The sequence below is a fragment of the Melanotaenia boesemani genome, chromosome 19 (assembly GCF_017639745.1).
Source record: "Melanotaenia boesemani isolate fMelBoe1 chromosome 19, fMelBoe1.pri, whole genome shotgun sequence".
Lineage (NCBI taxonomy): Eukaryota > Metazoa > Chordata > Actinopteri > Atheriniformes > Melanotaeniidae > Melanotaenia > Melanotaenia boesemani.
In genome coordinates this window covers 8,425,580-8,569,758 of record NC_055700.1, presented here as the reverse complement: position 1 = coordinate 8,569,758, position 144,179 = coordinate 8,425,580, and the positions used below count along the sequence as shown (strand labels likewise).

At 38.6% G+C, this 144,179-nt stretch overlaps 3 protein-coding genes across 23 annotated transcripts; 1 reads left to right on the top strand and 2 right to left on the bottom strand.

Annotated features, from left to right (window-relative positions):
- Positions 1-51,866: 51,866 nt before the first annotated feature.
- LOC121629868 (formin-binding protein 1) lies at positions 51,867-105,772 on the bottom strand. Of its 19 annotated transcripts, XM_041969730.1 has the most exons (18): positions 88,522-88,578; positions 87,742-87,857; positions 82,218-82,274; positions 81,952-82,099; positions 76,610-76,672; positions 74,039-74,143; positions 69,827-69,955; positions 69,476-69,622; positions 66,819-67,010; positions 65,215-65,403; positions 60,793-60,807; positions 60,452-60,487; positions 58,219-58,328; positions 57,974-58,106; positions 57,551-57,672; positions 57,275-57,441; positions 55,870-56,028; positions 51,867-54,256 (listed from the first exon to the last, which is right to left on the bottom strand). In XM_041969730.1, the coding sequence occupies exons 1-18, from the start codon at positions 88,561-88,563 to the stop codon at positions 54,249-54,251; spliced, it is 1,938 nt and encodes a 645-aa protein (XP_041825664.1). In that variant the 5' UTR covers positions 88,564-88,578; the 3' UTR covers positions 51,867-54,248. The 19 variants fall into 19 exon arrangements, with proteins under 19 accessions (XP_041825664.1, XP_041825668.1, XP_041825663.1 ...); XM_041969734.1 differs by lacking the exons at positions 51,867-54,256; positions 88,522-88,578 and adding an exon at positions 105,446-105,772 and having other exon boundaries at positions 54,263-56,028; XM_041969729.1 differs by lacking the exon at positions 51,867-54,256 and having other exon boundaries at positions 54,263-56,028; positions 88,522-88,659.
- A 4,146-nt stretch (positions 105,773-109,918) lies between these two features.
- Positions 109,919-122,549, top strand: agpat2 (1-acylglycerol-3-phosphate O-acyltransferase 2 (lysophosphatidic acid acyltransferase, beta)). The gene is made up of 6 exons (XM_041969763.1): positions 109,919-110,315; positions 116,421-116,554; positions 120,227-120,402; positions 120,511-120,606; positions 121,851-121,923; positions 122,011-122,549. The coding sequence occupies exons 1-6, from the start codon at positions 110,140-110,142 to the stop codon at positions 122,166-122,168; spliced, it is 813 nt and encodes a 270-aa protein (XP_041825697.1). The 5' UTR covers positions 109,919-110,139; the 3' UTR covers positions 122,169-122,549.
- Positions 122,550-127,286: 4,737 nt separating this feature from the next.
- egfl7 (EGF-like-domain, multiple 7) lies at positions 127,287-138,426 on the bottom strand. 3 transcript variants are annotated; one of them, XM_041969760.1, is made up of 9 exons: positions 138,174-138,419; positions 134,526-134,778; positions 133,905-134,027; positions 132,903-133,015; positions 131,541-131,636; positions 131,242-131,445; positions 129,351-129,427; positions 128,890-129,052; positions 127,288-127,767 (listed from the first exon to the last, which is right to left on the bottom strand). In XM_041969760.1, the coding sequence occupies exons 2-9, from the start codon at positions 134,603-134,605 to the stop codon at positions 127,748-127,750; spliced, it is 876 nt and encodes a 291-aa protein (XP_041825694.1). In that variant the 5' UTR covers positions 134,606-134,778; positions 138,174-138,419; the 3' UTR covers positions 127,288-127,747. The 3 variants fall into 3 exon arrangements, with proteins under 3 accessions (XP_041825696.1, XP_041825694.1, XP_041825695.1); XM_041969761.1 differs by lacking the exon at positions 138,174-138,419 and adding an exon at positions 136,929-137,086; XM_041969762.1 differs by lacking the exon at positions 133,905-134,027 and having other exon boundaries at positions 127,287-127,767; positions 138,174-138,426.
- Between the last annotated feature and the right edge of the window lie 5,753 nt (positions 138,427-144,179).

The window sequence follows — 144,179 nt, the reverse complement described above, 5'->3', positions numbered from 1 at the left end:
GAGAAGTTAAACCTAAGAGATAGAGACATGCCAGCTGCAGCCAGGGTGGGTGTGTCTCAGTTGAGGGGAAAAATGCCCACATTACAATTGAAGTGGTGTTCTTGAAACATCAGTGATGTCATCAAGGGTAGCAAGGGGTTATCCCAAAATCTGGATCAAATCTTCCATTTAGTGTATCTAAATTTCTGTTGGTTTTTTGCAACTTTGATGATTGCGTTCCTACGCCTAGCTGGTCTGCCAGATGATACAGCAGATGCTGTGCCTTATAAACACAAAACCTAAAGGAAAAATATTGTAGTGAAGGTGAGTCATCTAATTTCTTTAAAAAAAACAACAACTTAATGTTAAAACTCTGTTCAAGTCTTCTTTCAATGTAAACCATCAAAACTCACTCACTTTTGTTAAAACAAAAAAATTAGTTTGGTTTTTACAATTGAAAATTCTCACATTTGTTTTGTTATTTAAATGTCTGAGTGCTGTCATATTCCTTTTATTCTCTGTCTTGTCATCACAAAAAGGTTCTTTATGCAGTGTGCTGTGATCAAATCAACAAGAACAGGTTCTATAAAGATCACTGTCTTTGGTGATCTTGGTCGATCTTTTTTAGCTTTGAGATAAATGTCTACAAACCTGCTGAATCCATTATCATTAAGGTTGAAGCAGATTTAAGTAAATTGCAATAACATAGATAATTCCTTAAAGAGATCATTATGTGATTATCTACAGACATTTGGTTCTATTTTGGGAGAAAATGTTGTAAAATGCTTTTCTTTTCTTCCTTTTCTCTAAAATTATCAGTTTTAATTTATATCTCATTAAGCCCAGCATTGTGAATGGTCAAATCTACTCTGATTGATCAAAAATGGTGGCACATAGCTACCTTTGTTGATGTCATAGAAAAAAACAAATGTTATTATGCTTCATGATTATGTCAACAAGTAAAGGAGGTGTAGTAGTAAGTCAAGAAGAGTGTCTTCTTTTTTTTTTTTTTTTTTGTACTTTTTGTAACTTTTTTGGGTCTTTATTATTCATAAAAGACATGACAAACTGAAAAAAAACACAAAGACATCACATCTTCATTAAACTTTTAATTTACTGCCATTAAATGGTCATACTTATTGCAATATTTTAATGACCTAATATCTCACAAATGACCAAAACTCTAATCTGCCTCAACTGTTCTTAAGTTAAAATGAGGAATAACATCAACATGTCAGCATCACCACTGTGGGCATGTTTTGATTAAACTTCTGCATTGCCTGAGCATGCAGCATCACGCAGTCACTACCACAAGATGGTTTCTGATAAAATCTTGGCCTTGATTGGCATTCAAGAGAGTAATTTAAATTTGAAGCATGTCAGACTGCTGTGATAAATATAAGAAGATAATTTGCTTTTCTTCTTATAAGTATAAAAAAGATATTTGAAAGCCTACCAAAGTCAGTTTGTGTTTGCATCCACACTTTTTTTTCCCTTTCCCATCAAACTCTATGTGCTTCATGTGACCATGTGTATGTTTTCACCCCTAACTTTATTAATCCCATTGCCTGTTTACTGGCCTGGTGTACTCATTGGTTGATGTGAACTGTAATAGAGGCACCAGCCATTGTGAAAACTCAACCCCAAATTTATGACAGTGTCTGAACTTTGCTACAGGCCCTTATTGGTTTGCCACCAAAAATAAAACTCTAACAGTCACTCTTGTACGTGTCTCAGAGTTTTGGATTGACAAGTATATTTTACATAATTTCTCTCTTGAATTTTCAACTCTCAAACAAAAGATGTCACGTAAAAGACCTTCAGTCTCATCTGCCATTAAAAACCTCTTTAAGTTGTGAAGTTAAAAATTCTAGCTCAAGGAGTCTTTGTATGGAGTGTTGTAAGACCTCTAGGAATGTCTGGAAAGAAGGGAGGTGTGCTGAGTCAAGCAGCCTGTGGTCATCTTCTGTTTATTATTTTTTTTCCTTAACTGGTCATGATGCCATTGGCACAGATATCTCTGACTGAGAAATCGAATCAGTGGGTTTGGATTGACATTCATTCAAACTCTCTTATAAAAGAAACACTTGGAGACAGAAATAAGTTTTTGCCTAAAAGCTGACTCTAGAATACAAGACTATTCCCTTCAGTGGGAAAATTATTTGTATAAAGTTCACATAAACCGAGACTGGTGCCTCCCTGACTCGCCCTTTTATCTTCTATCCCAGAGTTGTCCCTTCACACACATAAATTGCAACGCACTTTTGTACTACTGCTGTTGAAGGAAGCCTGTAGATCTCAGACATTCAAACTATTTGCTTGGAGTGATTTAAGCCTGAGGGTGGAATCCTTCTCACTTCAGTCCTTGTTTCTGCAGCTTAAGAAAGTCCCACATTTATTGTATGCATGAGTGAGCACATCAAAAATAGGCATTAGCAGCCAGGTGGGGGTGCTTGCAGACACGTGGGCTTGAACTACACATAAACTTGATTTAAACCCACCAGTCATCCCCTCCCTCTGTTTCACTTTACGTTTTCACAAAGAGTAATGGATTTGATGGGATAATGCATGTTTATACAAGCATCTTTTCTCAATAGCATGAACTCAATCAGATACAGTCATATGTAGCAGAAAGAATCTTTTATTCCAAGGTTTTATGTTTCAGGACATAATAAAATCACCTGATCCTTAAATTAGGTAAATACAACCTTGGATGAACGACACATCACGGATTACACTAGGTCATTATTTATTTAACTAAAAATTTGTCAGAATGCAAAAGCAGTGTATGAAAATCTAAGTACACCCCATGAATAAATAACATACTGAACAGCTTTTGAGCTTCAGTTAATTCAGGATTGCTGGCATTTCTTTGCATTGTTTTTATTAACGCCTGCTGCAATGTTTCAGCTCAAGGTGATTGACTGGGTCATTGCAACACTTTGGTTCTTTACTTTTTCATCCATTTATGTTGACTTAATGACTGCAAGGTCCTGTGCCTGCTAAACAATCCCATACCATCACCCCTCAACCACTATGCTTGACAGTTGTGTGATGTGTAGTGCTGATGTGCTGAGTATTACAGGATGAGGTGGTGGCTTGGTCCACTTCAGTTTTTTTTTTTCAAAAGGTTATTATTCCAAAAGCCTTGTGATTTCTTCAGATGCAGCTTTGCAAGCTTATAAACCAACACTGCTATGTTGTTTTTTGGGAGAGAAAAGTTCTTTTCTAATTGTACTGTCATGAACTTTTACAAATAACATGCTAACTGAGTGAGGCCTGTGGGGTTTGAGATGTAGTTCTTATTGTTTTTGTAGTTTCTCTAAGTATTGCAGGGCTGAGATGTCAATTCCTGGGAAGACTGACAGCCATCTTGTTTTCATGTTGAATAATCTTTGAGAATAATCTTTCTCATTATAGCACTATTGACTACAAATAGTTTGGAGATGATTTTTTAAACATTTACAGTGTGATGGGCACCAAAATTTGCTTTTGCTAAGGTCATTGCTGATGTCTTTTGTATAATCTGACACACATCTAAATGCTTACAACCAAATCAGTCAATCACATCGATGATTGAATAATAGTACCCAGCTGCTACTTGCCTTTGAAATTCCTATGTAAGCAGAAAGGGTGTACTTTTTTAGATTTATCTTATCTTGACTATGTTTGTGTAAAATAAATAAATAAACCAGTGTAATGGTTGTTGTTCAAGGGAGGCTTCATTCACATAATTTTGAGACCTGTTATTATTATGCCCTGATGTGTAAAATCTTAGACTTCTTTCAGCTGACTGAACACAAATATACCCTGCTTACGTGTAAACGACTGTTCCATCTTTTTACTGGTGGTCTCCCTGCACAGCCCCGTTTAATACTCTTTCCATTTAATGCATTCGTCACAAACATCTTACTGAGGTTTGGCAGCACTCTTATGGAAAATCTTAACGCTGTAAGCCATGCCAAAGTGCATAGTGGTCTTGATAAACACATCGCCTGGAAAGGGGACTCGGCGCTCACTGGTGCCTTCTCGTGAATTTATTGCTCAAATATATTTGGAAATCAGCATCTCTTTTTTGTTGATCTAATCCTAGATGAATGGAACATAAGAGCACAATTTGCTCATTCATAACATGCCTGTTACAGTAATGCCACTTGTTGGATGTCTGTCATTTTATGGCTGCTACTTCTTTTGCTAAGGTCATAAAAGCTAGAACTGTTACCATGTAATGGTTTGCAGTTGAAATCCAGATGTCTGTTGGTGAATTGGAAAAATAACAGGAGGGTCTTTTTGCAGTGGAAAGAAGGGAAAGGGAATAAAAGAAGAAAAAAAGAGGAGAGCCAGTCAGGGGGGTCGAAAGGGGGACTGATTTGGTGAAAATAGACATTGTTCAGTGGGAAAACCAACATGTTTTAAAGTGTTTTGGTGTCTTTGTGAAAGCACAGATGGACACAAAAGGTGCAGACAGCCATAGGTCATGATGGTCTGATGGCCTTGGAGGAAGAGGTACTAGGGGGTTAAGTGTACTTCAGAAATCCCAGTAGGATGGTTGTTTCATGTGGCTGATGACACACTCACTCGACTACACCACAAAACTCTGCATTAACAAAGAGTGTCTGTAAAGATTTTCCTCTATTACATCTCCAGACTAAAACAAGCTGGTTTAGAATTAGGTAATTTACTCCATAAACATTACCTAAAGTATAGATGTAAATATTAATGGGCACAACCAAAACAAGACCATCTTGAAGCTCCTCTGTGGTGTTCAATGGAAGATTCTACTTCCTGTCTGTTCAGTGTGAACACTTCAGTCCTGTCCCATCTATACTTAGTCCCCTGGACCCTGGTAACCGAAGGTGAGAAAAGAAGAGCGGAAGAGGAGTTCATTGGAAGGATAGGGAGGTTCATCTGTTCCATGTATTTAATCCCTTTTCACCCTCAATGTTGTTCACATTTTTTGATATTTTAATTTGTCTTAGATCCTGATAGCTGCATGGCTCAACAGAGATGGAAGTACAGGTGTTAGTGTACTTGTCAATTCATGGTCCTTTGAGGAAGACTCCTCTTGATTTCATCCCATAAAGTTTCCTTACAAAGTATGTCAGTTACAGTCACAGCAATAATAAATAAAAATAAGATAAAATAACATTTTTAAGGAAATAAGAGAGGTAGGGAAGTGACAGAATTGAGCATCAGACATGTTTTTTATTTCCTTGTTTGATTCTGTGTTGTTCCTGGTTTTGGTTGCTGTAAACTTCCATATCTTGAAAATTCATAAACACAAAAAGTAATAAAATTTAAGGAAAGTAGCAAATTGTCCTGTTAACATTTTTAGAAGCTTCTTTATCAACAATGGTTTATTGTTATAGTTCAAGTGAAGAGGTGAGAAATCGGACTCAAATACAGAAGAATGAAATGAGAGATGACCCCAAGCAATCATGTCTGGGGTCTGTGTTGATGAAAGTGAAGTCAGAAGCAAATATTCACAGCAAGAATACAAAATAATACTAAGAATAGGGAGTGACATTAAATTATACAATGAGAGTAAACTGAAAATCTGGAGTCCATATACACAGGGAACTAATTACCAAATAAGCAGCAGATGAGTTAATCAGGAAAAGCAACTGGTCTGATGAACAGGAGGTGAACAGAACAGAATGCATAAAAATGTATAAACCTACTAAATGAAACAGGAAAGAAGACCAGCAACTAAGGAAGAGACTACAAAAATCAAACAAAACCGAGAATGAAACCCATGGAACAACTTTGCTACAGTGAAAATGTTTTATATACATTAGGACATTTATTGGTTACTAGGACAAACTGGTATCAGTGGTTACTAGTGGTAACCATCCCGTTTTCTTGGGGCTTTTACAAACCAAAAGACATCAAGAATCAGTGCCAATAAAACTCCCTCTTTTGAGCGATGGGTTTCCCAGAGAAATCCTGGAGCGTCACAAGATCTTGTTCCCCATCAGGAGGAAATTCCTGGATGGAGGAACTTGCGGTGTCATCTCGGTGGACAAACTTTTTGTAAATGGACAGCTACATCGTGACCATAACACCACTCCCTGGCTCTACTGACCTCAGATATGTATCCACACTCTGCATACTTTGCTCAGGTGATATAAATGCTAATCATACTCACTGGGCTTAAGTCACAGAGTTTAATGTTTGTTCACATTAGAGGATAATACTGCCAGTCTCTAATGTTCACAAAAATTGACTTATTTTTTATGGGTTCATTTTCTTTTTTTCACCCACTCCCCCCCCCCTTTTCTGTCATTTCCCTCCCACTTTATTCTTCTTTTTCTCTCTCTCTGCACTCTTTTTTGTTTTTCTTTTTTCTAGCTGCCACCTCACAAAACCATATAACGCCAATGCTAAGCTGCACAGTACATTTAGCAATACCTGCATATATAACCCAACACTCACATTTATTAATTCAAGTACATTTAATAACATTCAGCACAGGCACACAACATTATGCATACATATTCTCACACTTACACACACACACACACACACATACATACACATTTATATCAACCAGAAGCATCCAACACTCACCTTTTCACCACAAGCATGGCCATACTAAGATTCATCACGTGGAATGTGCACAGAGCTGGGACCAGAGAGAAGAGACTAAAAATCTTTAATAGATTAAAGGATCTGCGTGCAGACATTGTGTTCTTACAGGAGATTCATATGACAAAAACATCAGTAAATGCCCTCTCTACAACACAGTTTCCTCATGTTTACTCAGCCTGTTATAACTCCAGACAGAGAGGGGTAGCCATTTTGATAAATAGAAAAGTAACATTCACAGAAATCAACGTAATCACAGATCCAGAAAGGAGATTCATCATAGTAAAATTATCTATTCAAAATATGAAGTTATGCTTAGCTAACTTATATGGCCCAAATGTTGACGATCCCACCTTCTTTCACTCTTTCTTCACATCACTTTCTGAACACGCAGAGTTCACACTAATCACAGGAGGGGATTTTTAACTTGGTTCTGGGCTCAGCTAATAGATTTAATAACACTGTAAACCATCGAAACTGGCAGTCCACAAACACTCTTAAACAATATTTGGAGGATTTTGGACTTTACGATATATGGCGTCCTTATCACCCTAATATCAGAGAGTACACCTTCTTTTCCTCAGTTCACCACTCATACTCTAGGCTAGATTAGTTTCTGGTTAGCAGCTCTTTGGTAAGTGAGATTTCAGAGAACCAGATTCACCCCATCACTATCAGCGACCATGCACCAGTTTCCTTCACTTTAAGGAACAGGGGAATCACACCATCGGCTAAAAAACTGGAGATTTAATACACCGTTGCTTAAAGATCCAGACTTTATCAACTACTTCACAAAAGAATGGGCTATATACTTAGAAAATAATGACAAACCAGGAGTCTCAGCATGTGCTCTGTGGAAAGCAGAGAAGGTGGTAACGTAAGGCAAAATTATCTCTTTTGCATCACATAAAAAAAAGAAAGAAAACTAAAAAATATTAGAATTACAACTAAGAATTAAATCATTAGAGGATGCCTACAGTGCTTCACCAGATGAACCAACGATGAACCAAATAAGGAAGGCTAGACTGGAATTAAATGAAATAATTAACGAGAACAGAATTTCTGGTGCAAAGATTACGCCTGGAGACATTTGAACACAGTAATAAATCTGGAAGATTTTAGCTAATCAGTTAAAAATAGATAAAGAAAAATCTACCATATCAGCTGTTAAAGATTCAGTAGGTAATATTACGTGTGAGCCAGATGCAATAAACAACATCTTTAGAGATTTCTATAAAAAATCTGTATACATAACACTTAGATCCATCCAACAACGATATCCATCATTTTCTGAACAATATAGATCTTCCAGGTTTACAGCAGGAACAAGTCACAGTCTTAGATTGCCCCCTCACAGTGGAGAAGCTACATGGGGCCCTTAAACATATGCCCTGTAAAAAAAGCCCCAGTTCCGGATGGCTTCCCAGCAGAGTTTAATAAAGAATTCTGGTCAACACTGGCCCCTACATTTTTCAAAATGGTGACACAAACAAAGGAAAATGGTTACTTACCCCCAAACATAAACTTTGCCACCATTTCTGTTAGGGATGCACGATAACTTTTTTTTGAGACCGATACCGATAACCGATAACTTTCAGCTCCTAAAGGCCGATACCGATAACTGAAAACCGATAACGCATCGATGATCAATCATTACATCAATACTATTAAAAAAAAAAAAAAACACTTTTCACTATTGATAGAGACATTTATTTTTTTCAGTGAAAAGCTATTGGCAAGCCTCTCAAACGCTCTAAAAGATATCAAACAAAACAATTTTATACCTTAAATGCACATCAGTTCAAAGAAGGTGCATTGCACTTACTTTTACAAAAATAAAGGCTCCTTGAACCACCTTAAACTGATGCAAATACATGCATTGGGATACAAACTGAAAAAGCCTGTTTTTCAGAAGTAAACAAAAAAACAAGATCAGAAAATTAATGCAAGTTGCATTCAAACATTTCTACTGTTTGTAAGCACAATCAGAATAAGTGTACACTTAAGAATATTGCACTGACACAAGTTAGATTTTATGCAATAAACTGAAAAAGTGCATTCATAACCAAGAATATTGCACTGACACAAGTCCTCAACGAGGGTGAATGGCTGGTCGTCAAGCGTTATCATTTCCATGATCAAATCGTCAATAGCCTTAGCCCGTGGGTCATGTCTTGCAAATTTCTTGGATTTGTCGAGAGCTTCACGGATGTCTGCAAGTCCCGATGGCGCGGTCTTCTTAGCGGCTAGCTTTTGGTCGTTAGCCGCTTTAGCTGCCCGGGAGTCCTCATACTCTTTTATAACTCCGTCAAAGCGATGGTTATGTTTCAGGTGACTGATCAGGTTTGTGGTATTGAAGCTCGTGCTATTTTTCCCTCCTCGTGGAACTTGCTTAGAACACTTGTTACAAATAACCAGCGATGTATCTTCTTCGGAAACTTTGAAAAAATCCCATACTATCGAAGCCATGTTCTCTGTTGTCGAACGTACACACGCAGTTCGCTGCACGCTGGTGGTGCCGCATTCACTGTGAGACGGAAATTCCCTATTCCCACGTTTGATAGTCATTCTTTTGGCCTTTTTAAATGAATGATTCTATTGTTTATGAGTAACCCAGTCAGTTTTCCGATTAAATAAAGGTTGAATAAATTAAAACAAATACCAAAACCTATTACAAAGTTTTAACTAGTTGTTTTCTAACATGAGGGGTAGGCTTCTCTGAGTTTTCCTTTTTATGTCAACATCACTTGATAGCAGCATGCACTGTAGACCATTCAGCTTATAGTGTCTGTGTCTGCGGAGGACTGCCGTGTTGACAATTTTAAATTAATTATCGGAGCAAGTCATCATGATATCGGACTTATCGGAATGACGTCACAATTTCCTAATATCGGCCCGATAATTATCGGGCCGATAGTTATCGTGCATCCCTAATTTCTGTACTATTAAAACCAGGTAAAGACCCCACAATACCATCTAGCTACAAACTCATATCACTGATATGCGGACCTTAAAATCATATGCAAAACATTAGCTGGAAGGTTAGAGAAAGTAACTCCTCTCATTATACACCCTGATCAAACAGGCTTTAGGGCAGACATTCCTCTGTTAACATGCGGAGACTAATTAATATTATAGATTATTCTACCATCAATAACCTGGGAACAATAATAGTTTCTTTAGATGCAGAGAAAGCTTTTGATTGTGTTAACTGGAAATATTTAATAGCTACTTTAAACAGATTCGGCTTTGGTCCATCTTTCATTAACTGGATTAAAAAATTTATACAGTTCTCCCAATGTGAGTGTCAAAACTAATGATCAAACCTCTCCAAGTTTTAATTTACAAAGGGGCACCAGACAAGGTTGTCCACTATCCCCCTCACTTTTTTCTATATTTATTGAACCATTAGCCACTGCAGTTAGACAAAATCAAGCTATTAAAGGCATTCAGTCCAAAAATATGTTTCATAAAATAGGTCTTTATGCTGATGATGTTTTACTATTCCTCCAGAACTCACAAACCTCTCTATCTGAAACAATCTCACTAATTAATAAATTCTCATCACTCTCGGATTACTCCATTAACTGGCCTAAGAGTACAGTTCTACCCATCAACTATAGCTTTCAAAATCTACCCAACATCACCTTACATTCAGGTAACATTAGAAAATAAAACTCCCTCTTTTGTGTCTCCTCTCTTTGCCACAAACCTTAAAATGTCACTGTCAATATGCCTGAAAAAGGGCACTTTATTCCTGCAAAATGAAGGGGTAGGCCATGTGGGAATTTGGATTCAATCCTAGATTCTGCTGCTCTGATGCAATGTTCAGCCCAACCTGATCTCATGACAAATAAATGATATAACCAGTTTAAAAGAAAAGATTAAAAAAAGCAAGATGTAAAATTTTTTCTTTCTCTGTTCCCTTCACAGATCCAACTTAACTTTAGATTTTCTGTCATCTTCAGTCTTTACCAGCACGTTGATGTGTCACTTTATGTGTTACTATGTAATGGTAGAAACATTCCTTCTTTGGTTATTGCTGAATTAGCAAAAATTTATTAGCGGAGTAAAGAAAGGTGGTAGAGGGAGCAAACCAAGAGACTTCAATGCACAATGTTTCATACAGCATTAGTTTTGTACTTTCTCCCCACTAAGGATTACAACCATGGTTGTGATGCAACTTTTGGTGAGTTAGACTTTACCAGACTGGCTTTGTGCACATCAAGACCCTACAGACATAATTAAAATTGGTCTATGTGACCAAAAAGCAAACAAAGTCCAAAAGGAGACGCATAGATGGAAAAAAGATAAACTTAAAAGACATTTAAAGTAGCCAAAAAAAAGAGTGACTAGATGGTGTAATAGGAAGAGTGTGTCTAGACTGTTCCTGGCCTGCTTGCACTCTGCTCTTTGAAGTGTGTGTTAGTGATGCATGCTGCACTCTCATGGCATGTGTGCAGGGCTCTGACGAGGCTTACTCCAGATCTTCTGTTTTTAGACCATCATCTCCGGGTTTACTGTCTCTGTGCCCATCACACTGCACTCCCTCTTCTTTCCCCCTTCCATTCATATTCCTTCCACTGATCTCTTTCCTCTTTATTCCTTCCTCCCCCCTCCTTTCTCCTTTCTGCTTTCCCTCACGCTATTTTCCATCCTCGTTGCAATGCTGGACCCCACCACATTCCAAGCAGATGTCAGATGTGTGTATCTGTGTGTGTCGGTGTGTGTGTGTGTGTCGGTGTATGTGTGTATACTTTATTTGCTTGTGTATTTACAAGAGAGATGCAAAAACAGGACTCAAAACTGGATAATTGATTAGATTTTTTTGTCTGATTTCTCTTGAGGCATTAAATCTAAAATCAGCCAATCAAATAAATAAATAAAAAAAATGTAAAAAGAAAAAAACAAATTAAAATGCCAGTGGGAATGACTCAACCAAAGCACAGAAAAGAGAAAAGTACACATTTTTCAACATTTGGTTCACTGTACTGTGGTTGAATAAATGAACAAGAGTCTAACAATCCAGGGTGAGCTATGGTGGAAACATTTCAATAAGTCACACATAAAGTATTGCCCTGTTGTCTGGGGGTTTATAGAACGAGTGAGGTAGCACTTTCCAGAATCTTCAGAAAATTACAAGAAGGGTGGGAGGCCAGAGGGAAAGGAGAGGGGGCAGGAAGCATAGAGGTTTGTCTTCTCATGAGGGAGCTGCTGGTAGTTATTAAGCTATACAACCCACTGAGAAAAATGTACACCCAGAAACTTGTTAAAGCACACTGAAGCGGGTTTAGTGTGCACTTTCAGAAAGACAAAGAGGAAAATAATGAGCTGAGTGAATTAAACAAGACCAAATTTTGTCTGTGGGTCAGTTTTGCTTTAGTTTGGGTAAAGGCTGAGGGGATTTGTGGATTGATGGGTTCTGAAGAAAGGATGAGGAAATAATACACAGTAGTACACAGTGCAAATTACAGCAGATAAGTCAAACAAGAATAAAACAAGTGTAGAGCCTGGAAAATGAAAGATAGCTGGAATTAATTAAACATTCGAAAAAAACTGATATTTGAGAAACACTGTGGAAGATATTTCACATTTAGTATGTCTGTAGATACGGTTGCATGCAAAGGTTTGATCAAAAAACAGATCTAAATGCTGCTTAAGGAAAAATTAGCTCATTTACTGCAGTTAAAGGTTTAATTTTGTGAGACTCATGGCAAAACCTTTGACTTGCCCCATTTGATGTTTGAAACCATTATCTTGTCACAGAACCCATCTTCAGCTATTGTTTCATTCAGTACAGATGCTGTTTTTTCCACTAAATTTGCATGTGTGTAATTCAAACCATTATTCCCTCTATCAATAAAAAATGTTCTGAGTCACTGACTGGAACAAAGGTCCAAAGCATGATCAATCCACCCCCTAAATTCCTAAAATCATGTAAACTTTCCTCAACAAACCTTACTTTGCTTGTTGTGCCCTGAAAGTCCTATTTCAGCTTCGGCAACAGGTTTGTTATGAGTTCATTTATTAACTTTTGCAAAATTACTTCTGCATTCAAAAGCTTGATTTGCCTTTCTGGTAATCCCACAAGTCAGTTATGCAGAAAGTATTTTTGCTTATCCAGATTGCATCTTGGCTTCTGTCTCTCCTGTTGACTGCCATGTCTTGATAAAATTATGAACTGAGGAAACAGCTTCCTGAAAATGCTTTGCTATCTTCCAATTCCTTTCCATTGTTTTCATCAATTTTCTTCATTTTCAAAGTGCTGGGTTGCTTAGAGGAGCTCCTGAATGCTGATCAGTTCAAGGAGTCTTAGTATTAATAAAGATAAAGAATATGTATCAAACAAGCCATAGCAACAAAAAGCCTTACTTTATGCTACTTTTTATTCAACTGTGTAAAAACTAGGACTTTTTTTTCCAGTAACAAAGGGGTTGCCCAAACTTTTGCATTCTTGTATACTTACATAGTCAAGCTTTGTGGCACAAATCTATGCCTCATGCACTCCTTGGCACACCTCAGTGGAATCAGCCGGGAACCAAATGATCTTCATTACACTGACAGCCCGGCATGAAGGAAAGAGGTCACTGAGTCTAATGTGGCACGAAGTTTTGCCGACATCCTTTTCCCCCACCACTACCTGCAGCAAATCCAGGCTAAAACCCAGCAGATGGATCTTCGCTCTAACATTTATTCAACATGTCAAAACCCAGATTGGAGCAGAAAAAAAGTTAAGTGCAGTGAAAGATTCCAGATGAAAATGCTGATCTGCCATTTATTGAGTCAGCCATGTGTATACAACACCCAGATTCATCTCCAGTGCCAACATTTTAATACCACTATTGATTAAACTTTTTTTTTGTTTTAGGTTTAATGTTGCCATGGAGTTATCTTTAAAATACAAGTATAATTTATGTAAACTGTATTATATTTTATCAAATTTACCAATTCATCATGATGAAGTGGTGATTTTTCCAGGCTTTCCTTGCCTCTTGCCTAGTGGCAGCCTTCTTTCCACCACTTACTTCCTATTCAGTTAATATCAAATTATGATCTAATTGAAAAAAATCAGTCCTTCGAAATTCAAGTTTCCATTTGTAATAAAATCCAAACTCAGAATGACAACAATAAGCTGTATTTCTCAAACTAAACTACTGGTTTTCAACCTGGGATCTCCTCCCCTTCACAGGGGGCACCAAAGATAATACAAGGTGTGTGTGTGTGTGTGGTTTTCATTGGACAGAAGTTGTCATAATTAGTTTCCAAGCCTTTGAAATCACATACATATCACTTGAACAAGGGATTTTATGTTTCAAATTGCACAAGAATTCTCGTACATCTAAAGATCTTTAATTAAAACAGTCAATCCTGCAGACACATCAATTAAACAAGTTCATGCAGGGTTCTGAATAAAAGATCAGACACTCAAGACACTCAGATTCCTAAAAGTGGAGAAAAAATGTAAAAAGGAGAGCCATGAAGCGTTGTACTGCAGCTGAAGCAGACCATTGTAGGCACACCTTTTCCACCATTTTATCTGGCACCAATTAGTGCTCCAATTTACATAGCATGGGAACATGCATCCGGATGATATTATGTCTTGTTTTATCAATGTTAACATGAATTTATAAAATGAATTATGAGCAATGGACCCCTACATTTCTACCCTTGAGCTGATGCACTGTCAAAAAAATACTTTCAGGAGAATGCATTCAGGAAGTTTTGGATTAGGCATGCTGCAACACCCAGACTGGCCAAAACATGCAGTATCAAGTTAAAATCTCATTCAACTCCATAACTAATGGGAAGACTTATTATTTGAAGATTACTCTTTTGGTGTATGTGCACACATGGGTAATTATGCGTATGACTGCAAGGAGCTGATGAGGCAGCTTTTAGATTGAAGTTGCGATGCTTCTGCTAAAAAAATAAGATGATCACTGATATAAACACAGACCAACACAGTGTTTTTGTTTTGGTTTTTCAATGGATGAAAATAAATCAAGTGTCATTTCCACTAATGGCTAACAAAACCATCAAAAATTTTCCATTCATGCATAAACATGTCGAATGTACGATGAGCTTAGGTAGCTGTTTCTCCGTTTGTCTGCATTAATAAGGTTCATATTGTTTCCACCATATCAACTGTTTGAATACAGTAGATATCGTCCCAACTGATGAACCACACTGTGCAAGCAGAGAAGGTCAGTGAAATTATTTTAATCAGGAAATGTTCACTGTGAAAAACAGCTGTGTGTCTTCACTGTCTGAATCCAGTACTGAGTCAGCCAAGACAGATAACAGTTTGTCCTCTCCTTCGCTACCAGTTAAATCTCTGAATGTCCGCTCTAAATCCACGTTCTTTTTTTTTTTTTTTTCACAGTTTCTGTTATTAACTTCTCATTTTGCTGAAGTGAGCTGCAACCATTCTGCTATACTTGTCATGCGAGCTGCATGGCTCTAGCTGCAGACTGCTTAGTGGTGTCACCATGCCACTCAAACAATGTTGAACCATAATGAATATTAATCTAAACAACTCAATTAAATTACCTACATTCAGGCTAAGAATTAACCAGTCAGTACCTGCTGACCTTTCAACAACACAATCATTTTAGGATATTCTTTTTTGTTTAACAGATAAAAGAATCTACAGCTGTAACAACCCTGATAACATTTACACATCAGACAAGTCCTGTAAACTGTGAGTTGCAAAGCTAAGCGCCACCTGTGCAAACTGGTTCCCTGAGATCATACAGAGATAAATGAAGAGACTAAGAGGGGTCACTAAGATTTATTCAGGATGGTGAGACCATCTATCTTGACAAAGGACTTGCTAAATACAAAGTTTGTTGACATGGGGAACACATAACCCTGCACTCCTTTTACTATCTCTTTGTCACCTTACTAAGCCCCTAAATATGCACACACAAACATACACATGGCATGTTTACAGCCCACAACTTTTAAGGCAGAGACATAAACACAAATTCCTGTTCTAACACTAATATATACATTTGCGCACTAATGTTCAGAGTTTGAGAATACAAGTTAATTAGTGTTGGAATTTTTCCATCTCTCAATTTCATGCCTCTCTCTTTTTAGCTTTCAGTCCCACACACAGTTTGACAGGCCTATTAGCTACGAGTGGATGTAAAAAAGTGCTTTCTCTTCCATGCCTCAGAGGCATTCAAGCATTAAAGCATGTGAAAGATGTAGGTACATTCCTAGTTTAAAGATTAGCTGCTGTTAATGATTTACCACTAACAAACCATAAGTCATTGCAAGATGTGTTCTGTATATAAAAGGTAACTTTAAAGTTAATCTGATGAATACTTTTCAGAATTTATGCTGCAATATCAGACTGATCTATTAGATCTTGCAGTGAGTTCATCGCTCATAGTGTGACCACAACTGGTCCCTTTGTGATTACACAACATATTGCTTTGCTTGAATATGGCATCATACCACTGTTAAAAAGTCTAGGTAGAAGCAGCCTTTTTACATGTTGTCTTCTCAAACATCTTCCCTCTTGTCTGTGTTGCTGTAGTTTCTGTAAAAGTGACGTTTGTTTAATTTTTATGAGCCCCCCACAGAGCCTACTCAAAAAACAAGATTTACATCCAATAACTTTTTTAGTCACCACAATCTGAACAGTGTCAGGAATCCTGTGGACAAATAGGACTATGGGGGTCTGAGTTAAAAGCTGACAGAGAAACATTGCAGCAGAAATGTTCTCACAAGTGTAGATAAAGTATGTAGCTTTTTTTTTCATTTGCTCTGCTTCTGTCACCTTACTCACCCCCAACATCAATTAAAATGTGTGCAGTTATCCCTTGGTAACACAGCAATTAAATCATCCTTTATGATATCAGATGACAGAAATAATTATTTAACTGAGGGTTTAAAATTAGTTAAAACAAATAGCATTATCTGAAACAAAAAAAGGGTTAATGTTGCTTATGGGTCTGGCTCACAGAGGTTATGATGTCATTGTTCAGAGGGAAAAGAAGCAATATGAAGAGAGGAGGTGGAACAAGGCGGGGTCTTGGGCCATGACTGGAAAACTTTGGGCATATGAAGGTGGAGCTCATTGTTGGAAAGGCAGCTTTGTCACGATTACCCCACCCCCTTTTTTCTTTCCCCCCTCCCAATGCATGCACAGATACGGTTTTCCTATATTTCCTCCACAGCCTATCATGTAATAGCAGAAACATATGCGCACTGGTGTGCTGACATGTGCATGGACCATGGGTCCACAGGGAGGGTGAGGGATACATGGTGCACCAAGAAAATACTATTAATTCTCGTACCCTTCTGTCTTCCTGTTTAGTTTCTCCTCTGCCTTGTTGATCTTTTCACTTTTGACTTGGTGCATAAATCTCCTACTTTCTCTCCTCCACCACTAGTTTGTTCCATATGTAACCAAATGTGCTGATCCTCATTTTTTCCTTCTGTGTTTCATCTTCTGTTTCTTCTGGTTTGATGTTTTTCTTTTACCCTTTAAAAGTTCCCATCTTTTTACTTTTTCTCCCCTCTAAGATTAACATTTTTAACCATCTCCTTGTGCTCAAACAAGCGCCACAAAGAGCAAGAGATGTTTTGAAAGAGAACAAAAGTCCTTGACAGCTGCACATTTGCCTTGGCTTCTACTTTTGAACAAATTCCATCCCACCCATTTGCATCACTCTCTGCTCCGCCTGCCTCACGTTCTCACAGCTCCCACATTTTAAGTTTCCATCACTTTTTTTCCCTTCTCCACTCCGTCCCTTGTCTCTCTTGCTTTCCTCAACTTTCCCCTCCATTTATTTCCCTGTATTTTATGACCCCTTTCTTCCAAATCCCTCTTTTCCATTTCTTTCACCTCTCATTTGTAATGTTTCTGATGTTATTTTCTCTCACTCTCGTCACTCTGTAACCTATCCTAAAGGCAGGTTATTCTTCCATTTCTTCCATTTCAGAATTGTCATGTACTGTGACCCATAATCCAATATTCTACTGTCAGCAAAGTTTAAGAGTGAAGAGCGGTGAGACTGGGACTTGAGGAGAAAACAAAGAGGGAGCAAATATCAAGAACTACAGTAGACAGAGATACAAAAACAAATCAAAAGGTCTTCACAGCTATGTCTGACACAGGCTGATGGAGGTTAATTTTCTTGGAAGTCTCTCTATGAATGTATACTTTGACTGGGTGGATGTTCACCAAAATGGGAGGATGACTCTGGTCTCTGGGATAAGAACCAGACATGTCCTCTGCTCATTCCAGGGAAAAATGTAAACAGCAATAATTTACAAGGGATTGTCATTATTTCCTCAAGACTTCCCCTCAATGAAGTCAAATGTGGTGGAAATAATAGAAATTCCCACATCCATGATGGGTAGAGGGGGAAAAAAAACAAACAAACAAAAGAAAAACTAATTACATCAACAGCAGACTGTAGTTGCTATGGATGACCTGAATGATGGGAAACTTTGAGCTAGAAGTAATAGTATCGGTAGTATCACATTGAAATATGGAAATTAAATTGTACAGCATTTGCTAGCAGGCCAAAAGATAAACAATATTTGTAATGTAATGTTATTTTTATGGTTAAACTAAATACAGAAGGTGAAGACTATTGTTTTAGTCATCCTCAAAAAGTGCATATAAGCGGGACTATGAGAAAACAAAGGTTGGCATATTTGTCATCATTTAGTCTAATTTCTTCTCATTTAGACTTAAACTCAGTCCAGGAGTTTTCAAAAACAAAAGAGAGAGATTCAGTAGTGTGCATTTTAAAATGAGAATGTACTAATGATATTATTCTAGATTGTCCTTCCGCCAAAATTATTTGTTAATGCAGCCAATACCAACCTATAATTACAGTAAGAAAAAAGAGTAGGTTGTAGAAATCAAGTGTTAAGATGGTGACCATTAAGGTGATGGTAGCGTTGTGAAAAGAATGGATTTTAGAGTTATGTCATTGCATCAATGCAGCTAGGAAGTAGAATAATCATTTTAGTGAAATGTTCTTATTCAATATCGCAGAAAAAAACTAAACAAAATAGTTTGTCTTAGTCTACCTATGTTGGACTTTTAAAAATCACGTAAACGTAAGAGTTTAAGAATTTATTTTAAGAATTCGTAAGTAAATAAAGTCTTGAAAAACAAAGTAATACACCCAGATAATGTGATTGAAATGGGATCATTCCTCCATGTATGCACTCAACTAGACTGAACTATGTTTGCATCTTTTTGTAAACAGTCTAATCGATATGTTTGATACAGCAGAGTTTACAACAACCCCCCTTTTACTGACATTTTCTGTGCCCACTGATGATGGCTAATTTGGTATCCATCTTGCATCCTACCTGTACTCTGAGCTCTGTCCAGCAAGTGAAAGTCAGTCCTATGTTGACTCTTTTCTTATCTCTTGCTTGGTACCTTTCATTCTGTCTTTTTTCTTCCAGTTATACCCTTTTGCATTTCATTGTTGAAGCAGTCACAGTGCACATTCAAAACAGCCAGCGTATTGATGTACAGTTCCTGGCAATGCACTGAGTAAAGTGAAACTCTACTATAAAGTGACACAACATCCCAGAAGAAAAAGTTGTGAAGCGTGATTTCCCAGGCTCAGAACGCTAATGGGCAAGGATCATTCTAGGAATGTACACAATGGATGTCAGTATGCCATCAAAATCAGAAACATATTTTTAAGGTTAGAAAGTTACATCGTGCTACTTCACCCCCTTCCTTCACCCTAAAGTAGACTATTTGGCTTGTTTGTTTAAACACATGACTCAGATACTGTGTGCTATTCACCTATTGGTGTGTGGCAGCAGGGAAAATTCTAAAACCTGCAGGACGCCCCTTACGCTGCCTATAAGGGACTGATTAAAAAGATGCTTCAATAAGTTGCATTTAAGGCACTTATCTGGTCATTTTTAACTATTTAAATGATTAATTTAACAATGACAATCACCCATTTTAAAATTTTACTAAATGACAGGGGAATTTTTTATATATGTCAGACTGAGGCTTCATGAGTGAACTACTTTTAGCACCTGGGGTCAAGTGAGACTGTAAATGTGTTCTCATCTTTAACACCATTCTGAAGCTGTGGTCACACTGAATGGATGTGGCCAGGATGCTGCCTGTTTTGTTTTGAGCTACAGCTTCTGGTAACTTACTGCCAATTTATGTGTCAGGTGATATCCAATTAACTTTGACTTATGGAAACCTTGGGCCTGACAGGAGAATTTTTTTTTAGGTGAGTCTAACCAAAGCTTTAGAAAATCATGTGAAAGTGTCTTCACACTTGCTATAAATGGCAGGAGGGATTGGATGTCATTACAATGTGGCAAAAGTCTCTCCCTTTCTACAGCTCTGTTTGAGTTGAGATGCTTGGATGGATACCAGGGCTGCTTTCTGCTCCACCTGCTCTAAAAATGGCAAAATTGGGAGTTCACATTCTTTCCTAATTTACCCTGCTTACAACCTCTGACAAAAACTGATTTAGGCATTATGTTGCTGTATATTTGTATCGTGTAATGTGGGTTATTGTAGGCATGTCGTGTCCGAACTGAAGTTTTCCCAAGCTCCAGGAAATGATGTTCAGTATCACTTAATGAGCTTAAAATTCAGCTGCCTTTTTATAGCAAGCAGTAAAGCAAAACAATAAATCATTAATGTTCTTTTTCATGAAATGCACAACATTATAATCTTTTCATTGTGTGACTAGAAAAGCATGGTTTTCATTGTGCATATTTAAAACTACTCACACATGATTTCAAACTTTTCTTACCGGATCAGATTCAAGTTTAGGTGCTAGAGCTAAGACTAGCAACTCATAATATATAGATGCCATTCTACAGCATGGCCAGAGTACAAAGATGCTGAGTACGGCCCTATAATTAGAATTTTGAAGATAAAAGGGAAATATTTTTGTGCTTTTAAAAGGGTGTTAACTGAATTCAAATGTGTCAAACTCTTGTCATGTTGGTAATGTCTGTTTATGGCTCATTTATATGATAATTACAAACCTTCATTATGTACAGGTTCTGTTGAGTGAGTATTATAAAATTATTTCTGCAGGTTTTAGAATTTCTCTTCATATTTCTCTTGCAAAAATAGCATGCACAAAGTAGGTATTTAGTCAATATAAAAAAAATCTAATTTCTATGTAGTTGTACTTTGCAATGATAATGTATAGTTGTTACAAATTGCACATGTTTGGGAACAGCTGGCCCAGTGTTATTGATGCAAACAGAGTGGGCTCAATACCACATGGAGAGTAGATTTAGTTTGGATTTTGTCTTCATCTACAGTACCCAGCCTCTGCTGGACTCCGCTGATCTACCTGGTAAAGTGTCTGTTCTTTCTACAGCCGATTTGTGAGCAGTCTGCTCTCAAGGACAGTGCTTGGGACAACACAAGCAACTCCTGCCAGGTTTTACATCGTCTCCAGAGACTCAGCCTCTAGTGCACCATCCACCAGCAGATCGCAGTTGGTATGAGGAGGCTTTGAGGAGGTGCGTCTGGCCACAAAGGCCTATTATGAGGGTTTGGCAGGATCTTACGCTTTACTGGATCCGATGGCCATAGCTAAGAAAAACATTAACATGTTAATTGCTAAACACTGGTACCTCGGCCTTCCGGGTGCGCCTGAGGTGTTGACTGAGGCCATGGAGGGTTTTAATACCTTATTTGAGGTATGTCAGTCTCCAGTACACCGGCCTGTGTCTCTTGTGTGGTTTCCAGGGCCCCATCGTGTTTCCCCAGTGTCGTTCTTGTAAATCAGTCTTTTCATTAGCTCTAAATCAGCTCTTTTCATTAAAACCATTATGCCTGCACCTGTCTGCCTCCTACCTTTTAGTCCTGCATTTGGACCTTTATAATCCATGCATCTAGACAGATTTATAGCAATAACACTGATAAACTGTGTTAGCTACACACATTTGATAACCAAAATGCGTGTGCACAAGTGAATTAATGGCGCTGCAACACAACTTGACGGTGTGAGCAGGAATACTGTGACAGTCTGTTGCCATTAGGGGAACATAACATAACATTCCCCAAAATTAATAAGAAAGGAAGAGTGCAGCAAAACTTTGAAGTTACTCTTAATAGGTTACTATTATAAATTAAACTTCAGTAAGAGTAACTTCAAAGTTCTGTTGCACTCTTCTTTTCTTATTAATTTTGGGAAATGTCAGCATTCAAGAAGGCAAAGTGATTGCAATATAATCCAAAATGCGCCCTTTGCAAAGGTTAGCATTGCCACAAGGTGGGATATTTTCATCAAATGAAACAACATAAACTCAATCTGTCACTGTTCATAAAAAAGCCAAAGCATGAAATTAATTTTATGTCAGTAGATTTGGAGTTTACTTTCCTAGTTGCCGTACTTGAACCTTTATACTGTAGTGCATGACATTACAATGTGTATCCAATATCCCCCAGTTCTGTCAGGGAAATCATAAGAAAATTGTAGGATTAGGGGGCTCAGGAATACTTCTGAAAACCATTATCAGTGAACACAGTTTGTCTGCATAAACTAAATGCATACATATTCTGTATGTGATACCTTCAGGCACACTGGGTGCAGGTTACCCATGTTTATGCAGCATGATCATTGCTGTTGCATAAGTAAAAGGAAAGAAAATAGAACTGATGCATGAAGTGAACTTCATGTTGTACTTACATGTTTAGAGAGCTGTATGCAGTAACACAAGTAAATAAAGCAATTAGAAAGATTGGTCTAATAAAAAGTGCCCATTTTCTACTACAAAAGATTGTTGTATTTGTTAAAAATGAGGATTCAAGAAGGTCTGGTTTTTAATTGTTAAAGTGGAAAAATTGTCTGTTTTGTTTAATTGTAGCAAAACTCGTGAACAAGCTATGCTTGTTTCTCAGGATCAAACATTTAGCTTTTATAAAATTTAGGCAATCTATTTTTATCTGTAATATTAAGATAATTGTTGCAGCATCTCATCAGTGTAAGACTTTTCATACTACATGGATTGAATAATTTCTGAAAGAGTTAAGTTTGTTGTGTTGCCCAAGAAAAGAAAGAAAAAAAAGAATGCAGAGAAATCTCTGATGATTCCAAGAAGTATAAGCTCATTTGGCAGACTTGAGTCATGGCTTATCATGGTGATGATGAGGAAGGCTGCTCGGGAGGACAGGAAGCTGTGTGATGTGGGGTGCAGAGCTGAGCAGGTCAGGGGGTTGAAAGGCCCTGTTTACAGAATCCACTGTCTGCAAAAGACATTAGAGTTAGAGCCCTTCCCCCTTTGCTATCAACTTATCCAAGAACATGTACATAAAAGTTTGTCATGCCAACCCAAAAAATAATTCTCTCATACACACTGCCATGTTGGCAGCAATAGGCATCATAAATTTGATGACATATAGAAAAACTGACAAGAAAATAAATAAGCATGTGAATCAGGAAAGCCAGTCCAGACTTTAAGTACCCAACGGGCTTGTGGGAGAGTGCTGATGTGGATGTTTTGCCTGAAAAGAGATGCTTTGGAGTTGAGTCATCTCATGCGGAAGGAGCCATATCTTTGGCAAGCTGGACTCCTCTGATCTCTCCCTGGTTCTTTTCTGGACATTCTCCTCTCTTAGCTTCTACTAAACACCATGTTTCCAAAGGGACCCTTGGCTGAGTCGCGAGATGTACCCGCTTCTGGGAGGTCATTCCAAATCATGGAGAGAAGTGATACCCCCCCCCCCCCCCCCCCCCCCCCACCCCCCAGATGGAAGTTTGCTCCACATGGAACTCTAGAGAAACTCGCCTCCTGGAGATAGAGGCCAGCCATTGGCTGCTTCTATAACCAGCAGACTGGCAAACAGGTGTGGGTCTGCTTCCTATAAACCGCTCCTAACAGGGCCACAGACCCCCAGAGGAGGCCTGACACTTACGCATGTGTGTGTAAATGCAGGCAAACACACGTGCACAGGTCACACACAAGACAGACAGACTGGCTGGGTGGGCCTGCTGTTTGCAGAAACAACAGGAAACAGCAACATTTCAGTATCCTGATTTCAGTCTGCTGTTTCTCTTTACTTTGCATCAGCCACTTCTTTAAAAGCAACCATTTAATTCAAAACAAGACAAACACTCATACGCAACAATCCAGTCGTGGACACTTTCAGGCTCATCTCCAGGTATTTTGATATAGACATCTCTAAAATTCCTGGCTAAACAATGGAGCTTGAAAGAATTTGGAAAGTGTGTCCTGGCCAATACAAAAAAACCAAATACAATAAAATAAATAAATCATTGTGTCATTCCAGAAACACTTTCCCTGATGTGGACATTGTTGAAGCCTCAGTAAATCTTTCAAGTGTTGGCAGGAGCCAGTTTTCTATCTACAAAAGGACTTTAAAGCGTTCCATTTAGAGGGATTGATACAACTTGCTTAATTTTTAAGTTTGATTAAGGCATAAATATGATGATTACTAACTCTTACATCAAATATATATGGTACGTTGTGCTGCATAAGCACCTAAAGCTGTGTTAGAAAACACTGGGCTGATGCCAATTTTAGAAATACTTTGACCAAAGTCCCATGTCTGACAGCTTCTGCTGATTGTTTTTGTCATTTATTTATTATTAATGTCATGAGAACAATAAAATATAATATACAGTAGGGGAGAGGGAAGTCTGGGCTTCCCTGCTTAGGCAGCTGACCCAACCCCGGTAGAAAATGGATGGATGGATACAATACTATAAAGGTAGCAAAAGCACTAAACATTGCTGATTAGCAGGTAACTTGCAAGCGAAATCAGTCAGGTGTAGTCAATCAATGTACGGGCATTTAGGTGTTAGTGTTGAATCATATCAAAGTCCGAGTTTAACATTGTCATGTTGTACGTTTCTTAACATTCCTGAGGAGCCCAGAAAAAGAGTTATTGATGCTCAACAGGCTGGAAAAGTTTACAAAACTGTCTTTTAGGGGTCTGGACTGCACTATTCCACAGACACACATATGAAGCACAAATGGAGGAAATTTAAGACCAGTGATGATAATTCCAAGGGCAAGGTGTATCATCGCAATGTCACAATGAACCTAAAGTCTGTCTCACATCTGTCTGATGGTGATATTCATTTGTTCACCATTACATAGAGTGAATAACAGTGAAGTTACTGATAAAAAGAGACACACCTTTCCAAAAGTGAAATTATAGCCAGACATCTCTGTTTGCCTTGTGTTTGATTTGAACTGATCTGAGATCTGTCAATGAGCACACTCAACAGAAACGCCTTCACCATCTTAGAGTGGAGGTTTCTTTTTTTTAAGGATTCTCTTTTTTTTTTTTTTTTTTTTCAGTACCAATTACTGTTCAAAGGTCATTGAATTCATTTTTACAGATGAAAAATATTATGTTTAATTTTTGTGTCATTTGTTTGATTAAGTCTGTTTTAACAGGATTTCTTTCATATTTTAGATCATATTTATGAGGCATCTTTCAAACAAACTTCCATGTACTTGAAGGTACATTTATCCATTTCCGGAAGGGCTAGAATGTCTTGAGAATGAGGAAAAGGGATACTGATTTTGTGTATTATCCAAATTGTGGGAATGCTCAAGTGTTACCTAACTCCTTGTGTCTTGGAAAAGAGCTGTTGCTGGCATGTGTGCAGAAGCGTCCTGAGCTGTGCAGCCACCTGGCTGCCATGTTCCCCAGCTTTGCCATGTTACTGCATCATTTCACCAATATGGGTCTTTTTTTTTTCTTCTTTTTTTGCTTCCATGTGTCTTTGTGTCTAAAATTCAAAGTTAAAATACCTTAAACAAAATTTTCCCTAATATATTTTGAACCACTTATGTCTCTTTTTTGCCATTCAAGATCTTTTCCATTCCTCTGCAGTTTGCATTTTCATTCCCCTCCTCCCATTTCACTTCTCCTCTTCTTCCTCCATCCTTCCATGTGTAAACTCTTGGTGAGGGGGTTTGGGATGGTGGGAAAGCTGCTTGTAGGAAGTTTTTTTCCCCCTCTGTGTTAACGTGTTCACCGGCTGGACAGCACATTCTTTCCACCTCTGTCGGCCTCATGGGTCAAGCAAAACCATACCTCCTCTACTTCTCTCATCCTCCCCCTTTCTTCTGGTTAATACACTGATGCGACTTTGCTGAGCTGCTACAGTGAGAGCTCCAGAGGAGTATGGGAGAGGGGTGTTTTCTTGGTTGAATCACACTTTCCAGCAGTTCCCCCCTCTGATGTTTTTCAGGTGCTCCCTTTTTGCAAAAAGGGTTAATGAAAAAAGTTTAAAGAAAAAAAAAAGAAAAGAAAAGAAAAAGAGGAAAAGACCTTAAATATAAACATATGTGGCACACTGGTAATGTGAGTGTTTCCATTCCAGACACTTGATTTATGTCTGCCAGCAAAAACACATGACAAAGGATAAAGAGGAGGGGGTGGAAGAGATGGATGTGGTCAGAATGGAAAGAGTGAGGATGAAGAAGAAGAAGAAGAAGAAGAAGATGGAGAATGCTCATTAAATGCAAGCTTTTCTAAAACGTGTCTCTTTCTGTCACTCAAAGACATGCACAAACACATGCTCACAAATCCTGTCACAACTGAACGATTGCTAAGACAAGATCTGGATAGTATCTCAGTTGTCGTCATCTTTAAACATCTGTGAAGTCTGTGCAGCCAGTTTGTTGATCTTATTCAAAGTCAGATATCTCCTTGCCTTTCTCTTTAGCACACACACAATTGGAGATTATGCAGATCTGTCATGAGAAAGGCAGCAAACAAAGACATACTGAAGAGAAGTACAAGTGGAGTGAGTCATAGTGTGATTACAAGTAATTTCCCTCATTGTGGGTTTTTACAGTCTATCACCCCCCAGTAATGACCGAGCACAGACACTGACTAATCCTGACGAAAGGTAATTTAACAGCTGCTTCACACAAAAAAATAAGAACAACTGTGGACCCTAAATCCCACTTAGGCATGTGGGAGAAATACTGCCTCTTCTTCAGGGGGTCCATTCTGCATTTTCAGAGAAAAAAAAATGGTTTAGATTTGGTTTTGGACAAAAGTGACTGATCAGGAATATGTGATGCGGTGGAGTCGTAACAATATATTAGGAATTGGTGCATCAGGGTGCAGGAGGGGCTAATTGACCTAATGGGTTTGTGTGGTGACCCAGAGATAAAAAACACAAAAGCACTGAGGGAACAAAAGAAAAACTGAAGAAAAAATGTTTAGAAGACACAAATATGATGAAACAAAAACAACTTGTGAGAACGCAGAGCAAGAGAAAACACACTTCAAACACCACAGCAGCAACACATTTCACACATTACAGAAAACAAAACAGTAAAATATATTTTAAAATAACAAAAAACAGCACATACATCAGCAACATAATGAAACAAAACAATCTAGTGTCAAAGTCATCAAATCAAGCTTTCATCCTCATTAATAAGACATATCGTGAGCAAAATCAGCCATCTGTGCTGCAGCTGTGTGTTTTTGTCTTATTGTTCGCCTCCTTCATTTTCATGACCAGACAACTGGTCCTGTCTGCACAGAAGATTTTAGGAACCAGTCCTCAGAATGGGACTGTAAGATAACCCTTGGTTAACCCTTGGTTAAATATGAAGCTAGTTACAAGGATTAAGAGCTTGAAAAGAGTAGAAGCAAAGAGGAGAAACTTCTTGGTGATTTCTGCTATTGTTGTGCAGATGGCAGACTGGACATGCTCCGTTTAAGATTGTGAAAACACAAAATCAGATTTTTGAAGGTAATATGTTTTTTTTCCAGAGCCGTTAAAGTAAACTACGAGTAGATTTATTTTATTTGGAGATTTTGTTGTGTCTCATTGAAAATACTAGAGAGGACAAGAGTCTTAAGTCTTCATTTTTCAGGCAGCTGCTCTTGGTTCAGATTTGACCAAATACATCTAGGTTGTCTTTTTTTATGTTTCTTCTTTTCCCTGTTCTCATTCACAAAACTTGCACTCAAGTACTGAGTCACTCTGTGCCACAGCTAGTTGAGAGACCTTGGGCAGCTTGTCCTTAACAGGAGAAATCTGCTGGAGGGGGACCAACCAAGACAGACAGCATGAACTGCAGTAGTTACACAATGAAACATGGACTCATTAGTGTGTTCTCTGAAATTTCATTTTATTTAGTTTAGCTGTTAAGTCTCAGGCCAGATTCACAATTAAATGTCACATGTGCAGGATTCTTGATATTCATTTTGGCTTACATGTCAACAGATTAGAGCATCCACAACAGTTACATGGGACACATCTCAGCAGTGAGATGCCTAAAATTCTGGAGTGCCCATTTATCACACGTGGCGAATGGCACTGGAGCATTTTTAAAACAGCACTACAAAACTTTGGCATATTTTCACACTTTGGCACCCCCTAATGAAGGTTGATTCAACATACATCTTGCATTCTATCTCTTCTCTGAGCGCTCTTCTTTTCCTTACATTTCTTTGCTGAATCAGCCATGGTGAGTGTCCAAAATGGGCAGCGTGTTGCTATCCAGTTGTAGTGCCATAAAGCAAATGCAGTCAAGCTAAAAAAATAAAATAAAACGAAGATGACGTTTGATAATGGATTTAAAGTCAGTGTGGGACAGCATGGGACAACCTACATTATGTCAAAACTTTGTTTCTCTGCCCAGCAGATCTTTGTCTAATTTGACTTCTTTTTGGGGGCGGCATGTCTCAATGGGTAGAGTGGTTATCCTGTAACCCAAGGGTTGCCGGCTCAATCCCCGCCTGGAGAGCTCATGTCGAGGTGTCCCTGAGCAAGACACCAAACCCCTAATTGCTCCTGATGGGTTGTGGTTGAGCGCCTTGCATGGCAGCTTCCGCCATCAGTGTATGAATATGGAGTGAATAAATAATGGATACAATGTAAAGCGCTTTGGGTGCCTTGAAAAGTGCTTTATAAATCTAATCCATTGTTATTATTATTATTATTATTATTATTATTCTGTCCTGAAGGACCAACAACAGCACCAACACAAGCAAGAGCAGCCCAGCCCACAGCACAGATTGCTTCACATGATAATCAGACTGCCCCCTAGTGGCAATTAATTATTAATTTAAATTTTATTTATAAAGTGCTTTACAGCAATCACAGTTGATCAAAATGCTGGACTGAGATTGTATGGCAGCAAAATGCTCTAACATGCAACTTTGTTTGCAAAGCTCCAACAAAGAAAGGCTGCAAAAATGTGTTTAAAACATTTGTGCTGTTTCATTTTGTGCTTCTGTACCAAGAACAGGAATGTCTCAAAATTTGTGAGTCCAATCCAGAGTAAAGGTTATTTACGCAACTTTAAGGACCTGAGAGGAACATGTGTTTAGGATAAGAGTCCAAAACTAAATGGAGATGGTTTGTTTGTGTGACTCAGAAGGTTGGGGATTTGAGGTTTAGCGCTGTTTCAGATCTTTTGACTGATATCTAAGGTAACTTGAACTTCACCCATACAGATGGCCTAAATCTGCAAGAAGTGGGGAACAGGGATAAGAAGACAGTGTGAGCTCATTTGTTTTTAGTTGAGATCCTAGACGGAGGTGGGGCAGGGGGTCTGTGCTGTCAAGTGAAAAGGGGATTGTTGAGAGTAAAGTACTGAAGGGAGAATGACAAGCATTTACCCAAATCAGCAGGTAATGAGAAAGTGCTGAGTTCCTTTTGCTGCTTTTTATCTCAGACACAGGAAAGCTAGCATACTATTGCATCTTTACAATCTACCCTCAGACATAAACTCAGTCAAACAAACACACTTCATTTGCTATAATAACACATACCAGTTGAATGAAATGCATCTAACTTCTGACCAGAATTGTTTAAAGTAAGTGAGCAAGCTGTGATTGTAAGACATAGAGAAAGCTAAAATGCTAGTTCTCTTTTAAGACTAGGTATATTGTACTTTTGTTTATTTTAAAAAGAAATTAAATCCAGGCTCAACAGAAGTCTAGCTTAAAAGGCCCAACACACTGGGTCAGATGTCTCAGAACTAAGGGGTCCAACAGATTTGCGGGGGAGTCAGCATAGCAAAGAAAAACAAAAGTCCCTGAAACAGGAGAGAGGGGTAATTTTATAAAACTTTGGCTGCCTACAGGATTCTGTTCCTTCCACATGTGTTGATTGATAATGACTGCCATCTGAATTTCTGTGCCAAGCAGAGGTGGTTAAGAAAAGCAACACACATGCACAGCTAAAACGAACATTCATTCAAACTTTTAAGAAACCTGTGTTGTACCTAACTCTTTAACTTTATCTAAAGCACAGAGTTAACTTGAACAAAAATATAATTGTGCCAACATGTCTCATGGTTGTTTTTTAATGTATGCACAGCAGCAGTGCTGGTTCTCGCCAGTAACAGCACAACTGACATAAGGTCAGGTTGCCAGGTGGCATTATAAACACAAGATTAGTAGCTTCATGACATCCAGACTTTGAGTAATCAGTATTCATTCATCGGCACCTTTCTCTTCTCTGCTGCATGCAGAAAAGAATGCTATAGAAGCAGAGTGGGGGTTTTGACACAATATCACCTTATTTTAATGTGCAGGAAGAAGGAAAATGCATTGGAAATGTTAAAAGGGTTTTGTTACATGATAATCTAGATGAAGGTGATGATTTTAAATTCTCTGGTCTACTATTAAAGATGTTCTACTAGTAATGTGCTCTGTGAATAAAGAAATAGCTTGAACTAACGAATACACAATCCTTTTTGCAGCTCAGTGAATGTCAAATTTTCCATTAAATCCAATATATACCGTTGCAATCTGGTTTCCAGTCCTTCAGTGCATGTTCAACTGCACAAGTAACTATTTTTCTGCATTTGTTATGCTGGTTCCTTTAACTAAAATATCATGATTTTATGTCATTAAAAGCCTAACATATTCATGTAGATCTTAAATGTTATTTTAATGACACCTAAAATAAAATGTGGATATGGGTTTCACCCTTATTTGTCACCTAAGACTTTTTCTCGACATGGGATAGCTGCCATTGTGAGCTTTATCTATGTGTTAAATGTCTGTATACATGTTGTTTAACATCTTCAGCATTTCAATCAGCATCACATCTATTACAGAGAGATTTCTGGCTTAAATAGCCAATCAAACATAAAGAAACTATTGTCTTTTAAGTGTTTCAAGTGCAACTGCTTATTTTTTTACCATATATATAGTCATATATAGGCAAGCATGCTCTGTGTAAATGAAAGCAATAATGGTTTTGGACCCAGTAGCATACCAAGCATAATACCCCCACTAGTAAATTACAGGAGATTGTCACATTTTGCATCACCCAGGCATGAAAACTACACCCCACTGCCAGATCTAATTAGAGAACAGAGCACCACTGTTCAGTTGTTTATAAATCTCTAAAACAACCATTGCCTACATGACCTCAAAAATATTTTAACCCAAATAATGATAAGTTTTTCCCCAAACCTAATCAAGCTGTTTTAGGGCTTCAGTCTAACTAAACCATCACTAAGAAAATATCTGTATCACAGTAAAGCATGCAACAGATGTGCACTAATATGATTATGCTTGTAGCTGTAAATCCATCTTCAGCACAGACAGACGCTGATGCTGTTACCAACTGTTGCATCTTTTTTGTTGAAATGAAGAAACACAACAACTGGATGTCAATGTCAAGGGCTTCCCTTCTGCCAAACCTGATTGCATAACCTCACAAGTCTTGGCAGACCTCTCTGTTCTGCTCATTCTTGACTTTTATCAATTTCAAGTCTGCACAGACTCTGCATTTCCTCCTGTTTTAGAAATGTAGATTTTACAACTTACAATTCTTGCATATGAACAGAGGAATGGGAAAACAGCAGGAAATGGTAGAAAGGCGGAGGCAAGGTAAGGGTTGTGTTGTTTGATTGAAAACAGCTTGCTGGTTTTCATTACCATGATGTTATAAGGATAGATGAAGGCAAGGCTGACTCAAGACTGCAGCTGGGAATTATTTTGTTCATGAGTCTTTGCTGATATTCTCAGAGATGATTTATAAACTCACAGCTGTGTGTGTACAACTCACTCATCACTGGATGCATTTCTTTTTGGATGGACATCTCTGTCATGTTCAAGACATTTGTTGCTTAATCACCTAAACAAAAGTCAATGACAAAAAAATAGCTGTTTTTGCTTTGTAAATATAGTTTAAGGCACCAAAACCAGTCAGTTGATCGCTATCAACAAGTTAAAGTTCAGACAAGCAACAGAAAGTACCTAACATGACCCAACTGTGTGGATCCAGAAGCCAAGCACTGACACAAATGTTTTAAAACCTTCAAAACAGACCCAAGAGAAATCTGTAATTAAATGTAATATCCTGGAAAATGCAAAAACATGTAAAAAAAAAAAAAAAATCTGTGGTGCTTTTAGTTAAAATCAATGCTATTGTTTTTAGCAAAGTCAAACAATATTCTCAGTCTTTGAGCACTACAAAGTCAAAATGTCCAGATATCACTAGAGTGCATTTCTTGATTACTAAGTTGGCATCTTACGGTTACTCATGCCTGTAATGGTTTCCTTGGGGAATCCGTCAACATAGGAAAGGAATTTATCACCCTGTGAGTCAGATCTTTTTCCACTTTTCCAGACTGAAGAAAGGATAGCCCCATGGGGGTGGAGGCCTTGTTCTAACAGATGGGGTAGGAGTTGGCTGGTTCACCACAATTACCTCTCTCACAACTACATCAACCTTTCCTCTCCCCAGGAGAGATTCATGATCATGTGGGGCAGATGATCAAGGGAAAAAACAAAAATTTATCAAAGGTGGGAGTACTTCTGCTCTTGCACATTACCATCATAAACAAGTTTTTCATGAGTTAAGCTAGGATCTGCCGCAGTGGTACCTCAAGCAGGACAGGAAGGAGGAGGAGGAGATATGAGAAGAAGTAGAAGAAGAGGAGGGATCTGGAGAGGATAACAGGCAGACTGAGAGAGAGAGAGCAGTGTCTGTGGCTGTAATGTATCCTAACGCAGCAGAGTTCAGGATCAGGGTTCTGGAGAGCACTGCTCTGCTGCGGTCCGCTGTGCTCCGCAGGCCCTGCTGGAGACAACAACATTGCAGGCTGATGTGATTGGAGGAGCAGGTCACACTGCAATCAGTTTCAGAAAAGACTCCTCATAATCTACTGAACTCACAATACACATCAACTCTAGAGAATATATCTAAAGGCTTTCCTCACTTCCTCTCTCTATCACCTCTAATTCATAGTCTGTTGCATAATATAATTGGACATTCTTCCTCTGTTTCTCTTTAAATCAACTTACTGTAAACTATCTGCTGTCAGTCAAGAAAAGGGAGTATAACACCAGACAAAAGCAGGATGAAAAAAATAAAAAAGGATAGAAGATAATAAGGAAATTTGGAGCCAGACAGTAATTTTCATCAAGGAAATGTGGAAGCCAGTCATAAAATTCTAAACAAGAGGTTAGGCTCAAATTTTGTTTGCTAGAGCATGTTGGAACAAACATCTGGTTAACAGCTTTCCCTACAGCCACCAACTTGTCTCTCATTTTCCTTCTGCTTAACTCTTAATATGTCATATCGTTGCATTGTTAATGGAGAATTATGTGTCTAACAGTACATGACAAACTTATTTGCCTTCATGTGATACATTTGTATGATCCAATAAACGTCTTTTTTTCAAATAAAAAACAGTGCATGCATATGGTATAAATGAGGATGTCTGATTAATACTGCATTTCTCTCCTTCAGCAGTTTTATGACCATCATTAAAAGCTCCAGTTCTTAGGATCTGACAGACACTCGCTTACATGATTTCAGGTTACCCAAAGGGATGTAGTGTTTTTGACATTCTGACAGTGTAGGTGAAGTGTCGCCCTCTAGTGGTAGAATAAGGAACGACAATTTAGCATTGCCAAAAGCGGCTTCATTTTCTCACTTTTTCACTAAACAAACGTGTTTCCAAAATATAGAAAATGCATTTGGTGGTGGCCGCAGCCTCTATTTATAGACAACTTCTTGTACTTAAGTTTGTTCTACATTAGCTTTGAAATATTTGTTTTAATGAAGTTATCTCATTAACCAGACTCTGTTGCTACATTTGTGTGCATAGGTAATGGTTTGTGGTTCATTAGTGCTCTGGCAGGAATTTATGTGTTTACACTGTTTGGTTATACATCTCTTCTTTGTCTGTTTATCAGATTTTTTCCCCCTTTTCCCTTCGTTTACCCCGTCTTGCTGATGTGTCACCAGCCCCCCTACTCTTTTTTGGCAGCTCCTCCTTCTCATACACACAAACACAGATAGACACACACAAACACTCACACACTTTGGCTCCAGCCTTTCCAGATGTGTGCAGGGATGATGTCATGGCAGACCTGGAGGCAATGGGCTCTTATCCCTCCATTTTTCTTCAGAAAACATTTAGACGAGGCAGCACGAGGAGGAAGAGCAAAGCCTTGATAAGTTCCCAGACAATTCTGTGAGTGATCAATGCTTAAATCAAGGCTATCTCTCTTTGGTTAGCTGAGGGAGGGAGGGTTTTCTGACTCACAGCCTGTTTGTCATAAACTCTACAGGCTTATTATCCATCTGACCTTGCAGCCCCTGGAGACACAAAGTGTCTGAACGTGATTTCTTTTGCTTTGGCACACACGAAGCCCTTGGACTACCAGCGTTACCTGAACATCCTGATATCTATTTATCAGATCTCATCAGCCAAGGCTTTGTAGAAAAGGGGGTTAGCCGCGAGTGACACACGAGAATAAGAGGAGGAAGAGTAAGTGAGTGTTGTTTTGGTTGCTAGACAACTACAGTGCAAATAAATTGCAAGAGGAAAAAAAGGGCCATGTAAACTTACGGTTGACAGCATGAGGCCTGTCTGAGAGCTCTTGGGGATCGTCAAAAGGAGGCTGAATAGCTAGGAATAACATGAGTTGGCTCTAACCTTATTACACACCACAGCTGGACCGGAATCTGGGCCTCAGACACCAGCTGTAAGGAGGAATCTCACTTACCATTGTGAACAAAAGGATTTCAGCTCCTTTTGCTCATCTACAATCAGACATTGGAGCTGACTTTACATTGTTATGTGCAAAACTAAGAAATTTAGGGCTAAGACCAAATTAATCTACACTTTCATAACAATCTATTTATTACTTATTTTAAAATCATGTACCTTGTACCAAAAGAAAAAAGAAAGTGAGAAGAACTTTATGGGGGGTTATATAGGCTGGAAACTGACATTAACATTCAAAAGTGTGACCATGTGAAAGACGTTGATCAGCTAGAAATTTAGTTGTTAACAAAGCAAATTTTCCCCTCACTTAATTCCATCGTGTTGCCAGGTTGTTTAAATACGTAGTTGTTGGCCAATGAGTTAAACATGTCAGCTTACAAGATGATGTCAGTGTTATGTGTGCACGTTGTTTCCACTGGTTAAAAGTACTTGGGGGAAAAAAAAGAAAGGAAAAAATAAAAGTTTTAATTATGTGATCTCCATTATCCACAAAGGATGTGGCAGATCTGCTTATAGTTTAAATTAAATAGTTAAAAACAATAGTTTAGAAAAGCCACAGAAAAAAATACAATTAACCCTTGGGACACAACCCCTCATAAAAGTGTCATAAAAATGTCAAATACTTTATTAAAGCAGATCTTTTCAATAACATCATTCCCAAGCATACTGAGACCTGGATCCATCCAGAAAACACAGTTATGCCAGCTGCCCTTTCTGTCAATGCAGAATTTATCCAAACACCTCGCTCTGCTGGACGAGGAGGTGGTACGGGAATTCTTATTTCTAAAAAGTGTAACTTTACCTCTCTCTGTTCTATGGCTAACTGCTCATCACTTGAGTGTCATGCAGTAAAGGTCTCTCCACCCATCACTGCATACATTCTGGTCATTTACCGCCCTCCAGGTGGCAATATAGATGAGTTTATCTCTGAAATGGACATGATTCTCTATGAAATTCCTGATGATGGCACACCGCTAATTGTCATGGGAGACATCAACATTCACATTGGCAAACCACGGGCAATTGACTTTTTGGTTCTCGTCTACCCTTTCAATCTCAAACTGGTACAGACTCCTCCAACACACAAAGCTGGCAATATTCTCGACTTGGCGCTGACAAACTGCTCCACAGCCAACCTGTCTGTCACCCCGCTGCACCTCTCAGACCACTTCCTGGTTAAATTCTCTGTCTCTGTCTTTCTTCCTCATGTCACTCAAGTGGCTCCAGAAATGGCATCCTACCGCAGAAACTTGACCTCCATTAGACCTTCACATCTGTCTGACAAGGTTTAATCTACTCTCCCTTCCCATTCAGACTTCTCCTTACTGTCTGTTAATGAGGCTACAGAAACATTCTGGTCCTCTCTCGTCTCCTCTCTGGACAAACTCTGTCCTCTGGTATCAAAACCAGCTAGACAAACCCTCCCAGTCCGAGGTTCTAAGAAATAATAGAGTCGGACTCATGGCAACAGAAAGAAAGTGGCGCAAATCAAAAGAGCATGCTGAGTCTGAGTACCAACAAAAACTTGCATTTTTCACATCCAGCCTAAAGGCTGCCAAGATAGTTATCAGAACATGATCCGCAATGCTCCCAACACACGATAGCTGTTCATAGTATTTAACTCTCTTCTATCTCCACCACCTGCTCAGCCTCCCACTGTGATGACTGCAGAAATGTTTGCTTCATACTCCACTGAAAAGGTTGCTACCATCAGTAACCAATTCACTGAGCCTGACCAACTCAGCCTTGCCAAACCAGCTAATAGTGCCTCACTCTGCTTATTCCGCTTTCTAAATTAGTACAAAGTCTAAACTTCAACTAAAAGTCAACTCAAAACCCACGACCTGTCCTCTTGATCCTGTCCCTACCGACAACCTGCAGAGCATTCTACCCACGATCAAATCTACAATAACCCATATTATCAACTCCTCTTTTAAATTAAATGTTTTTCCCTCTACCTTCAAGCAAGCTTGGGTTACTCCGCTGCTGAAGAAGCTCACACTCAACCCAGCCCAGGTTGAAAACTACCAGTCGGTCTCACTGCTTCTGTTCATCTCTAAACGTGCCGTTTTAGGTCAGGTCTCACAGTTCCTCCAAGACAACAACCTGTTTGATCCATATCAGTCTGGCTGTAGGCAACAAGGCCACTCTACTGAAACTGCTCTCCTGTCAGTTACTGATTCCCTACGGCTTGCCAGATCCACTGGTCAATCCTCAATCCATATACTGCTGGACCTGTCTGCTGCCTTTGACACAGTCAAATAACATATACTGTTCTCCACACTCTCGGAGCTTGCCATCTCGGTCTGTCCTCTTGTGGTTTATGTCCTACCTCACAGGAAGATCCTTCAGAGTATCTTGGTGTGGAGAATTGTCCAGATCACATAGGCTGACAACAGGGGTGTCTCAGGGTTCAGTACTTGGCCCTCTTCTCTTTTCACTATACACCTCACTCGTTGCAGTCATTAGCTCTAATGGCTTCTCCTACCACTGCCATGCAGACAACACTCAGCTTTTCCTTTCTTTCCCACCTGACGACACAACCATATGGATGAAGGATCGTCACCTTCGGCTAAATCTGTCCAAGACCGAGCCTATTGTTTGTCCAGCCAATCCTTCCTTACCGCGACAGATAAGAGTGCAGCTCGAATTTATCACCTACGTCTTCTACCAGGAATCTTGGTGTCATGGTAGACAACCAGCTGACCTTTAAGGACCATGTTGCCTCGGTTGCCCGGTCTTGCTGATTTGCTCTCTACAACATCAGGAGGATCAGACCCTACCTGGCTGAACACACGCTGCAGCTCCTGGTCCAGGCTCTGGTCATTTCACACATTGACTACTGCAACTCCTTACATGCAGGCCTGCATGCATGTTAAGTAAATCCTCTGCAAATAATTTAGAATGCAGCAGCATGTCTGGTCTTCAACCATCCCAAAAGAGCTCATGTCACTCCGCTGCTAATCGCTCTTCACTGGCTTCCAGTTGCAGCACGCATCAAATTCAAAGCTCTGCTTCTGGCTAACAAAACAATAACCCAAATGGCTCCTGTCTACCTTCACTCCTTAATCCAGAGCTCCACTCACTCTCGACAGTTATGCTCTGGCAGCGAAAGACACCTGGTGCTCCCACCACAACGTCGGTCAAAATCAGTAGCTAGTGTCATGAATGGCAGACATCGTAGGAGGTGAGGACCCAATTGCAGGCAGTCAGAGGCAGGAGGCAGAATTGGTGCAGATGACAGGTTTATTTCCAGAACTCAAGACAGGGATAAATCCAACGAACTAAACCACACATGACCAAATGAGAGGATCTGACAAGGAGTGACTGAAAACCAGGAGTACTTATACACAGAGGGAGTAACAAGACACATGTGAAGTGGATGACTAATCAGACCAGATGAACTAACAAGGCAGGAACAGAAAACCACAGCACACAAGGGAAAACTAACTAGACATGACCAGAAACCCAAAAACATGAACATAACACACATCAACACCCAGAAACCATGATAGCTAGACTCTTTTCCCCTGTTGTTCCCTGGTGGTGAAACGATCTTCCAAACTCTGTCCGATCCCCAGAGTCCTTATCCACTTTTAAGAGCAAGCAAAAGACTAACCTGTTTAAAGAGCATTTATCTTAACTCTTCTACTCGTCTGAATGATTTAGAAAGATTTGTCCAGCTCTTTGGCACAACTCAGCACTGAGAAAGCCCAAGATGTTATTGTGTGAGGAAATCGTGATCTTGTATTTAAACAAAGGACTATTATAGAGAGGGAAATGAATGACAGCCCCTGGGTCAAACTGGACTCACAGAAGTCTGACTACCACTTAATTATGATGTCCCATCCAGTTTGAATTCTTGCTTGTGTTGTCTCACTCTCAGATATAAGTCTCTTTGGAGAAAAGTGTCTGCTAAATGACTGTAGAATAGAATAGAATATATTGTTTATATATCTATTGCACATAAAACAAAATGTATACAGTCAATTTGCTGTGTGGAATTGGGACACAGCAAATAAAAACCATGAACATTTTGATTTATTAACCACTGATATAGCTTATACCATTAACAACAACTGCAGTCCATCTAAGAGTTTCAGTTCTTGGAGTCCGACATTGCTCATGATGGTTTTGTGGTATCTGCTGGAACAGAGGATAATTAATATCTCTGGATTAATCTGTGCTTCACATGCAAAAATAGTGTTAAACAGTCTTGATTCCCCTGTGTTTAAGCCATAAAAAAAACTTCCAATTTCTAAGGAAAAGCAAAAGTTGCATAATTTTCAAACCACAGTGTTGCAGCAAAGTAACATGACATTTTCCAGTGAAATGCCTTTAAAAAAGCTATGTAGATCGGTTTGGCAACTGATTCTAATCAGGTTACTTCACTTTAGTAATGAAACTTTGTCCACCCACATACAACAAATATACTTGTGTCTAAAATCCCCTCTTTTTTAACTACAAAAAGGGATTCTGTGAGGATATAAAATTTAAAGAAAATTATCCAGCAGTTGATTTTCTGTTGTGATTTTAAACAGATCAAAGTTGGGCTTTATTTCCCCTGATTACTTTGAGTGATTTTACTGCAAAGCCAGTGTGACCAAAGACCCAGCTGAGACTAATGTTTACACATCTGTGTTTCCTTGTTACTCCTTATTATCAACTCATGATAATTAATTGATTTAAGGTACTATTTCTGTACTCAACTCAAGGTTATCAGTTACATTTTAGTTTAGTTTAGTTACGTTTACCCTTTGGTTTTTTAAGGCAGTGAGCCATGAATTGAAACACTGTGAAACACTTTGAAGTTCAAACCCCATGGAGTCAAGCTGAGAAAAAGAATCACTTCAACACTGGCCATTGCATCCACAGTGAGATGGAGAACCAGTGAGGCACTTGTATCCTCCAAGATAGGGATCCCTGCTGCAACACACCTGGTTCAAATTAAATCGTTCTTCAACAGCTTGTTGTCAAGGTCTGCACCAGCCTCTTAACAACCCATTATTTGAGTCAGGTGTGCTGCAGCATGGACATGTTGAAAACCTTCAGGATATTTGCTCAAGAGTTCTGGAGTTGGTGATCCCTAAACAAAATCACAAAAAGCATCATATTTACTCCACAGCGCCATAATGGCAACTTTCTTGAATGTAGGTAAATATAAGGTAATTTTGTGCATCATCCAATGTGCTTTCCAAAAGCTAAAAGAGGAAGCTATGTGGTAATAAGAATACCGTTTATAAATTATCCACATATGACTAATTTGCAAGTTTGTTGCTAGTATCTTTTAAAGTAATTTTGAAACCTAAATGTGTTTAGACAGCTGAAATTGGATTGATTTGGACACTGTAAAGTATAAGTAGCCTACAGATAAAGGTATACAGTTTAGTGTTAGCTTATACAGTTGACATTTTATACGCTAACACTGGGCTAACAGAAAATTGTTTGCTAATATCAATCTGTTAGCCAAATTATGATAGATAGATAGATAGATAGATAGATAGATAGATAGATAGACTGCTGAAAGTCCATTACTTAACACTTGTGTTCATATTTTGCGCATTTATAGTATGGTAGTATAAAGTACCCTAAAAGTGTCTATACCAAATTTTAAGCTACAGATCTATTTTGAATGTCTAAATAACTTTTGTATCATAAAAATAAATGCACAATTAATAGTTAAATAATGCTTCAGAAAGCAGGAAGAGTGTCTTTTTATGTTTAACAGCAATGTTTTTAGAGCAAAACATTGACTATAACACAACATTATAACCTGTTTTACATAAAACATTAAAACCTCAATAACTTAAATGTCAAAACAGGTCAAATTTGAACCAAACAGTAAGTAAGGGTTACTTTTAAAGTAAAAGAATATAATCATTAACAGATAATTAAAAAAAAAAACAGCCTAATTGACTTTTGAACATTCACAGATCTATTATGACAAAGGGAATGACACTTGCCTCTTTATTTATTCTTTTTTTTTTTCTAAAACATTATTTCACTTATTTGGTAATACATGAGCCTGGGCCCTCATGTATGGCGGCTTTTGAGACGCTGCTAATGCACCAAATGAAAGCTCAAGGAAAGACAGTTGGAGACTGTGATACTTCCAGCTGGTGAGATGAAGAAAAGGTTTGTTTATAAAGTCTGAGAATGGAGAAAGATGTACCGTTTCCTACTCTTTAAATGCAGCAGTACCAGTAAATCCCAGCTAAATCTGACATTTAGAAAACAATTCAGCCCTGCACAGTGCAGAGGATGATGCTGGAGGAAACAAAATCACAAATTAGTTTTTCTGGGTTAGTGAAATAAAGGAAACAACCATGGAGATGCTTCTCAGATAGAAGAACTTGATGGAAATATGCATTTGTTTTCATGTTTTGCTGAAATGATTGGGGTACTTCAACTGTTTCTTCTTTTTTTTTTTTTTTTTTTGCATTGTGAAGCTATGTGTCATCAGAATGCAAATTAAAGCAAATGTCACAACCATTCAAAAGATGAAACAACAAATATTTTGATTAATGTTCACACAAAGCAAACAGGTCACTGACCAACATTTGAAGCTATGGATGTGAAACAGATTTTCCTTTGACCGCCTGTAAAAACAATTATGTGGCATTTTAACATGTCATAGAAGAACAAACACAGGTGCAGCTAATAGTGTTAGTGATGGAGCTGCTCCATGCTGGTGTCCCAGCATGCAATTATTGATAATTAAACCCATCTGTGCTTTTTTTCTGCCATAACACAACAGGCCAATCAGTAGCAGATGACTGAAAGCAACCATGATGAACTTGAGCCAGTGTGAATCTCATTTTATTTCTCAGTTCAAATATTTCATACAAACATTTTGTCATCAAGCAAGTTAAACCATAAATATACTCTATGCAAACTGTAAATGTCTTATATGGAAGCGTGGAGCTGTCATTCAAATAAAAGAAATTTGGATCATATCACGTTATAACATGATAGTTTTATTTTAAAAATGTGAAATGTATCACGTTATAACATGATATGTTCTGTGGTGAAAACGTGGATTATAAACCATATTTGTTGTTGTATGGGGAAACTGTGCATGCCAGAGAAATGCTTAATTTACCAACTGGGATTAAGTTGTACTTCATTGGAGAGATTTGGTAAAGCTTGGAGGACACTGTGATATTGTTGACTTTGACACCCTGAAAGCAAACAGGACTACATCGGTAACTTATTTCTTCCAGTCTTTGTAATTTTCATTTTTTTATTTTCAGAAGACAGCCTTAATCACTTGTACAGGCACACACACACACCGCATGCACCATCTCACTGCACACGGGCAGATGATGTACCACATTGCTCATAACTGTCCCACATTTCTGTGTATACAACAATAAACCAAAATACAACAATTAATCATTCACAAAAACAACTGAATCTATTTCTGCTTGATGAGAATATTTTACATAAAATGTTTTGGTGTCCCCCCCAGTATAAGTCACAGCAACATCTGCATAGCATACAGGCTACTTTGATTCATGTAATATAATAAAATTGCAATAAAATTTATCACATTATAACATATGTTTCACATTTTTACAATAAACATATCATTATAACGTGGTAAGGTTCCTTTTTTATTTTTATTTGGGTGACAGCTACATGCTTCCATAGTCTTAAATGAAAAGGCTGAACAACACACTTAATTTTTCTTAGCATTGTCTTTTTTTTTAAAGAAAACATACTTTGCTGCATTTGCTTTGACCCGTGATGCAGCTTGACTTAAATATGGGAACTGATTTCTTGCTTTGCAGGGGTGTTCAACTCTGGTCCTCGAAGGCTACAATCCTACAGGTTTTCAAAGTGTCCCTGCTCCAACCCACCTAACTCAAATTAATGAGTCATTGTACAGAGTTTCATCGACTGTTGGATCCATTTAACTTGAGTCAAGCATGTTGAAGAAGGAAACCTTGAAAACCTGCAGGACAGCAGTCCTTGAAGACTGACTTTGGACATCCTTGACTTAAGGAACGGAACCTCGTGCTTTGTATTTGGGGCCCCAAATAAGGCCCCAGTCGCATTATTAGGCATGTGTGGGAAAAAAAAAAATCTGATTAATAACATTTGAAAAATTAATATAACTCAGGAAAAATGCAGAAGCAGTGTGTGGAAAAACTAAGTCTACCACATGATTCAATAACATGTTGAGCCACCTTTAGCAGCACTAACTTGAAGTAATTGTTTCCTGTATGACGTTATCAGTCTCAAACATCGTTGTGGGGGAATTTTGGTCCTCTCTTCATTTCAGCGTTGTGGAGACATGCTCCTGGCAACCATTTCAAACAAGTCATACTTTCTCAGTCTTTTTTCTAATTGTACTGTCATGAACTTTTAAGATTAACATGTAAAGTGAGACCTGTAAAGTTTAAGATGCAGCTCTTGGGTTTTTTAGTTTGTCCAAGCATTGTGCAGTCTGAGGTTTCAGTGAACTTTCTGGGAGATCAACTAATGTGAAAATGGACCATTTTCTTTAATGCTTCCTATATGTTGATAATCTTTGTCATTGTACAATAAAGGCCGCCAAATTATTTGGAAAACAGATGCTTCTCGAAGATCATTGCTGATGTCTTTCTTCCTTGGCATTGTATAGACACATGTGAATGCTTCACACCGCCAAACTAGCATGTGTTTATTTATTTATTTATAAGTGCTCACACCTGCTGTTAATCATTTAATAAAGTGCATTTGTTTACCAGGACCTGGTTGCTTCCTATTTTCTTTATTTCTGTAAAAGCAGTAAGGGTAGACTTAGTTTTTGTTACCTAAATAAAACTATTTAATGTCATTCAGTTATATTTTGTAATCATCCAAGGTTGTATTAAATCTGTGGTAATTCATATAACTTTTTATCTTAATCCATGCAGAACAAACTCATTCGCCAGATGGACATTAAAGGGCTCCAAGTGAATTCTAATGTTACTAAGTTACTGTTTGTGTACAACAACATCAGAGCAAGATGATAAGATGTGTTATCCATTTCATGACGTTCCCAAGTGGGACAAAAAAGAACCTTGAATGAAAACAACTATAAAAATGATTGTTTATACTGTCAGTTTTGCTATGAAAACTAATGTAAACTCATTATTCTGCTTCAAGTAATACTCAGCAACAACGACATTTGACAGCTAATGTCTGTGTTTAAACATTTCCTGTCTTTCACATGACAAATAACAAAATGACCAAATCTCCCTGCATGCACTTGTCTAGTTTCAGCCAGATTTTCATTAAAAGGAGGCTAGGGATTCCTTTACTAGTAATCAGTTCACAAATGAGACAAGTTGGCTGCAAGAGTCATTACATGAACTAACTGTAGAAGAAAATACATCTGCTGTCCTACAGGCAGCGTGGGACTTCACCGGGACTTCAGAGTCTCTCTATTAAACCACAGTATTGGGTCATTGAGGGTGGAGGCCTTTGCTCAGTAGTATACAGACTACCTCAGAAGCGGGAACCAGTGTCAAGGTTTGGTACATGTATGATTCATTCATTACTGTGAATTAACAACACCTAATTTGGCAATAATTTAGGTTTTTAGGTAATTTTCCTATAGAAGTCTGCATTAGGAGCTACTTTTATTTTCTTTTCATCAAAAGCTTAATTTTCAGTAGAGTTTTACCTACTTGTCTTTGAGCTTTAAAAGTTTGGAAGGATTTGTCTGGTTCTATATATGAGCGGTTTTACCATCTCTGCTGGTATGACAAGTTCTGTGGCAGTATGGAGTCAGAGGTGGTCAGATGGTCTGGATGTTTGCCACAGCTGCAGTCATACTGGGTAGAAAAAAGCCTCGTGAAATTGTCCAAAGATTACAAAGAGCTCCTGGAGCAACAGACGTTTCTTTGTCCTGCGGTGGAGGCATTCCTTGTACTCATGTGCTGCGGTATTCCCTGTGAATACTTGCTAAGGTTTGTTTCCAAATGTCATTTTCCATAGCAGTGCGTGTCTGTGTATGTGTGTTCATGCATGTGATTTCTCCTGGGATTTAAATGAGGACGACACTGACCAAACCCTCTGCAATTTAACCATGTGGCCCGAAGCCACTGTTGAAACCAAATTACAACTCAAGGTGGAGAGGTCAGCGGAGGAATTTTATTGCTGCCTTCTTTAACGGATGGTGGGGGTTTCTTTAAGTTTGGCCTGTCTGTTGTTGACTTCTTTCTCACAGAAACTCCATTTTAAATCACACAAAGGGGATGTAAACACACATGAGCTGCAAACAGAAGGATTGACATCATCAGAAAGAAATGCATCTCTAAAAAAGTCAGAGACTTTGCAGATCTCTACATGAAAGCCTGTGGTTTCCTTCTCTAATATTATGCTTCTACAGAGCAAGCTTCTCTTAATATAGTGCATTCAGACTATTTAAAGAAATACTTTAAATTTCATGTGAACACAACTGCAGCAGTGCTTGCTTCTCTCTTAGGGAGCTTTTCCACGCTCAAGTTTTCCCCAGTCAGTGCCAGCATATTTTCCACTATTGCGCCAGCTAATAAATGGGATCCATCATGATTCTGCTGATGCCTGGAGAGAAAGAAAGAAGAAAATTAAATCAGAAGGATAGCACACAAGGAGCAAAAGACATTTTCTGGTGGACTGTGAGGTGTTTTATGATGTTTGACCCAGAGTCGCCTACCTTCATCTCTAATTAGCAGCAGGTAATTAGAAAACAGAGCTGAGCTGGCAGCAGCACTTGGGCTTGCTTCAGAGTGTCTGCTGACATGCCCCTATAGGGTTAGGGTTAGTGTGTAAACATATAACACACATCACATCAGTGGTCACCAAACCTTCCCACCCCCATAATATATGACTTTTCAAACTGGTACATGATGTGAATCTGCTCAAAAGCACGTTCAAGCTCAATATCATCTTAAAACACATCCTTTGCCGTGTCTTAAGAAGGTATTTCTTGATGATATTGAAGAGACTCATTACAAACAGGAGATTCCAAAGTTCAAAATATTAAAAGAAAGCTGAAGCCAGAGTGCACTTGGTTTCTTGGCTCAGCTTGAGACTTGGTCTCCGCGATTCTAGATGGAGGAACCAGCTTCTCTGACTTTATATATATATATATTCACCTTTCTCGGTTTTTACTCAGACAAAATATCAGTGCTTTAATACTGAGAAATGCCACACTAGATGTCATGTTTGTAAAACCAAAGTTTTTCTGTCGGTGAAGTTAAACAGAAGCCTGTCAGGTGACTTTGTGGTATGTGTCTTCCTTACACATTGTTCTCACATTTTTCTAAAGTTGAAGAATTTCCAAGGAAAAGACAAAACAGCTGAATGCAGTTAAAAGTCAAAAGCTGTTTCCTCATTCAGGTTTGATTTGACTTTGTCACAAGAAAGACTTTCATCATTCTTTATACCTGTGATGTAGTTGTTCAGTAACTATATTAGGAGTGGAGAAGAGGTCCAAGAGGCCCTCCAGGTCTTCTGACTGACACTGGATAAGTGTGCAAGCATATAAATAACTCACAATGATTGTTTGATCTGTAGAGAAAACTCATTCAGGAAGTTAAACATGTAAAGTTATTTGATGACTTGAACAGCTTTTAAAACAAATCTGTGGACATTAGATTTTAAATATACACCACACCGCAATGGCATCATAACACACACTTGCAGGGCATGAGGTGACAGCCTTGATGCTTTTTGCAGACTGACGCCGGCCTCCACCGACCCTTTATGACGGGGCAGACTGGGCCCGTCTCCAGAGGTGTGCTTTCCCCATCAGCCAGACTGCTCTTGCTCCAGGCCAGACAGGAACATAGCAGTAATGGAACAGACTGAAACCAGCAGGTAGAACACATTCAGATATCCAGCCAAAAAAATCTGATACAGTCTGATGACAAGCTGCTGAATTTATTCACCAAGCTGATGGACTCACAGGAAAAGGAGGACACTGAAACTGTGGTATCTTGTTTGCTTAAGCTTGGAATAATCCATCCAAAACACTCAAGATTTCTCTATACTTTGTACTTCATATTCACTTTGTCAAAAAAATTAATTAAGACCATTTCAAGACTGACTCTGCTGCTGGGCCAGCCAAGGTCTAAATTTTTCAAGGCAACATGCCCAAATTCGAGTGATGAGACAAGCACTTTTCGGATTCTGGAGATCAATCTGATGCTCCCAAATACAAAGGTTGATTCAAGTCCAAGCTGGATGGCCTGGGTCCACAAGTCTGACACCAAAATCAAAATGTTCTGTATCTCATGGACGGAAAAATCAGCCTCATATCAGCTTTTATCACACAACATGTTTGAAAAGCAATTTAAAGATGTCAAGATGAAACTTGTTTTGCCGTTGAACAAAAAACCTCCACGTTTGCAGCTCTTTGATGCATGACTTTGGCATAACTTTGATTTGGATTAAACTCTGAAGTCAGCATTTAAGTACAGGCAGATTATGAATGGGCCCCTGGGCAAATTTTAAGTTGAAGGGCCCTCGCTCACCTAGCCGAGGATTTAGACACACAGATCGAAAGACAATCCCAATAACCATGCAGCGATGACTGGTGGTTTTAAATCTCCTACTGTGTAACTTTAGTGTGACCTGGCCACTTTGTTGCATGTTATGTAACATTATAGTGTATTTAATCGCTCTTTTTTTTTCTCCGCGTCTGGATTATTGTAATGCTTGGTATGCTGGATTGGACCAGTTCTCCCTTGACCGCCTGCAGAGTGAACAAAATACTGCAGCCTGCCTACTGACTAAAACTAAGAGGCACGAACATATCTCCCCTGTTTTGTGCTCATTACACTGGCTTCCTGTCTGGTTTTGTGTCAGATTTAAGGTTTTATTGAATGTTTTTAAGTGTTTGCACACTTTGGGCCCATCTTATATGAATAAGTTGCTGCGGTCCTTCACTCCACCCAGAGCCTTGAGGTCAGCTTCAGTCAAGACTGAAAACCCACCTCTTCTCTTTGGCCTTCAAATGCTAGAAAAATCTGAGTTTACCTTGGCTTGATGTTATGACTTTATTTCATTATGTTTATTTATTTTATTTGTGTTTTATTTATTTATTGACTACATTTGGTATTGTGAAACACTCTGGTCAGCTGAAGTTGTTTTAATGTGCTACATAAATAAATTTGAATTTGAATAAATTAAGTGATTTTGTACCTCTTTGGGATCATTTTGTATCAATTAGGTTTGCTTTGGAATTTAATCCTTTTATGTTTTATTTGGATGTAATAATCTTAATAACTTCTTTTATTTGCATTTCTTTCTGGTAAACACATAGTTTTTGGATCAGACTGGAGGCCCTCTCGTTATTTTGTACCCATGCAAGCCTGATCATTAATCTAGCCATTCATGCAAACAAAATAATAATGACTGCGTTAACTGTGTTAAGTAAGGATAATGTCTTCCACATCTACCATTTTGCAGCATGCATTTAGACCTTAGAACAACATATTAAACCTATAAGTCAACTGTGTTCAGTTTTTGGGAAGCTGTGGATATTAAGTTATAACTAACTTTCATATGAATGCACCAAACAGTTTCCTATATTATTTCACCAAGGACTGAAAAGGTCAACCGGCTCAGAGATTCACCAAAAGTGGAGCATTGACACAAGTATGACTGAAAAACAGGAATAAGCCTGTGCAGAAAAGTTTAAGCAGTGAAAACTCCAGGAAAGGTGCTTTCTCCCATCCTTTAAAATAATGTGTTTTATTCATGGAGTTTGCACTAACTTTTGGTTGTCAGCTCTGTCAAGGTCCTGACACATTGTGCTGCTGAGCTGTATGTGGAAAGAAATGTGTTGTCTTGGATGGAGCTGCACTACTTCTACTAACAATCTTCAGGCTATCAAAACTCCACAGACCTTTTAACCTGAATGCTCATATCGCCTGCTGCCCCTCCGGCTCTGAGAGGAAACTAACTTCACTGCTCTGACTGACCTGAAAAACTGCACTCTGTCCAAACACCTACATCTAATGATCGGAGCACTTTGGTGATTTCTTTCTGGAGTATATTTTACAGCACATGTTACAAAATCCAAAATATTAAAGCAGGCAAAATAATTATGAAAACAGGAATACAAATGGCTTTTGAAAGCCTGTTTTTAAAAGAACCGCTTGAGAGGCTAAATAGTAATCATGTAATGAATAAATTGCATTAGAGTAAATACAAATCTCTCCTGTAAGTGCACCTGCCACAAGCAAAAGCGAACTACTTTGAACATGTTTCTGCAGGTTCAATGATACTTCAGAGACCTTCTTCCAAGGTGTGAATTATTTAGCAGCGACTGAATGACTCTTATGAGCCTGTGGAGATTGTTTTTCAGATTGTTTGAACCCAAACACAGACAGAAGCCCAATCTGAGGCAGACTCAGTAAATCTTTAAAGAGTAATTGTGGGATGATGTGTTCATTTTGACAAAAAATAGATGAAAACAAGTCTTTCTTTCATTTGTATGTAGTTGTATTTGTCCTGTAATTTAAATGGGTCTTTCTTTTTTAGTATTGAACTTGAGTTGTGATGTTCACTCAATGCTCCCTGCTCTTATAATTTATCTGATTCACTTCAGACACTTTACGTTTAACTGACTAATTTATCTACTCTATTAGTCAAAAGTGTGAACATGCTTGCTCATTAAATCTAATGAGCAAGTGTAACCTAAGTTTTGACTATTATTATTACTACAATCACTGAGACTTGGGTACTTCATTTCATTCTTTGCATGCATTTTCTTTTGCATGACTAGAATTACAGAGATTCCTCATATAATCCACTTAAGGTGTTTGATTATAGATAATTGGCTTTAAAACATAATACTGTGTTATTTTGTGCTTAAACTGCATTGATTTTTGTATTATGTGCCTACTGCTGTAACGTTTTGTATTACGAATAGATCTCTGTCATCTCAGCTTGCAGTTCCAATCCAATTTGTGTTTATTTGCAGTTTGAGAATATTGTATTATAGATGTCTGCAAATGTCTTTGCAATCTTGTAAACTGTCTTCATAAACTTTAAATGTGCCTTTTAATTCTGCTGCTTGGGACTACTGACGATAAGCTATTCTAGACCAAATAATGTAAATTGATGAGCAGGCTGTCCCTGCCAAATAAACCAATTAAGAGAGCAGAGTGGAAGAAGCTCTGAATCACAATGGAGAAAAGAAATTCTCTGTCCCCACAGGACTCACAGAAGCAATTAATTTTCTCCAGCCTTTCCAAGCCACCAGTGTTGGGCTTCAGGGTGCAAAGGCCAACAAGGCTATCAGAGAGTATTGAAGGAGGTCAGTGCTGCATCTGTTTCTGGGAATTTGCCTCCATATAACTGAGACTGAGGCAGATTTTTAGCTTTGTGAGCTAGAATAATAGAATAACAGGCACATGTTGGATATTATTTTCTTTTTCTTTTTTTATTTTTGGGCTACTTGCATATGGTTGACATGAAACTATATGCTGAAATTTCACAACATGATTCCCAAGACAACATGCAAGAAGAGAAATCTCTGGTGTAACAAAGGACAATATGTGTCATCAATTACGGGAAAACAATCTGGCTGATCAATGTTCTTTTAAGAGATGAGGGCCTTTCACCTTCCAGCCCTGTCATGCACATTATTATTGTTTGATTCTTCTGATGGTGAGCTCATAAACATTAACGCTGTATAATGTGACAGGGCCTGTGGTGGATTAGAAGTAATTGTGGTGTATTTGCAGCCTCACAGATGTGCAACCGTCAGGATGGTCCGGATTTTCCTTTATTTATACATTATCTGTCTGACTGGTGCAGATTTTTGGGAGATGGTATGTAATATTTTCCCACCTGATGAACATCGATATATATTTTTTTTACTTTTAAGTTCTTAAAATGAAACAACTAAAATAGGCAACACACCCACCTGACTGTCATCCCACTAACTAAAATCAATTAGTTATTATCTCACTTTCACAATTAACTTCAAGTCCTAGAGGTGTCATTCATAAATATAACACTGGATCATTTGTAAATCCATGTACGACCAGTTACAATATCTCATTTGTTCAAATGTTTTTTCATTTCTATACCGCAATGACTGTAAATTGTGTTTTCAGTCGCAATGATGCAGAAATACAGATAATTTTAAAAAGTGTGCAAACTTTCACCACCACTGTAAAGAATAACCTAGTGATGTCAGAGCTTGCTGAGGTACAAGTTAACTCTGTCCCATATAAATTAGTGACAATCCTACTTTGTGTTTCTGTTGAGCCATCAAAGAATAAAAGAATAACAGAAAACAAGAGAAATAAAACACACTTTTGGACACTTCTCTGTGTCCGACAGGGAATGTATTTAGTCTTGTTTTTCAGATAGAGCACGACTTCCCCCTGTTGGTCATAAGTAGAACTGCACCCAGGAATTATTGCCTCAGATAAAGTAGCTCAGCAGTTGCTGCTGGTTGCCTGGGTTTTTGCTGAACTTTGTGTGCTTCTGGTCCTTTGAATGACTGCGGTTGCACCTATAAACACAACTTATTTTTTATATTTTGCACCCACACACATACACTCATTCACTGACTGTGTTGTGCTGCAGATTTAATTCCAAGTAGCTACAGTTATGTTTTCTTTATATATTGGTTGCTGGTGTAGTTACTCATGTTTTTCTCTTTGCCTCTCTAGGTACTCCTGGTGATGATCTGTTTTGTTTTCCTACAGGTTGTAGGACATTTTCTGTTTAATTATGGGTGTTGCAGCTGGATGTCTGGTTTCGATTGTATAGTTGCTTCGGTTTTCTAATTTTTGTATCTTTGTCTTTTTGTTCTCTTTTTTCTTAAGCTCCCCTTTTCTTTTGTTCCCTCAGGTTCAGTATCCACTTGTTATTCAGCAATAATAAACAAATAAATAAAAAATACTCAAGTATCAAAGGGAGCCTACATACAGATGTTCAGGTTTAGTACTGCAGTGTTAGAAAGGCACGTTGATAAATCGATAAACCTGTCAAACAGAAAGGAAATCAACAGAGAATGAGTTTAAATTTGAAGTCTTAATTACTTCTGAAACATGTAAATTTTGTGATTTTGTTTTATGTACTTTTAAACTGATGATATCTGTTATACAATATTAATCCATGAAAAAAAGAGCAAGGAAGTAGAATAGCTGTGGGTTGTTTAGATTAATCACCATTTTATTAAATCATGAAGCACCCTGATCAGACTTGATCCATGTCTAAACCCCTACAATGTGATTTAATAAACATCTAATAATAAATAAATAACATTATTGCTGCAGTTGGTGATTATTCCCGATTGTGTCTGAATTCCCCAAAGAACACAAACAAAGACATTTCTTTTTCAGGCAGATTTATTGGCACAGTAAACACAATACAAAGTATTCAGTGCTCCAAAACACAAGCATGGGTCACCAAATGGAACACAAACAAAAAAGTGCAAAACACACCATTTGGTAGACCTTACAAAGGAAACGAAGTCTTACTTTAGCAAAGCAGTCATGGTAAGACTCTCAATAGTTAAAATAGATGTTTTCCATTTTAAATTTTATTTATATAGTCTTATATATTCTCTCTAATTCCAACAGGTCATTTCCTCTGTACAGGCAGGTGATTCTGGGGCTGAAAGATCTGTGGTTTAAAGTGAGTGCAATAGCAGGCAGATGGCTACCTTAAAGCTACTGCTAGACTTGTCATTTATCACTCAGAAAACAGTGACAAAAGGAAAATTTTGATTTGTATTTTGATGTGTGAAGTGACAAAGCATTTGCGGTTCTCTTCAACTTGATTCAGCAGGAATTTATGACTTCCTCCAACATGAGTCTGAGTTGACACCACTTCCATTACTCTTCCACATGAGAAATGTTCATGAAACTTTGCATTAGATGAACAATGACTTCATCCAGACAATAAGCAGAATAAGCAACAACTTTCCAGCTAAAAAAAGAAGAAGAATGAGAACCTCCACTCAACAAGAAGTTAAAGTCATGTACATTATGTGCCGTTTGGGGGGGGGCAGTGGGCTTCCGTTGTTTTGTCTGAAAGTTTTATGATTATAAAAATCTAATCACATCTTAATCCTCTCGCCTCACTGCAGCTCACATCAGCATCAGTCTTTTTCTCAGTGAGAATAGAAACCCGTTTAAGGCCCAAATCAAGTGATAATCTGCATGTTGTCACATTTCAGTCACAGAAAAAGGATCATCACAGTATATTTTCATATACAGTAGACACAGGTATTTTTGGGTTGCTTGTATCTAGTGGGGGGTATTCCCACATGGTGATTTACTGTAAACTAACCACAACTTGTGTTAGACAAAATTAAGAAAAAAAATAAAAAAAAAACTAACATTTTTACATACATACAGAAAAAGATGGACATCCATAACCTACCATAACTATGGATAAGATCATTCAGAAAAACATTTCAGGTTCTTATTGTCCTTTTTAAGGGACACTGAGAGGAGGAGGAGATCACACACTTGCTGTTAAAAACAGGGAAACATGCTTTCTCAACCAAAAACAGAAAAGAAATTCAATATAAAAAAAGAAAAGAAAAAAACAGGCACCGAACCCAAACAATAGCATTCAGGTTAATTTAAACAGTATGACCAGGCAATGAGGGTTAACTTAACAGAAAGGCTGGAGATGGGGGGAAGGGCGTAAGCTGACTTAACGCCGCATCTCTGAGCCACCAGCAGAGGGGGCGAAGAGGAAGACAGGGCAAGCATGCAGCACACCACAACGCCCCGAGCTGTTGCAAAAACAACTAAAAACGTAAGAAAAAGAAAAAAAAACAAAGAGTCTCAAAGCAGCTATAGCATAGATAGCCTGAGCTGCCTGAGGATGTGAAGGGGGTGGAGGGTGTGGCCAGAGAGAGGAAAAGACACCAGTGACAGGACAACATCTACTGGATGAGTGTGAAGGTGGAATGGATGACCCATCATCTGTAGCTTTTCCCTCCAGCTAATCCTGGATGTGGGCGTGATTATAAGAGGAGAAAACTGGACATTAAGTAACAAAGTCATTCTGATCATTAAACAAAACAAGAAGCACATTAACATGGAGAAAGATGATTAGCACCTTCTTCTGATTCCAGTTGGGAAACCTGCAAATGTGGAGCTGATTTTAAGGGAGGAGTGGGGGAGATGTTCTTAAAGATGAGCCTGGGATGAGTCTCAATGAGTGAGTCAGGATTTTATGGCTCTCTAACACACACACGGCTTCAACCAGCTGGTTTTCCTTCCCGTCTCAGTCCTATTTCTGACCACACCCTCTCCTGTATGTGTGTATGTGTGCCATGGGGGCAGAGGTAAAGTAGTACAGAGCCGGGCTGGAGGGGAGGGACAGCATTGAGAGCGAGGAAGCCAAAAGCCTCGTTCATGACTCGCGCACAAGTGCAAGCGGAATTAGTTACATTAAGAAGCAAAGCTTTGCTGAAAAACAACACAAAGCAAATTGCGTACTGTCATCTGAGTGGGTGTTAAGAATGGAAAAGGTTATGAGCTCTAAAATTTAGATGGATTTCACATCGTTCTGCAGTGGAAGCACGACGCTGCTAATTTTTTTCTTTTTTTCGTAACGTTTGGAAAAAAAATCAGCTGCGTTCTTATTGGCCATCTTTCTCTCTCTTTAAGATTCAGGTCATCTTTCTCTGTCTCACACGGTGGTTTCTCCGAGGCTGCTTGCCCTGCCATTCCTCAGCCAACCTCGCACATTTAGGAATCTGCAATTCAAAAGGGAAATACAGACAAACAAAAATAACAAAGAGTGAAAGTTAGTTTTAAAGAAAATACAAGAGAAACCCCAAAAATTCAGATATGGAGAGACGGTTGTTGCATAGGTAATACTGTTTTAATACAACACTGTGTCAGCATGAAGGCAATCTGTACGTCAGCTCAGAGATATATCTGTTTAACTTGCTGCTCGGCTTATTCCACTGTCATCTGGCTTTAATGCACGTTAGAGCAGTTGCTGCGCTTTGTTACTGCATGCTAAAAATCACACCATGACAAAACACCCACAACTCCTGCAGCATGCACCACACTTCAGATGCTCTCTGACAAAAACTACAATAGAAATGTATTTACAGCACTGATGTAAAATGACATGCTGTGCCTGTAACGAGCCATCAAAGCTGATCAAAACAGAGACAGGAGGCTAAACAAAGGCCTGAGTACTGATCTATGCCACAGACGATTTCTGAATCAATCAGTCTTGAAAAGAAGCACTGAATCGTCTGTTGGCAGTGAAGTGGAATGACACACGGGTCAATGCTTTTAGGGTGAACATTCACAGAGATTTAAAGACCCATGCAAGACACCACAGAGCTTTAAAGTCATGACCAGCTCCACGTCTCAGTCCAGTCTCACCATAAAGTTGAGCACAGCTAATTTTCACTCCTTTATTCCTTTACCACTGGCCTGGAAAAAGGGATCAGAACAGGCCAAAACTTTCATTATCAAAAGCTGATTCAAAAGAGGGAAAACATTTTAAAGAGGATATTACATTTACTAACTTGATTAATAATCTTAAAAACTTTACCCTTACAGGGAAGAATAATTACTTGAACAACTTCTTGATGTGACATCACTATGATTCATCAACAGCATGCAACACTGGAGGCGCGCCTCCTCAATTTTATTTTCATATATGACCCATTTAGCCTATAAAAATAACTCTGAATATGTAATCATATTTTACAGCAGATGTAAATTGCATTAATTTTGTATGTCTGCACATAGACATGCTTTCATTTTAGCTACAAGTGACAAAACATGATGTTTGAACTTTCAGTCGTCACTTCAGATGGTGCATACACTCACTCAGCTGACTCAGATATTTGAGGTTGCAGTTCAATTAAAATTCTTCATCTTCAAGTTGAATATCTTCATCTGAGATATTAACAAATACATTTATTTAAAAATTATCATAGAGATTGTGCTGAGCTGCAATTGAGGGTGTAATTTAACTTGCATGACCACTGGGTGGCACTACAGAGAAGAAAATGTGATGAACTACCAGAGTGTCTTCACTCAGCTCATGTATGCATGTTCAGATTTGCTTGCATTTCTTCAAATATTACAAAACCCTTTATTTCAAGTTCCAGAAAAGCTTAGTAGCACACCGTCTGCCACAACTGTCCCAAATGTCATGAGGCACAATGGACAATTCTGATTGGTCCTTCCTTCTAAAGAAGCAGGAAGTGTATCCAAGCAACCAATAACAACCTCTAAATCTCCATTCTGCTCCTTTAGCATGTGGATGGAAACTAACTCACGGCAATGAAAAATCGTAATCAGCACTTATACTTGCTCAGTTATATGTATGTCATAGCACCTTTGGCATTTGTTTCCAAAAGAACTTCAATGTAAGAAGTAGGGACGTATCCCTCCTCATCCTCGTTCCTCCGCACTCGTGTCCAGCCGTCTCCTTTGTCTTCTTCTATGACGTACAGCAGCTCTCCCTCAGCCACTGCGATGGTGCCCTCATTATGACCTGCAGAAGTGAGGAAAGGCCACAGAGGGAAAGGAAATTTTCACTTAAACACTTAGAGGAACTAACCTCAACCAGCTGAATGTCGATTGGTAATTTCACATGTGAATCATGTTTTCAGGAAAGAGGAAATAAAACCAGATTGTAAAACACAAGAAATAAAAGTAGAAACACAAGTTTGAGTCATTATGCTGCTCACAAAAATTTACATTCAACACCTACATATATTCAGTTGAGCAATACTGTAATAATGATTTGACCTGTTAACCATCTTAAGGCTGAAGGTGATTATATTCATGGAAAAGATTTTTTGTGGGTCACAATTAGACTTTGCATTAGTGTAAGGCTTAAAAAGGAAGTGAAGGTTGGGAAGCAGCACACTGTGAAAGAAAGTAAGCATTGTAGATGACCTACTGGGTTTTTAGCAAGCTTTACTTTTGTTGGGAGCTCTTTCTGTTCTTGTTTATGCTTCCGTTTATGCCCAGTGCCTTTTGGTCATCTAGGCTGGGAACCAGGGCTGCAAATTTATGATGCTACCCTTTTATTCAATTAAATGGCACTAATTCTCTACTGCTAGGATTGTACTTATTGCTGGAGCTGTACTCTGATTTCTTATTGCTGATTGGTTGATTTTCTCTTTTTTTTGTATCAGCCTTAGCAGTCAAAGTTGGCCTGGTTATGTAAAGATTAGACTCTTGCCTGTTGCACTCCCATGTACACGGCCCACCTGTGGAGGCACTACAAAAAGACTCATTGTGGCATATAATGATGGTATACGGATGCTGGTTAGGGTCCCAGGATGGAGCAGAAAAGCATTTAGTGGATACAATTCCTACAACGAGTATTAGTAAAATCCTGTTTGTCTCATGGAAAATAATGAATCTGCTGTTTTAACTCTTCTGGAGAGTCGAACAACTTTTCAGCAGCAACAGCAATGACCCCTTAGAATGATCACAACTCCTTATCTTGTGTGATTTACAGGAAGCCTTGTACTCAAAAGCGTATAAAAATGAGTCAAATTTGGGTTTCAAACACTGCAGGAGAGAAATGACTCCCACTCCACACATTTCCATAGAAAGATCACACCCTACTCCTCCTCATTCATCACATTTCCTCCACTCTGGATCCAAAACTGCTTACAGATATAACACAACGCTGTCAGCAGCTACAAACTAATGAAGTATGTTTGTGGAGATTCACATCGGTATTAACACTCATCTCATCTCAAACTTCTGTCAGCTATGGTTACCTTCAAAGGGGTACAAGGCTTTGCAGGTGCCAATGGTAGGCAGGGTCTCCTCGTCGTCAAACTCATCATCAAACTCTGGCGTGGTGGAGGTGGGGTTGGGGTTGGCTTTGACCTGAATCTCCGAGTTCTGCTCCTCTGTGTAGCTGCCATCCGGGCTGCTCAGGGGCCAACACACACACACAGTAAATATACTGTGAAAACATACGCAGTTTTCTTCCAAAAAGACAAGGCAGATAACTTTTGTTTGTGGCTGCTGTTCGTCAGAGTATCCCATACCTCTCTCTGTCCTGTGCACAGTTGTTGCTCACTGTTGTGCTGTTCTGGGTCTCATAGAATCCACTTCTTCTGTGTGTGTCACTCTTCGAAGGCATCCTCTCTTCCACTTCTGCTAACCAACCCTGAAACACATGCAGATGTTAAGGTGTATGGGTTGTAACTTCAAATTTTTTTAAGGAACTGTTTATTTATGAGTCACGAGACGTTTTACTTTTGGCAAGAATTCATATAGAATTAAACTGGGACTCTTCTCTGCCTACACAGAGCAAGACTGTGCAGCCAGTTCCTCCAGATGCTTCACTTCTTCTCCTAATATGGAAGAGCAACTGGCCTAAACTCCTCATTATTTACTGTTTTGAGTTAACCAAACAACACAGGTTAGCCAGAAGTAGTGCTTGAAACAAACAAGAGCTGTGAACAAACCTCAAATTTCTGAACTTCAGACTGGAGCTTCTCAATATTCTGGCTAATTTCTGATAATCGGGGGTCCACACTGGCTGGGTCTCCCATCTGAGGATTCTTCACGTACACGTCTTTCATCTTCGTTAGGGCGTCCCTGCGAGAAGAAGTGATTAAAATCAGTACAAGTCTTATATTATGAAATGTTGCCTTTAATCATTAAATGGCAAAAGCTTCTTCATGCTTCATTTTTAAGATTATGAAGATACCTCTGGTCCATCTCTTTTTGAATATCCTTATTCAGTTCATCAATCTTGCCCTGCAGCTTCTTCCTCCTCTGCTCTGGTGGCAGGTGGCTGAAGTCCTCCGGTCCAGAACCCTGAGAGCACAAAAAAGAAGACAGAAAGGGAAAAAAAGAGACCAAACAAAGGAAGAGACAGAAAATGTGTAAGAAAACAGTTAATGCTGATCATTCGTTGTTATGCTGCTATTTTTTAGGGACCATTTCTAGTTAGGTGCAGTATCTCCATTTACCTGTAAACCAAATAGACAACAGCTCAAATCAACAGCTCAACAGTTATGTTCCAACTACAAAATTCATCTCAAGGAGATACTGCAGCTGCACTCTAACACACATATTGTGGGCTAAAGTGTTAGTTTGTGTAAACACTTGAGGCCATTCACCTATTTAGTCGCGCCACCAAAACTAGAGCCCTCTGTGAATGCATCAGAAACGCAATAAAGAAGCACCATTTGTATGGTGTGTCAGAGTGAGCTTGCTAATGGGTCTAAGTGTGCCTGACTATTATCTGTGTTCTTAAAATGAAGGTTGTGTGAGACTGAATGAATCATGCTGCTCTGCAGTCTCTTAAACTTTGTTTGGTTCAACTTCTGTGGTTGGCTGGACAATCTTTTTTTAATCCTGAAAAAAGACCAAAAAAATCTAAAAAGAAATCTATTAACTTAATAATTCCATTTATGTCTTATAAAACCAAGTTATATCTAAATGCATTATTTATTTTATATTTTTTAGCAAATATTGAACATTTTGGGGAGTCTGTCAATGCATTTTTATCAGTATAAAACATATGTCAAAACCCCTATTGCTCATAGGAATAACTATGACTTAAGATAGACTGTGGTCTGTGTGGACTGAAGAGGTGAAGGCCTGCTGCTGGATTTTTCTGAAATGGCGTCACAGGATGTAACTGCTGGAGCTACACAAGTGAGGTCAGGATTCACTGTACACGAGCCAAGTCAAACACAGCAGCTAGGTCACCATGGAAACCTTACCCTTTCTCTCTGTATCAGCATGCAACACTTAACAGGGCATGCAACATAACAAAGATCTGTCAATCATCATGCAGAGACATCATGCTCCTCTATCAGTGACAAGTTCATTTATTAGTGTTCACAGTCTGTTACAGAAATGTAGTTTAATTCTAATGGACACATCTAGAGGCACACATTTAGTCATTGTTGCTTGTAGAACGATTGATTTGAAATGTACACCTTGACTGATCTGTATAAAATCAGGCACATTTTTCTAAAAACATAACCTGATTTCCATAACAAAGTCAGCTTAAAGGGAACAGTAACAGTTAAGAAATTTTGGGAAATTGTATTGGTATAAGTCGAATAAAACACTCACTCTCAAGTCATCCTGTCATCAGGCCTCACTGTGTCATTTTTAAACACCCGTTTAAGGTAGTTTTTCCAGGCATTTTTTCCTAACAAAACATAGAATATCCTTTTATCTGGAAAATAACTGAAAATGTTCAGAAAATTTGTGTTTTATTCCTCTGATAACTTTCCAGTTCTCCAACTGTGGACTTTGCTAGTTTAAATAACTCATTATTCAGGAAGCATCACTAAGCTGCATGCTGAATAATTTATTAAGCATTTAATGTGTCACTGAGGCCTAAATGTCAAGTGTCACTATGCAGATGAGTTGGGAGTGAGAATTTGTTGAAAAGACACTCATCACTGTTAGCTTGGCTTAGCATAAAGTGGAAATTAGGGGGAAAGACATAGCCTGGCTATGTCACAATGTGCAGCATTGTTGAGCCAGTGACAGCGATTTCCAAGGCAACTTGCACAGTATAACAGAAAAACTCTTTCATTCATTTATGATATTCTGATGTCAGTATAGATGGATTCTTTCCCCTTGTTTCCAGCCAACATCCCCTGTAGTTTAATAAGATGAGTATTAATATAATCTCAAGTATTTCCCAAAACTATTCCTTTAATCACCTAAGTATGTGTTGTCTGGAAAAAACAAAGACAAAAACATTAAAATTTGGTAGATTTTCATACAGGTCTCTTCTGTTAGCATCACAAAACAGCATAAAACCACTACAAATGTACTGAAACTGGCATGCAGTGTGAGATAACGTCTACATACGATCAGATTAGTAATTGTTACAAAAACATACAATGTGTAGAGACAATCGGGACTACAAGACAAGACTACCAGATAAAACATGGAGTAAATTTGATCACCTCAATGAGACTCCGTACGTGGGAATTGAGTGTGATCTGCACCACAGAGACCACAGACACAGTTTGGGAGAGACGGGACGAGAACACAACCACAACATAAAAAACAAACAACAAAATATCACAGATGAGACAAAGACATGAGTCTGAGGTCCTTCGAAGTGTCACAGCAAAAAATAAATTAAAATAATGAACTCAAATCCAAAATAACAACAACAAAAAAGGAGCACAACAAATACATAAAGGTGTACGGAACGTTATTAACAACGTGTTACTGAGGGGGGACGTGACATGCGTGCTGTGGTCATGCCTCTACGATCGTGCAGTTATGCGGTCATGCTTACCAGCTTGAGAGAAAGCTTCATTGGAGGAGAGAAGAGAAAAGTGGCGAGGAGCAGGAGGGAGAAAAAGACAACAGATAAAAGTCAGCATCAAAAGAATATTACAGCCATTTCTTCTTGCTTTTTATTCAAACAAAAACAGTTTACCTGCTTTTTTATAATAATGCTCTACTTTGCCAAACTTCACCAAATGAGGAAAAGAGGGTAAAGCTCCCGCTCTTCTCTAAAGTGGTGAAGTTTAACATATTTATTGTGATGGATTAATGAAAAGTTTGAAAAACGTTGATGAAAAAGAGGCCAACTTTCTGCATGGAGCATGAAGAGTGAGACAAAATAAGGGAAGACAGATGAATATAAATGAGAGAAGTAGAGGGAGAGAGACAGCAGTAGAGGTGAATGCGTCCTTTCCTTCTCCATCATTATCTGCTGCCAATACAGTAACACACACGCAACAGCAGAGGGCGCCACAACCGTGTTATCGGGTTAGAAAGTCTGATTATTGACTTGTTGAATACAGACAGACTGGGGATGCTTTCAAAATCTCAACTAAACTCTGTTATAGATAAAAACAAACTACTACTAATCAGGTTGCAATATCGCAAAGTTGCAGAAAATACATTAAGGTAATCAAAGGCTACAAGTCAAGCAGAGCAGAGAGGTAAAGAATTGCTATAAAAGTGACGTAACAGCTTGTTTACATAATTTTCTGAGGGATTTTGAGAGGATATTGTAACACTTTGAAAAACAAAGAAGTTGGGAGCATTAACTGCCATTGGCTGGTAGAGCTGCAGCAGATGACTTGTAATCCTGTTAGAGCCTCACAGGCTGGTGCAATGAGGAGCTCTACTCATTTTAGTCCTCTAACAAAGCCATCCACCTGGAATGGCCAGTAACTACGATGCCTTGTGATCCTTCCCTTAACTTTGCACGTGTAAATTACAATCACATTTTCCTAGATGTTTTCTAATCTCACTGAATGCACTTTCTGTCTTTGAATAAGCCACAAAAGTAAGAGCTTTGTTTGTGTTTGTACAGTCAGATAGGAACAGTTTGAGATTTCCTGAAGTGCTAAAGGCAAACCATAGGGCCCATAAGTTGAATCACTTTTATATTTTTTGTAAATTTATTATCATTTTAAGTTGTTTTTTTTAACAGCTGGGAATGGACTTTTTAGGCTCTTTATACTTCTTTTTACATCTTTTTTGTTCTAATAAGGTATAATGATAGCATGGACACAGGTGACATTCATTTTGCTTGGTCACTATCAATTCCCTTTTTTTTTCAGAAAAGCTGCAATTAGAGTAAATTCAAAGTAAAAAATAAAGACAGGAAGTATTTCTTTATTTCTGATTGGCTACTCCTCTTAGCGTTCATGTGATACTAATGCTAAAACTCTTAGCAAAGAAGGTTGAACTACTAAGTTTGTTCTCAAGCACAACCACCAGGACAGACATAAATATACAAGTATATCATGGTTCTTACAGACAGACAGCAATGCTGCAATATGGTACACCAGCACAAAGAAAGCCCTGGAGGGGTGAATTCCTGGTACTGCAGACTGAACCCAGATCCAAAGTGTGACTAACACCTTCTCTAATTAAACATCCTTATATGATATTTATTTGGCAAAGAGGGGAGATTTCTGTGTGGGATAATTAGCATCCTCACACCCAAAATCTCCCAAATCTTCAGGTGCTTGCGACACTTTGTGAATTGACCCCTTGTAAATGTTCAGTGGGGAAGCCCTGAAACAGCTGCAGGACACTGCAAACCTCAAGCAGATTCATGTGATGAGGGATGAAGTCATCATTTTCTCCAATCATTCGTCCCGATTCTACATGTGTCAGAACCATGTGATCAATACAGAGCCAGTTGCAGACACAAGCCTCCTTTGTGAGGATGTTAACCGGGACCAACAATCTCCGCACACACACTGAATACATTACAATTAAAGAGGCTACTGCCTGTGTTTCATGTGGCTTTTACAAATCACACACATCTGCACACACAATATTCATTCACTCTTTATTCCACACACACCTGCTTACAATACCGTCTCCCGTCACACACACTTACAACATATTGCCTTGCTTCAAAAGCATATGTGGGTTGACCCAGAGTCCTCTTCATGAGCTCTTTGTGATAAATGAGCGAGCGCGGAGATTGCTGCTGTGGTCGTTAGAGAGAATAAAGCTTTGTCAATGAGAACTCACAAAACAAGTTCTTATACTGTATGTATACGGCCTTAATTTGACTCGCAAAACAGTTTTATCTCTTCCTTCCCAAACAAGACACATATACGCATAGATACACACTGACAGTGGATGGATTAGACAGCTAATGTGAAGCACACAAAGGCTCTCCTGCAGGGTACACATCTTTCCACTGTGCAGAGCAACACAACATGCCACCTCCACAGGCACAACTAATCTAATCCCCAATGTGATACTGGGTTTTCCCACCAGGACCCAGTTTCGTCTGCAGGTTACAACAAAGAATATTACTGGAAATATGGTTCTTATCTTATACTTACTTTTTTAAGTCTTTGCTTTGATTGGTTTAAAATTTATCAAAGCTATTCTTATTACTAGCTGATAGTGTGAATTAAAAAGGGTTTTTTTAATGAAAAATTCTTTATAAACATTTAAATGAATTTGACATGTACAAGGATGCCGAGCACAAAAAAGGATGGATGGATTAACTGGTGATTAATGATAAATTCATATTACGTTTGTGTGTAGTTTACATCTTTTTATTAAGAAATTATTTTAAATTTTAACTGTTTGACATCTCCTGAAAACCAATAATAACATTTAACTAACATTAATCCAAAAAAAGGGCAAAACAAATCACCTTTAAATATTTCTACAGCCACATAAGCTGTTGAAATTGGATGCAGTCTTGTTTGTAAAAGCACAGAGGAGCTGCTCTGACTTGCTATCTGCAGCTGCTGAGAGATATCAGGCCAGTCTGCCTGTGCCAGTAAGGCAGTGGGGTTCCTGGTGTCCCTGAAGAGCTTGTTTACAGGTTTCACCATGCACATTCTGCTGAATTTCATTTACCTGCAATATCAGGTGGATTCATCCCAAAAAGAAAGTAAATCTATTGTTAATATGTGGTCTAAATAAAAAAGGTATTATAAACATAAATAGGTATTGCCATGAGGCATACAAAGGAGTACTGATTGAGTTCAAACCATCACCCAGCCTAACTTACGCTATAAAATGTTCCAGTAAGGTAAAACTTTAATCTTTTTAAACCATGCACAGTAGAAAACAATGAGTTCATTTTGTCTCTAAACATTTTTTTTTAGATTTCTTCGTTGGGCTGTTGCAGCACTTCCGTTTTCAGAAACGTGCACTTCCTGCTTGATTAGTCCGGCGCCAGAAAAGCTGCACACTTCCCTCTTTTCTGCACTCCCTTCGATCATTTCCTCTACATCACACTCTCACACTACACTCCTACCATATTGTTCTCTTGCCTTTTCATGTTAGCAACCAATTCATGCTAATGTTTTTACTGTGAAAACCTGATGTCCTTTTGAATTATACCCATAAACAAAAACTATAATTGTGAGGCCCGGAAGGAACACTGAGAGCAACCGCCCGTTCCTGAGGTCAGGGAGAGCTGAGGATGATGGTGGAGCGAGGAGGCGTGATGGGAAAGCATGCTGTGACCTTCCCCAGCGACTGTCACCCAACGACTCAATTTCAACACTCACTGGGGCTTAAACGCAGGAACTGGTGATGACATGAACCAGTACACTGGGCTGGTGCTGATAAAGCCAACCTCTGGGAAGCCTCCTAAACTTACACTGCTGAACCATTCCCACAATATCCATCACTTGGCTCTTATCGCAAAGTTTTAATCTTTTTCTTTTGAGTTTTCTTTTGGTTTTTTTTTAACTCTCATATCACATGCATTAAAAACCAAAACTAAAACAATCTGCCTCCAGCACAGAGAGGAGCAATGGCACGCTCCATGCTACTGCCACGACTGCTCAGGCGTCTTGCAAGTTTATGTCAAATGAGGTTAAGGTGGGTGAGAGGGACTGTTGCCGTGAGCAGAGTTAATATGAAAAATGTTGGGACAAGATGAAGACGCTGCCAGTGAGTCAGACGTGTCATATGGATTTGTAAACGCACTACAGAAGCAGTTTAGAGAAGCACAGAAGCTGAGCACTGCATGAGTGAAGGTGAAAGGCCTGCAGGATTTGGCTGAATTAATCAACTTTACTCAAGTTCTGAACAGCAAAATGTGAAACCAAATGTTATAATCTTCTGATTGTCTCGTTAAAAGAGACAAAGATTCAGCTTTTTCATTGCTTCATTTATACAGTGTGACAGCTGCAGAGCTCAGGTTCAGGTGTTGACAAACACGCTCACATACACCAACATGCACGAAGCTGGCTGGACACACACTTACCCCTCGCCTCAGGCTCCGGAGGCAGTGCATTTTAGGTTTGGAGGTCATGAAGTCGTTGAGGCGGTGGGAGAGGGGCTCCTTTTGCTGCTTGGGAGACTGGGGGTCGTTGGGAACAGCAGAGGGTGAGGGTGGGGATGAAGCTGGGGGGGCAGGTGGGGGCTGGTGGGGGGATGTTAACAGGGACATAAGCTACCAATATGAGAGGGGAGCCATGGCGGAGAAGAGAAGGAGGGAAAAAACATGGAAGAAGAAGAAGAAGGGGGCAAGAATCCAACGAAAAAAGACAAAAGAGGAAAAGGAGGAGGGAACACAAAACGAAATAAATAAGCCTCCTACAAATATTAAAAAATAAACACACAACGGAAAACCCAAACAGAACTTAAAAGACAATGCCAAACCTAGTATATGAGTAGTGTGGATGTGAGAAATAAAGAACTATTAAACACATGAAACATAAAAAAACAGTTAAAAAGAACAAAATGACCAGAGTGAGAAGGAAGCTTAAAATGTGGTGAAGCAAGCAGCTGCAACAAAGCAAACGGCAGTGAGTTTCAGTAAAGCGCATGCCGGATTTCGTTCTGATGGATCCTCCTCCATCTTTTCTCTCAACATGCCATGTATGACGAGAAATTCACCGCATCCCAGAGAACATCAACCACTGATTTTGATTTCATCAGCAGATAGCTCTAACTGCCTATCGCTGTCCTAACATTTCAGACTGCATAACCACAGTGGTTTAGAAGTGAAAGGAAAAAAGCAGTGATAAGTTCTAAGATAATGCACAGTGTTCATGCATCTGCAACTGACTCGGATGCCCTTCATTTCAAAACAGACTGAAACATTTCTAGAAATCCTGTTCTGTGAGGCAATGCTGTATGTGTTTTTAGTTATGTTTGCATACATGTCTGCTGGTGTCCTTGTAGTGTTTGCTTTATTTGGTAGCCATGTTTTGTGCTTGTGTCAGCTAGGGTTTCTCAGTCAGTTTTTTCTCTTTCTCTGTTACACACACACACATACTAACTCATGCTCTGGTCTAACGTAATACCAACAGTGCCACAAGCCCATAAGACAGCCAGAAATCAGTTTTGCTGCTCACAAGCAGGAATCTGAGGAAAGCTACTCAGGGCTGATGATGGTGAGGGAAGACTGTTACTTCAGATCCGACAGCGAGTTAATATCTGCCAGTTAGGTCCGTCCATAGAGCGCAGGTAGAAATATATTAGTGTGAGTTACAGAAGGGTGACTCCAAAAATCAGTGAGGGGTGATTGCGAAGGACAAGGAAACGGGTGGCAAATAATAACAACAAAAATGGCAATACTAAGGAAGAACTAGCAACTAATTTCTTCAGCCTAACAGTGAACAAAAGTCAAGAGCTCTACACAAAAATATAAGGAAACACGTAATCAGTGGCAAGCTAAGAGATACTACAGTGAACACGTATATTTCTATTGAGACTGTATTACAAGACAAACAAAATACATATTGGGATGATCTATAGCAAACAGAAAGCTCCTTTAAGAGCAAGTTGACCTCCACATAAGAACAATGCACTAAAACCAGTGAGGCAAATGAAACTCGCGTTATGTTTCCATCCATTTGTTACCTTGTTTTTGTTTTTAATGAAAGGCCACAGTTTGCCTTTACTCTTGCTAGTTGGCTTCTCTTTGCCCTCTCTGGCATTAGACAGGCTGTTCTCAGACACCGTCCTCTTCATGGCCTGACCGTAGTCCTCAAACTCCACATCTCCTGGAGGCTCGAAACCAGACTTGTAGGACTCCACCACCTGCTTCGAATCCTTGTGGGAAACAGAGGTCACTAGAGTTAGAGGATATTTTATTTTAATACATCTGTTATTTTATCTTTTAACATGCTAAAACAATGACAAAAAGGAAGATGTCTGGTTGTTGAGATTATCTGGAGAAGAGATGTAACACAAAAGTGACCTGATGACTCTATTTTCATTCTGCCTGATAAGGGAGCACAGATACTATCCAGTTTGTGGTCCATAAAAAGGAAAAGGAAAGGACCTGAATCTGTCAGGGGGGAGTTATGATGAAACAAAAACACTAGGGACACATAGCAAGCTTTGTTAGACACAGGAAGAAACACATGAATCAGCTGCAGTGTACACTGACATTTCTGAACTGATAAGGCCAGAGGGTCTGGTTTGAGTTAGGATTAGGGGTTAAAGATCTTCTGTCAGTCTTTCCATACACAAGAGAAGAATAAGGGATGAGAAAAGACACACAGAGGAAGAAGCATGTGATCTGTCAACCCCGGTCGTTGTTTACTGCAGCAGAACAGTTACAGGCTGGAGTCATCTCCCTGGAGCTGGTCCATGCACACAGCCAGACAACCACATACACACATGATGTGATCCCCAAGGGATGGATTTTGTTTTTTTTCATAAAATAGGCCACCAACATGTGACAGCTCGATATATCACACTCATCATATTCTTTTGAACATAGACTGTTTCCCAGTTCTGTATCCAAGTAATGAAAAGCAGTAAGCAATAGCACTGAACTTGAGCCAACAACTGTGTGTGTGCTCTAAAGGAATAAAACAACTGAAAGAGGAATAATAAACTCTGCTCAACAGAAAACTATAGAAAGCATTAAGGTTTAAAATTCCTTCTGATTCTATAATGTACAGGAAAAATAGTTTAACTTTATGGAAATTACCTTATTCATTCTTTCTGGCAAATAGTTAGATGAGTTAATTACTATCATGAACTATGAAGCAATAGCAACAAGTTAGCTTAGCACAGCTTAGCACAAAAACTGGAAACAGGGGAAGGAACTTAATGCTAATAATAAATAGCATGTAATAGTTATGGTTTAGAGGTGCTAACAGCTAGATTTCATTTACTATTTTTACACCAAATGTAGCATGCTTACACATGTTTTTTTAAACATGCTGATTAAATTCTTTCCCAGTGCCAGAAGCAAATATGCTTTACCCATAGTGCTCTGGGGGTTATAATGTATTCAGAGCCTGTCTAGTATGTACAAACTCTCAGGGGACAGTTTGTAGCTTTAGCAATGTAAAGGGATGGATTACATTGCACAAGCTGTGTTGAGTCAGTTTCTGATAAAGAAGACTTTCTGAGATAATAAAGTTAGTTTATTATTTTTAACAGCACCGTATATGTAAGCCCCTTGCAGCAGGCCTGAGAGTGAGCTCCCAGCTGTCTTGCAGGTAGATTTGATTAGTCCTGTGCCTCCAAACATGATGCTACATGTTAAACATGTTTCTGAAAAAACAGAGTCGTTCACACTGTTTATGCTTGAAGTGCTGAGTCATTGAAAATTTTGCTTGTATACCTGTTTTTCAGGTATCCCTCTTTGGAGATGGAGATATTGAACACGTTTAGACAATGAATGAATGATAACTAAAGCCTTTCAATTAGCTCTTAAAAGCTAAATCTGTGGGGGGTTTTTTTTTTGACCAGTAGGATAACTTCTATGTCACCAGTCTTTATAACAAAATACAGAAAAAAGGTCTGACAATGAAATTTAGCACTCTATAATGTAGACAGATGAAGACATGACAGCCTGTTGGAAGTATACCAAGCTGCATTTACACAAAGTTCTCACAGTAATCCTATTTATGTGTAGATGAAAACAGATCCCTTCCATGGATAGACTTGTTCTTGAAGTAAAATGATAAAAACTGAAGAAGTAAAGACCTGTTTATTCCAACTTATATTCCCTATTACAATGACTGGTTAAAGCTAAAACTGAGATAATCCTTGTGACGTCATCTGTTATATTTTTATGCCACTGAAAGTTCCCCTTCAAAGTCACAAAAGATACAACTGTTCTCACCATCTGTGTATAATACTGTAAATCTGATGACGATAACTGAACTTCATGTTAAATCTGGAAATGCCCTTTTATGGGGGGGTAACTATTATAATATGTATCATAAATAGAGACCCAAGCAAGTAGTTCACTGGGGAAATACAGCATGTGTTTGTGTGACTGATTTTCTTACTATAAAGGGGAGGTTAGCACACAAATTCAGTCTGTTTGAGTCTGTCTTTGCTCAGTTGCAGCACGGCCCTCCTACAGCACTTTGATTGTTTACCGGTGGGTTGTTTTATATCTAAAAAGCCCCAGAAGACTCCCATTCCACTTGCTCCTTCAGTGATAGCCTTATCAACAATGCGTGGGTTGTGACAGACTGGATGTTTGAGTGAGTAATATGTCCCATATGGTGGTGTTTGTGCAGAGATATATTACTCTCTATACTCACAGTCTTGGGTTCGATGGACTCAGCAGCTTTTGTCATGCCGTCTAAACACTGTCCCACGATGGGAAGCACTTGGCGGTCCACTTCTGAGAATGTCTTCATGCATACTCCTAGTCTCTCAATTCTTTTTTCCTCCATGTCCTGAAGTTTCTGCATTAAAACAGGTGCAATCGTACTGAAATGTGTGCTTGATTTAAAAAAGCTGAGACATTTAAATTTTATTTTAATTACATTTTTTATTTAAAATTATTTCACATTATTGAACATGAATGCACCATTCCAGTTGACTATCTGAGTCAAGAAAGGGTGAGTCAATCAGATGTAAACCATGAGCTGTTTTGCTGTTATATTTACCTGAAAAATGTTGGGGATAATTGTGTAGTAATGATCATTCTGCTCCTGGTTGAATTTTTGTAGGTAAGAGGAGTAATCACTCTTACTGTCAGAAGCCATCTGGTGCCTCATCTGAGCCTGCTGTCGTGCCTGAAGAAAAAAAAAACACACACACACACAAAGAAACAAGGTCATCACAAACACATCCTGTGCACTAAACCTCAGTGTCAAATGAGTAACACAGACATATGGGTTACACACATCCAAACAATATAAACCTAAATGAGTATTTGTGTGAACCCATGCACGCACATGGAACCTGTTTGACATTTGATCGCAGGTGCAAACCCCAGTCAATGAGCAGCAACAGTCTTTGGCATTAGATCATATGTAGGCCAGGACAAACATATAAAAAAAGGCAAGAGAATGGAGGGATCTGGATCTTGACTGCCTGCCCAATCTGGTCTATGCCTACCGTCAATAATGTTGATTATTTTACGCGAGGTCACTGTAAAGGAAGGGAAGCAGGCAGTCAGAAACACAGCAGGAGCAGCCTATTACAGAGCCACAGCAAGCAGATGGGAATGAGATTATCTCAGCTAGACTGCGTGGGGGGGGGGGGGGGGGGGGGGGGTATGTGTGTATCGTGTCAGTGTTCGCGCTGCTAAGTACTCATATATGTTTCCTTTTTCCATCTGATCTGATACCCATCCACTCAAAAATAGTGATGTTACTGGGTTATCAATCACACAGTCACTTTACCAGCATCTGATTGTAATCAATATTTAGTCTGTTGAATGCATATGAAAAAAGTCAAGCATTTAACCATTTAAAGGAGCACAATCTGTTGTAATCCAGACAAATCAACTTATAAGACAATTAGCAGTTTTCACCAGTCTCTCACACTCACGCACTTATGGGTAAGTAAAGGCATAATAAAGAAAAAGGAAGACATCAGAGTTGAGAAACTCAGATTCAAGTTGCATTACTTTCCACATAAGAGGGTATGATCAATAATGCCTTAGTGGGAAATAACAGTTTGTGAAAACCAGCAAAAAGCTAAAAAGCACATGTGAAAATCCAGTTTACGTGCCAGCCTGTGAGCATGCTTTTATGCATGTGTGCTTTGCTAGTGTAGGTGCATGCAAAGTGCACTGATTATGTTGAGCAACAATGAGGGTGCATGTAGTTGCCTGGGTAACATAGCAGGTAGCAAAACTTTGAAACAAGCTGCTGTGCCTGCAGCCACATCACATCCTGTTCTTTTTCTGGAAATTACCTCTCTTACTCACAGCTCTGTGTATCATATGCAACATATTTTCTGCCACCTTTCTCTGTGTTTCATTTATGTATTTATGGGTATTCTTTTTTACACATATAAAAAGTGTTGAGCAGAGGACAGCGCAGAAAGCCACCGATCACAGTCAGACAGGACAGGGCGTGCTAACAGATCTGCTTGGGACTATGTGTCAGACTGTACAGGAGACCGTGTGTATCGAGACAGAAGCCGAGACAGTGTGTGTTCCCACAGATATAAAAGGTTCTCTCCACGCTGGACCTACCTTATGGAAACTTCGCTTCAAGGCATGGCATAAAATAGATATACAAACGTACACACACACACACACACACACAAGAGGATTGTTAGCTGTTTCCAGCCAAACAAGAAGTTGCCATAGATGCACTTCCTGGACCACCAGGCGTGTCATCACTCAAAAAGGGAAGTTGGTACACAATCACAGTCCCAACTAAAATACTTGAATTGGAACCTGCTGTTTCATGTCCTTTGCAGATACTGAACAGATGTAGCAAGGAGTCCGAAGCATTTCTCATGTTTTATGACTTAGGCATGTCTGTCAGTGTGTGTGAGGGCCGGGGGTTCCACACAGCCTTTGTGGATATCTGGACTGCAAATCCAACCCCCAAATTAAGGGATTTGTTTGCCAGAGGTGCAGAGGGAATAGTTAGAGGTTTGCTCCAGCTGTGCAGAAAACCACAAAACCTCAGCTCAGCGAACAGCAGCTCTTCCACTTCTAAAGAAGACATCATATTTCAGACTAAAGCAATGAGTGGAACTTCAGTCCATCCATCCATCCATTCCCTAAACCTGTTTTATCCTGTTCATGATTGTAGGGCCTGGAGTCTGTCCCAGCTACTGGAACTAAACATGTCAAAATATATCTAGCTTAGATACACGTGATGTCCTCTTTATTGTTAGAGACAAGTGATTTTTTTTAGAAAGTTAAGCAACATCACTTCTTAACTTTTAACTGGTTAAATACAATGATCAACATTAGCTGCTGAATGTTTCTTCTTTCTCCTGACTTTTTCCTGATCTTTATATTCCATGTGTACTCATAAACCAACAGTTTTCACTGTGACTGGACCCAATCATAAACTAGTCAAGCACTGTAGCATTTAATCTTTTTATAAATACTCTCTAACTAATGCATATAATGTGTCTCTGCAAAGACACAAACACAGAATGGCAAATATTCTCTTTTTGGCTTGGTCTTTTAGACAGATCAGCATTTCATCTGAGACTAATTGAGCTTTTAAAAACTACTGACTAGAGATTTCATGTGTTGCCGAGTTTAAAAACACCAAGACAAGCCACAAAAACTAAAATTTGCTTAACTTTACCACCTTTACAAAGAAAGACAACTTAACAGCTATGACAATAAATTGGAGGTTTCATAAGAAAATGTTAAACACAAAACAAAGTAAATGAAGATAGTACAAACAAGCAGATGTCAGTCATATCCTTAATAGGGAAAGAAACATAAAGATATTAATTCTTAATAACAATAAGCATCAGTATGTGAATAAAAAGGCAACACTGGCAGTTTTGTGTATTGTAATACTAACAGTTGAAATGCATATGGTATAAACTCCTGTTGACTACTTTAAAATCAATATGCACCATTGTGATGCAGCAGTATGTTTGTGTCAATTTAAATACAGTTTAGAAGTCAGCTTGCAGGAAGTTTCTTCAAGTAACCATGTCGCAATGTGTAGTTTTTAGACTATTTTTAGTAAAAAATATTTTTCTTTCATGCAAAAGAGCCTTATATTTTTCTAAACACTAATTCATGAGAATCATCGTGTTGTTTTGACAAGTAAGTGAATCAGTAATAAATCATTGCAAAATCTAAATGCAAGATAAGTTCAGTGTTTCAATTATTAATTTAGTCTCTTAAAGAGAGTGCAGGAAAATGAAGCATTTTAGTATGAGCTCATCACAGTGCTAGTGTAAATGTGCTAGCGGTGACATTAAGTCTATGGACGTTGTCATGCGTACATGCAAAATTATGGATATAATCCTTAAGAGTTTAGGAACACAATGTTTATGGTTAAATGAGCTGTTCATGACATGATATAAAAATTAAAACTTGCCAGATTTCTTTATTTCCTTAGCTGAATTTGTTATGTCTTTCATGCTTCAGTAAACAGAATGACAGTAATCAGAGACAACACCACCCTTGTTTTAAGACTAGCTTCTTGAATTGCTGTGCTGGATTTTTCCAGTTGAGTTCAGTGTCAGCCTTGGCTTGTTGTAGATGTTTGGATGTGTGTCCAGAGTGCAAAAAGGCTCTTTCTTCCAGTCAATATTTGCATAATAATCGGGTCTGAACTGTGACAACTCGGAGCTTTAGCTCCACTCCAACAGCTGATAAAGCAGCAGGAGAATGCGCTGCTGACCCATGATGCCTTGCAGGCGTGGGAGCTGTGTGGGCTAAAAGCTGAGATTTTTGAGCGTTCTTTTAATTGGTCCTGGCAACAGGAAATGACATCAGCTGCAGGCCCAGGGGGCTCTGCTCTATGATTCCTGAGAATCGGGTGATTGCTGCATGTGTTGGTTTTCAATGCAAGGCATAAGATCGCAGAAAGACCAAGCAAGCATGCTCCTGTGCTAAGGCCCGTACAGCATAGCTAAATGTTTGGTTGCTGCTCTACAATTATAATGAGCATTAACTCCTGGTATCAGCAGCAGATCATTGTACTGCTAAGACAATGCCAGCTTTTACACAGCATCCCTGGCATCAGACACATGGCCACTCAGTCTTTGCTGTCTTTTAGGTCCAGTGGAATGAAAAGTCAGAGCTTGGGGCAAAAATATAAACAAAACTCAGAAGTGCTAGGTGGAAGGAAGGTCAGGCAACTGTGCTAAGCATGGAGGGTGTAGGCCAAGCACATGTGATTGGTGGTTGTTGCTCAGGAAATGACACATACCTTTTCCACGTCAGCCTTAGTCACGTTAATGTCAGCATCCATCTTCTCAAAGTACTGCTGTGCTCTGTCTGCCTCTTTACAATCCCTCTCAAACCTTCTTTTACTCTGAAATGAGAGAATATCACATTCAATATTACATAAATACATCAATAATTTCCTGTAAAAAGCATTAACAAGAACACTATACAGCATGATCTTTACATGATCATATTATATATATATATATATATATATATATATACGTCATCCATACTGTGTGCAGCCAGTTTATGTCACTGCGACAGCAAAAGGGTCTGTTAAAGTCTGCAGCCTGCAGATTAAACAAATATTCATAGTGGTCATTTGTGGACAGAAAAACAGCCATTCATCCAACCCTCTTTCGACCCTTCTAAGTGAACAATCAGTGTTTGTTGGGCCAGTGTGCACTCTGAACTATGCCTCTCTGCCTAGCACACAATGGTATCATTGAGTGCACAGAGAAGTTTGAGGAGGCAGTTGTACATTTCTCTCACAGCATTTCTCTCCCTTGTGAAAGGGGGCAGGCAGAGATAAGAAGTGCTTTTATATGAAGTTTCTCCTGTAACTCCAGAAAATCCTGGACCTCCTCTCATGGTTTTTCAGCTTGTTAATATCAATAATGTAGCCCCAACACTTGAACTGTGGTTAAAAAGCTTTAAAAAAAACAAAGCAGCCTGATTCTCATCTAATTTGTCCTGGCAATGGTCAAATAATCCAGACCAGCCCCAGTTTCAATAAATTAACTTTTATTTGTAAAAAGTTACTTTTAACAAAATTCTATAAAGTATTACATCCTCTCTGTATAGTTGGAAGGCTGATCTCTGTTTTCCTCAGTCCAATGAATCCTACATTTCTCAAGATGCACTCATCAGTGTGTGAATGTGTATATGACAGAGGATAAAGCACAGCATAGACCAAGAAGTGCTGGATGAATGTGTGTGAATGGGTGAATGTAGCTTTGAGTCTTAATAGTGATTTGAGCTGCCAAAAATATTTTAACAGCGTGATATAAATACAGTCCATTTACTGTTTTGCATGGTTTAAGATTTCTGATGAAAACAGGGCAGGAGGTCCTTCAGGGCTTTGTGCCATCAGACTGACTTTGACTGACCCCCCATCTATGCTGCCTCAGTTTTTGATAAGCGTAACACAGCTTGTATTTGAGTATCTGAGACAGAATGTGTTTTTCTGTCATGTGGTGTCGACATCTTACAGTGCCATGAGCGACAAAAACCCTCAGTTTTACATCAACAAAGATTCTCAAAAGTCTGCCTTGTTGCACCTTTGTGATTTTAAACATGTACAGCTTCAACTTTAAGTGCATATTTAAGGAAAAACATTTTATAAAGACCATGACGTATTGATCGTACACACGTACGTATACAGTTTATGTAATAATTTCATTCATACAGTTAAATTTTGGAAAAACCCACATTTTTGGAAATCTATGCAAAATTTGTGCTAAGTCTCTCGTCCAAGCCTTAATCTTTATTCCCTTTATGATAACCACATTTCAGCACACAAAACATTCAGCAAGTTTCTTCTTTTAAAGTCAGTGTCCAAAATTAACTTTTTGAGTCACCAGCCAAGTTGGCTGAAGATGAAAAAAATCCACCATCCAAACATATTTTTTACTGGCCAAATTATTAAATTATTTTACACACACATACCTCTACGCATGCTATTTTCTATAATACTATGTTGTGTTGTATCCAAACTGAAAGTGGGTGACACAGCAACATAAACAAAGGCAACAAGAAAAATGGTTTTATTTGATAAAGTGTTAATGTCTGAATTCATTAACTAAAACCTGATCAGACTCTTCCCTCTCTACTCTTCGTGCTTTTACACAGTCCGGGAAGTCTGGCCTCCTGCTCCCAACAGTCCACAGCATTACAGCCTTGGTGGGATCTTACTCCCTCATTTTTTTATTTTATTGTTTAAAAATAAACTTAAAGCTTATTGATCTGATTCATGACAAATCAGTAAAATTGAATATATATCCATATATTTACCCTACTTAATTAGCCATGAGCTAAACGGTAAACAGAAGTGAAACAGTGAAGTGCATTCTGTGTTTGCGTCAGTGCATGTTCGTGTACGTGCGCGTCGTTCATACATGCAGACAGCAGAGGAACATAGAGAAGAAATCCACCAAAAGGAAGACTGTAAAACATGACTAATTTGGTACAAACATTTACTCGCCATTTGGCGGATAGCCCTCTGAGATTTACTCGCTAAACGAAAAAATTACTCGCAACTGGCGAGTGTTAATTTTGGACACTGTTTAAAGTGACACTGACATCACTGGAGCCTATCCCAGCAACTACTAAGCAAGCAGTAGGGTACATCTTGGACATCTTGCTGGTATGATTTAGGTTACTCAGCCTAAAAAACTTCATTAAAATCTGAACATAATGTTAGCTTTTTCTTGATTCATAACGTTATGTTTAACTTTAAATGAATGCAGAATAGCCTCAGTATTTTCTGGGGGGCTTTTCTTAAAAGAATCGGAGAACCAATGTGGATTTCCACATAAATGGGGTCACTTACCGCTTCCAGCTGTTTCCACGAGCTTTCAATGTGCTGCTGTGCTTTGCGCCCATCATGGAAATGCTGTAGGAGAAGGTGAGATAGAAAAAAATTATAATATGATCACCCTATTCAACAGCTCAGGGGATTTAAAAGGAGGTGAATCTGACCTTGACATACTGGGGATTATAAATGAGAAGCACTGAGAAAAGAGAGGCTCAACTATATTACATTAACTGCTATGAATATTACTCACACTGTGACAGAAAGGTATTAAGGTGAACTCAGAAAGTAGGGCAAATTCAAAGAGACACTATGTAGCTACAGAAATAATTATCACTACAAAACCACATGATTGAAGTTGAGAGATTTGTTCAGGCTTGAGTAGGCTGGCTTTAAGTCTTAAAGATCATATCCTACATGTACCACAGGTCCATTAACACTCCTCCTATGGATGTATGCTACATATTCAACGGATATTGAGCAGAAACAAAAGCAAAATAAAGAAAAATGGCAGATTAATAGCATTAGAAAATAATACATATGCTAAATTAAATAACACTGGCAATGGGGGATCAGTAAGAGTGTGGTGAGGCAGAACAGACAGTGCTTTCACAAAGCTGCAAAGTCACATGTTTGTACAGAGCATGGCGCCAGCAGCAAGGTTTCTACTGCAAAACAACTGTCCTTGCTGCTCTCTGTTGAGATGTCATGCATACTTTCAATTAACAATGATTTCATAAACCCAGTGTGACACATGAATGTGAGATTTTTCTTTAACAAAATATTCAGGCTGAAACAAAACATACTAGAAACTTAAGAAAAGAATTGAAATAGTACTAACAAATTTCACTTTTCCCCAACAAATAAGTTTTAATAAACTGGAGATCCCCTAACTTTTTTTATTTCTCTCTGAATTTTAATAACTTTGGTGATTTCCCTGATGTATGTCATGAGCCATCACCAGGAGACTTAACACATGCAAAACAGATGACGGTTGTTTTGAGTGCTTCTTCCTCTATTTAAGTTACATCATTTGAAGATTAGATATGTTTACTGAATGAAAATAAATAAAATTAAAAATACTTTATTAATTTCAGAAATGATGATGATGATGATGATGATAATAATAATAATAATAATAATAATAATAATAGCATAATAGAATAGAATTTAGAATTTTATTGAAGTTTAATGAAACTTGGTGGACAGTTGGATCACTGTCAAATAAAGATCCAAATTTAAATCCATGTTAGATTACTTTAATCTAAAATTTAAAGTAGAGCCTTGACAGAGGACGTTCTCTGCAAGTGCTTTTCTAATAAAAATGGAACAAAAAAAAACAAAAAAACAATGAAAGGTAATAATTCAAAGTGAAATGGCATAAACTTCTAGTAAATAAAGGATGAACTAAATCATAAAGGAGGAGAAGTCAGATGTAGCATTCTCAGGGAGACAAACAGGCCTTGGTGAACCTGGGCGCTGCCAAGTGTGGCATACTGGACAAAACTAGGCGGCAGCTGCTGGTCTAAACTTACACAGCACATATGCCGTGTGTGTGTCTGTACAAGGCCTCACTTGGCCTATGAAGGTGCATTTGGCTCAGACATAGCACCGCTCTTCACAGCTCTCTGTCGACCACAGCCAAATCCCCTGAAAGTGAAGACATACAGGAACAAATCTAAAGCCTTGTTTTTTAAATTAGATAGCAATTACCTCCAGTGCATACAAATACTTTCCCTATTGCCTTCAGCTGAGCTTTTCTGCCAAAGAATAAAAAAAAAGAACCAGTTTGAAACGAAAACAGCTCAGACTAGACTATGAATGAGGTATCCCCTGGTTACACAGATGGCGGAAGCTGAGATCAGGAAATGACTTGCATATCGATGCTGCTATTCAACAACATACTCAGGCCATTATAAAGAACAGAAGACTTTTGCTTGGGTTTCTCTGGTAATCTAACACTTGGGCGGCGTAAAGATGTCAGCACCCACACATCAAACAGGAGATGGAGAGGAATTAACACTAATGCATGAGACACAAACGCTCATCTCACCTTACAAATGCTGGATATGAGAGTGGTTTGTCAGAAATGGTTTACCTCTAATAGTCCTACTTCTCATTTCTCAAAGTTTACAGGGAAGTTAAATAAAATAAGGAAGTGTTCTAGTGTTTCAGAGGAAGTATTTAATCTCTAACAGAAGCAGCAGTTTGTAAGTTGTTGAAGTCCTGGAATTTTTATCTATGTTATATCGAGCACTGACCCTCAGCTTCAAATATCTGTACTTTGAATTTCTGTCTCATTAAATGATGATGAGATACAGCGGAGATATCATAAAGCCCACTAACAGGACACAGAACAACACAGGCTGACTTTGTTACTGTGAAGCTTTTGTTCACCTAAATGTTTGTCTCCATAACGACATGTCAGAAAACTATCCAGCATCTCATCTTGCTTAACTAAACATTCATCACCAGGAAGATAAACAAACTATGATTACACTGCTCCACATCAAATTTACACAGAATGAACACATTATAAACAAAACTAAACCAAGGCACATGTGCTAATACACCTTCAAATATGATGAAATGGACCATCAGTGGAAGCTATTTATGCTGTGACGCGCTGGCTTCTCCGACTATATTTTGAGATATATTTAGGATGGCAAGTGCCATCTTTTTTCCACTTACTTCCAGTCAGAAACAGCATGTGACTTCTGGCACTGTCAGAAACATCTGACAACAGCAGCAGCAAGACAACAGGCCACTGACCTGAAGCTGCCAACCCAAACATTTGAAACAATGCTAATGGAGGTATAGTATCTGTCTAGGGATTATAATTCCACATAACACACAGAGCAAAGTAAAGAAACAGCAGTCAACAAAACCATCCTGTTTAGTTTGTTTTATGTTAAAATACTCAATCTCTGACTAATCTGTTAATTATCCATTGACAAAATCTGAGTTTTAAACCTGAGCAAGGCTGCAAAGGGTGTCTGAGATGTGCAAGCAGTGATCATGATGAGATCTGACAATCATTTCTTCCCCTCAGGTAACTTTTTGATTAGCATGAGGCGTCTCTGATGTAACACATGGTGCAGTGACTGCACTCCCTTTTTTTTTTTTGAGCTTAGAGAGATAAATGAGAACAGCACCAAAACCAGTTAAATACTTTTTGCTGTGCATAATTGTTTCTGCTGAATTTTCATTTAATGCACTGCCAATTTTTCTGTTCTCTGTCACTGTGGAAGATAGTTTTTTTTCTACTTTTTCAAAAGGGCTGAACATGTCGCTTTAAAACCTTCCCCAACACCAAAAGACATAATTATGCACATCATGCAGCATGGTAGTATAAAGTGATAACCACTGAATTGTGATTCCTTGGAGGTCATGCAGTGTTTAAGGGTCTTTATCGGTCCTCATTGGAGAAGACATCTAAGCCCTGGTGAGGACAGCAGCATGCTGACTGAACACCTTAATATGATTCCTCAGCACAAACACAGTCCAGTGAGACTTAGGCCCTTCATCCCATATTAACCCTGATGTATCTGCAACATTACACATTATATCATTAGGTATTAATCAATGCATTTTTTATGCTTCTTTCTGTTTTGTTTTTTGTTTTTTTTACAAAGCTAATGTAATGAGTAAAGTGTATTTGTATAAAACTGTCATTTTCACCATCTTGCACATCTGTTCTCTTGAACTCTGTGAACACACACACACCTCACCAATGTTGCCCCACAACGAGCTTAGGCAAAAGACAGCGGTGGGAACAGTTACAAAACAACCCAACATGAGAAAGTAATGAACTATTATTTCTCCTTCTGGGTTTGTGGTGTGGATTTTAGATGTCTAATAAGCTGCCTGTAAAACCCAGGAGGGGCAAGTCTTTGGCCCTCCTCTAATCCCACTGTCTGGGTCTGCCTGTACAACTTTGTCTGGCATACACACAAATTAAAATGTCATAACAGCCAGGTCACTGAGTGGTTTGTAAATGTGAAAGAAAAACAGGGAAATAAGGGAGAGGAAGCTAAAGTCATGAAGCGTAACTGTTTTACAACCACCATTCAGAGTATCACTAACCCTTTCTGCAGAGTGCCATGGAAGCGTGTACTATAAAATCCATAGTGTTTTATTTGTTTTCTATTACCAATTGAGGCTTTGTTCTTACTATTCTCCACAGCCTTTTCAATGGGACATCATTCATTAGGTCCTTCAGTGTGTCTGAATGTTTGGGCTACATTTTCCTTAAAGACACTCTTCTGTATATAACAGTGAAACTATTAGTTCAATGTATCTAGATAAAATATCGCATACACACACACCCCACCGCCAGCACTGACTAACTGAATCAACACAGCTGAGGGCTTCTTTGGTAAAGACACATGATACACTATCAGCAATATCAGCTGAAAGAAAGCATGGAGTGTTAACGCTACGAAGGGAAATAGAGAAGAAGAACTGAGGGGCCAGAGTGGGGGAATTTTTTTTTTTTAAAAAAAAGGAGCAGAAGAGGCAGTGAGGAGGAAGAGATGTGTCAAAGTGACATCCTGCAGCTCGAGAACAGCAAAGGTTTGTCCAAGGTCCCTCAATGATAGGACACAAATGTGATCGCAGTAAGAGATCCTTGCTATGCCCGGCTAATCCAAGTCAGGTTCATCTACAACAAAAAAAGAGCTAAACAGCCCTGGAATTAGAGGATGATTCTGTTTTTTTAATAGCTGGGTTTAAAATAAAGTGGTTCATGTCTTCTTGTGTAAAGGAAGAGTAAATGCAGCAGCCCTGATGTCACCACTTGTGTAAATGAACATGCACTCTTGGTTTTCCACTTCAGTTCCCTCAGCTGGGCTTCTGAGGGCAAACAGCTCATGACATATTTTTCAGAACATACTTTTTCCATCTGAGTGACTTCTTCTCTGCTTTTCCCACACAAATCTGCAGAATTAGAACTATGCTACTATCTATGCATCATGCAGATCGACTAGTGTTATAAATCACTTTATACAGTTAATAAAAAAAATTTTCATTCTTAAGTTGCTTAAAGAGTCAGAAGAAATGCTGTGTGTTATAGACTGTGACTAAGTTCCACAGAAAGGGCTCTGTAAGTCACGTTCTTCACTTCTGGTAAACCCTGTGGTTGTATCTATATTTACTCAGCAGTGACCCCAGTTCACAGAGATGTGGGTCTGCAGGGCTAAACGGCTACTTCATTTCTTGTAGGCCAACCTGTCTGTTTTAATTCATGAAATTAATTTGATTTCAGTGTGAGAATGACATGATGATGAAAAGATTCAGATGTAGAAGCAAAAATCAAACATTTTAAATGGAAATAGCTGCAACTCATCAGAACGCCTCACCGATTTTCTCTCAGTCTTGAGGTCCTGCAGATAGCGCGTTAGCTCGGTTATGATTTGAGACGTCAAGTTCTCTGCAATGACCTCGTGTTGACCAGCATAGTCATTCAACTCATTAAGTGTCATCAGGAAGGCTCGACAGAAGGTGTATCTGTTGAGAGACAGGAAGGGAAGTCAGAAGAAAAACAGTAGTAAAAAAATTTCTTAACAAAAATCATAGTGGTATCATTCTTTCACATCATACTCTGTTACAGGCTCCTTTAACTTACTTGCTTTCTTCCTCTTCTCGTGAGTTCTTCTTGGGCTGATATTTCTTTGAAAGATTCCTGTAAAGACAAAGAGTTCAGCTTCATCATATTCCTTAATGTATCTTCACCAAGTGCCCAATCAGCAGACTTCCTGTAAATTTTACCCTGACACCGCCCTTATGGACCTGCCACAGAATCCTCCAGTACACCATTCAATCCTGCAGAGTGCTTTCTGCTCTTGCAACTACATCCCCTTCTTCTCTCTTCATGCCATAAATCATTCCCCCCAGGAGGATTCATGCAGAACAAGTCACCAGACACAAGCATACTTTTCTAAAGCAGACATTGCCCTTGTTTTGACTCTGGCTGTATGTTAGTGGCGCAAGATGACAGGAGTGTGAGGCAGAGAGACAAAATGTGGATGTACAGTAAACAGAGATGTGTACGGATAAAGGAAATATGTCACTGTGCTAGCTGCGGTGAATTAGCTGTGTTTGGATTAGTCTTTCAATATCCCTCTCCTAACACTGCAACATGATGTAGTGTAGGCTACAGACAAGGTGAGCCCAAATGGTCTGTCAGCAAAACATAATGCTGTACACCATGCTCTGATGGTTTTAGGTGCGAGTTGTGTGCTGATGCCTGCAGGATTTTTTGTCTAATTAAAAAGCACTGTTCTCAAGGCAAAAATGAACAACCAAGTGAAACTGACACAGTCAAGTAAAAGCCATCTATATGTTAACAAAGACAGAGAAATTCAGTCCACTGAATTGATAAATAAGAAATTTACAATAACAAATTATGAAAATAATCCCTCCAAAAGGTTGCTTTTAAAAGAGCTTATAACAGGCAGCTGAGAATTTTATTAAACTATAGATTGTAAATGCTCCGGTTTGTACATGTTGTCACGGGATTCCTAACTTTTATTAAAATAAATAATGCATTTGTTTAAAAATTACATGTATCCTGGGGCTGCAGAGTTCAACATCCAGCTCTGTCTGCCAACATCCCCCACGCTTCAACTCCCCAGTGGTGTCTGACTGTTGCTAGGCAGATCTACAGTATCTGTGTATCTGGTTCCCTGTTCTTCCCAGCCCATCTCTAATTATAGCACAAGTTCCCATTCCCCCATTCATTCATCTGCAGCCAGATGACATGTGTCTGATTGTATTCTTCCTGCTAACCTCCATTACATTTAACAAAGTTGTCAAAATTAGGGTAGCTGCTTGATTTTGCCAAAAGGGATTAAATTAATGCTTTTTGTGTGTCTCATGGATGGCATGATATGACTTGTTTAATATGTTGATGCTGGATAATCATTAGTAGAAAATGTCTGCACATACTAAGCTCAGAACACTTTCTTTTACGCACTCAGTGTCTCTTTTGTTATCAGGGCTGTATTTCGAATTTATTATGGATTATGCCAGACTGGAGTTTGGGGGAGGACGAGGCATTAACGCACTGCCCTGCAATGACTAGACTGAAGCATTGTGCATGTTTACACCAATGCAGAGAAAGAGGATTATTGATGGATTAGTGCAGTGTGTGGTTGGTATGGTTACAGAAAGGGTGCAAAGTGGGGTTAAAGCCACAGATGAAACAGTAACATATTTTGACAATTTCATACAGTTTTAAAAAAACTAGTTTGGAATTGTATTCCAATTACTGGCGTCAAAGATACGGCTACTGATCAATAATCAGTCTGCCATACCTGACCCAGTTCTACTGGCTTTTTTTATTATTGATCTGGCAAATCATTTTATCTCACAAAAGAAACAGAATTAAGATTATTCCTCTTCCATTGAAGCTTCTAAAGGTATACATTTTAGGATTTTTAATTGTTCCAGCAAGCTAAACAAGTGAGTCAGTTGTGGCAAAACATGCACCGCTGCAATTCCATTGTTTTTGCTGTGATAAGTCAAAAAGTCTGCAGAGAAAAAACATTTCACATCTGAGATGGACAAATCTGCTCAACAACACAGATGAGAGGAAAGAGAACAAGATCAAAAGGCCCAGTTCCATTAGTTTATTAGATCTAAGAGCCATGTGTTTCTTTTGGTATGAGTGTGGCTGATAGATTAAACCTGATCCATGAGCTAAGTTGATTACTTACAAAGGATAATTAGTTCTAAGGTATGGCAAAGTAGCACCACAACACAGAGGAACTGTGTTGACAACTTTGGAAAACTGTGACTCCAGCTGCACTGTGTGTGTGCATCCAAATTTCCTGATTTTAGTCTCTTTTGACAAGCGGGTCCAAATACGTATGTTTATGAGTGCATGTTCCAGATAAGAGGCCCAGTTGGACCACAAGCTCTCAGTTTAAGCACACAGACTGAAAACATCTGCACCATCTGTGGAACATAAGGTTGAATAAAGGCCAACCTGAAATAGTAAGCTAAGCTGAACATACTACAGGTAGATGCTAATTGAATTGTATCATTTATATCTGTGTTTAAATTAAAGTGTAAATCTTTGGGAGTTTAAGCATTTTACGTCCATGCTACTTTAATAAATTACTGTCTTTCTGTTAAAGATATGCCTGTGTGAAAGGTTAACAGGTAAAGGATTATAGGGTTAAAGCATGCATTTAAACACAGGCAACAAGTCCTATTATCTCATGCTGACTTGATTCTCATAAAAAGGAGCATTATGGTCTGCACAAGATCTGTTCAAGGGTGTTTTTCTCCGTAAATACAAGAATGGTATTGGCTAGACACTCTGAAATTGGGGTTTGGGGTCAATACTTAGGGAATTAGCCATATTGGCGATCCTCTTTAGAGATGAAGATTGCGGATTTTTCTTTTTAGAGGGGGGAGCATCTCCCACTGTGCTGACTGAGCACCAGGAGGTCCTAAGAGATGCATCCTCTTAGAACATGAACGCTCATGCTCTCATCCCTGCCTTTGAAAATCAGTGACTGTACTAAAATGTAGTATGTGTGGGGAAAAATGGAAGGGGCGGAGCTGATGCGTGGGGTTGGAGAAATAAAAAAAAAAATTAGGTCAAACCTGAGGTTGATAATGCTGATACCTTGTAGTCTCTATGGAAACACAAGCCCACAACCTGACTTCCTCTTGCCTGAAGCCAGTGACAGAGCAACATACAGCTTTGCATGCAGGAGAGTATGAAAGAGGCAGACAGAGAGACTCCAGATGAAGTAAGGACTAAGAGAGGAGAAGACGGCTTCTTCTGCTTTTATGTTTGGCTATAAACCAAAAGTCAGCAAGGTGGTGCATTAAAGTAAAGAAAAAACAGTGATGACATAAAAAATACGGGATGTTTTCATATTTTATCTTATCCCTGCCTCTTTTAGGTATAGATGTACAGACAAGGCTTGCTAAAATGCATCATTATAACATGCATCGATGTTTTGGCAGCACATTAATTGGACATTTCTTTTTCTCTCTCAAACACAAAAGTAACATTGCTCATCATGTTACACACATCATAATTATAACTGCAAACACCCTCCTTCAACATGTGATGATGTACAAGAGGAACACTTTTTGAACTATGTTACTACCAACTCAGCACATCTGTGGCTATATTTTGTAATATTTCAGGCCTATCGAGAACCTTTTTGTTTTTTTTCTTTTGTTGTTTTTTCTAAACAAAGCACAGACATTTTTAAATTAACGACAGCCCACAGAGAAGAGGTATTTCTGCAGTCGTCAAATGCATGTGCTCCAAATTTAGGGACAGCTAATTAAAACTGACGCAGAGAGGGCCTGACCACAGTCTTTTCAGTGAAAATGCAAGTGAGAAAAGTGAAAAAAAGAAAGTGAGTGTGAGCATCTTTCTGCTACTTCTAATGTAGTCTTGTGTAATGCGAATACATATATCCATCCATTTTCTATTCCCCTTACTCCAGTTCAGGGTCGCGGGGAAGCTGGAGCCTATCCCAGCAATTAGCAGCGTACAGCCTGGACAGGTCGCCAGTCCATCACAGGGCCAACACAAAGGCAAGAACAACCACTCACATTTACTCCTAAGGAGAATTTAGTGACCAATTAACCTAAGCTGGAGTACCCAGAGAGAACTCATGCACACATGGGGAGAACATACAATCTCCACACAGAGTGATTGGCCACTGTTCGAAACCTCCCAGTCGGGGCTCGAACCTTCTTGCTGCAAGGCCGCGGTGGTAACCACCACACCACCGTGCAACCCGAATATAAATACAGTATGAATACAGAAATATATCTCTCAGTGTACTCTATGTTTTACTTTAGTCTCCTGTGATCCTACACAGCTAAATCACAATAATAATGGAACCAAAACAAATCAGAATCAAATTTGAACATCGAAGATGTAATCATATTTTTACATCATACAGTGGCTGTGTGCAGACCCCTTAATATAATATAATGTGTCAGCCACTGGTCAATGGCCCAATTCTACCATTAAAATCAGAAAATTTACCAGTTAAATAAAGCTTCCTCCAGATCCTACACAAAGACAGCAAGATTTCTGTGTCATTTTCAGAAAAGAAGCAAAACATTTACAACCATCAAGTAAGAGAAGTCTGCATACCATTTGAACATCCTAGCCCACCAGCTGGATGCCCTACCCCCTATAATTACTTGCAAGGTAAACACAAAACATATCTGATGATCAGACATGACATGACATGCAATACAACACCATATTAAATGTCTGGATCTTTTTTTGGTTTTTAAGGAAGGAAGGAAAGAACATTGGACTGTCAAGCATGGATTAGGTACTAAATTGTCTGAACACTTATCTGGTGAGACATCATGGTGTGTCTGGATGCTAATACAGCTAAGTACAAACAAGCCTGTGGTCAAAGATGCCATGGGTGCCAGACTTGTTTATCAAAATAAAGAATGAAATCGACCAAGAACTGTCAAATGTAATAATACTGCGATTTAACTTGTTAAATCAAATGTTAAAGCAGTTTAGGGTAACTGTATAAAAATCCATGAACTGTGTTGTACCTCATGTATCATACCTGTATATCCTCTTGACTACCAGGAAAAAAAATACTGTCCAATCACATTTTTTTTTGTTACCAAAAGGTACCAAAGCCCCACCCCTTCACATTTGGTATCATTGAAAAGCCCTAAACGTCCTCTGTAGATAGCAAAGGAGTTAACTCAGTAGAATGCAGTGGGTGGGAGATATTCACAAATTTACAAGTTTACAAATGTCCCCCACAGAGGAAAAATTTGAACTACTGGTACTCAGGAGGATATAGGAGAGATATAAGCCTAATAATGGTGTATAAGGAAGATCTGTTAGAATCTGGAATTGGATCAGTGCATCCTCATTAATTATTAGTTTAACATACTGCACGTCATGTAAGATTTCTCTTTTCAGTAACCTCCTTCAGAGGGAGGTCAGAGCACGAGTTGAGCTACATAAAGAGCTCTTTATCTCTAATTTCAAGGACATATCAGTGGGTCAAATCCTGAAGTATAGCTTTTATTTTCTTTTTTTTCCTACCCAAACGGAAAAGCCTTCACCTTAATTTCCATGCTGCAACACCAAAAAGGAATCATGTGTCAGCTTGACTGCTCACCTAATTTGCTTTGCATAGTTGGTTTCGATCTCTGATCGCTCCTTCACAAATTTGGTGTACTTTTCCACAAATTCGATACCCCACTGTGTGTGCTTCTCTAAGTTGTCGAACTGATCCTGTAGAGAAAGAAAGGACATGATGATTAAATCATTCAAAGTCAAGCAATATCTCACTATCTGAAACACAGAAAGATGAAAGCGTAGTCTAGCAAGACTACACTACAATAGCTCATGCACTTTAGGACACAGAAACATGTTTTCTTTAGTAAATAATACCAATAATGCATCATTAATCTATCAACCAAAATTTACTATATATATATATACACACAAAAGCATCTGCAGAGTGCATTAACCCTTCAAAGACTGACAGCGGCCTCTTGTGCAATCTTTCTGAGCTATTAGAGTGACCAGTTAGTTTTCCCCTGACACCAAAATACAATTTTAAAGTGTGTCTGTTACGTAAAGTGAGTAACATAGTAATAACAGACATTAGCAGTCTGCAGCACTGATAACCAAATACAGCTGTTCAGGCTGAAGTCATTATTCATAATTTGCTCATGACTTGTGGGGAAAATATGAGCCTCCAGTTGGCTGAGGTCACGTCGTGAAATGCATCGGTTTGGAAAAGAGAGTACTTCATCTGGGATATCAATTAACACACACGCACTCAGGTGCCACAATGAAAGTTTGCACACAATCTTATGGTTACTTTAAGAGCTATCTTCTTACAACAGAATTTATATTAAAGCTAAACCAAAAAGAATTGAACAAAAACAACCTTGGTGTAGCTCCAACAATCCCCCATCCTTTCCTCTACCATGTCTGGAGTCTGTTCTTGAGTCCAAATAGCAGTACCTGCAGCAGACACACTAAGCAGGTGTCAGCACGAAAGAGGTTTGTCTGATTCTCTTAGCAGACTGTGCAGCGTATTTGATGACTTCAAGCATCATGCACTGAAAGCACTGTGTTGCTAGACACAGGAAGCGGTTGTGGTGGAATAAAGCTTCTAAAGGGTGTATTACAGCCTACAGATTTGAACAGCAATTTGAGATATATTTAAATTTGTTTAACTGTTTGTTTTTAGTTACATTTGGTTTATCTAGAAAAACAATCATAGAGTTGCAGTTTTGCACTTTTGTGAATGTAGGATTATGTTGCAATTAAATCTCTTGTACATCTTGGAAAACAACACTCACAAATTAAATGGCTCCCAAATGAAGTACTCAAGAGAAACAATAGAGTGTATTCTGAATGACGGGGACTTTCCAGTCTGCATTGTTAGTCGGTTTCAATGAGAAATCACTCATCAAAAACCCACTCAGCAAAAGAATGACCAGATAAAACCAAACAATTAGACATTTCACAGGAATAACGAGGCAAGTCCTCCACTTCATCACTCATCATTGTTATCCCCTCAGTTTCTCTGCATTCAAAGACCCAACCACTGTTTTTTCCACGTTGTTTTTTATTCCCTATGAGCATGCTCACTCTCAGATTTAAGGACCAATTAACAAAATCAAATACAATTAACTTCATCATAATCTGACACCAACCATTCAGAGCAAATAAAAAGACAACAAGCAGCACACACGTCACTGCATCATGCACATAAAACCTTCCTCTCCTCCTCCACACACATTTCTCAGATTACCCTTTTCTGCAGGGGCACCATTTTATCCACTGTCTCTCAACGTGGAAAATGTTCCCTTTGAAACATCCAAATCCGGAAAATGTCCATTCAACTCGCCACCCTCCAAATGAGTGCCGAGGCTAGGCTGGAGGGGTCATCCGCAAAAGCTTTGTCTAGGTATCCAGAGTGAAGCCAGTGTGCAAATCAGAAAGAGTGTGCCTGGGTTGGGAGCAATGTCCGCTGACCCCACTCCCACACAAAAACAAAAAGAAACTGCCCAGATGTAGCAAGTAATTCCTGATTTTCTGGAAGGAGTGAGAATCCAAAAGCAGGGAAGGAAAGTGCTGCAGCACTGGCTCAATCAACAACACACTCCCGAGTATGAGGCCACGGCTGCTCACAGAATTCAGGCTTAATGCTCCATCAGGCGTAAGGTGGAATAAGTGGGATGAGAGAGGAGGACAGTGAGAGAGCAGAAAAACAAAGGGAGGGGGCTTGAAAGGAATGAGAATGATAGAAGAGGCGGGATTATATGTGAGGGGATTATATGGGAGGGGGCTACTTTGACCATGCTGCTGGGGCCTCATAAACTTTGACAACCTGCACAATGTGTACAAACCTAATAAAATATATAGTAAATAAAGTAAATCAGTGTTATAATGCTTATATTTTATGTCATGAGTCAGTGTAATATGATGAATCTTTGCTGGGGCGGAAGAGAAATGTGCTGGAGTAAAATGGAAAAGCCATCAACAGAGCAATTTCCAAGCCATAAGAGAAAAGGCAGATTAATAAATAATGAATTAGAGGGAGGGAAATATCAAAGAAAACAACATTTTGAGAAGTGAGCCTGACATACACTCTTATGGTATCCCTCATTATCCCATCAACCTGTTCCCATTTATGCTACTAAAGTATTTAACCCCATACAAAATGCATTTCTCTCTGACCATAGCGAGCAGATCCAATGACAAAGATCTATAAGCAAAGCAGAAGAAAGCACATGGGAATGTTGAGTGCGAGCCTGGGGTTTTGGAGGGGTATGGCTATCTTCAGAAACTTTTTTTTTTATCAACAGGACAGTGAATTGTTATGCAAGCAAGTAAATGCTAAATTTATTACCAGACAATACTCATATAAAGCTCCAACAATTAGAGTACATTGGGTATACAGTAAATAGATTTTGCATTGCTTTTGATTGGATGATTTCTTTATTTAAATTTTAAAAACAATTCTTCTCCTTTTTTCAGTGCAAAGTTATGTTGTTGCTACATTGAGATTTGCCACTTTTTCCAAACCAGTCACACGGCCACATATGGTAAATGAAATTTTCTCTCCTCAGTAGGACAGCTGGGGGAAGGGGGCTGGAAAAACTGCTCAGGAAGGTCTAAAAGAACACAATGACATATGTTCACCAGGCAACAAAACTCCCCAAATCCTAATATGATTGGTTGTGATGGCATCTGTGGTAAGGAAGGCTGCACAACCCACAACTTCCTGGTATCAGACACTACAAGACAACCCTCAAATGTTCTTTGTCAACACCCTAACTGGTATGAGCTCTACTGCCACAGGAGGAGGTGTGATAATATTATGGCTGATCTGTGTAATCCACACTCATGTGCAGCCTCAATGATCCATGTGATAATGACTAAAACTAAAACTAAAAGATTAAGAAATAAAAAAAAATATATATATATTTTTAGTTCCCATTTGAAAAGTTCACATTTATATCTGGCTATGAGTATCGTTACATTCACACCAAAGACTAAAGATCATTTTTCATTAGATGTATTTTTTCTGCACACACCAGAGGAAACTATAAAGCAGCAGTGTGCAGATGATGCATGTGGTTAAAATATTTTGACAACACATGCAAACATTAATATGGTGCTCTATTACCTGAGGTCTGTTTGTACTTCCTGCAAGCAAACTACAGTGTCGGTTAACTCTGTTACAAATGGCTGAAGAGATAGCAGCCTTACAGTCCAACCAGCACACACACTAACACACTCTAAATCCTCCTACAGCTTCGTACAAAAGACTAATAAGCCATTGTCCTGACCTTGACTTACTTCCACTCTGTCATTTGCAGCCTCTGACACCTGACCTTGTTCCTACAGGAGGGAATATGTGGGGACTCCCTCCAGGATATGAAACAGGCCCACTCTGCTTGTTATTTCAGGCTGAAGTCACACTCACTGTGATGCTTGTACTATTGTATTGTTGAACTACATAAAAGAAAATAAATAGAACTATGTGGCTGAATATTTCTTATTAACTGGGAAATGGGAAACAGGTTCAAACAGGGAAAAAAGGAGACAGTAAGCAGTTGCTAAATAAATGTAGGTTGCCTATGAACTACAAGAAAACAAATACTGAACTGAATACTTGTTCAAGGATCAGCCTCCTGACCTGTAAAACCCCTCCTAAGCAGTGAGGGGGATTATGGTGCAGGTTAATGTAACAGACTGCCAGTTAATCTGAACTAATGCACATTATTGAGCAACCGATTCAGTCCAAATCTCTGAATCACACTCATACTAAAAAGTAGGATGACACCTCCCCCTTCAACACAGAGGCAAGGAACATTTTCATTACATATATTTTCATTTTCCTTCCTACCATAAGAGGCAGTAGAGATTAATAAATTTAGTTCTACATATAAGGAACTGATTTATCACTGGGATTATGAAACATCAAGCAAATTACAAAATTTGACAAACTTACCTTTTAGACAAATTACATACCTAATAACTCTGTATAAAGGAGAAAAGACTCTACTCTACTCTACTCTTAGTACAGTAAAAGGAGCAGACGGAGAAATAACATTTAAGTTACCTACAACAAAATTTAAAGGGGCATTTGAATGTTAAATAAGCCACCCTCATCATAGAAATTGAAATGGCCATTCATCTTTTGGGATCACAAAGTTAAGCTGATTGTATAAGTTTAAAAAAAAATATATACAGCATAACGTTAATAGGACTGCAGGGATTTTAAAACCTCTGAGCAAACACTTCTGGGGATTTATAATCTACCGGGGTCTCAACACCTAGAGGTTAGTTTGCAGCTCTGATGATCACAACTAAAATCAATACCCCATTAAAAAAAACTCAGAAGAAGAGAAAGAGAGAGCTACTTATTGGTCGACTGAATGAAAGAACACAGAGCAGGAAAAGGAAATGCTGACTAATATATCAGAAAAGATTTAAATGCAGATGGAAATCAGACACTAAAATCTGAATTTAGCTGAAATTTCCCTAAAGATGTTTGCAAGTAAACAAAAATAACTAAAAAAGCCAAATGAGATATGACAATTGTTGTATAAAACTGTCAAAACTACACATCTTTCTTTAATTAACTCCCTGCAGGAACAGTGTAAAGGTTTTAGATGAATGGGTACTCAGTGTGCTTTCTTCACAATAAAGTTAAACAGTTTCACAATATAGTTTCAATCTCATAAAACAGGTCAGTGCCTGGTGATTATAAGAACCCTAACAACTGACAGGAACCTATAATAAAAAAAAGAGAGAGAGAAAGAAAAGACGACACTACAAGAGTGTTTTTCAAGTGTTTTGGAAGACAGATGTTCTGATTGATTGGTCCGAGGAGGACAATAGGACAAGAAGTCTATAGAGGCTTTTGTTTTCCCTTCAATGGTTCAATATGTTGGTTGAGGATGGAGGACAGCAGGTTGGTGGATTTGGCCTCATGTTAAATCCTCCAACACCCCAGAAGAAAACTGCCCAGTAACTAACTTAACATCTGTTCAGCTGGTCTGGATTAAGATGGGTCAAGCAGAGCATATTTTATCTCATTTCGTATTCGATAATTCACTGTTTTTAATCTGATTTATAAAAGATGAATCTGAGGTCTTGATGATGGCAAACTTAAATGATTATTTAATGAGTCTCGTGAGCTGATGAACCCAAAACTGCAGTGGTAATGAGAAGGATAAAAAAGGAAATTAATTAATCCAGAACTACTGACTGGGCTGTGTTAAAATAACTAATAGAACATTTCTTCAAGCAAAAGAATTTTGCCTTTTTGAATAAAGTGAAGCTTTACAAAATGTCTGACTCTTTGTACTTTTTCTCCCAGGAATTACTCATAACTCCAACTCACAACCAGCCTCTTAAGTGACCGGACACACCACAAGACTCAGAGAAGCAGTGTGTCCAGTAAAGCAGAGTCATTCAAATCTACCATTATCCAAAAGTTGGTCACTTCAGCATATTGCTGTGTCTCACAAATGTGGGCGTCCAGCAGCAAAGAACAAATATTTGGTGGAGATGCCAAACCCCCTCTCGAACACACACCAGGCTTTGTCCAAGGAAGAGAGGCGGAACAATGCCTCCATAGCCCCATGTTACCCCTGTGTCAGAGAAGAGTCGCAGGAAAAGACACAACCAAACACACACGTGCACACGCATAAACAAAGACAGATGATCATGTGCAGAACCGCCAACTAGCTGCCATCAGCTTCTTCATTTCAGATTATTAAATGCTGAGAAGTGTTTGCACAACCACGATGAATACATACTGTACAAGCAAACAGTATTATATCTGCCATGAAGTTTCACTGCAATCTCAATTAAATGGTTTTAATTTTATATTTCTGTATTCGCTTGCTAAAACGCTTATTGAGGGATGGATAACTGCTGGATTGTTAAACGTCGAACAATAATATCTGAACTCACATTTTCAAACAGAGTTTTGTTATCGCAATTCAGGATCAAACATGAAAAATCCCTCTGGACGAACAAGACACATGTTCAGAGGCAAATGCATGCATGTACAGACAAAAAACTGGGCAAAATATGCACAGCTGTTTGAGGCAGTGGGTGACCTTATGTCTAAGAGCTCTTGTTTGCATGCAGTGTAGATATTTTTAGAAATAACATCCCGCTTGGTCTTAAATTTGTCTTGGTGTATGCACACATCTATAAGGCACTGGGGCTCATAGCACATTTCCTAACTAAGCTTGCTTCTACGTTGCTCTGGTCATGTCTTAGTATTTGGTTTCTTCAACAAGAAAACCTTCCTGTGCTAGTTAAGTAAACAGAAATTGCTGCTTCTCAGTTGAGTCATTATAACTAAAAGGGAGGTCAACTCATTCACTGACCTCAAAATATTAATTTCTTTAAAGCTCTGCCTTTTGTCCAATAATTTTATAGCGTTTGATCTCTTATTTTGTTGCATAACAACAACAAAGCACACCTAAAACATTATAGAACCAACACTATGTCTTTAATTGATCATTTTCCTCACTTCCCTGCACACTTACAGCACTGGTCATCTTCATCTGAAGCAGCACCTGCAGATACTCTTCAAAAGGGCTCAGTTTCTGCTCCTCTTCTTCTTTTTGTTCTTCTTTTTCTGCTTTCACAGAAAGAGCATTGTCCAGGAAAACAAAAAACTCACTCCTCCGACGCAACATGGTCATGATTTTCAAGCAAGTACAAAGTAGAAAAATGAAGTCCGGAATGACACTAATCCATCTTTGGGGGGATAAAACACTACAGAAGAGCAAGTCTTGGTCAAGTGGACAAATCTTAACAGATTAAATAGCCAGAATACAGTAGTTCAAAGTCAAAATTCAAAATATATCAGAAAAGTTCAAGTGAGCCCACCAATTACAGGCAGTTGTAAAAGTGGAATGACAGGAACAGAAATGCTGCAACCAGCACAGAACTTGATTAAATGACGCTGTTATTAATCTGATTACTAAACCTCCCCCTGTAGCCACCTTTAACACCCATTAGGCTGCTCTGTGGATTAGTCCTACTAGGCCAGCAAACACACACTTGTCATTGTTCCTGCTGAGCTGTTTTTGTTCCTTTTGGAGGATAAAGCTCTTTAATTCTTATATAATACATTCTCTGGAATGAAGGAAACTTTGAACTTTATAATTTGGCCAATATATATGAACTAAAATGTCAATTTAATGTAGAATCTAAGCTATTGGCACACCTCAAATATCATTCCTTATACATTCAGCAAAGACGGTGGAATCAATAGAATATCTTCGCCAAAAAGCTTAATAACATTATCTGATATGGACGGCTAAAGCAGAAGGAGTATTGATTGTGGGATGAATTCATATCAACACACTGGAACTAGCTAAAATGGTGGGTCCTTAAAAATATAAATCCATTATAATTGAAAATACTCACCACCAAACTAATACTAAGAAAGCTTGTTGCAGGTATGTCTGGAACAGTGCAGATGGTCCACTGAATATATTTGAAATAAGCCAGAACTAATGTAATTAATATGTAAGGACATTGAGTATTATCTATGTATGAAAGACTGTGGTGTCCAAATCAAAAATACTACTGCAAATGTATGTGTACACCATGCATACATCACATGCTTTCTAAGTTAATGCAGAAACCTGAAATGAAACATCCATGAGGCCAAAGCGGGGAGTTAATACTGACTTCAGTCTGAAAATGACACCCCTGTTGAGCTGTCTAACGGCACAGATGCTACATAAGTTTCAGGAAAATCTCTTTTCGAGGCAGCCATGCCTCATGCTGTCATGACATGTTTTGTTTTAACCTCCTGCACGAAGGAACACTCTAACAACATGTTCCATTGCACTGGATTGAAATGATTACTATACTATCGATAGGTGTCAGTCTTTAAATTAAATCGTGGCTGCCAGGGAGAAAAAAATAGCACACGCTACACTAGTTTATAATTATGTCAGCTGGGAAACATTATGGTAGTAAATGACAGACTAGATTAAAAATGTTTTTTTTTTCTTTTGGTGGTGTTGTTTAGTAGTTACAGTATGTGTCTTGCTTACAGCGTTTTCTGTCCGTGTCATATAAGACTTGTCTTTACTTATAGCAGATGTCATATCAGTGCTTTAAAGATCCAGTCGTACTCCATCAGGACTCCATCCAGTTATGATTCTGTTAAAATTTTGCAACATGTTTTCCTTTTCAGTTATACAAGAAGTCATTTAAGTTAAATGATGTGTCCCATAAGACAAAAAAAAAACGCTTTTTTATGATTTCAAACATTTTCTTCAGTTAATTGACGTGTAACTGCTAATAATGTCATGAAACTATCAATTTCTTGGCAGATCACAAGATTTAAAGCTTTAGTTATTTTACAGAAGCCTGAAAGAGCAAAAATATCTTGAATCAAATCATATGTTTGTTCTTTATGTTTAAAACTATATTTTATCTTCCCAGGGCATTTTCATATAATGACTTTAAAGCTGAATAATTGGGATTTTTTCCTTTAAATTATATTAAATGTTCTCATTTGCTGCGAGGGATAAAAAGAAGCTTCCCTACAAACAATCTGTCTCCTACATCAACAATGTCTTTGTCAAGTTTTTCTCCTTCAAAATAAGAGTTCCATGCCGGAATAACTTGGGTGCACTGTGTTGCTCTTTCCAACTTCCTGGTTCCTTAACCAATCATATGCGACTCTCCACGGTTGCCTAACAACAACAAGGCAGCGTTTGGTATTTTATGTTGGCAAAAGAGCAGCAGCGTGCAGGTATGGAAACTAGTAAAAGAAGCGGACCAGAAATAGTTTCAGAAAAACCTAAAAAGCCTTGCAATCCTGCTAAAAAAGCAAATGAGCATGAACGGAATAAAACGAGGATCAATATTGGAGAATCTTTTGCAAGGTGGAAAAGTCGACAGGTAAGCACCGGAATTATGCTTAAATTAACCGAAAAGTTTATCTTCATTTACAAAGACTTTAGTCTAATTTATTTCTTGGCACTCATTAAATTAATTTGTGTGACTGTATGGATGTATTAGTGGAGTAAATTGGTGGCCTGTTAGTTTACAACAACAAATGTAATGATGTTTGGGCCTAGTGAATACTGTGTTTGTCCTTATAAACTCATGAAATTACTATCAAATTAATTTATTAAGTGAGCCTAAGGGAAAACATTTGTTGATTAATGTAGCGTTTGTTTACACTCTATTTTATGCTAACGTAAATTAGCGTGTGAAATTAGAGCTAGCATTGCAAAGCATAGCAGCTTACTGTGTCTGTGAATCATCTTTGCTTCTCATCATGTTTGCTGACGCTATGTTCTCCGTCCTTCATAAACTAAAAGAACCGTCCGCTCACAAACCGGCAACCTACACGAAACTTTCCGAGGGGGAGGGGGGAAGAACGCTCTCCATGTTTTTCTCTTTCAACTGCAGTTCTGATTTGAAACACTAGGTGTCAATGCTACTTATTTTGCTTTTAATCATTTTAAGCTGTTGAGACTTTACTGATTTACTTAAAACTCTCTCTCTCTCTCACACATATATATATATATATATATATATATATATATATATATTTAAACACTAACAAGTAAAAACTTTAAGTAATTCTTATATAAGTCTGTGTGTCTGTCTGTTGTTCGAGCAAAACAAGTCCCATTTTATTTAATTTTTTCCTCTTTTGTCTTTAAAAGCTGGCTTCTGTGATATACAGAAATCCTATGCTGGAGGACTCTACAGTCTGCAGCAGTTCTCCTGAAACTTCTACTTCACAGGATGAAAAGCCAGTTCATGAACCTCCTAACAGAGCATAATATTATTGAGTCCATAGTACCAGTCCTGTATTTTCTCTTCTTTTTTAATGATAATGCTTACATTTTTGGGGAGGTAAAAGTCTTAGGGAACTTGGTACGCATAATTAATTTAACTGAATTAGTGAAATGAGCTCAGATCTCTAACTGGAAAATTTTCCCAGAGAAATTCTCAGAAGTATGTGGCAGTTCTTTCCCTTCACCCTTACATGCCTCATCTCAGGAAATGAGTAGAAATGACACGGTTTAAGAGGCCACCTAACTCAGCAAACAAACTGTTCATCTTGTTCAAATCTATTGTGACATTTAATACACTTTTATGCATGGCAGTTTCAGGTAGTTTCCCATGCTAATGTAGACTAAGAGGCAATACCTTTCCAGGGAGACAAAGACATATCAAATTTAATTTGCTAATGAATATGGTTAAGATAGATAGAGATTTAAATTATATTAAGTCTCCATCCTGTCTGTCTGGAATCAGCCACATTTATATGTATCCACACATCCCTCATACTAGACAAATCAAAATAAATCCAGCAAGCAAGAATGCTTTATACCACATCCTGACCAACCTTCCTCCAACAGAACTGCAAGATTAAGTGAAAACATGGCCGACAAGCATTGCTATACTGTAGCTATCAGGTTATATTTTGAAGACAGTGAGTCAGCCTAATGATAAGAGAAAAGAGCAAAGAGAACATTTAAAGAAAGGCTTGAGTGGGCTGGAATGAACACTGGAAATATTTCCAGCAGATATAATACTTAAAGGCAGTAGGAGACTAAGGTGTGGTAACTGCATGCTGTTGTTGTCCCAGTTTCATTGCTGCTTTGAATCTTTTCACTTTAAAGCCACCATAAAGGTTAACAGGTTTGTTTGTGTACTGGCTTGGAATCCTGGTCTGGCAACCCATTACAAATGAGATCTGAGGAACATAGCAGATCCCTGCTGTCCAGCAAGCAGTTTAAAAAAAGAGATCTAACTTCAGAACAATATAAATCCACAGAGAACTCAGATATCAGAGCTATTGAGTTCTAGCTGTTTCACTGTACTCCTGCAGACGGTTACAGCAAACATCCGTGCTGTCATCACTTGTCAAGTTTTGTTAAAATTCAACACAAATATGTGATAAAATCATACAAGGAAGTGTATCTTTTTCTTATCAAAGACCGCTTTTCAATGTCTGCCAGATGTTGAGCCTCATTTAGCAAGATGAACATTTTTAAAGCCACTTTGTTTATAAGCTAGACAGTTCTGTCCACAATGAAAAAGCAGATTGGAAGACTGAGTCGTTTCAAAGAAAGGTTTGCATAAAAAAAAAAGAATAAGTTGCATCCCTTTTTTCACAATCAGTTACTTGAACTGCTATAAACAGCCAACAAAGCTCTCTGTTGTCACTGCTTAGGGAAAAGTATTGAAACTGCCCAAATACCCTCTGCTACTTATGGTATGTATTATAATGCAGCAGCAATGAGAGGAATATGGACTGCAAGCTCAGGTGACATTATGTCAGAGCTAAAGCAGCTGCCACTCAATAGCAATTTAATTTCCAGTGCCACAGCCGTGATTAGAGACTGACTTTACAAATAACAGGTGATGACATCGAAAAATTAAAGACTGCAACAGCCTGTGTTGGGAAGTACTGAGTCACAGTTTCATGAACAAGATGACGAAACACCTTAAATCTCTACAACTGAATTATGAAGAGACAAAAGGACTATAGTAGTGGTCAGAAGACATCTTAAACACTGGATATATCTGGTTTAAATTATGAACTACCAAAGTCTCAAATAAGTATCAAATGGTTACCAAATTCAGTTTAAAATGACTTGTTGCAGATTAGCAAAAGATTAGGAAAAACCTTATTTTCTATATTGGTTCATTTGCATCACCTCCACATTCCCAGGGATGCACTCAGGTCAGATATGGATCCATTCATCACTATTTTACTGTCACAGTGGGTCGAAGAAAGAGGAGAAAACAGGCCTGAGTGAGTATCGCTGAGTCAGCAGGTGGGAGGCAATCACCACGAGATTTAACAGGGAGGTCTTTTGTAAGTCTGCTAAAGGTTTCAGTCACTGACCCCCACTGACTTCGTCGCACAGACAAAGAGAAACCATGAGGCTCAGGTTTCAGTCCTGGAAGAGTCCTGAATGTCAAGCGAGCAGCAGGAGGGAAGTCGGATCCTGGAGGAGACCTAGTCAAGATGTGATACAACAGCAGAAAAGACTTGAGGAAATCCCAGGTCTGGTACCAGGCTGTTTGAAGCTTCAAATAACATTACAAGGAAATTAACCCAGACATCTCAATGCTGTGACAGCATAAAAAAATGAGGCTTTGGTTTAGACTTTCTGCTAGCGCCCTTTTGCTTCAGTCCAGAATGCCACAACTGTATCAGATGACATTTAAAGGTCCTCTCCAGACAACACCACTTTTCCTTTTAAATAACATCTGGTGTGATGGCCAATTGATGTGCTCACGCTTAAAAAGGTAGACAAACAAAATTTGTCTGTCAAGCTCTCACAGACAACTTCTAAACTACTTAAATCACAAACTAATTCACTGGAAAAGCGCAATTCAGTCCAAAGACACCAAACTATTCCTGATATTGTCAATTTGTTGCTGATGACTCCTGCAGTTCAACTCACCTTAAGCTGCTGCTCTTTGAGTAGAGTTTCAGCCTTGTCCATTCTGCCTCATCAATAAGTTGTGTCTGACAGGGAAACACACTTACATCCTGCAGTTACGGGACTCCTACATGCAACTGCAGGATAAGTGGCTTAGATCTAGTTCCCAAATTGACCACATGGGGGAAGTGAGACAGTCAAGGTGTGTTGCTGGTAAGGTTTAACAGCTGCACTGTTTAGCACAAAGTCACACAATCAGACTAACTTCTTTTTTCTGTTTTGCACCCAATTACTTACATACTATTATGATGAACTAGCTCAAGATATAACTACCAGTTTTTTTTGACAAATCACTTTTGGCTTTGTGTTATCACCTAAGCAATAGTCTTCCATCTAACATATCTCACTTCTGACTCCAGCAAATCTGACGTGATTTAAAACAGATATTTAGACCAGGCTCCAGACTGCGACCAAATGGTTGCATTTTGCGGCTAAAATGTGAGACAGCGCAAGTGAATTTTTCATCTACTCGCGCAATGGCGACCAATACATTGGCCGGTCTTTTTCTTGTAATAGTTATAATTGAATTAATTTTGTTGCTAACAAACTTCTGCTCCCCTCTTTAGCCCAGTAGTTTACAGTAATTCACAAATTAGCTACAATGTGATTGGCTTATGTGTGGAAAGAAGCGGGTCTTGGAGGAATTTATTATTCCTCAGTGTTGCCAACTTAGCGACTTTGTCGCTATATTTAGCAAGTTTTCAGACCCCTCTAGCAACTAAAAAAAAAGTGACAAAATCCAGTGGATTTTTCTGGTATTATTGGAGACTTTTGGAGACTGACGTGAATGAACGTAGTTTACTCTTCCCAATGACGAGCGGGTGCTGCGCAGACAGAGTTCACCTCTGTTTCCTGACCCCTGTTCATGACCAGGCTGAAAAATAAACTACAAAGCTGCTGCTGGATGGCCCTGCGCTGGTTTACCGTCAGAGTAATTCTATTAATGAAGAGTGTGGACAAAAATATTTAAAAAGTTAAGTGTTGTGACATGTTCCAGACTCCTAATTAAAAGAACAAAATACACTTAAAAAAAAACTGAACTAAAAAATAAAGAAAATATTGACAGAATTATTATTTTAGTTTATTTATTTTGCTGTTCTAAACATTTTTAGGTTGTCTTTTAATCAATTTTTGCCTTTCCCACAACATCCCTCTTTATGGCAGCATCTATTACTACTATATGTTCTAGGCTCATTATGCTAATTAGCGACTTTTAGGACAGCCAATAGCTACTTTTCTTACTGAGGAGTAGGGTACAGTGGTTGGAGAGGAGTATCAGTCCCTGAAGCTGTTTATTGCTACATGAACCAGTCATACCATGCCCTATGGGGTATGATGGTGACAAAGTTGCTGTTCTGCTTCGACTACAAAGTGAAAATCAAATCAAATCATCAAATCTGATTTGATTTGATTTGACAAGTTCTGTATGTACTTTGTATTAGTGTGGCCAGTAAGATGTGTGTTTTTTTAAATGTTATGTCAACTGCAAAAAAATGTGAATTATAAACACTGTAATTTATATCACTAATACAGTGAAAATGAGAGGAAATGTGAATATTTGCTATGCAAGACAATTTCAGTGTGCGCCCCTAAATTTTCTGCTTGCACTCCTAAAAATTTAAGTTAGGGGCCACTGTGCTCCTCGTAAAAAAGTTAGTCTGGAGCCCTGTAGACTTAAGTTAGTTACAAAACGTTCTTGTATAATATCAGTTTTTCTGACCCTTGTTCCATTGTGAAACAGTCACATGGTTCACCACATTTGGCTTCCTTTTTCTTTGCTTGATTTTGTATGTGGCGCCTACTTAGGAAGGGGTTTGGGGTCTCTATAGTGGATGCGCATAATTTGGGTCTATTTCTCAATTCAGTTTTCTGAGAAGTAAGCAAAAACTCATACAACTAGCAGAATATTTAAATCTACTACTCAGGGTATGACCTCAGCTCACTGTGAGCAATCTCTCTGATTTCAATGTTGCAAGCCTTAGCTACTTTACTTTGACACTGGTTTTTGTAACATGTCTGATGGTATCTTAGTGGTAATATTACAAGGACAAATAATGGTGATGGCAGCAAACATTCCCAGCCTGTCTTTAAGCACACTATGAATGCTGTAATCAGTCCGATGATGCTGCACCAAAGGCATTCAACATTTTGTAGTCGACTGGTGGTTTACACGTGGTGAGTCACAAAGTTTAAACAATAGAGACCAGCCATAACCATTTCTCCTCATTTATTTACAATGTTTGTTTTCTGCGCATAAACAGCCTTTCAAAGTTAGAACAGGCCCCATATTGGATTTATTTAAAAACACAATCAAACAGCAAAAGCTTTATTCTACGGATTTCAAGAAACGGTACTGTGAGAGACTATCACAGCATGACCTGTTTGCACTGCTTAACCACAGCCGTGCTGCTGAGAGGTTGAGCAACCCTGTTCTAGTTTGACTTCACTTCCTTAAATATCATCTACTTTCCTGTTCGCAGAGAGGAACAACAGGATGAGCATGACAAAATATGTCATGCATGAGATGCCTCATCCTTTGTATATGCTGCACTTTTTTATCTTTGAGCACATTAAAAAGAAAAAGAAAAGACTGTCAGATTAATTTCAAGTCTAACATACTCTGCTAATTCTTGAACAAATGAAGCTACAGCTATACGGTAGGTACCAAAAATAAATATTTAGTTAGTTGGTAGCTTTATATATAATAAAAATAATTGGTAATTTCAACCCTACTTGTTACAACTAAAGATAATTTTAGACTAAGCCACAACATCCATATCTTGCTTCCTAGAAAAGTGTTGGTGCTGCCACAGTGGCAGAGTGGTTGTATGTTGTGCTGCTTTCTGACTGCAACACAACAAGCAAATGGTGGCAAGAGCCACCGATGGGGCATTTCTGAGCCCTGTCTGCTTCCCTAATGCAGAGACTGAGATTAAAGAAACAAGTCTCTGGATCCCACTGAGTCCACTAAAGGACAAAAAAAAAACAAGCATCTGGTTGTAATACATTACACTCTGCTAAAGCTCAGTCTGAAAAACTTGCAAACGTTTTCCAGACTCAATGATACACATGAAAGCCCGTAGAGCACCTCAGGGCTATGTTAGCTTTGCGTGAGTACCTGGGCAGTAGTGTTTCTCACTCAGTCATTACAAGCATTGCATCAGAAAAGCAAAAATACACAGACAATGCTTGAAAAATGAAAAGAATGCAGAGTGCATGTGGCTTTCTTGGCGAACTTTGAAACAGGTAAATTACAGGAGAATTCTGCAGATCCTACTCCCCCCACCATCACCACCTTGTTTTGGTTCCAAAAAGGGAAAATGCATCAATGATTTAACTATCTCCAGACCTTCTTGTGGTTTAGATGAAAATGGGAAAATAATACTTTGTAAAATTATAATACTGGCTTTTATTTACAACATAAATCTAGTCAAAAAGGTTTCTGTACTGCATCTTAAATAAATGATCTAATAAGGTGCTGATTATAGAAATGTCTCATTAAATTCCTAGAAATGTAAAGAAAGAAGCTGTTACAGCCACAGAGGGGTCCAACATGAGTTCATGTCAACATAATCTAACAGCTTTTTAACAAAAAACAATTGCCAAATCTATATAACCTGCAAATACACTCCAGCATCTTTGAAATGACACAAACACATACATGTTTAAAGCCAACCACCAATTACTTAACACGTGCAGAGAGTCCTGAAACAAGCCAACACCTCTGCCATTAAAATAACATGGCACAAGGAAGTCCACTCACAGGAGCTGCTTATTATCAGGTCATAAAAATAGTCTGATGCAGGTTAGTGTTGTCATTATTGCTTTGTTCTCTTTACATGTTAAATTTTCTTACACTTAAACAGAGACAGAGATAGGGGCCACAGGACTGTATTAGGTTTCCTTGAAAGTAAATTTCAGTGGGATGAAAAGTGACATCATAGCAGAGGTATTTATTGTAATGAGGTCACCAGCTTCTACTTGATCTCTTATAGCTGCTTACTAACCTTCTGGTAGCTTTGTTAACCACATTACGTGAAGAAATTCAGTCACATTATGCTCCTTGATTTTGTGAGAAAATGAAAGTAATTTGGCCAAATTGGTCAAAATAAATTAAATAAATAATAATCTTCTCTTTTCTGTATGCAGATGCTTACACTGTAATTAGCCATTTGTGTAACTATTATATATGTATTTGGAGTCAAATCAATGTAAGTGTAGTAACTAATAGGTTTAACAGCTTAATCACTTGCAAAGCAAAAGCATTAAACAGCCGTGCTTTGGTTTGGTAAACAGTTGGCTGCAGATAAAGAGACGTTCACCTCATCTACTTCCTGCACTAACAGCACGTGAAACGTACGTATTTACCTGCTTGTTATACATTTCTCACATATAAACACAAAGCACGTAAATGCAACATGATCATGATAGACCCTGAGCTACTTGGCACCGCTAATTGCAGTCGTGAGGGGGTGTGTGCGCAAAACGTGGTTTGAAAAATGCACAAATGAAACACTAAAACGGGTGGCGAGCTAACGTTAGCGGCGTATTTTCCCTCGTGTCCCCAACTTGCAACACAATGACACATCAGGGCAAAACTACATAAGCTGCGGCGATCCCCGCTGCAAATTAGCCCCCTGTTAAGCTAATGTCAATAAAGCTTAACGTCCGCGATGCGGCGCTTACTAAGCGATGTTTTAGCGGCAAAAAAACTGGGCCGCTGCGCACTGACACGGGCATGTTTCGTTATATGAGAACCGTTATATTTTCCCAAGCTCTATAACTAATCTATATGAATGACACAAGTGCAATGAGACTCACCCATAGCTCCGACCCCCAGCTCATGGTTTCAGTACGATGTCCTCGGAATAATCCACAACTGGAGTGAGGTGTTTTCTACACACACAGCAGCGGCAGACGTGATTTTTCGTTTTGTCCTTAATTTGCCTGTCACCAACCCACTTGAAGGGAAAAAAACGCTCCTGTGTTCGTAGATTTTTTTTTCTTTTTTTTTCAGAGCCTCATCGTGTCTGACACAAGATGGCCAGAAGCTGCCGCATAATCTTCAAACAGGATAGTCTCGCTTTATGCAGCGCGCGCGCACCCGCTTCGACTCAATGACAGCTGCTTTTGCGCGTGCACCAGCAGGGGTGGTTAAAAAAAAAAAAAAAAAAAAAAAAAAAAAGCTTAGTAGGGGGTGTCACTGTGGGACAGTCCAATAAAGCTTCTACCAATGCCTCTGCGCACTCACTATCTACTGAGCTGGAGAGAGGCCCTGTTTTGAAATGCAGAAGCTTAAATGTAGGAGTGATGTGGGGGGTGGTGGTGGAAGGTTCACAGAGGCCACCAGCCATGGCAGATGTTTTATTGAATATCCCCAGTGGGTTAATACAAACCCAACTTTCTTTTTGGCTTTGCCTGCCTATCTAGCCTTCAAGCTCTTTCTGATAAGGCGATCATGCATGGCTTTGACACAACCACATCTACTTAACATTTACCCCTACAGCAGCCAGAAGCCTTTTTAAGAGTGCAAATTAACACTTATAATATTAGAGTTTAAAGGGCACCTAAACTGAAAGTTGCCTTAGAGACAATAGTCTGCCTTTTTCTCAAATAATTTCCTGTAATGTCAGCTTATTCAAAACATATAGACATAACAGGTGGCAGTTGTTTGCATACAGTTGCTGATTCTCTGCTGAGATAATTGTGATCAGATATCTGCAGGGAAAATAGATAAATGTGTATCTTAAACGTCTCCCCACTGCATTTTTTTTAAATGCCCAACACCACTTACATGCACTTCTTCATATTAGAAAAATTGTATTTACTAACTTTGTCGTTACAGCTAATCTGAGCTTATTTCTGATTATTAATCAGTAAACAGTTAAAACATGACCAGGCCATATAGTGCATTATCTCTAACTGGAGATTTTGACACATCTCAGATTAACATCTAAGCTGTTTGTGAATATTGTCTTACTTTCACATGCTTATGGTTTCCTGTGAAACTTGTAACCGTCATCATGTGTTTATGCAGCTATTAGCTACTACAAAAGAAGCATATTCACTATAACTTAGATACAGACTGGTGATAGAGGCATTCTCGATTATCATGGACAGTATGAATTGTTTCTATTTTGATTTAAAGACTATGGTGTTTCTAAGGTTAAAAATGCAAGAAAATTATTAAATTGGATAGTGATGTGACATGTACGACTACAACAACACCACCATCTAGTGGTATAAAACAGAAACACACCACTTTTCATACAGATGAAGTATACAGACATGGTCATTTTTTTTTGAAAGATGAGATCATCATCTCAATTAACATAATTAACTTGTGGGGCATGTGACTGGCCTTTTTTTTGCAAGGATTACTTACTTTTGTGGGAAATGAATGGCCACAGTCTCAGTAGGTGAACATGCTTCAGCCTTACAGTGGGTGTTCTTTGTAGTCTGTGATCAAGTAGCATCCTTGTGTGCATAATATGTAATTATCTAACTTTTAGTGCTTTTTGTCAGGCATGTTTGTAATTTGCTATATGGTTGTTTTATTATTGACTATCCGCTCTTTATGTAGATATATATATTTGATTATGAAATTAATGTGTCTGTGAATGCAGATGTAAGTTTGCCTAATGCTAACTGTGGTACAATGCATCAAATGGCAACATTTATGTCTGAAATTGAACATGGTCCCTTATAAATAAAATAAATAAAATAAAATGCACAATGGTATGCAATACTTGGGGCACCTCTGTTTGATATCCATTAAGAGAGTATGTAAAGACATAATTTCCCAAAGAAATCAAGTTTAAGGAGTAAAGTATTTCCATAACAATGTTTAGCTAATTAACTTTTTTATTTTAAATTTGCAGCATGAACATGACTAAAACACAAAAGGGCTCCAAACAATAGTTAGGGGATGAGAACATTATCAGCTCTTTGTAACACCTTTAGCAGCTGTTTAGACTTTTGTTTTTACTTTTCTTAGAGACTAGATGTGTCTAAGCTTCTGCATGTTGTCTATTTTATCTTTTTAATTCTATGATTGTATTAAAACATGTTTCATCTTTTTATTTTTTGGAGATTTGTTTCTCTACTCACACAACATATTAAAATATATACCAGCATACAGTGTGTATTTATGTGTATTTATCTATATATTTTTATATCGTCCTTTGAAACTCATCTTATTTTGTACATATAAATATATATTTGCCTTTATTACAGGTACTAAGGTAAACACCCTTGAAATTCTTTGGTTGACCAGCAGGGGGTGCACAAGCTCTGTTTGTGCAATTGATAAACTCATCTATATTCACAATTTTAAGGAAATCAAATAAGCATGGTACAATTTTAATGCATAAGATCTGTCACAGACATCAGAAAATTGGACTGAATTCTTTACAATTTAGTAACATACTTTCTTTAATCAAAAGAATCTTTGCACTGGAGATTTATCTCCTTTCTTCTTACTGACAACATAAGCCAAAAATAAATTGTTGCTTCGACCTTTTAATTGACCCACTTGTACTGGTTTGATGAATCCAACTTAACCTTTGGGGTCAAGATTTTCCCATACCACAGAAATTTATATGCACTGGAATGTTAGCTTGATGTTTAGTTTGAACATTTTGTGGCTTATACAAATATATAGTCACAAAAAACAGCTGAATTGTTTCTTATTGACAGTTTTGCAGAATAGTTCAATAGTTAGTTTTGTAGCTTTAGAAGTTGTCATTATAGGCTGTATGAAAGTGACCCTGAGCTGCAAAACAAGAACAAAACCAGCCAAAACACAACATTGAAACTCAAACATTATTTTCCCCAAAGCACAACAACATGGAAAACAACATTCCACAAAACAAAACAAAAAAGAAAAAAAAACTGTTTTCTGAAATGTTTTGCTTTCTGTTTTTCCCCCTATAGAAAGTGTATTCTGTTTTTGCTTTTGCTCTATTTTGTCCAATGATTAAGTGTCTTGAAGCCTTGCAGCCTCTGTAGTATTTGTAAAAATGGATCAGATCATTTGTGTTACTTCATCACCTTTTAATCTTCCAATAACCCTTGAACCTTGTACATTTTTGTGAAACCCTTAAAAATACAAAAAGCTACAAAGACACAAACCTATATATCAGCACACATTTACACTCAGTTTTCTTTCACACACTAATAAAATTTATAATAGTACAAACATACTCGAATATATCTGCAGGTGATATAACTCAGTGTCCCAAGTGCATCATTCTATTTCTATTTCTATGTATTTTCCATTTCTCCTTCTATGTAGCACACCCTGCCAGGATGCAAAATAACCAGCAAATGAGACATAATTATAAACCCAGTGAATGTATTTACTTATCAAGAACTGCACACAGTCACATTATTCAAGCCAGAATCATGTGATGGTAACAGCTTCTTGTTCCTCCACTTTGGAAAATGTTGGTGACAGCTGCATTCACCTTGAATCAATGCTAGAAATGAGTGTTTGAAGATCTTACACATGACTCTAGCTTATTGACTTAAGCTCCCTTTAAACACTATCACGCCATACCTGTTCAAAGGGAAACTTTCCTAACTTGATGTTGACTTTGTGGGTTTATGCAGCAGAAATGTAATGGTTCTCATCGACTTAAAACTCTGGACCTCTTCAAACTCCTGTGGATCTCTTATCAGTGGGTGGCCACTAAGTATTGTTTTATGGGGTGGTGTGCTGTGGGGGATGACATGACATAGGGTCATTTCTAGGACTGATGAGCTGATCAAGTTTGCTCTGTGGTGGCGATGGCTGAAAGAAGAAGACTGAAAAAACATTACACATATTACATAAGGATTAAGGACTTACTGGCTGTAATCTTCCAAATCATGTCAAACAGAGCTCTTCAACATGGCTGAAACTTAATTGTCAGGGCTACTGGACAGTGTCAGATTATAGCGAAGGACTGGATTATCACCACTAATCCAATTACACATGTTTAAATCTGTCTTCAAACTGGTTTTATGCTGAGGATAACCCGGTGAGAGAGTGAATCCCCATAGATAAATTACAACAGTTAATTTAGCACGTTTAACACACAAAAAGCTAAATAAAAGGTCCTGCAAGAGTTGTGATTATTAATAAAAGAAAAAATTTGAAATTAAGGATTTCACGACTATTTTTATATGAAATTCAATCCCATTCGAGCTGTAGATAGAACTCTAGCGGATGACATCTGAACGTGCCAGTGAAGCAACCGGAAATAGAAAAAACACAACCAATGACGACTTGACTCCACCTCATGATGCCATTTAGCAACAGATGAGCATCGCTGCATGTTCATTTCGTGCAGCCACAATAAAGCTCTGTGGTCGCCGGGGCGCACACAAGGGATATTTTCTAACTGTGTAATGTTTGCCGGGATTGCGGTGCGTCCCTTCTCCTGTGCACCGTAGCTGGCTTGCGTGCTAACGGCTTCCTCATTCGACCAACGAGTGTTGTTGCTGGCCGCGACTTTCTCTCGTGCAGCGCTATGGATGTGCTGTGGATGGTGCCGCTGCTGTTGATTCCACTCCTGATGTGGACCAGTAGCACGTTTGTTTTTTATTTCAAAAAGTTCTTCTACGTGGCATGGATGATGCTCTTGGCTATGTTGGGGATTCCCATGTGTTTACTGAAACGCGGAGGCAGAGACATTGAAAATATGGGGTGAGTTTGAAATGTCGCTTGGAGCGCCGTCTGACAGCTAGCCACGGTTAGCATGATAGCTGGTTAGCATCAGCAGTTGTTGATATTAAAGGTTCAGACTGGGCTCTCAAGTTGGTTTTAGTTTGGCAGATACACATGATGACGTTAATTCGCTATAACATCAACGAGACTTTGATATAGCATAGATATGTAATAATGCATAGAAAAAACAAAAAAAATATACATTGAATACATTTTTAATCATGGATATGCTACATTAGCCCTCTTGACACATTGGCATTAGGGAGGTGTTAAAGTTAGCTGATGTTGCTAACAGATTTTTTTACGTCCATGTTAACCTGGATAAACCAATACTAACCTCTGATAAGAGTAATTGTCTTAATAATGTTTTCAACAAGAGTCTCTGAAGTAATTTAGCTTAAATTAAGTGAGTACATCAGTATGCTTATTGAAAAATAAGCATAAAAAAATTGTGTATATTTTTCTTTCTAATCCAAATATACAAGAAATGTGGTATCTAATTTCTGTCCAAAAATTATTTCTGAAGGCACAGCTGTGTAGATCAAATATGCAGTTCAGTATTGCTTTCTAAAATTACACTTTTAGGTTTTTCAGCCTTTTTTTTTATAACATAAGTGAAGCAGTCCTTGAGGTCCTTGATAGGTCAGATTATTTAAATGTCTTGTCCTATGCAATTTGCATATTGCATATAAACATAACTCAATAACATATTGTAGTGTATGATAAAGAAAAGGGTCCTGAAGACAATATTGCTGGTCTTTTCTGCTTCAGGAAGTGTTTTATTATACTTGACAAAGTGACTGTGTCGGATAGCTGGTGGAAATGTAGTACACTTTTCATGTTTGTGTTCAGTCAGTGTGAAGCAGGGGCTTTCTGTTGTGGTGGTAAGGTCTTGTCAGTGAGGATAGATTGCTGCACACAAATGACTGCATTCCAGTAATTACCTTAAAGAGACTGACTTGCCAGATGGCAAGTTTCCTCTGATTAGACTTGGGTTACTGAATAGTTATGAGGCTCATCTCCTCTGTGCAACCTCACTTGGCCCTGATCTGCTGACAGCAGCCCTGTCAGTTGCAACAGCAGACCTCCGAGCCTCAGCACTAGGAATAACTGTTTCACAGTAATGTTAGCTGTGGTGATGGTGTCATGTTGCACCGGTGTACCATTCTGTCAGCTCAAAGGTTATCTGGACCTGTTGACTGTGACAAAGTGACTAAATCGGGGTCAGACCTTAAACAGAGAGACCTTTTCTTTTTTTGTGTGTTTTAAACACTTGCCAGGCCTAGCAGAAAGGGCTCAGTGATTCATCAGGACAGAGGAGTCTGTCACAGGCATTTGCTGTCACACAAAAGCTTGAATTCTGGGGTTGGCTGCTGACTTCGCAGCTGACTTAGAGGACTTGTATGAATCTCTGTAAAGTGATGGGCCACAACCAGCATATATATGTTCAGTCAAAAGAATCCATGAAATAAAAGTTAAAATAAAGATTGTGTTTGTATTTCCTGAAACACTTCTGTTAGAATTTATTTTTTATTATCAGTGTTTATGCAGACACACAGATATATGTTCCATATTTATGTTTTTGACCTGGTGCTTGTGGGTTTTTTTTCACTTTAAGGGGATTACATGCATATTTGCTCTTATTTAAACTGTAGACTTCTGAACAATAATCCCCTGACAGGAAATTATTTTCTAACCATTACCTTAGAAGTTTTAAAATTACAGGAGTGAAAATGACTCAACCAGAGAAAACAGTGGGATGTAACAGTGGGAGTATTTTGTGGTGACAGTCTGAAGGATGACGGTTTTTTATATCTGAGCAGTAGAAAAAGCGGGATTAAAATGACACATTTTATTCTAGTTTTAAAGCTTTCCTGCCACCTTCAGATTGATTTAATTGTGCGTCTTGGTCTGAGAGCCGTCAGTCATATCTTGGTGAAAAGTCAGAGTAATCTCACAAAGGCTGAACTTGTCCTTTGGTCCATAGTCCAACTGTCTTAAGTAATCCCTTTCCTTCTTTTCTGAAGTGAGATAATAATTAGCTCTGTCACTCTCTGTCACTGCCTGTGATCATCATAACCCTGAATTGCACAACTTTCTGACCTTTAGCTTGTGAATATGCTGCACAAGGTTTGCAATACTTTTTTTGGTATAGTAGTTTTACAGATGACAGGTCAAGTTCACCTTAAATCTGTTATTTCTGCTCTTATGTAAATGTGATCACACACTGTAGGTCCAAAAGTTCTTGCAGACTGATGATGAAATCAACCCTAGTATATTGGTAATAAAATAATTCAGCCAAGGTTATTTAACTCCCTTTAAACAATCTTATTGTTGCTGCAACAGACAGCTGTTGCAACACAGTGACTTTTTTACTTGACGTAATGTGTTATCACTGTACAGTTGTGTTGAAAGATAGCCTGAAGATTATATTGTGGTTTAATGGTCAAAGTTATTTCCCTGTACTCATGGTGCATTAATAAGGTATTTGTATTTTGGCTCCTTTTTTTCTGTCCCCTCCACTATTCAAAATAAACAAATATGAATTTAAATAAAAATTCTGATTATCTAGTAGAGCCTTATACCCTTAATATTCCCCTTGGCAAAGCAGATTTGTTCGGCACAACACAGCAGTCAGACTATAATTCTGCCTGTTAAAAAAAAAAAGATAAAAAAAAGAAATAAAAAAAGGAGTGTTCAGTTTTTTTCTAAACTGTTTAATAAATACTTAGCCATAATTTTGCCACAGTAAATTATATTGTGAAAAACAAGCTGTGAATATAAAACTTAAGCACCAGTTTGAATTATAAGTTGATAAACAGGCAAGTTAGCTTCAAGATAAGCTAAAACTATAAACTGGTTTTTGAATAGTTGTTCATTTATAACCAGAATCACCATGTTAATGCCTAGTAAAGTTAAAAGGACTTAACAGTGGTTGGTGACTAGCTGGGGCCCTGTCTCATGCCAGTCAAAACAGAACAAACTAGTTTTAGGTTTGGGGACCGGCTCCAAACCAACTCTAAAACTTCTCTCATGGGAAATAGGTGGCAGAGATCTTATTCCATCTCTTTAGCCCTATGGCTGCATATATATTTCACATACAGTCTATGTCAAGAATCTATGTCTGTGTCACTACACAATACCCTAACCATGAAACATGATCACAACAGCAACAGATCAATTGGAGTCAAGCATCTATGTTTAGCTGTGTGCATTGTAACTGTATGTACCTAGTTATGTGGGTATCTAGTTGCCACATTCCTTGAAGGAATAGGGATTCCTTTTGCATAGTGTCATTAACTGAGGTAGGCTAGAGAAAATGTGGTTCAGATGAAGAATGCAGTCGTTGTAGCCACATAGGTTAGCATTTGATGTTATCTTAGGTTGTTGCTCCTGTTGCCTGTGAGTTACCTGACTTCCTCTATGTTCAGTTGCAGGCTAACTACACTCTTGGCACATGTAATTTGACAGGCTCTTGCATCCTCGCTGCTTATCCACTGCGTTATCCGCTCCAAGCTGACTATACAGGGATGAGAGTCATCTGATCATGATAGGGACTGAGAGGAAAGTAGAAGGGAAGATGGTTTCTGGGCTGCTCTGTGGCTTTGTTTACTTCCTAATGGGGATCTAAGTGGTATTAGGGTACAGTTGACAGTAAAAAATAAATAAATAAATAAAAAAAATCTAGGTTTTAAACTGCAAGTGGACAAATTTATTTGTGGTATTTCTTTATATTTTCCCAACATTGTATATGTGCAATGCCTATAATGAGAAAGCTCACATTTTTTTCATTTTTTTTTTTTTTTTTTTTTTTTAAGAACAGCAAGCAACAAGGTTAATGAGTTTTGGAGCAAACAATTTTTCTTTTGAAAGACAAGATGTTACAGTTCAGTACTACAAGTTTTAACCTACTTCTATCCTGCAAGTACAGAGAATGAGGACATCATGCTGATACATTTACCAATAATATATTGCAATCAGAACAGTTTTTATTCAGAGGAGGCTTGTTTGACCTCATGGATGCAAAAAGTGATGAACTAAACTGTTGTGTGCTGAATACATGTGTCAAAGAACCAAAATGCCAGCCGAGCTGGTTGTGAAAGGGGGAATCACAGAAACATAAAACAATGTGGAGAGGATTTTCACCTTTGTACTGTTTGTACTTTGGAACAATGGAATGATTATCCCTATTCTATAATGGGAATTATAAAAAATTCCCAATTTGATGAGAATAATTGCACCACAGATTTGTTACCAAGGTTATGAGGGTCATGACATCCCAATAGAAGATGACATGAAAAATATGTTTTCTTTGAAATGATGACTGAAAATATTTGTCCTCAGAAAACCCTAAATTCATTATATTCAACATTTTGTTTTTTGGTTGTAGTAAATTGTATGTTTCACGATGAAAATGCTCATATTCCATTGCACTTTAAATAAGTGCAAGTTTGCAAACCTATGTTTTCTAGGTAACAAATATAACATCAAACTCTGCAGCTGGTGTAGTGAGAAAAACAGATTAAAATGCAGATTTTTCTGCCTCAGAATGTAGAAGTGGCTCTGTGGTTTTTCCGGAGAAGGAGGGCCCTTCGAGTTAAAGCAGTTATAGAAGCCGGGATATTGTACTATATTATCATTGTTGAGACATAATAGTATTTATATGCCAAAAAACCAAAAAGTACTTGATTTTATTTTAATAAAACTGGACATGTTTGTTAGTCCCTACTTTCAAAGAATGCATTCCTAAAGACATCACAGTTGTACATCTTTATGAGCAAATCTGAGTGCTCAGTTGCTTAAAAAACTTCTGGTGTAAACAATAGCAAAATTATGATCCAGGTTGTGGAACTAAAATAAGAAAGAAAAATCTGCTGTAAAATCTTCTGTGCGCCATGTTGTTTTGTCACATTATTATGTCTTCACAGATCAGGACTTTATCATTTAGGTTTGTATAAAGGTCAGTGCTTCAAAGGATAAACTTTATCACAGAGGGGGGAAACTGGAGACATCTGTGTTTTCAGCAGTCTAACAACCTATCTTAATTCATTAGAGTTGACACCTAGCGGGCAATTTTTTATTTTATTTTATAGTTTTATCATTATTTATTGAATGGACAATTCATGAGAGCTAACGAACTGCTTGACTAAAAGTATGTTAGTAGATGATTTTCAGGTTTTTCTTTTAAGGTTTTAATGCCCTAAAAGTCTTTTAAATTTGTTAACTTTAATATTAAAGTGTTAAATGTTTACATTAAGTAGTTATTGGAAAGTGAAATGGCTACAATTGGACAGTGAAGTGTGTTTTTACAGTGCATTACCACTGATAATTTTTCTATTGCCCTACTACTGTCACTCATTTTTTTAGAGATATGTTGCAACCACTGGTATGTGACATAAGTTTAGTGTCAGATGCAGGCAGGAAAGCAGATGGTAAGACATTGTTTCTGGAAGTTTATTAGAGCGTTAAACCAACCACAGGCAATTGTTTAATTACTGCTACATCTTGGAAACACACAAAGCCCAAATGTTGATGTTAAACATAATAAGTCCACCAGATGTATATATATATATATTTTTATTTATTTATTTATTTTTTTTAAGATGAAAGTGGTTATTTTGTGTAATTTAAAGTTTTAATTTTAGATATCTGATCCCATAGTGTGCTATAATACCTTGTTGCCTGTCAGGCTCTATACACGCCACTATTTGCTCCAATATTTCAAAGCAGGGTTCTGGTCTTTGGACCAGGGAGTTACTTTGTTTATGCAATGCTGAATTTGTCTAAAAAAAAGAAAGAAAGAAAAACAAAAGTCTTATATCAAATTATAAGCCATGACTGGTCTACCTGTCTGCCTGTTAATGTGAGCAGTTCATGTTGAGTGTAATTCATACATATTCCAGTCCAGCCTGGTAAATTGCTACAGAAAACCATCTGTCTCCTCATGCAGACATGGCATTGGCACATTAAACTGCCATAAAATTAATTGAGAGCTCTTCATATCCAAAGGGGGTTTAACATAAACCTTGTGAAGCCAAACCCATACTTACTCAGCATTGTAATTAAGCTTTTTTTCCTCCTCAGGATCATCCGCTCCATGGTTCGCCATGTCAAATACTTACTGGGTCTTCGAATTGAAGTGAGTGGTTGGGAACATCTGCAGACAGAAGGCCCCTATGTCATCATATCCAACCATCAGAGCTCCCTGGATGTTTTGGGTGGGTATCGTAATGCCTTTCTTAGCATAAACATATATTTCAAGATGGATTACACTTTTAGAATTACAGATTTGAAATGTATTCCCCTTCATTTTTTTTAGGACAAATAATTCTAACTCTTTAATTTAGAGGATTACATTTATATTATGTAGACTAAATAGCAGTCACTGTTATACTGACCTGTTGCACTGAACACACTGAAGAAATGAAAGTCTTCATCTCATACAGTGCCAACCCAGTCTGTGTGCAACCTTAAATATAGATTGAACTTAGTGACTGTCACCATTGATATTTTTATTTTGATGAATATGTAAATTTCTCATTTCACATTGAATGTGGGCCTGAGACAATGTTAAAAGTTTAGAGAAACAGCCCATCTCAAATCTTTTCAACACAGACTGAATGTTTTATTTTTATTCCCTTACATCAGTAATGAAGAATAAACCAAAGTGGTTGTGCAGGTGGCAGCTTTTTTTTTTTTCTTTACTAATCTTCAGGGACTTGAGTTGAGATCAGAATTTTAGCACCAAGGGAAAATGTAAGAATGCTCCGAGCTATGGAAAAATGAAATTGACACGCTCAGTTTTGAACATTTTTATTGGAAGAGCAACCAGCAGTCCTGTCCGCTGCAGGAGACACAGATTTAAAATTTGTACCATTCAGTTCTGACAGTGGGATTTTCTGATTTAACGTGGTGAAGCGTCTTTCCAATTAAATGGACAAGCTGCTACTGCTTAATGGGACTGACTGTTCCTTTGTTGTCCATGCAAACTACACCAGGTGGATCGTGTAAATAACCATGAGAATTATTAAGAGAACCAATGAGGTGTTAATTATGTGTTCAGACGTTTGAATATTGGATATTAATCATGTTCTGGTTTGAATACCGGCTACAAATCGAGGGCTTGTCATGACGCTAGAGGTTTCAATGAAGAGAAGTTTAGTCATGAGTTGCAAATCAAAGTGAAGAACTCGCTGATGTTAGACAAACAAGCATGGACATAAATGAGCAATGATGCAAAGCGTTATCTGTCTGCCTGTTTTCAGTGACTGCTGACCTGGATAGGCTCACAGCCTCAGTTAGAAGAGAAAACATCCCTTCACCATCTAGATGACAAACAGCTGGCTGTTGACCTGAGTGTATTTCCCCATAGGGTTAATGAGGCACATTAACCAACTCACTGAAAAGCCTTGACAGTGATTTAAAGTGACATCTGCTTTTTTGAGTGAAATCAAAGTCATTAAATTGGATTTTAGTTGTTAATCTGTTGTGTTCTTATTACATTATTACTATGTGTTGCGTTGCATTGCAGCTGCACTCCAGCTTATTTGCAATTCTGCTACAGCTTCAGCAGAGGCGTGTCTATTTAAAGCAGCTTAATTTCTAATTCAGTTCTACTATTTTTGCTGACATTTTACATTTTTCTTTACTATACCTCTGTTTCCTGGTGGCTCATTAGGATGTTGCAAGACCAACCTTATGTTGCTCCCTCACTATGTCTTTAACCTTGTATTTAATTACATTTTTTCTTTATCTAACAATCCTATGAAAATGAAATAACTTTATCCTCATCTAAGTGACCTTGTCAACACTGCATTTATTTACAGTGGTTTAATTTCATGCTTGTCTCCTCATTTAAGAGCAGGAACAGACAAATAACAGTCATAACAAGGCAGGAATGCAATTCAGCCAGATCCTGTGTACACTGGCCATTAGTCACGGTCTGGTTTAAATCTGCCACCAAACTGTAGCAGTGCAGAGTTAAATGGGCAAATAGAAAGGCTAGAGTCATCATTAAAACCAGCGAACAGGAAATATATAAATTCCAAACCCATGCTTGTTCCAGTTAACAACTGCTTATCCTGCTTTTGAACATTAAGACGGCATCATGCGAAAACTAGGGCAAATTTAAGTATGCTGCATTCCCACTTTGTGCTGACAGAGTGCTGCAGATCACTGTGCAGCTAGATTCTTTAAAAGTTTGTTTCATTGGGCTTTGAAGATCAGAGAAATGTTACGATCACCAGTTCTTCCAATAAAACACCTCCACCTGTTTCTGATTTCATATCATCTAAATCTAGCATATGCTTTGCCAGACTATCATATTAAAAAGTTTTTGTTCTAGTGTCAGTTTAATTTTTTTATCATTTTGAATCTTTAGCATTTGTCTCAGTCCCTAAACCTCAGTGTGGAGGAGAGTAATTAAGCAGAGGTGTGTTTTTTCTCTGTGCCACAGCCTGGGAGAGAGAGTGTTTTCAGTACCAGTGAGTGATGAGGGCAGAATCAAGGCCAGGGTAGTGACAGCAGGAGGAGAGCCAGGCATCTAATTAGCACTGAAAAACTCAGCATGAGGCTGATTTAGCATCCACGTTACCATGTCAACTGCTACATCAAGCCATTAATAGCAGATTCTTTTTTAAGTTGATGTGATTACATTGTTTGGAACTCACTTCCAGAGACTGAGCATTTTAAACACTTTTTTTTTTTTGCTCACTCTGCTCTGTTTTCTTTCCCCATTCTTTCCAGATGGACTGTATTTATAGTTTTCTCATGTTTTGTCACTACAAGTTACACTCACAGACTTGAACAACTCTTTTTAAGTAAATATGTTACATACTACTGTATTTTATCCGATTAATAGTGGAAAGGTGGGATTCGGTGTTTGGTTCAAGGACACTTTGACTTGTATGAGGAAAAATTGAGCCACCGACTCTTCTTCTGAGCAGCAGCTGTTTATCATTTAGTCGGCTCATGTAAATTCAGCTTGTTTCTCTGTGTTGTTTGGACATCACTCGTTTCACAGAGGCTGATAAAACACGAAGATAAATCCCACCAATAAAGTCAGATTATGTTCTGTCATCATGTCAACAGACTATATCTGATCTAATCAAGGAGATAAAGAGGAAAGGTCAAAGATTATTTCAAACTTGAAACACTTGACTAGTCACTGGTGCTGCTGCTGTACATATTAGGTTTAAAACACACCTTTGGAGACAAAACATTGGTGAGAATCAACAGATTTTTGTAACCCAACATGTTCATTTAGACACGATTGTCTAGTTTGTTCAAAAGTGTGTTTGTAGGGGAGTTAGTGGTCCTCCAGTGTTTAACTTGTCTGGACTAAAGTTCCTGTGCAGGGGGCTGCATAAGATGTGTGTAGTACAGAAGAGCTTTTCATATGTTTGGAAACACTAATCCTAGCATGTAGCACAACAAAATGACAGGGACACTCTCAGCTAAAACACTCTAACAAGCACTGCTACCCAAACCAAACACAATTCAGACCCCAAGCAATTATATGGGGATATAAGAACATGAGAACATCACTGTCCACTTAAGAGCTTCTGCTTATTTCTCCACACAAACAAGGTGTCATATGAAAGCAAAGACTCTGCTGATTACAAAAAATGGCTTTCATTACTGTGGGACAAAAACTTACTGTTTTGTGGTCAAAAGTTTTATTCCACTTTTAAAAACAAAAACAACAACAACAACAAAAAAAACTCTGCTGTGCTCTCCAATGACTCTGCCTTTGTTTGAAATTAACTATGAAGGTTTTATGTAGGTGGATTTATAGTAAAGGTAGAGGAAAGGTAGAAAAAAGGCCTTGCCAAGAACAGGTTGAGTATTTCAGTGCTTAAAGTGAAAGCTTCTTTTCTCTCACCTCTCAGGCATGATGGAGATCTTACCTGACCGCTGCACCATGATTGCCAAAAAGGAGTTGATTTATGCTGGCACAGTGGGCCTGATCTGCTGGCTGGGTGGCATCGTCTTCATCAACCGCAAAAAGACTACAGATGCCAAAAGTGTCATGGCTGATGCTGCTAAAACCATGCTGGATGAGCAGGTAAGCAACAACTTGAGTCAAAAAAGGGATCGTATCTCTATTTTGAAGTGTTTTTAGAGAAATGACGTGGGATGATAAAATCCCTGTTTCTGCTTTTGACCTTCATAGATCCGACTGTGGGTATTCCCAGAGGGAACACGTAACCAGAGAGGTGACCTGTTGCCCTTCAAAAAAGGTGCTTTCCACCTGGCTGTTCAGGCACAAGTGAGTATATGTTATAATGTCCTTAGATGTTACCTTACATTGTGTGCTCATATGAGGCTCATCTGTCCTATCCATATTCTCTGAGTATATGAAGTTAGCCTATCTTGTGCTGTAAACACACCCTCATCCTGTTCATTCAGCTGACCCTGAGCGAAGGCAGAGATGACTCTGGCGATGTTCCAGGAAACTTCTGCAAACTTTCCCAAAAGAGTGAGGGGCTAGTATTGTGCTGCTTCTAGACACAGGGGGGAGCTAGCAGCCTTAAGTGCTGCAGGGCCAAGTTAAAATTCAACCATATTCATTACAAAAATGGTAGGAGTCTTTTGTTTTTGAGCCCCTCTAATTTGTTTTCCATTCAGTGTTATGCATGAAATAACTCCTTACATTAAATTATTAGAGGGAGGACGGACGCATCTCTTAACGTAGAGCGACTGAAGAGTAATTCACAGCCCAGCTGTGTGCATTTATGAGCTTTATCTCTGCATGCATGCAGGTGGGAGGTCTTTGTTTTTAGAGTTGATGTTTCATAGCACACAATCGGGGTCAGACAGGTGGAAAAAATTAATAAAAAATAAATAAATAAATAAAGAAGAAACTTGACTGAAATCTGGCCAGAAACCACAACTTTGTTCACCCCAGGAAACTGTGTTGTGCATGAACCTACTTTTTCCAGCTTCTAAAGATTGATATCATTTTGGCTCAGATTTGCATCAGCGCCGAGAGGCTGCAAAAATAAAACCTTATTGCTCCTCATTAGCAAATGCGTAACCATTTTCTATTGTGGGTCTCTGGTGGGGAGCTTGCTTATGTTTAAAAAAAAAATACTCAAACATGTTGACGTGCATGCACCTCTGAATTCAATCAGTGTTGTAGTTTTCCCTGTTGGCTTTGCTTTACACTTGAGACTATTTCAATCTCTGTTTGCTTCTGCCGAGTTATAGTGCAGCCTTTCCATTTGTACTCAACCAGCCAGATTGAGTGGAAGCAGGACAGCCCCCAGGGGGAGACACGTTTGGCTCAGCCTGTGCTGTTGAAGGGCCACTCAGGGCCTCAAGAGAGCAACTCGGCCTCTATTAGCGGTAGTGGAGGAGATGGAGATTGCTAGAGTCATGCTGAGAGAATGTGATGTTAGTTTAGTCCAGTATTTCATTATTTCTTATGTTTTGACTGACATAGAAAACAAAAAGGGTAATGAGATGCATTCAGAAATGGCTTAATTGCTTTTTGTCTTTTTTTTTTTCCAGGTTCCCATCATACCAGTCGTGTTTTCCTCTTACAGCAGCTTCTACCTTCGGAAAGAAAAGCAGTTTAAATCAGGTATCTCGGCTAGATTTCAATCATTATTGCAGGTTTCTGTTATGGCTATATGCAGTTTTCTGACACTGAAGGTCTTTGCTGCTGCAGGGACCATCAGATTGAAAATCCTTCCAAAGATTGAGACAACGGGGATGACATCAGAGGACATATCAACTCTGTCTGACAAATCCTTCAACCTGATGCGCTCTGCTTTCCTGAACATCTCTGACTCCGTAACCCATAGCAATGGGCCCACAAGGCACTGAACATTTGCCATACTCCTACCACTTTTTCTGCCCCTTTCCGAGACCCTACAGATCTCCCCGCTTTCCCCAGGTTGTCCCGTTACCTGGCCAGGAAACAACATGATACAGGTCTCTTCTTGTCTAGTTGACGCCTGGTCCAGGCTGCCTCTGGCCTGACCATACAGCACAGTCAGTCCCGACCCTCAGCGCTGCTCTGCACGCCATGAGTGGAGTGACGGACGGCAAGCCGAACAGTATGGATGTGTGTTGTTCATGCATGCCTTTTTGGATGGCTCTGTCCACCTTCATCCTTGCTTTGGAAAAGTCTGGCTTTGTCATTGTTCTACTTTATCATTTACTACTTTCTTTGGCCTTTCTCCCCCTTTTTTTGTCTACATCTGCCTTCTGTTTTGCAGATAAACTTTGGCATTTTCTCTTTTCTGTCCATAAATGTCACTGGATATTTATGTGTTTCTCTCATGTTGCCTTAGTTTTAGTTATCTTTGGATGCACAAAATTTCACACACATGCAAAGTAAAACCCATCTCCTTCCTTCCTTTGCTTTTAGTGTGCTCTCCCTTTGCATTCCAATCTCTTACCTAAAGACAAACGGAGCGAGGTCTCCTCAAGAGGTGGAGTGTGTGGAGGTGAGAGGCCAACACTGGTCGACCACAGACTTCTTTAGCTCCGTCACTATTAATTCAAATCTATGCCCACAATGGCTCATCTATTTAGTGACCAGTAGCTACATGACATACGTCATGATTTCAGAAAGCAAGGAATTTAAGATACCATGTTTAACAATCGCACCCCATCTGTGCTGAATTAATGGACTTAACGTGAACTGATCAATCTCCAGTGTCGTGTTGTTGGTGTGTCCTGGTGCTTTATTTTAGTTTCTTTACAAAACGCTAGAAATAAGCGACACAGACATGCAGCATTGCAGCAAGTGTCTTCAGTGTTTTTTTTTTTTTGTTTGTTTTGTTTTGTTTTTCCTGGGATTTTTTGTTTTCGTTGCTTTTTTACAAGTAATCACATGTTTTTGTTCCTCGGTAAAAACTTAAAGGTGAACATATTTAAGATGTGTCCAAAAGAAAAAAGAAACAGAGGTGACTTTGTTTTCTGAAGCATTATTGTTCCAAAGTGCAAGCTACCTGCTGTGCCATGACAAAGACTTTGTGGGAAGTTAACTCTGTTCTTTTCTTGCTATGACCTGTGTAACCAGTCTTTTACTGATTAATTACCCTTTACCAATGATATAAAGAAGCTCTGTCTGCATTTTTTTTAAGAGAGAGAGAAGCTTAATCTGGTTTTATTTTCTAATTATTAACAAACCTTATAGAAGATCTATTACTAAAAATAGTTTATTAACCAAAATACATTTTGTTGACTGACTAAATGAAAAGTTATCTCTAACTTTATGAATATTTTGATTCAGTTATGACTTAACCTCTATGGAAAGCATTAATTTATTTAAAAGATTTATGGAAGTTTTGGCCTTAAGTTCGATTGGTTGTTGCTGTTGCACTTTGGGCTGTTTGACAAGTTTGCTTATTATCGATTTACGTTGCATATTATGCACTGACAATAACTTCTAGCTACATATAGCTGACTGAACTGTTATGTTTTACATCCAAGTCTTAATTTTGCTCACTGCCTTCACTGTTTCACCTGTTTTGCCCATCAAACACCATCTGAGAATGTACTGCAGCTTTAAGGATATTGTTTTGTTAGTTATGCATTTTCTTTTCTTTCTTTTGGGGAATTGTTTTGCATACAGCTGGTATGAAATCTTTAAAACGTGTTTATTTGAGCTGTAGATGTCAAATTTAGACTGACCGACTGTGCACACAGACACTCTAAAGAAGTTGTGAATGGATTTATCTATACTTAGATACTGCTGTATGTCTGTTCACTACTGTTCATAGTCAAAAGCAACAATAGTTTTAGTGATTCCTGCTTTAAGCACATGTGAAGGTCAGAATTTCATGTATGTTAAAGGTTGGTAAATTATATACACCTCTACTACTAATGACTAACCAAGTTTTAGTCTAGATATGCTGACTTTTAATTTTTTTTTTTTTTACGATGGGTTTATGATATCAGATTTGAACTCTGCAGCGAGTGGTCTGAATGTTTAAAGCACTCTACCAAACTGTTTTTTCCCCCCAAAAAATACTAATTATACCATTTTAATTCACTTATTTCTTGTTAATTTTACTTTCTTTGTGTTTCTTTTTTTTGTTTGTTTTGTTTATTTGTTTACAGCAGATGTGTCAGATGTCTTTTGTGTCATGAGCTCAAACCAACAGGCTATGCCGCAATGCCCCACCTGTTGATTTCTGGGCAGTTTTCATATTTAATATATTGGAAAATAATCAAAGTATTCCCAACGTTAGTAAAGCACTTTTCATGCTAAGTTCAGGTGTGCAAAGTTTGAATAAAAGAAAAAGGATTTTTCTCTGATTTTTCACCAAAGTGTAATTTAGATGCATATGAGAATCAGAGCTGACATCCTGCAGAGCCTTGTGTGTATGTGTGTGTGTATGCTCCTTTACAGTGCGCGTGTGTTAATATGCACACATGGTATGGATGCCCATTATAGTATCTGGTTAATATTGATGATATAGTGGTCTTGATTTCACCTATTCTGGGTAAATGTGAATGCCTTGCATAAGAAGAAATAAAATTTTTTTCTTTCTTTCTTAAGCAGCTTTTCTTTGAACTGTGTTTTTGTTTAAAACAAAAGGTGAAAAAATATATTTACTCAAGCACAGTGTGGAGAAAATTTCTTCTATATTCTTGTATTCCACCACGTTTCAGAGAGAAATTTCTACTTCATCGTGTTTACATTGTGTCCCAAATTATTCTGCCTGTAGGATTTCAATGAATTAAAGGTTTGGGGTTTAGATTTCTGTTGAAGATTTAGCTTGTGTTGCTTCTACTGTATATTAAGTTTACTGAAAACAATTTTTCACCATTAGTTATCAAATGTTTTTATTCCATATTATTACCACTTACGATGCAGATGTACTGGTCCCGGTACATGACTACTAATCAACAACATTGCAGCCATGTGTGCAAGCCCCTCCGTCATGAATGCCCACAATATACACATCAAATGAAAGCTCAAAGTCTCGAATTTTCGATGATATAAACCATTTTGACACGCAACAACCACAGCACTAACACTAAAGCCTTTTTTTACAGAAAAGCAGAAAGTTTAAATGTTGACTTTCCTTACCTTAAGAAGGATCTTTCTGCAAATGAAAAAACATGAAATACTGCAATGCCTTGTGAAAGAAATGAAAATGTTGGACATTTCATAAAAATTGAACTGTAAGATCCTTGTTAACAAATTTCTTTGTGATTCAGAGCAAATAGGCTTGTTCAGACAAAGGGTTATCAAGGAAAGTCTCTGTAAACTAAATGCATTGTATTAAAAGATCAGCTGTTAAAAAGCCACTGATGAGCAGCAAGCAGGTCTTTGAAACCGCAGGTATCTCTGGAATCCCAAAAACCTCTCTATGCAGGATACTCCACAGGCTTGCAGTTGTGCATAAACATGAATTTCAGCCACCTTAACCAATGCTCACAAAGAGAAACAATTACAGTGGGCTCTGAAATACACAACTAATATTCTAACAGTTGTTTTCACTGATGAATGCTGTGCTAGACTGGGTGGTCTAAATGGTTGGAGGTCTGAATGGTTGGTGGATAGCTACCATGTCCAAACAAGGCTGCAACATCAGCAAGGTGGTGGTGGGGTGATCATTTGGGCTAATTTAAAAAAAAAAAAGGTGTCGAAACTACCTCTATAACAATTTCAATATGACCATTTCCTGCCATGGTAAAAAAAAAAAGGAAGAACCATGACTTCAGCAGTAGAGACAACACATGTTGTAAAAGACACCACTGAATCTTTGGCTGCTATAAAAAAAAAAAAAAAAAACTCATGGTGTGGCCATCATCATCTCAAAACAACCATTTTGAAAACCTGTGGAGCATCCTTAAAAGGAAGATCTATGAGATTGAGTAGCAGTATATCTCCAAACAGCAACTTTTGGAGGCAGTTTTTTTTTTTTTTTTTTTTTTTTTTAACGAATTGTTAAGAGTTGTTAAGGTGATATCAAGGAAGGGTTCTTATAATAATTTGATCTGTAAAAATCTTCTTAATGCAAAAATGACAACAGGTATCCATTTTCAGTTCTTTAACCTATTTTATGTTTTGAAACTTATGAAGAACGACTTGGAACACTGTTTTGAGTGATGCCCCCCTTAATTTGTTCAACAAAATCCAGATTATTATATAACTTAATTTTATTTTTATTGATTAATTAGGAGAAATGAACACAAACAGCTAAATAATAATTTGGAATGCAGTGTAATTATTTGAAGTAATTTGTCCACAATTGATTCTTTAAAGTCTTATTACTGAGGGGAAAAAATCTTGTCATGTTTTTAAGAGTTTTACATTAAGTCCGTGGATTGTAAAACATTTTGTTCTTTTTATTTAAAGAAAGTAACAGAACAATGCTAAGTGTCTGGAATCGGTTCAGCTGCTGTTAGAACAGATCCATGTAAAATATTAATGAAACAAGAATTAGACATAAATAAGCTAAAACCTACTTGGAACTGAAAATGGATCCAACGCATGTCAAATCTTGAAACTAATTTGACTGTTTCTGTAAGGGTATAAGCTCAGCTGTTTACCACTGTACTGCATCACCTCCTGTTTTAGTAACGCTCTGTAAACTGGGGAAACCAACTGGAAGACAACTAGTCTTGAAAGTTAAAATTAAAGTTTTCCCAATTCCAGACAATAGTGAGCATAAGGTTATTTCAGACAGGTCAAGCTCACCCTACATCTGGCTACATCACCTGATTGATCAGCTGCTCTCATGTTTTAGTAAATATCTCTATCACTCTTTAAGTTTCTACAGCCGGCCTCTCTTTGCCATCTCTTCTGCAAGCTGCTTGGCAACCTGCCTTCCCCCTAGCTGCTGTGTTTCAGGGGAGCAGGGGTTAAGGATATCTAATACTTCTACAGATGATTACAGAACTTGTGGTTTACGCTGTTTGTGCAGTAGTATCCCAGCAGTGTAGAGAACCTCAGTTTACACCCATTAATCAGTCAGTGAGCACACAAGGTGTTTTTGATTAAGACTTTTATTACAAAAATGTTACAAAAACTAGTTAAAATGCTCACTGGAGCACTAAGAAATAACTAAGAAATCATAATCATAATTTAAATAGATAAATACAGATGCCCGTATCAGCCCCTGCACAGTTTGGAGTTCTGATGGAGGACACAGCTGCACTGATGCAAAACAAAAAACAAACTAAATGGCTACTTTAACCTTTGACCACATGCTGCAGCAATGATGTAATGGTGAAACCAGCCCTGCTGCAGGTACTGCTGTAAAATCAAGAATGTATCAGTGATTCAGAAAAGAAAATAAGCATTAACAAAAGGACCTGTTGAGAGTGGTGAAAACCACAAAAGATTTGCAAGATGGTTGCGTCACAGCATAACAACGACTGAAGTTGCCATCGTGCGCAGTCTCTCTCATTTAAAGGACAACTGTCGTGCTCAGCGGCTAATTCTCCTGGCATGAACCTACAAGGGAAAAATAAAAAACATAATTTGAGGCATAACAAACAGGAGATCCAGGTTTTGTAACTGAACTTAATGGTAAAACTGCAAATGTTTGGTGATATTTTAAGGTTTCCATCGATGACAGCAAGATTACTCTTGACTCGAGGGATACTTTAGAACAGGTTACAGGTTGTTGGTATCAGATTTTTTTTTTTTTTTTTTGAGACAATTATATGTCTACAACCCTGCAAAATACTGACTGTTCAATAACTTAAAGATCAAATGCAATGAAATTAGTTCAATATAAAAAATTCTGATAATGATATAAGCCTCCAACAAAGGGTCATGACCTGTTACTTGCCAACTGGGATTCTGCAGACTGCTAGAATGGTTACTGATTTGCAGAAATTCCTAAAAAAAATAATATTTTAAAAGCTTAAAAACTCATTAAAATATATGTTTATCTCTGCTTGAACAAATATAAATTGAGAAATTAGTAGAAGTTGTAAAAAATAAGCACTGTACTGCATGGGATAATTTATTACATCACTAAAATGCAGTGTGGTCTCATGCATCATTGCAATAAAGTGCTTACAGAAATAATAACACACAGTGCTTATGTTAAAGTAAGGCATAGTTTGTGTAACTTATATATGTCTACTTTGTCTCAGGGGCTTTTAGACAGTGTGCTACACATTTTGTACAAACATCCCTGGTCTCCAGAGGAAAAGTCCTGCTAGAAACTTTTCTTACAACACACTCAGTGAATCAAGTTTTTACTCTGTCCATCCTTAAGTTTCTGCAAAACTAAAACCTTAAAAGTGATGTTCTTGTTTTAATGGTGCCAATCTATCTTCATGGTTTTAATTAGGTTTGAATTTAAGAGCAACTATATCTCTCTAGATTATTACATAAGAGGCACAAAATTTTATTATCCTTTATTGGATTTTTTTATTAATAAAACTATAATACATTTAAACTTTTATGAAATTATGGATAGTTGTTGGAGCTTTTTGATGATGTGCTCTCTTTGAAAAAGATTGAATCCTTTTCTGGGAAACAAAGTCTCCCTGGTGTTCCACCAAATATTGGATTTTCCCTCCTTTAAGTGCAGCGACCGAAGGTCAGACTGTGGTCGCTTACATGTGCCGAGGCGCTCCTCGAGGAAGCCAATCTGCTCGCTGAGAGAGTCGATGCGGTCTAGTTGCTGGAAGGAGTGAGAGAGTAAGGTGGTTTTCTCTGAGAAGCCCTCGTCCAGCGACGGCAGGAAGAAGCTGCTGAAGGGCGCCAGCACCAACTGTAATTTCTTAACAGAGGCACAAACAAGAATAGGTTAGGGAAAAGACTCACCTCATAAAGAAAAATAATAATCCTAATATCTCTTAATTTACTCGTTATGCTTGTTTCTGTCAAGAAGCAGGATTTAATATAAAGACACTGCAGGTCTGGCATTTCAAAGACTGTATAGTCTGGAGCATAAACGGCTGCTTGGACTTATAAAAGTGCATGTATACAAAAACCAGAGGTGTTCCCACACTGGGAGGTATCAGAGTAGGTGGCTTTTATATGAGTTTAAACATGTGTTCTTGAGTTTTCTCATATACCTTTTCCAGGAGCTCTACTCTGTTCCTCAGGCTCTGTACCTCCTCTGTCATATTCTCCACCAAGCCCAACCTTCCACCTGCACAAACACACACAAAGACAGATACATATACATCAGAGCATGGAAACTAATACATATGAATTTATGGAAACTAAGTAAAGAGGGATGGAAAGGGTTAGGGCATAGATCTAAGGTGAGCATGATTAAATTTATACTGTAGAGATCCCTTGGAGCAACCTGCCTTCATCAATTTATCTTATTCAGTGATGGATGTCTACTGCGACATCTCTAAACTAGAAAGCAGTGTGAGGACTGCAGAGCTGCCAGGAGACAGGGGGAATTTAGGGGACAGGGGGGTTGTAGATATGGTAACTGCTAAAAAAAGCAATACACAAGCTGAAAGAGAAGCCACCAGAAATAGACAGGCAAACTTTAAGGAAGAGTTCGTCTCAATCCACTCAAGGGAGAATGTCTCTGATGGAAGCAGGACCCAGACTGGGATGCAGAGTTAGAAATCCTTGCACTACCCCCAAGCTCTGGTTGTATTTCTGCAGACAGACCAGGAGATGTTCAATCTCTCCCAGATGTGGGTCTATAACTGAGACTAGAACAAGTTGAGAAACAGGGTGAGGTGGAGGAGGTGTGGGAGGAGAAGGGGGGGAGGCAGGCAATGACCCCCAGCAGACAGGGCTGATGGAGCTGGAATGAGAACACAAGCACTGGCCAAGAGCTGAGTGGAAAAAAAGGAAGGTGAGAGGCTGAAAAGCAGAACTGCAGTTCAACACTCTTGGCACAGGAGAGTCGACTTTCTGAACATTTAAACCTTTGTTTACATTCATGATCTCCATCAACATCCTTCTGACGTGTGCATATGAACTGATAAAAAGCTGTCTCAAGCAAAACATGTTGCAACAACATTTTTTCATTTGAGATGGGCAGCAAGAATGAACGTGCACCCACAAATAACTCCCTCAGCTTTAAATAGTATAAAGATTTGTCATTTTTTAGCTTTCTTATACCCTTTTTGGTGTTTTTCCTATCTTTTTGCTGACTCAGCAATCCATTATGTTGTCACGGAGTTCAAGCCAAGAATGTTTTGTGTGAACTTTTTTTCTTTTTCTTTTTTTTTTTCTTTTTTTTCTTGCAGAAACTCTGATAAATAGATGGGAGTTTGGAACAGGGCCTGAGAAATTTGGCAGTCTCTCATTCATACAGAGATATTTCTTTCCCTGGAAGTGCAGGAAACAGCATCCCCCTTTTCAGATTTTTACAGTTTGGTGACTCAGAAAAAAAAAATCCCCAAGGCTGAAAAGAGTTGGGAGAAATCAGGAAAAGGTAAGTCTGTTTTAAGGTTTCATATTGCATAATTTCCCAAAAGGGCACTAATGTTGACAAGGAATAGGACTTAAAAGGAATATCCTGGGGTCAACCACATTTAAACACTTAGACAAGGGTTGGAATTATTTTGTTGCTTAGATACAACAAGCACACATGAGCAAATCTGGACTTTTTCTTGTAGACAGACAACACTGAAACATTTTTAAGGGAACTAATGGAGTATGTGGGGTTAAAATATGTCTATATTTGCATGAGGGTTCTATTAAAAGCAGATGTTTGCTTCAATCATGGACTCAAAGGATTAAACTGAGTCATTATCAAATTTCCAGTGATCCCAGTTTCACTGCATGGAGCCAGCCCACATGACATCTGTCTGGAGTCGGCACCAGTCGCAGTGCATTATTACTCACGGTACGAGTTGAGAGTGGCATAGCGCGTACCAAAAGTAATAATGGACCGCGAAGCTGGCCATGTTCTTTTCTTCTTCTGTCCTGCTGCAGAGCATAAAATTATACAGTGTGAGGTATGCACACAGCCCCATCCTGCTCATTTACCTGCATCACTGTGGCCACCCACTGTTGCTTGGCTGTTCTGGGAAGGATAAGGAGAAGGAGGAGGAGATGGAGGTAGAGGAAGGCTTTGACAAGACCGTCCATCTCCACCAAGCCTGAAGCCATCCCTGCACACACATCGATAGCTGCCAGCTGTGTTCACGCACTGTTGGGCGCAAGGCTGCCGCCCGCTGCACTCATCAACGTCTGACAGGCAAGAAAGACATGAAAGCAGGTGTGAGCATGAACACAGAAACTTGTGTGGGCTGTGCAGGTAAATCTGAATGTGTAAGTGAGTGTACCAGTTTGGCATTGGTGTCCCGTCCAGCCAGGAGGACAAGCACATTGGTTGGGTCTTAAGCAAGTACCACCGTTTACACATGGTTGTCCACATACAGCTGGAAGAGACATGGAAAGGGTTAGGAACCATTAAAGATGAATTAATTTTACTTTCACTCTGGTTTGTTTAATATGAAGAAGAAACTTATTTCCAGGTCAAGAATTTCACCAACTAGGTCTGCACATGATTGGATCAGCCAGAGGGATGTTCTGATCCTCTGCAATGATGCCCTAAGCATTTGGAAATGTCACACATATTGTTACTTGGAAACTTAGTCATGTTTCCTGTTTCCTTACAAACAGGAAAAAAAATAAAAAAAACTTTTCAATAAAGTTTTCATATGCTGATAGAAAGCCCTTCAATGAGTCTCTGCAACCTTCTTAAGGATGGAGAACCAGAAGATGAAACAGTTGTGTATTTGGTGACATAATAGAAAAAAAAAACATGGCCTTCTCCTCCAAACCTACTAGACTTCCAAAAGCAGTGCTTTGAGAGGTACATGTCCGTCCCTGTGTGAAATGTGTGTATTAAAGATACACATGAGGTGGTTCACCTCTCTTGTAGCTGGAGCTCAGTGCACATGTTCAGTTTTAACTTGAACTGCTTATTTATAGTTAAAAAAAAAAACACTTGTGTTCATCCAAATGCTGCATTAGTTTCCACTTTTTGCTGAGATGAACATCTAAGCTCATAAAGACTTGTAGTTTAACTGAAAACACAGCAGTGCTAAATGATGCTTTGCTAATGTTTTACATGATCAAAAAGGCAAGAAGGAGATTTTTGTGATAAAATAGTTTAAAATACATAAAAGATCTGAAATTAGGGTTGAAAAACCTCATTCAAATTTAGTAAGAAGGAAATCTGACTTTTCAAGACACATCTAAGTTCCCAGTGTCCATTAAAAAGCAGCATTAGATGCAGCTGACAACATGTAAGCCAGTCACAGCAGGGTCCATCCAGCTGATCCAAACCAATAAGCATTGAAATGGCTTTTTGCAAGTTAGTCTGTATATCTGTTTTTTATCTGTATTTTTTATCAACCATCTCTTTGTTCAGTGCATTGGCTTTCTAAAGTTTCTGCTTTTTTTACAGTTTCCTTCAGTTTCCAGCTTTGTGGATGTACTTCTCACCATTTATTTTAACCTTAAAACATGGTTTGAGCTCAGCACTGTGTCGTCATATCAAATGAGCAACAATAGCAAGTCCATTGATCTTCCAATCTATCCCATCAACAGGATGCTTCCCAAAATGTTCAGCTATTCATCCTCTAAACAGGTGCAGGGAGTACAGTCACAGAACCCCAGCATACTTCTCTTTAATTTACCTTGATTGCAGTTATAAGAGTGAAATCGTTTCCATCCTGGGCAGCACTCTGGGTACAACTGCGAAGGCAGTACTGCTCTGCTCACCTGCCGGTAACCCAGCGAATACGTCGTCCTGTGGAGACACACATAGACACACACTGCAGTTAGGGTTTTGTAATTATTCATGCTGTCATCGCTGTGGTGTGTGTGGTTTGCTCCTTTTCTGTGCTCAGTCAGACTGCAAGTACGCTGATAAGTGAATGAAAATTTGTTGGAATACTGTAACCGCAGACATCTGAGCTTTTTTACAGAGATGAGTAAAGGGTTGAAGGGAGGTCGTGGGGGTAAAAGTGACACAGCCAGATTTAAAATCTAAGATTTTGTTGCAGTCTGCTGAGAGTGTGGTATGTTTAAAGGAGGAGGAGAAATGGGGTGATAAACTGAGGCAAATAGAGTAAAGGTTTGCTTTAATAAAACAAATTTTTCTCAAGACTGTAAGTGTATGGCGCCTGTTCATGTTATAACAACAAGAATGAAAAAGAAAAAATGAACATTAGTACAGAGAGAAGATGAAAATGAGGGGGATAATGTGTGGAGGGGGGCTAGAGAGTGTCAGAGATGGAGAGCGATTGAGAGAGTATAAGCACAGAGAGAGACAAAGTCCAAAATAAACAAGGCCGTGGTCTCTGTGGGCAGGCAGCTCATTTCCCGTAGTTACAAAAAATACTCGATATTTTGATTCCACTCAAATATGTGCCACCGTGACCCAGTTCTATGTACACTAACGTGTGTGTTTGTGTGAGAGTATGTGGAAGAAATTCAAGATCTATTTAAGACTACGCTTCTAATTCTTTCCCTTCCTAAACATGTCAAGCATTGTTTACATCTGGAGATGCCCTAATTAAAGCTCTGTTTTGTTTGACACTGATGTAACCTGAACACTTCAGCAACTCAGGCTGAAGATGATGTTCTTCCTATTTGTGTGTGTGTGTGTTTGTAAGTTGCATGAGAGCGTGTCTCACTTGTAGGTGCTGCAGACGCGATGGCCCTGACACAGGGTGATGTAAGGCTTGTGCACCGGTTGGACATATGACTCCGTTGCCATAACAACATTGTGATGGGGTTTCCGGCCACACACCCTCCTCCTGCAATAACATGGACATGTAAGCAGTCTGCACCAGAAGCTGAGCTGGTTTTAGATGCAAAGTTTGAGATACTTTAAAACCCAAGTGGCTCCCGTTTGACTTGAAAAGCTCCAGATTGGAGACTTAAAAACTCCTGACAGACCCGTGCAATCACTCCTGAATGTGTCAGGAGTTAAGAGCTGAACTTTGACCTCCGTGTCTCCACTTGACCCTTAACTTGGTTTATTTTGGTCTTCATGCAAATCAATGGAAAATGACAAGAAGTGGCTAAGGCATCCTGGTGGAAATTTGACCCTATAGGAGCATGAACTTTTCAATGTTTTAATATCATTTGAGCAATTTGTGTTGCTGAGGATGTCAACTCCTCTGTCTCTGCCACTAAAACAAACAGCTCCGAGTGACAGCTGAAGTGGACATGTGTATTTGAGGTTGTTACAAAGATACTGACAAAATGACAGGCCATAATAAACACAGGAAGAGCATTAAGTGAGCTGTTACCCATGGTGAGCAAAAAACTGGGGAGTGCCCATCACATGAAGGATGAAGAGGGAGGAGGAAAGGAGCAGCATTTGGTACATCGTCTTCTTCTTTCCCACGTTCCCTTACTGGGTCTCTCACACTCTTCTCTGTGCCAGTCGGAGGGAAGAGGAGAAGAGGATGAAGGGGGAGGGGTAGGGGGACTGTGGATAATAGCCAAAGTCTCCTCACGTTGGATGTGTGTGTTCTCCTTCAGGAGGATGACCCCAGCTACCTGTAAGGAGAGAGACATTTGAAGTGGGTATTGAAATAATATTTATTCCAACAAAATTGGGCAAAAACATGGCAGAAACTTGAATGAAAAACAATCAATTCCACTGCAGCCACAGATAAAATCTAATCAGACATCAAGAGAGATGGAGTCAGCTGTGTCATGTCTAACAGCACACTTTCATAGGAAACCGGAGCACAGCCCTTTTCAACAGCATTAGTGCATATTGAATCAGTACATAGACCAGTGCGAGTCTGCAGAGGCTCTGTCATGAAGAGATTGACAAAGACAGGCATGGGTGGAGGAGAGGGGGGTAAGGGTGAGAAATAGCAGAACGGCAATTCCCTAAATCTAAAATTTAAGAGCTGGAAGTTATTGAGTCGCGGATGAAAAAGCTGGCAGCAGGAATCAGTCTGAGCAGAGCAGTGTGTGTATTTAAAAAGAAGGGACATGGGAAAAAAAAGAAGGTGTGAAACACAACAAATGCCAAACAACATTTCAGAAATGATAAAAGCACTGCCAAAGAAAATTAACTCATTGAAAAAAAAAAAAATAAATAAATAAAAAAAACACAACACCACAGAAATTCAAAGAATATAACAAATAAACATAAAAGAATTTCTAAGAAAAGACGATCATAAACTCAAAACACAACATTTTAAAACCCACATTTTGCAAAGTTAAACAAAAAGAGAGAAAACTTGACAAAATGTTTGTTTTTTGTTTGATAAAATATGTTTATGGTGTGGTTGTGTTTTCTGAAATCTTGGCGTGTTTTTTATTGTTGTCTTCTCTATTTTTGGGGTGTGGGAGTTTTTTGCACCTCTGGGCCACCATACAAAGTCTTTTTTTTTAACTTTCTACTAAGTCTCAGATGCTAACAGCTGAAATACAAATAGTTTATTTTGTGTTTCTCTTTGGATCTGTTGTGACACCATTATCTATAAAAAGATAAACTGAACCATTTTCCTGTCGAGTGATTTTAAAATTAATCAAACGGAGAGGTAGTGATTAAAAGATTTTATGACCAGCAATAAAGATCTGACATCTTTCTTTGTGCCTAACACTATTGCAGCAAGTTAACGTCTTGTTGGATGCATGCACAATGAGTCCACTGCACACACTACTTGTAAATGCAGTCCTTAAACTCTTCTGCACCTGCATAGACTGTTTATTAAACACAAAAGCCCAGGCAAGACAGAGACAGAAATGTTCACACACTCTTTCACAGATATATTCAATTATCACATACTGTACAGGATTAAAGTAAAGTCTTAGCCACCTGTTTGAAAGCAAGACTGTGTGAAGAGTGTAGTACAGTCGACCTGAAGTCCTCTCCTGCTGCGCTGTCAGCCAGCAGACATGTTTTAACACAGCAGACACTAAACCCCTGGGAAATCTCTCAGCGCATTAAAGCCAGCTGAGTGCAATGGCAGGCTGCGGTACTGAACAGTGCTGGGGAGCCCTCTGTTTTCTTGGAGGTGATGCTGATCCTCAGATGACAACCTGCATGTCCTGCTGGCTCTGCGCCCAGGGACACATCTAAACCCTGCACTCATTCTCAAACCACTGCAGTGAGATGGACTGTCAGTACAGCAGGGGGGCATCTTCGAAAACGACACAAGAATGTGTGTGTGCACTTGTGTGACACAGCTTAGTATGAATAAACTGACAGTGAGAAAGTTGCTGCACTTCTTTAAGAAGTCTAGAGTGGAATTTCGTATGATTTTATCCATGCTTCTTGTACAAAAAGGATGTTTATAGTTATTATGAGAATCTGTAATTACAGTTTTCAGACAACGTGTTTGTGTGAGTCCAGGAATGCAACATTTCCTTCTTCTTTTTACGTGCACCTACATTCACCACGCGAGGGCGCTGTTTTACAGCATCAACGTCTGGCGATCTGCGCTGACACCAACATCCCTCATCTCTCCTTCTCCGTAACAATCTCACGTTAACTCACGCGGACACACGCTCACGCGGTAGAGAGATGACTCCTCAGTCGTCCTAGAAGTATACATTCAAAAGAAATCTACACTCTCTTACGCTAAAGGGCAAGCAGGGATGCCAGACCCGCGCGCAGAAACCAATAACCACAAACCAAAGGGCAGAGCGCATGCATGGATACATATGAAACAAACCACAAACCGTACAATGACTAGCCAGCCTTCCCGTGATTTATCCCTGAAAAACCACAGTGCAACGCTGCGGGGAGCAGGAAAAAACACCCGAGGCTTCAGCAAAGTCCTGGTGAGGTAAAAGTCCAGAGATAAAACTCTGCAACTAGTCAGATTTCTCCTAGAGCTCAGACTGTCAGAAAGCATGGGGGGTGATGGAAGGACCTCCTCCCACTCCTCCAGCTGGGTGTCCCGCCGCTCAGACTGCCTGCTACGGGGGGACCCGTGAGTGACGTCAGTGTTCAGACGGTATGCAGACTAGTCTTTTCATTCATTAAAAGAGAGAAAAAAGGGAAGTAAAATATCAGGCAGCATGGGTAGAGATAAGGAAGATACCCAAATGAAACAGATTATGAATGCAGTTATTACCCCTGTTCTTTATATTATGATATTATGAGTTTAGCTTAGAAATTGGACTGATTAGAACTCAGCGCTGGAATTTTCCTTTTGGTAAAAGATCTCGTGAATTGTTTAACTCGTTTAGATAAGCTCTCCTGCACAGAGAAGAGGTCATGAATTTCGTCTTCCATCATCTAAATTTTGATCTTATAATGGCCAGTGTGGACAATACAAAACCTACATTAGTTTTTATTTTAAAACTAATCAAAAAAAATTAAAGAAAAAGTGTGTCCTATAATTTCAAGAAGATTTGCTGAAGAAAATTGTAGGAGGAGGAGGCTGTGGCCTCTTTTGCCAATTATGAAAATAAAAAAAAACTTTTACAGTTTGTTTAATATGTCATTAGATTCATAGAGTAAATTATTTACTAAAAGAAGATGGGCCTGTATTTATAATGCAGGCCAGATGGACATTATTACCATAAGAAATTATAAGTGTTGTGCTCCTGCATTTTATTGTCATTTTACACATTTTTATGGTAAAACGAGCAGTTTTTGTACTCATTTTGGCACATTTATTTGAGAAAATTAAACACACTCATAAAGCAATGATCCATGCATGTAAAACCAAATATTACCCGAGCATTCTTTGCATTGCAGCCTTTCACTCCGAGCAACTTTGCACAATGCATGTATGACCTTTAGCACTGGCTGATAATCAGATTTTCTTTTTGGACATATTTATCTACTTATTTGTGTTTTCCCCATTACTTTCCATTGTGTCAAAATATTTGACTAATATAGCAAATTAAATACAAAAATGTCATTAAAACAATGCACATGTATAACACAGATCGTTTGAATATATTGTAAAAATCCGTACCCTCGTAGTATTGGTTCGTCAGGTGCGTGCGCGCGCGCAGGCTGAGCAGCGGCCATGGGCACGAGCCGCCGGGCTGGTTGATTAGAGGGCTTCTCCATGGTGCCAGTTTCTTTATAAAGCTTGAGTTTGGGGGTCTCAAGTTGAAAAACCTCGCGTCTGATTCGAGGTGCTCCCTGCGAGTCGTCTGGCGGCAAATGAAATGTCTTTGGGCGTTATTCACTTGCTTTTTATGCAAAGCTTCCTGTGGAACGCAGGAATTGGATGGACATTCCCAAACCGGACTTCCTGTGAGTGTTTGCCGCTGATAAAACCCCTCTCCTGCACAAACACTCTCCATCCTGCTGGAATCTGATTTTGAAGCAGTTTTGAGCTCCTATTGTGGAGCAGACATCTTGAAGAGGGCAAAATGCCTTCAGCCTTCTCACCTTTTGGCCTTTTGCTGCACAGCACATCACTGGCCTGGCTTTTTTTTATTTTTTTAGTGTGAATAAACTTCCAAGTAGCTCAATATAACTATGCAGTTTCCGTGTTTTAGCTATTGGCGTGGCGGAGCCTATATAGGCTCATGTTTACAGCTGTTAGAGATCAAATCTGTGAAATTGCAGCTTGTTGAAGCCTAGCAGTTGCACGATAAGGAAGCAGTTTCTTTTCCCTCTTTCTGCTTCTGTGGACAAGTGTAGCTCACTCCAGTGATTACCACTGTTAATGAATATTTAATAAATGGTTCAATTCAAACTTTATTTGTATAGCCCTTTTCATACATTGTCATGCAATACAAAGTGCTTTACAGTGTAAAAACATATATTAAAAATCTAAGAGTAGAATAATGCAGATGCTATCTACTTTACATTTGAAATCACACACATTCACACACACACACACACACACACACCCAAGCGCGCAACACACAGCACAAACAGATGATGCCACTCTTCTTTTCATAGAATTAAAACTATTCTTTCTAGTTCCTGTCTCTTTAACTGAAACGGTTTAAGAACAAAGTTTGAGAGAGAGATCTAAAAGACAAGATAAAAGACGATTGGCTTGACACCACTGTGAGGAAGCAATACCTTGGGGACCCATCCACACCATGAGCGCCCCATCAGCAACCACAGAGGCCATCGCCACAGGAGCCGCCAAGATCGGGTCAGGCGAGGGCCCCCACCACAGCCACAGGACTGCAATGCAGGGCCCGTCAGCCATCCCGTCCAGGTCGACCCCCGCAGCGACAACCCTGCAGGCCGGAGAGACAGCCCACGATGTGGAGGATCCCCATGAGGGAACACCGGAGCTAGAGGATAAAAGATAAAAAAGATAAAAGCTGAAAATAAAACACAGTATAAGATACTTAAAATAGCTTAATAAATCAACGTAATAAGAACAATAAAAGAAAATTAATATATATTAAAAAGTCAATTTAAGACCAAGATACAAATGAGTGATAAAAATCTATGTTAAAGTCGTGAAAGATGGTTGCATTGAACTGTGGCATCTGCAAGTTTAGAAAGAAATGTCTAAATCTCTAAATAGTTGGCGATTAAAATAAACTGCTTTCCAACATACATCGTCAAAGATGAGGCATTTACTTCCAATTTTCATGAAGGAATAAAGCATTTTTCTGTTTTGTATGATTTTTAATAAAAAAAAAAATCAACAGCACTGTGCACAAGTTTCAGACTGAGCCCTTAGATAATTTTACTAACGTTTCAGACCTACGGCTAAGCTGCCATCATCTGAAGATTAAACTAGACTCACTCATGCTGATAGGGCAGGACGAGGCTATAGGACGACTGGAAGTGTTTTCTGGAAGCTGTTTCCTCGGTTTCTAATGTATTTAAGAAATATCAATTAGGGTGCAGAATTTTAGGAGAACACCTTTCCGACTTCTAAGCACAGGGGTGGATTGATCATACTTTGAGCCAGTGACAAAGGAAGGATTCAACCAGTGGAATGGATGGATTTATTTTTGTAAAAAAAAAAGGTTGAAAACAAAAAGAAAAGGGTCCTCTACAACAGTCTTGATTCCGAACATACCTCAAGACCCATAAAAGATTAATTCAAGAAATGAAGGTTTTTAGCTACTGCTCTCACAGCGAAACCAGTCAGTGAATAACGGTCTACATTAATGATTGTCACAGCACCTGAAACGCATGCATAACCACTACACTAGTGCTAGGATGCTGATTGGCCTTAGCTTTGTGTTTTCATAACAGCTTGATAACCTGAAACCTGGTGGCTTGCAGTTCCATAGGATCTCACAAATATCATCAGAATCTATTGCAAATTTGACATTATTCACTTTCATGAATTTTATAGGCTTGCGGTCTTGAAGTCCTCAGATTCTCATGATATGCAGGATTCATTACTCGACTGTTATAATGAAAACTGTTTGTCAGTTGTGCAAACTTGACAATCAAGTGGTGCTTTTCATCTTAATTTCCAAATGACCTGGTAGAACACGGATGTCACACTTCAGTCCTTGAGGGCTGCTATCCTGCAGGTTTTTCTTGTTTCCCTGCTCCAATGCACCTGACTGAAATGAATAGGTTATTGTGAAGCAGTTGACTAGAAGCTATTGAATTCATTTGAATCAGGTGTGTTGGAGCAGGGAAGCAACAAAAACCCTGTGAGACAGCAGCCCTCGAGGACCAGAGTTTGACACCCCTATTTTAGAAAAACATGCCTCTCAATATTTTTTTTTACTTTTAGAGAAGTTAGATGGGCCTGTTCATACATTCAGTTGAAGTGGCTTGTGCAAACCAGTGGGTGCAGCTGAGATGATATATGAAAAGACAGACACACTACTCCTCTGCCTTGAAATGGACCGAGAGCTGTCTGAAAACAAGGACTCGTTTGTCATTCTAAGTATGTGCAGAGCTGCTCTTTGTATGCAATCGTGCATACACTCTCAAAACAACTTTTGTGGACTTCAAGTGACATGAGCCAAAACTTGGACTGCTTCTTCATTTGATATCCAGTCATATTTTTACAGCTCTTCGTCATGCAGTGAAGATTCATCACTGTTTGGTCTTTTTCTGTTTTTTTTTTTAGTGACTAAATGTATGATCCAACCTTTCCTGCACACAAAGAAAATTTCATGAATGATAAGTAAAAGCCTACGTGCTGAGGCACCATGGGAACTTCAGGGTTTGCAGATGAGAACACACCTTTGAAACTGATTACTCTAAAGGGGCATATTAGAATATTAGATTAAAAATCGTGTGGGTTTGTTTGTGAATGTGCTGGACTCTGTGTGTGCATTTGTATGTGAAAGCTTGTGTAACAAAGTGCAAAGTGGGAGGGCATACCTCTTTAAGGAACTCTTTTCATTCTTTGAAATCAAGACTTGGCCGACACAAGCAAAGTTCTGCTAGCGTTCCAGATTTGTCCCAGAGAAGATCCAGGAGGAAAACAAGCTGAAGCAAAGCAGCTCTTCCTCTTTAAGAGGAAACAGGAAAAGGCTGGGGGAGTGAGATTCTGGAGGCTGCACCCTTGGAACAATAAAAATCTCACTCTGACAGGAAACGGATCTGCGTCAAAGAGGGCCTGACAGATTTTTACTAAAGGGCAGTAGCAGTGACCCTGGATGGGGCATGAACAAGAGGGCAGCCATGCCAAACAATATCTGAACATTTTGAAGCGTTACATGAACTGATTTTCATTCACAGAGATTTTTAATCAAAACTATGCAGAAGTGCCATATTAACTGATACAAATGTGGTGGCCGTCTGGTGATTCCATGACACATAGCAACACGTAGAAATGTGCTTGATTCATACATCCACCTGCTGTTTGCCACTTAGAAAATCTACTTGTTAAACAAGGTTATTCAACAGTATCAGGGTTGCAATCAAACATGAATCCCATGACGATGTTTAACCACCTCAGACCACTGTATTTCATCTATGTTACTTGGTTGACATTTATTAAGTCATGTTATTTATGTCAATGAGAAAGATAATGGGCACCATGCAGTATGTTGAACAGTGTGTCAGAAAGTGACAGTAAAGTGGTACTCTGTGTTTTAATAACAGCCATGAAGGGCTCTTGACCAAGCATCGCTAGCCTATTAGTACAGAGGCACCATTTGGAGTTTTGATTCCAGTATATTTAATATGATGCATTTCCCTCTGTATCATTAAAAAGGGAAGTTTGCATAATTTAATTTACTAACTTGTACTAATGTAAATGCATGTTGACATTTTGATGTTTTCTCTGTGCTGCTGGTTTTTGTCTTTTCCCTCCCTCCCTCTCTGTTATGCATCAGCTCTGCTTCCAAAGTCCTTCTTTGCAGAGGTTACAATGATCCCTCCACCCATCCATTATCTATACTGCTTCATCCAATTAATGGTCGCGAGGAATCGGGAGCCTAACCCAGCAAATACAGTGTGTGCAGAATTATTAGGCAAATGAGTATTTTGATCACATCATCCTCTTTATGCATTTTGTTCTACTCCAACCGGTACAGGCTTGAAAGCCTACTACCAATTAAGCACATCAGGTGATGTGCATCTCTGTAATGAGAAGGGGTGTGGTCTAATGACATCAACACCCTATATCAGGTGTGCATAATTATCAGGCAACTTCCATTCCTTTGGCAAAATGGGTCAGAAGAGAGATTTGACGGATTCTGAAAAGTAAAAAATAGTGAGATGTCTTGCAGAGGGATGCAGCACTCTTAAAATTGCTAAGCTTTTGAGGCGTGATCATTGAACAATCAAGCGTTTCATTCATAATAGTCAACAGGGTCGCAAGAAGCTTGTTGAAAAAACAAGGCACAAAATAACTGCCCATGAACTGAGGAAAATCAAGCGTGAAGCTGCCAAGATGCCATTGGCCACCAGTTTTGCCATATTCCAGAGCTGCAACATCACTGGAGTGCCAAGAAGCACACGGTGTGCAATACTCAGGGACATGGCCAAGGTAAGGAAGGCTGAAAAACGACCACCACTGAACAAGACACACAAGGTAAAACGTCAAGACTGGGCCAAGAAATATCATATCATAAGGTCCTAAGGTTTTATGGACTGATGAAATGAGAATGAGTCTTGATGGGCCAGATGGATGGGCCCGTGGCTGGATCAGCTGGTATGGGCTGGTATCATCAAAGATGAGCTTGTGGGACCTTTTCGGGTTTGAGGATGGAGTCAAGCTCAACTCCCAGTCCTACTAACAGTTTCTGGAAGACACCTTCTTCAAGCAGTGATACAGGAAGAAGTCAGCATCGTTAAAGAAAAACATGATTTTCATGCAGGACAATGCTCCATCACACGCATCCAAGTACTCCACTGCGTGGCTGGCCAGAAAAGGTCTAAAAGAAGAAAAAAATAATGCCATGGCCTCCTTGTTCACCTGATCTTAACCCCATAGAAAACCTGTGGTTCCTCATCAAATGTGAGATCTACAGGGAGGGAAAACAGTACACCTCTCTAAACAGTGTCTGGGAGGCTGTGGTTGCTGCTGCATGCAATGTTGACCGTGAACAGATCATGACACTGACAGAATCTATGGATGGCAGACTTTTGAGTGTCCTCACAAAAGAAAGGTGGTCTGGTCAACAGTCTTCTAAATGACCAAATTTTTCCATCTGTGAATTTTTTTTTACCTTTTATGGCATGGACATAATCCAAGATGAAAATGCCAAAATTTATCTGGCTCTGAGAGGCTTAGGGAACATCATTTGCACACATGGATTGGCCTCCACAGAGAGGAGACCTTCAGCCCATTAACATGCATTGTAGAGAATTTGTTACAAGAGCTGTGATGTAATAGTCTAACCCTCCCATCATCAAAACAAGATCTTGGGGAAAAAAGGAATGCAACTTTAGATGGAAATAAACCAATCTTGCATGAGCCAATAGAAACAGTGCTGCTGTGAATGCATGCTGCAATCCAAGTTCAAGGTGTTTGCTTATTTATTTTTGGTAGTGCAGTGAATTAATCATGTTTCCTTGCAACTTTCACCCTGAAATATAGGCTGAAAGTAAGTTCTCATGTGTCAAGATA

Bases quoted from the DNA above. Each gene is read 5' to 3' on its own strand.
- LOC121629868 (XM_041969729.1), bottom strand. From the start codon at position 88,563: ATGGTAGAGGAAAGGATGGGGGATTGTTGGAGCTACACCAAG. The intron at 69,956-74,038 runs GTATGTGTCATT...TTTTTTCTTCAG, and splicing joins CTAAGGCTGACGTGGAAAAG to GCACGACAGCAGGCTCAGAT. The intron at 57,673-57,973 runs GTTTGTTCACAG...CATGTGTTTCAG, and splicing joins CTGAAGTTCAGAAATTTGAG to GGTTGGTTAGCAGAAGTGGA.
- agpat2 (XM_041969763.1), top strand. From the start codon at position 110,140: ATGGATGTGCTGTGGATGGTGCCGCTGCTGTTGATTCCACTCCTGATG. The intron at 116,555-120,226 runs GTGGGTATCGTA...CTCACCTCTCAG, and splicing joins GAGCTCCCTGGATGTTTTGG to GCATGATGGAGATCTTACCT. The intron at 121,924-122,010 runs GTATCTCGGCTA...TTGCTGCTGCAG, and splicing joins AGAAAAGCAGTTTAAATCAG to GGACCATCAGATTGAAAATC.
- egfl7 (XM_041969760.1), bottom strand. From the start codon at position 134,605: ATGTACCAAATGCTGCTCCTTTCCTCCTCCCTCTTCATCCTTCATGTG. The intron at 134,028-134,525 runs GTAACAGCTCAC...ATGTTATTGCAG, and splicing joins CAGTTTTTTGCTCACCATGG to GAGGAGGGTGTGTGGCCGGA. The intron at 131,446-131,540 runs GTACACTCACTT...CTTGCCTGTCAG, and splicing joins GGGACACCAATGCCAAACTG to ACGTTGATGAGTGCAGCGGG.